Raw genomic sequence first — 108,288 nt, forward strand, 5'->3', positions numbered from 1 at the left:
AGTAGTGTTTTCTGAGTGACAGCTCCACAACAGACGCCAACCCCAGGCAGATATCCATGACATTACATTAAGGTTCCAAAATTGACAGGCAACTGGGAGGGCCTCTGCTGTGTCTGCTTTGTGGAGCAGAACACATCAATAGTGGTTGCTGGTCTTTTCAGAAGCTACAGCACAGACAGCTCGGCCCAGCCTGCAGTCAGGGAGGAGTGCCACTAAATATTATTGCTATGTCTAGAATGCTATGCATTTGCCCAACTACGAATAAACTGGTTTGTGCTCACAACACTTTTCTTTACAAAATTGTCCCCTATCATTTGATCTACACACTAAGTGATGTACACATGTCACCGATGAGGACGCTATCTGTAAAGAAACAGCCTTATCTTTAACCTGAGCAGATAAAACCAATGCCAGTGTCAATGGCGATTCCTCTGTGTGTGCCACATGGCTTTCACGTCTCTATGTCTATGCTGTCACTTTGCAGCATACTAGTCAGTGAAAGTGGAAAATGAATGAATACAGCAAGCTGTCAAGCAACAAACACCAATTTAAAAATAAGGAATGTAGCTCTTGTACTCCAGTAAGAAAATATAATTTGCGTTTTAAGCACTGAGATTTTTATTTTTATTTTTATTTTATTTTTTTAAATACAGTAAAAGAGATGCTTCAAACTGTGGCAAAGTTTTGATACTGTGGAAGGTCGATGGAAACCTTATTTCCTTAAGATAGGAGTGTGGCACTCGTGGCTGTAGCTTGCCTCAAACTGAACCCATTAATGGCATGCAGTGCATCCACCTTTATGTTGACATTCCTGAAATCAAGGCCATTCCCAATAGAGGAAGAAGGGGGAAAAAAACCCACTGAACTGAAAATCACTGCGGAGAAAAAAAAAAAAATCACCTATTACACAAGAAGACTTATCGATATTTATTAGCAAACATATCGTTATGCTAGTTTGGAACGGTTAGCCGGCTACGTGATTTAGCTTTTCAATGAAAGACCACCTATCATGCTTCAACAGGTAGAAACATCAGTAGCATACTTAAAACTCAACAGGGAATTTGATTTAAATTCACCGTTTTGCGGCTACAGGGTTACCAGAAAGGCTGTGTGAAACCCTCTGAGCACCAGGCTGCTGTGCTGTTAGCAAGCTTAGCATTGGAGCTCGCCAACAGCCTCGAAAGTAAACTCACCATGAGACCACATTAGCTAACTTAACGTATTTAAAAATGTAACTCATTAAAAGGAGCACTAGCTCCACCGTGTAGCCCGACACACTCGTTATCATTCATTCAAAGGGGAAGGGTGCCAGATTTTGAAGCCGCCATTGATAAGCTAGCTCACAGGTCTGCGTTGCAGGGCCAGACGGTAGGTTAACAATTGGGCGTAGTTAAGTTCAAAAAACCGAAAATGAATAATACCACCATAGCGGTGTTGGTTTGTGTTTAGATAGCGGGCACTGTGACCGACTAACTACATTAGTGAATACAATGTTTCGACAAGCACTAAAAAAAAAAAAAAAAAAAGAAAGGGGGGCCCAACATGTAATAATCTCCTCCATTTGTTTTACCTTTTACTGAGTGGAGTTCCGCGTCCGAAGTAGCGACCGAGTCAAGCTGATATTCCTCTCGTTTCACACGATCTCTGCATTTCCTATTTCTCACCAAAACTCCCGCATTTAAGTTGATCTGTCGTCGGTTCAGAAGCAAGAGACAACATGCGAAAAAGTGAACAAATTAATCGATTGAACTTTCCATTTGGTCCAGCGCCCCGGCCTAGCTTCTCCGTCTGGCCTGCTTTACGGGTATATGGGCGGATACCAGGCGTACTTTTACCCATAAACCATAGCAGGATTTCAACCGGTCTGGGGCATTTATCTCTCGATGTGTGTATGTGTCGCAATATAAGTTGTAATACACTGTACTTTGTCATTTGTGTGCGCACTGCTGCTCTTTTACACAGCTTTCATTTATGACTGTAGATTTATATGAGCACTGATTATTCTACTATTAGTGGAAATGTTACATTTTTTTTTTAATTCAAATATGTGTTTTTTTAAATTATTATTATTATTTTTTAATCAGACTGAGAGGTTCATATCAATACTTTAATGATTGAAATGATTAATGATTTCATTGATATACCCACAGAGGTCACAATCTGTAGGACTTGTGCTCTGACTGCTGCTGCCTGCAGTCAACAAAGCCTAGGGGGCACTCCACGAGCCTATTTATAGGCTCTAAATATAACTGGAATGTGCAGGAGGGACGTCATTCCCAGGCAGGAAAATGATTTGGCAATCCCTTGTCAGTTTTCCTACGTGTTCACAAGGGTTCCTCCTGCGCACTGCATTTGCAGGCGTTCGTAACAAAAGACAGACACAAAACCCAAACTTATGTTTAAGAATAAAAGGAAAGAACAGTATATAGCATGTTTTTGTTTGTTTCTTGTTTTGTTTTGTTTGTTTGTGTTTTCTCTTTTATTCATGAGGATTATTGCCCATTGTATCAGAAAGGTTGTTTTAGTGGATTCTGTCTGGGACCTTATACTAAAAACATTAAATAAATAACATGCAGCAAACATAGTACGTTCTTGTACCGTAAAATAATATGACGTTGTTTTTAAAACGTAATGCATTGCTTTCACATTGTACAACAGACACGTTAGAGGGCACTATTGAGCTCTCAATTACATGTGCTGCTGGGTTTAGAGATCATCAATTTACACATTTGTGAGAATATCTAAATCTCTTTTTCAATTTTGAATCACTTTTTCATTACTTTAAAATATGCCAGGTCAGAGAGGTACAGGTAAAAGGTAACTTTACAGCTGAAATAGACTATAATCAAATGCTCAGACGTATTAAGGTCACATCATTCATTATACTGTGAGCAAATAACAGTAATTATCATAATCTGTGCCTGGAATTTTACATTAGTGTCAGAGAAAATGCTGCATTTTATCTACATCTCAAAAAATATACTGTGTGTAAAACTAAGGAGGTAGTTAAAAGAGGGAACTCTTAGAGTTCCCTCTTTTCAAAGTCATACACGGTTCAAATGTTAATTGAACAAAAAAAACCCTCAAAACCCTCCTATCTACCAACGACACTCTAACTATAGTTAACCTTCGTATCTGGCACTGTTATTTGCAGACATGAAAGCAAATCTTGGACAAAAAGTAATTTCCACAGTGACAGGCATGTTCCAGCCACATGTTCATCAATAAGATCACGTCCATAACTTTTTGGACAAAGATACAAATGTTGTAATTTTGGTGGACAATTGTCATATTACCTCTAAGCCGCAGAAAATGAAATGCTTTAATTCTTCAATAGTTAATGTCTTTTTTTTTCTTTTTTTTTTTTGCTAAGCTAAAAATCTGTACTTCACTCACATCTCGGTTGTTTGATTTAGAATCTACAGTGGTGTTACACAGGGGCAAAACTACAAAAACTAATGTGTCACTCTCCAAGTATTTATGAACATAACTGCACATTAAAGAAGCTTCTGTGCTATGACACATTTTACTCATTGTTTGAACATTTTGAGGAAAACTCAATTTGAGCACTCAAAACACTTTTTTTTTACTACAAGACCCATTCACACCTCACTTTTATATATGGCTAAGGAGTTTTTGTCTAACAGTTTCACTCACACTCACACACACACACACACACACACACACACACACACACACACACACACACACACAAAAAGTGTTTCATACCTTTTTTGATCAGCATCCTATATGTTGGTCCTACAGTCAAAGTACCTTAGTACCCAAGTGCAAATCAAAATTTTAGCACTTAGCCATTGATCATAGCAGTCTTGTGCAGCTGGTGATATATCCAATGAAGAGACATCTAATGTAGAATGAAAAGCTTGTGTACTAAAATCCAAGAATATAAGGTGACTAAATATATATTTTAAAGATCATAATATATGTTGAAAATGATCTAACAGACCTTTTTTATATATCAGACATTATGGGATGTCTTAACAGGAAACCACAAGTGTAACCAGTAACACTAATGAAGTTGTATTTGATTTAGGTATAACTTACTGGCACACTCCACTCCGCTGTGCTTTAGTTTTGAAAGCGATTTGGCAAAGATCAAATTGGTTATTACAAAAGCGATTATGCACATCATTAAAATAAACATTTATAGATTTAAACAAAACCTCTGACGAAGTAATGTAAGCCTCACCAGACGTGTTGGGTAAGAGCACTTAAACCACTGATTGCACCACTTCTTTGTCCTTAGAGTTAAGGATTTAAGAGGAAAGTCTGTTTTGTCACAAGAGGGCACTAAGCCTCCGTTTATACGTGGTCTCACTGCTGCAGGCTCATCTTCATCATTTGCATCAGTTTGAATGCATCTGCATGCTGTGTATTTGCAAGAAACTGAGGGAATGTAAATGCAGCCTACAAATTCATTCACGTGATTTCTAATATGAATATTTGACAGTGTAAATCGGCTGTTTGAAAAAAATAAGTGTTCGGAGCACCAATTTGACCTTTTTTCAGTTAGATCATAGAATGGTGATTTATCAGGTCTTTATGTGAGCTTGGCTTTATGGTGTCTCAACAGAACTGGAAGTGAAACACGATGGTGTTTAAATGTCTATTTTTCACTCTTTTGGTGCAGTCTAACTGTAGTTCAAAGCTTTTTCGCTCTCTCAAGGGCAGATTTTCAGTCACAGCCTAGGCGACATCCCCCCTTATCCAAGTATTTCCTTATCTAAGAAAACCCTGCGTGGTATCTTTCTTCTTCTTTTAAAAAGTCTGCGGATCTGTAAAAGTTGGCTGGAAGTCATCCTCCCCCTCACAGTGTATTGCAGCTTTAAAACAGTCCACAATGCCTTGCGGTGCGTCCCAGTTCCAATGCGATGTATTTACCAGCAGGAGTAATGAAACGGGGGTGAGGGGCTTTTTCCGCAGCTTATTGGTGAGACCGCAAAAGACTGTGTGCCTAGAGAGGACTGACACAAACTTTCGGACCGCGGATTGAAGCGTCAGTTCATCTGTTTCGGTGGGTTTCCTTAGCCTCTGTTTTTTCTGTTTTCGAAACGTGACTTTGTCGCAGTTCGTTGATAGTGATTTACTGGGCAATGCTGAAAAGGAGGATGAATTTTGCGGAATTCACTCCTCTACCTGTGTTTTCCCTCTAAACTTCAACCTGGACAGGGAGGACTAACTTTAATCCAGCAAAGGTAAGACCGTTACGCAACGCTGATTATTCGCAGATTGCGCCGCAGCTGAGCCCGCTGTAGTTGCGTGTAAGGCGGAGATAACGGAAACATTTCTGTAGTAGAATTTAGTTGGGCTGCTCTGGACCCACTACAGCCCACTATCGCCATTTCTCCGGCTTCCTCCCACTCGACACCAACTACAGCTCGAGCTACACAAGCAGCTAGAAGGTGCTTGTTTTTGTCTCATGAGGTGTTTCAGCTCACAATTCTCATTGCGTTCTTTCATGTGAATTTTAGAAATATTGTCAGTTACAATCATGGGACGTGTTTTCAGTCTATGTTTGCCTGTGTTGTGTTGGGTTGCCCCTGGTTTTTCCACAGTATCGGGTAAACTGCAGCATCTTCTGCAAATATGTCAAGCGCGTATGTTCTCAAAAGTATGTATGCATGTTTAATAATGGAATAATCTGCATATAGAGCCACTTGGTTTATTCTGTCTAAAGCTCCAGTGCTTTAACCACTTTGACACACACAAACCAAGTGCAGAAGAATCAACCTGTGGAGTTGTTGCACTTGCACAATGTCTTATTCTCTGCAGCCTTGGAGAATTGCTTGGGTTTGGTAGCGGAATCGAGTCATTTGGTGGTCTTTTCTGCAAAGCACCATGAAGACCAGACTAAAAACAACCACCTACAGACTGGAAAAAAAAAAATATTTAATTGGCACTTTTTTTCGTGGCTGCCACTTCAGTTGCTCCTGTAAAAACCATTTGAGTTCCATAAACGCATACGCAAGAGTTTGACTCACAGCTGCAGCTTTGCAAACCACAGTAACATGTAAAAGAAATTGGCCAAAGGCCTCTGGTTGCCCCGCTGAGCCGCCGCTGTGCTGCCCTGCTGCAGGAGCCTGCTGCTTGGCCCTCTGGCTCTTTAAAGCTGGCTAGTGAGCAGAGAATATGGCAAGGGAACAAAGGCGGCATTATTGCTGGCTGAACGTGCTGTCCAGATGTTCCAGATTCTGCCAGCACTGACCTCCCAAATGGGGGAGGTTGCTTCAGTGCTTAATAGTTTAATATCAACCAGACGGAAAAAAAGAGAGAGGAGCAGCTCCAGGGCAAGGGGCCACTGGAGACATCCCAAGAGCTGTGGGTGCTGGGTGTAGCCTAACTGGATGGGGGTTTAATCCCAAACTCTAATATCTTCAGAAGGAAAACACAAATTCTAAGGAGGTGCTGGAAACATTTTTGTCCTTATTTTTGAGGTTACCTTGGTGGCTTGTGGCATTTACCTAAGGCACACACATTTAAAAAGCTTCACAAGCAAAAAGTATGTTGAATGTAATCCATTATCTTCTGCTACTTTTTCAGCGGACTTAGTATTGGTGCAATAAATGGACAACAACCGTCAATTGGGAATCCTCAGTTTGAGCTTTGCAAACGCAATTTTTCTGACCTTGTAATTATTAGTAGTATTGTAGGATTCATGTTATTTAGGTGCCATTACCTACTGTTGTATTTTCCATAGCCACCAGTATCACTATGCAAAGGACCCCATAGCTTTCTTATCTCTTAGTCACGGCCTATTGGATTCTCACAGCCCAGGAATGCATACCCTGTATGTTATCAGTTTCCACTCTCCAGGATCAAGGCCTTTCTCTGATCCTTACCATGCTCTGTGATGTTTACAATTGCACAGGACATTTTAAACACTCTAGGCTGCCATATCTGTGATGAGGAACTTCTTTATCTGGTCATCAGTGCAAGATGGATAACTTTTAGCCACAATTGTTCCATCATGTCATCATGTCTTACATCAATTAAAAACTTTTGCACTCACAAGTGATTGAAGGCCAGGGATTATACTTGTTTATGTAGTTGTAGCGCTTGACTAAAAGGGAAGCAATAGATTACTCCAGTTTGTTCCAACCCAGTCGCCTCCACAATAAAACCATCATTTGTCTCTGGCTGCTCACAGAGATCTATTTCACAACAGATCTGTTACCAATTACAGCAGAGTATAAATTGCTACTAATTGCATGCTGCTCTGCAGGGTGTGCAATTTGAATTAAAGTTTGGTAAGTAATAGGCTGGAAGGTTTAGAGAAGACTTTTGTTGCTCCAGTCTGTAAGAAGGATCCTATTGTATTTAGTTAACAGCAGTGTGGGGGAGTTTTAAATCTCAGGAGGCTTCTGCTATAAATCTTTATTAATAAAGACTCTTGAATATGAATTCCAATAATATTGCAATGCCTGAACCTCTGCTAGTAACATTGTTTACCACCTTGTTGAACAATGGTTAGCAAATATAGACAGGAACTGGAATTTTTATAAGAAAAATTTTATTTTATAGTCTTGTGTTTTGTTTTGTTTTTGCTGCTTTACAGGCCTTTTCCTCGGTGAAGCACACTGGCTTTGATGTCCCCTTGTTCAGCATACTGATAAAATGCACAATACACCTGCCAGATCGCGATGCCTGACAGACGCAGTTCCGTATTTAAGCTCTAACATTAAAACTCCTACAGTATTTCTGTATGCTGTATGTTACTGAAATGTGTTGGTTGTGCTGAAACGGTAGCATATGGTAGCTTGTTTTACAGCAGCAGCCAGTAGAAGCCTTTCCCTGCCAGCTTGGTGTGCTCCTGTAGGTCTGGAGAAGTGTCATCAGCAGCCGGCCAGGCAGGCTGCTCATTTCTGTTCGTACACCTCACTACTCAAAGAAGACTTCGTCATGAGTCAGTGATACTCAACCAATACCAGACCGAAACAAATGTGAGCAGTAACTAAAGTCATTTGGGGTTGACGTTTTTTCTGCAGCTGATCATGGCTCAAATGCGCTTAAGTAGAATTTGCAGAAATTCGAGTGTTTCTCTGTCTCGTGAAATGCCTCTCTGGCAAAACACAAGCTGCCCAAATCAGCAGGCGGGCATCTCCCCAGGCTGTGGCTTTGACTGGCCAGAGGAATGGAGCTTGCAGGGCTCAGGATGGCACTCTGCCCCGCACCGCTGTGCCTGTATCATCAGTTGGGTTTTCTGGGTTAATGGTAATGAATACAAATGTTGCAAGCCTGGACTAAAGCAAGTGACATTTGTAAATTCCCCTCTGAGTCTTATAGAGCTTTTGCAAAGAAGAGGCACTGAATCAGCCAGCAGATATTTCTAATGCCAGTGAAATGCAAAGTATTCCATGCAGTGGTCTTTTTAAAATCCCGCTCAGCCAGATGCCATTAGTCTGGAAGTGTTGCTATAGTTTTTTTTTTTGGGGGGGGGGGTTCTTCTTCCAATCAGAATGGCTGATCTCCTATTACTGCTCCACTATGACTGCTTTGCATCAAAACCTAATCAGTGCCTGTTACTGTTTCTACGTCCCCCTGGAAAAAGACTTTGGGTCTTTTGGGTGATGGCAGAAAAATCTAAGCGTCTGCATGTGTTGGCCGTTATTCATGTTCCTCTACGTCCTTCAAGCATTTAATGCCATTTAGGTTCCGTTTTATAAGAAGGATAATAGCAAGCATAATGTGCCAAGAATAGACTGAAACTAGATGACACAAGTGCACATACATACATAACACACACTGCAATGAAACTACCTGTTTTTGCTTTTCTGCTTTTTGTATTGCAGATAGGTAGAAAATTTTTCAGTCAGTATTATAGAAATTCTGAGGATTAAAAGATTGTTTTTGTTTTTTTTTTTTTAATTTAACACTTTGGCTGTTTTAAATTTCTAAAAACAAGCATTTTGAAAATGTCAACTTAAATCTCTGATAGGCTTTGTGGACCATCTTTTAAAACAGGAAATATTATTAAAAATCTACTTCTGTTTCTCTATTCTTGCATACCGTACCTTGTAGCACTGCACAACGTCTTGACCATATTTAGAAAAGCAATTGGCGATGGTGACTTTGTGGTTGTGGACAGGGGATATGTGGGGTGTACGGAGGTTTAACGGCGGGGGCGGGGAGGTGAACAAAAGAACCTTTTGACACAGGAGTGTAGGTGCATTGAAGGTTAGATTCATGGAGAGGGATACAGGTCTGCAGAGAAAGTATGCATTCATTCTGTTGCTGTCCTTGAAGTGCATGTTGACGGATGCCTCCATGTAGATTCTTGTTTCATGTGCGGTGCTTTGTCACCGGTTATTTACATCTTTGTGTAAGTAACCAGCTTTCATATGCATATCCACATAGCTGTTGGTATAAAAATGTTAATATTAAACAAACTTCATGAGGATGCATCTTTTCTTATATTTTGCTGTATTGTTCCACAGTGGAGAATACGGGATTCTGTCATTACGATATACATGCCGCGGCCATTTTACAGAACCGTGAGCACACATCCAAAACGAATCTCTACTCCCCTGTGTTATGATTCTTCCCGCTCTTTCTTTCCTGTGTTTTAAATTACATTTACATTCCTTCTCTGTTTCTGTCCACCCTGCGTAACTGAGTTAATCTTTCTTTCGTCGCTGCTTCCATGCAATTAGCTGTACAAAAGCAGGAACTGGCCTTGGGAATGTCTCCTGGCACTCTCTTCCTGCACCCCCAACAGACATGTACCTATTCATAGAGAAGAACAAAACAACAGCGTTATGGCCAGCTGGCCCTGGCATGCCAGCCTCTTTGAGTCACTCTCACTGGATTATTTCTTACCTTAACCTATTGCGAAAATAGCGCCACTCTACCTCCCACATTATTATTTTTCCCTTCTCAACTTGTTAACAAGTAGGAACTATACACTTTTGGCCTTGAGTACATGCAGACTAAAGACTTCCTGTTTCCCCTTGTTCTCTCCACAGTGAATTAATCAGAGGGGCTTCCGCTGCCCTGCCATTGCCACCTTCAGTAATGTTGGGGCCAGCACACAGCACCCGGCCCCCTTGCTTCTGACACAGCATGGAGCTCAAGGTATGGGTGGATGGAGTCCAGAGGGTTGTCTGTGGGGTCACTGAGGCAACCACCTGCCAGGAAGTGGTGATTGCTCTGGCACAGGCCATAGGTAAATAATCCCTATTTTATGAAAGCTACAATAAGCACACCTAAAGACGATCATTTAACATTCAGGAACTGTCTTGCGTCTCTTGATTCAAGTAGTGTGAATGTATTAGTATAGTCATGCATCAGTAAGTAACTGATTTCTGCACAAACATGTCATCATGAAAACATGAAAGGTTACACCTGCTGTAAAAAGACACTGATAATTGGCTAATAATAATAAATTATTTTTCTTATACATGTTGGCCCAATGGTTGAATAGTTTACAATTTTTTTTATACCACAAACACTGAACAGACAGTAACTTTCATCAAGTGTATTTTTATGCGTTAGCCAACCCACAAAGCTTTAATCTTGGTTTAAATCCCCTAAATGCCAAGTAAGTCCTAATAAAGTAAAAAAACAGACTTTCCTGCCTACATGCTAAGTCCCTGCAGAGATGCAGTGGGTCATAGGCTTTATTGGTACTTCCTTAGATCTGAACACCCTCCTCTCTCTTTCCATATGGCTCCTGCAAGAACAGGGGCACTTGAGCATACTGTATTGACATCACTTTCCACAAAGCCCAGGGTAGGAGGAGGAGGAGGAGGAGGAGGAGGAAGGAAAGTCTGACTCATCTCTCAGTCTCCTGCCAAACTGAGAAAGCAGCACTTCTGAGCCCCCTCCTTTGCTTTTTAACGCCATGTTAAGTGATCAGACATCAGTATTGATCTGGTACTTAAACCTTTTCTGTCTGCACTCTACTACTAAGTGTTGTGTCTATGTTTTCCTTAAACAGCAGAAAGCAGTTTCTTTGTTATAATCATTGAATGAAATGTACTGTGAAAGGGTTGCTCATTGAGCTGAAATCGCTTAATAACACCCCAACAATGCAGATCTGTGCAGCTCACATCCTGTTTAGTCTGAATGTTCTGTATTCCAGACAGTATTTTTACTGTATGTTCAGACTGTACTCTACAGTGTGAGACTCAATGCTCTTACTGCAGTTATAAAAAACACTATAAGGTGTTTCAGAAACCATGTAAATAAGCTGTGTGAAATTGTTAACTGTCATTGTTTATGCAGCCAGAAAAATCATTCCAATGAGATCATCATTCTAATCTGTGTGTGCTAATGGTTTAAAGGTTGAAAAGATTGTATACACCAATCAATTAAAACCACTTGCATAATATTTGTAGGTCTCCCTTGTCCTGCCAGAATATGGTGTGAAAGTGGGACTCTTGGCAATGGTATGCTGGTGGCAGGTCTTTAGGTTCATAAGATAGTTTTTCCAGCATTTCCCACAGATACCTGATCGGACTGGGATCTCTGGAGTTTGAATGCTAGATGCACATCTTTCAGACTTTGTCGTCTCAACATCCAGTTGAATATTAGGACCCAAGTTTTCTTAGTTGATGTTTGGTCTATGTTGATCACATCACGGCTGCATTTCTATGACTTTCTTTTAGAGATTTTCTAGCAGCAGGTGTCATGTAAATGTAAATGTGCTATACTGTGTTCTTTTCAGGTCGCACTGGAAGATACACTCTAGTAGAAAAATGGCGCGACACTGAGCGTCACTTAGCCCCTCACGAAAGCCCCGTGGCTTCCCTGAACACTTGGGGCCAGTATGCTGGTGATGTCCAGCTGATCCTGCACCGCACAGGCCCTTCACTGACTGAAAGACCCCCCTCAGAAGGTCCCCCTCTCAGGGGACCAGAACGCGGTCTGCATCGACAAAGCCTCCCTCCGCTTGCAAAGCTTCGTCATCCCACTGATCGCTCCCTTCGCCGCCGTGAACCCCGCCGCAAGTCTCTTACATTCACTGGTGCACCCAGAAGCCTTAGAGAGATACTGAGCGGAGGTCGGATTGGTGAAGCCGAAGCCAAACGGAGGCTTCTTCTAGGAAATGGAGGAAGTCTTCACCATGCAGGACCCACTATCGGGACCACGTCCCCCAGCCTTTGGGCCTGCCGCATGGAAGATCTGGTCAGGCTGGTCGGTCTGCAGAGAGAGACTCTCAACGTGTTGGAAAAGAAGCTTGAGGCCTATGAAGCTGAACTTCAAGTCTGGGCTGAAGGACGAGGGGGGCGTGGTGAAGGGTGCGCTGGTGGAGGGTTAATAGAGGAGATCCTGAGGTTGGAGAAGTACCTGAGGAAGAATGAGGTGGAGATGGAGGAAGAGGAGTTTTGGGCCACTGAGCTACAAATTGAGCTTGAAAGTGAGAGACAGCTGGAAGAAAGGCTGCAGGAGCTTCGTGGGCGTCTGCAGAGCTGTGAACTGGAGATTGAGGAGAAACTGGCAATGGTGCAGGTGTGTTGTATGTGGGAGCTTTTTTTGTTAGATCGGATTTGTGGGGTGGAAAAGTGTTTATCATTGTTTCTAAGGTTTTACACACTTTCTAGTCATGTTTTGTGTATTGTAGCATGTGGTTCCTTTCTTTTGCTTAGTTGTTTAGTTTTTTTTTTTCTTCCCCCTTCAGGGTGTAGAGGCAGGCCTGGAAGAAGAGAAACTGCAGAGAGAGCGGCAGGAGACCCAGTGGGTCAGTGAGGCTGAGGCTCGGGCTCAGGTCCTTAGGATCAAATCAGAATTGAAGGCACAAGAAAGACAAGCTGTCCAGCTGGAGAGCAGTTGCAAAGCTGTGGACAGGTCGCTTGGACAGAGTAGCAAGAAATTGCAGGTGAGAGACTTGCATGCAGTGTGCAAACTTTCTATCAAAACACTGCTGCAGGATGATGTAATTATAACACAACTCTGTCAGCAAGCTGTTATTTAGCACTGTTCCTCTAAGCTGTGACTTAGGGGAACAGTGCTAAACTGAGTGCTGAGTATTGCTTTCTCAGTTTAGAATCAATAGGAAACACTGATAACAAACAAGTGCTATTGTTCTATAAGACATATGATGTTTTTTTGTTTGTTTTTTGTTGTTTTGCTAATTAAAAAACATAATTTTGAGCATTTGTCTGAACTTTTCATGGAAAAAGAAGCTGTCTGAAGCTGCTGGTAATGCTTTGCTGGCTTCTGAAAAGTAATTTCTCCCGCTGCTTTTTATTGAAGGACATGCAGCACGAGCTGGAGCAGCTGACCAAGGAGCTGAGGCAGGTTAACCTGCAGCAGTTCATCAAGCAGACTGGCACCAAGGTCACTGTGCTGCCGGCTGAACCTGCTGAGGACGGAAGTACCCACAACAGCCCTGGTATAGGTAATGAAATTTTCTTCCAAACAAAGAAAACTCCTCAGAAGACACAAAATAGCTACTTATTCAATGGAGTAAAATGTGTAACTACAACTCCTTATTGCATTGTGGATGCTTTTGTAGCCAAGGTGTGGAGTCTGTAACATAGTGGTCTCATAAGCAGGCGATTTGAACTAATGGTATGTCAGAGTGCAGCGTGCCTTTGGTGGTTTTTCACATGCTTAACATGTGATCTTTTTTTTCTTTCTTTTTTAATGAAGTAAGAAAGTTCAGATTGAGTTTGCCTGCGCATTAATACAGTCAGTCTCTTCTATCAAGGCGCTCATTATTCTGCTGCCTCGTGTGTTAACAGCATGCTGAGTGAAAATGACTCTACTGTGTGTTTAAGTGTTTGTTTTCTTTGAGCTTAATCTCATTGTAAACTGTAGGGATTCTATTCACCTTGGGCCAGCAGGTAGAGACTAACTGCTGAGGACCAAGACTTGGTTTTAGGGATTCAAATTAGATTGGGTAGAAAAAGGTATCTCGATGGCTCTCCCTCACATTGTCCATCGACTGACCCGTTAAACTAGGAAGGCAAGGGTGCTAGGGAGCTCAGTATGCTCATGTATGTTCATAGGGAGCAAGAGTGAGTTTTCTTTATTATGTAGCATAAAAGCTTAAGTGTATGTTTGTTTGTGTGAGAGAAAGAGAGAGATTATCCTGCTGAAAACTGTGGTAGGTAAAGGGCTCAGACCTAGTTTATTACCCCCTTCAGTAGCAGTTTTAATCTCCACGTCAGTCTGGATAAAGGGAGATCTAGTATCAGTTGTTTGCTATGTTTATTTATTTATTCACTCCTTCACATCTTCAGAAGTTTCTGTGGTGGGTCATTGGACCAAAGCTCTCTCATCCTACAAGAAACCATCAGACAGCTGACACATAAATTCAGTAAAAAGGACTAGATGTTACAGTCCCTGATAATGCATTGTGTTATCAGGGACTGTAACATCTAGTCCAAAGCTCTCTCATCCTACAAGAAACCATCAGACAGCTGACACATAAATTAAGAGCACTCAGTGAGAAAGTAATACGACAAAGGAAATGAACCATCATCCAGCTAGTTGTTAAAAACCTTACGATACCAACCCACAGTTGGATATAACTCTTAAGTTTTGCAATTCAGCCTTTGTAAAAAAGGCATAAATATGATAATAATTAAGCCTTTATTCTCATGCATAGGAATCATTTGGTACCCCACATTCACACCTCCTTAAAAACTGAGCATTTATTTTTAAGTAAATAAAAACCTGGATTTTCTTTTATTAATACTGAATATTGAATCACTTTATTTAAATGAAGTCATTTGCTGAATGAATTGCATTTACTGTGCATATAGTGAAGCTGGTTATATGGTTTGGTTATACTGATGGTGTAATAATGTATGCCAAATTGGATTTGTGCTAATTGAATTGAACTGTTTATACCACTGGCTCTCTTAGATGCACTTCATGGTAATAGTTTTTCATTATGAAAAGTAATAACTGAGTGTTGATGATGATCTTCTTGTAACCTTCAGTGCAGAGTGTAAATCAACAAAGGCTTTAGTTCCTGGCCATTAAAATTAACTGCACTGGCTGATTCTTTGCATGGCCCACTCCTGCCCCCTGGTGCCCGTTTAGCGAAATTACACTGCATTACATCATCAGTATGTGTATGTTTTTAACTAATGGTTGTCATTTGGAAATCTCACCATTAAAATGTGCATTTATTCATAAGCTTTGGAGCATTAGTTGATTATAAATAAAGTTTTATATTTAAAAAAGTGCTACATGTTAGTCTTTGATGCCACTTGCCACAGTCCGATGCTTTTATCATTAAAATTTTGAAATGCCCTTGATAATTCGAGTATTATTTCTCATTTTGGTGATGTTTTTATATTTGTTGTCAGATTTAGTGCCCCTGTCTGGCTCGTTAAAGCGCCCTGTGTCGACCCACCCGATGCCCAATCATCTCCGGGCCCTTCACAGTCCTCTCAGCTCTGGTCTGAACCCAGAAGGGATCTATGTGTGAGATGGTTCTGCTGTGGAAGCAACACATCTTGCCCCGTGCCAAGATCCAGTTTCACCCCAGAACAGTTTTGTAAGTTGATATTTTAGCACAGAATGCCTCCGTAGCACACTACTATGCACTGTTTTCGTTTTCCTTCTCAATTAAGGCAACCTTTACCTTGAAGACGTAATCTTTGACTAAAAGGCATGAAGCACTTGGTTGGAATGAGAGATGGTTAGAAGCTATGGCATGAAAAACATGATAACAGAACCAATAAATTACCATGTAAACATCTGGCTTTTTGTTATAAACATATCCACCTGATGTACTCTCACTTCAGTACCTGCTGAATGATGTTTATTGTTTTCTGCATAGCATGGTGAATCAAAACTATTGCCTTTGGAATTTTGGGGTATGTGAACCTATGAACCTTATGTCTTTAAAATCAGCTGATTCTTAAATAAGTGAAGGATCTACTTTGAGTAAAATCGTGAACAATCCATCATTTTGCATATTAGAATCTATTCCTGCGATCTTTGTTCAAATTAAAACTATGCACAAATGCTTTCCTTACTGTAGAATGTTGCATTCTGTATGCACCAAAATGATGGCTTATTGTAAATATGTTTTCTTACTTTTCATCTTTATTTAGTGGATTAGTATATTTTATTACCAAGCGGTGCATTTACAGTCACACCAATGCTGTCCCTCATTCCTGCAGTAATATCTGCACACTGAAACAGTGTTATTAATCCTTTTACACTGATTTTGATTTTTGTTTTGTTTTTCTTCATTTTGTGTCCTCACACTATATTTTTGCCAAATGTGTTGTGCTTGTTTTGTTTCTTGATTATCATGTGGCCAAAGATAGGCAGGTCTTGATGCATGATTATGTTGTCCATATATGAATGTGCACAGCAACCACACTCCATTTAATCTGTTAGTTAGATCTAAAAATGGAGGCATGTAGTAATAGGGTGGATAGTTCCAGCTAAGCTAGTGTGTCTATTAGAGTTTGTTTGTAACTATGCGCATCAGAATAGCCAAGGTATGAAGCCCTTATTAAGTAGTAAATCGTGTGTGTGTGTGTGTGTGTGTGTGTGTGTGTGTGTGTGTGTGTGTGTGTGTGTGTGTGTGTGTGTGTGTGTGTGTGTGTGTGTGTGTGTGTGTGTGTGTGTGTGTGTGTGTGTGTGTGTGTGTGTGTGTGTGTGGACACAAACGTGCAAACTCCTTGGGTTGTAGTCCAGCTGCTAATTACATCAAAGTGCCTTATATCAATTCCACAGTGGGTGTATTCAAATAATGTACAGTAAATCTTTAGTGGGGCCATTTAAGGAATGAGCATAGCCAGTTTAGACCAAATGGGAGTAGATATTAGTGAGAGAAGCTCAAACGGCACAGCAACAAAGAGAAATCTATAGTATAATTTTTTTTTTTTTTTCTGTGGAAGAAAAGTACGTTAGTTTTAATGCTTTTTTTTTTCCTTTGGTGTATTATTGTCACCATAACAGTAGTGCTGTAAAATGAAGTAAACATTAGTTTAGATTTATTACTTGTCATGCAGCACATTTATACTGTAGTTTGGATCAGTACTGTCTCATAGTTATGGTCGTTGTTTACAGCTGCATATCTTCTAGAGAAGCGTAAGATGTCGACTGTACATAACCTGTTTTTTTTGTTGTTTTTTTCTTCCCTGCCTTAATATACTGCAAAGTGTTAGCAGATGTATGGCTGTAACAGGCTGCTGATATGACATGGATTGCATGGTTCAATAAACCATCTGACAAAATTAAATGTGTCACTGGTGCTTGATGTAAGTGTTAAAAACAGCCCATGGGTGTAAATGAAAAGGATTCTGTACAACGTTGTAAAGTGTTTCCGCTTTTCACCAGTAGGGGGAGACATTTACTTTGTAATTGAGGCAAACATGGTGGGAAATGCTCAGGAGTTGGGTTTGTTTACCTGCAAAAGAATGAAGTGAGGAAAAAGAACAATGTTAGAATATAACATGAAAATGAGCTGTTTAAAAAAAGATTGTGTTTTGGTGAAATGAAGTAAAAATACATTCATCTAAACTTTCAAGGGTGTTTTTGTTTGTTTTTTGTTTGTTTTGTTGTTTTTGGATTTTTAGTGTGGGTCTTATTCAATCAATAATGAAACATGCATAATGAACTTGTTTATACCAACTTGTTACCAAGATTGCTTTTAAAAAAAAGGTGAGAAACTGGAATACCATGTTAATATTAAAATAATATTGCGACAAGCCAATTAATGGCAACAACAAAGAATGGTTTTAACCTTGTTTAAAGTTTTTGACAGGTTGGAATGAGGCCCCCTTGTTTTTGATCAGCCTGTACAGACTGACTATAATCTCACTTCATCACCCCTTTTATCACATGACTTTTGTTTAAAGCCTTGGCTTACTGTACATTCCTCTGCTGTGACCTGTCAGCTGATGTGTAGCAATACATTCCACCCTTTGAACTTCTAATATTTTTATTATTCATTAATCCCATTATACTAATGCTGTCCAATATTTTGTATTGTTTCCCGTGACCTATATGTTACATGTGTAGGTACTTGTTATTAATAGACGATGACCGAAGCTGGATTTGATTGCACGTGAGACTGTGAAGACATGAAACACTGGTGTAGAATAAAAAGAAATCTGCAATGTTCAGGTTTTGATATTTATTTTACAACTCATCAGCAATAATTTAGAACAGCATATGTGTAAAGCATTAATGAAATGTGCAACAGATGCTCAGTTAAGTCTTAAAAAAAAAATCCATAGACTTCTACAACATTGACAAAGACATGTATACTTCTTGATATATTCACAAAAAACTATTTACAAACACACATGCCACTTTATAGAACAGCTGATAACAGATCTGAGGCAAAAACCCAGCTGAGGAAAACTACAAAAGCAATGTCATGTAGGCGAAATACAATGAGAAATCTGAAAAAGCAGAACAGCACTATACTTGCAGGAATTAATTATAAAAAAAGGCCAGGATAAAGTTCTTAAAATGACCAGACTTTCTTTCCCAGTTTAGTCCATTAAAAAAAACCTATGGATTTACATGATGATAGCACAGTATCCCAGATGATGACCTGATGTGTAGTTGGGTGCAGGTTTTCAAACTTGATTGTGATTTTAACCCCTGAAAGAGCTGGAAATCAGTGTGTTTTTTGTGAAATCTGGCAACTTGGTTAACTGCCACTTTACTGGATTCATCACAAAATATCCAATATCTCTTTTCATTGATGGAACAAAATCTTTTTTTTTTAATTTCAAGACAACACAATAGAAAGGTTCAAAGAGACCTATAGTTATTTACTTTAATGATGAGGTGACTTTTCAGGGTGGAGTGGGTAAAAGCAGAAAAAGTGCACTTAAAAGAGTAACTCAAAGAGCAACGTCATTCTACATAGAAACTTTAACAGCTGGGAAAATACAGGTACATTCAATATCAAAGATCTTTAAGGTGCTATCCTACAATGTTTCCTGGAGGTACAGAAGGTCACTGCATCTCTGTGCAGAAATGCTTCAGTCAGGGGATGTACAATATGCTGGTCAAGCAAATCCTTATGAATGAAGGCTTTGTCTCTCCATTAATGGTTTTATTACATCTGTTTCTTTCTCTTTTTTTTCTTTTTTTGCCACAAGGATACAGAAAGCAACGGAAACCAGAGTAACTTTAGTCGGAGTGAAATGAAGGAATTTATGCATAACACCTCTCCCGTGAGCGTATTACAAATGCTTTATTAAAACATGAGACTTTTATATGTGTTGTGTATGATGGAGATGGTGTCTGTGTATATTCTGAAAGGGGGATGCGTTTCAGTTCTCAGGAGGTACAGTAATGTGCCTCCCAGCTTACCCATGCAAAGTTGGGGATAGATGCACTTCCAGGACCACCCATTTTATAGGCCCCATTTAGTGCACATTTACATGGTAATGAATCTTTCAGGTAATAATATTTACAGTCAGAGTCAGCCAAGTTATTAATAATCTTGGCAGAGGTCAGTTGCAACTGCATACATCCAAAGAGACTCATTGACTGGAATATTGCGCACTGCTGCAGTACTCAAAGTTTTGGCACCAATGCTGCCATGTCAAAATAGTTTATCAAAGAGGATAAAAAAACTAACTCCAGCACAACACGGCCGTGTAGTGTCAATCATTGTCGATAATCATTCAGATTGTTTAATCTAGCATAAGTGCAAAAGGCACGCGCCGTCACAACTGTCCTCTCTTTCGCCAAGATATTTTACACGAGCAACTCTCCTGTGAAACCCCGTTTAAAACTAGCCTAATTATTTAAAAAATGAAGATACATAAACTCCTCGTCAGAATGCGCAGAGAGGTAACACGGACTAATTAGCTCCTCTGACACCCAGAAAACTGGTCGTGTGAGCTACTCTTGCTCTCCTGGGACGTGTCACCTACGTCACCCTCTCCGTCGTCACTAGCGGGACTCTCCTCGGGCTCCTCAGATGAGCCCGCGTCAGCCTCGAGTGACCCGTCGGTGTCTAGAGAGGGTGAGTCCTTAGACTGAGAAGCGGCTCCAAAGTGCGCAGACAGGCCGGGGAACGCGGCAGCAGCGGCCGCCGCCGCCGCCGCTGAGGCGTGAGCGGGATATAACCAAGGGAAAGGGGAAGCAAGGGCGGCCGCCGCAGGGTACATGTACTTTTCAATGTTGTTCTTGTCGAAAAAAGGCATGTAAGAAGCAGCGGCTGATGGGTTAATGAAGTAGAAAGGCATGCAAATCGGTGTCTGCTGTCCCACACTGCTTATTCCCATCAGAGAGTTCATAAACGCCACGTCGGGCCTGGTGAGGTCTGCGCCCCCTGCCCCGTTCCCTGGCCAGCTCATCTTTGGTTTTTTGGCAGCCCGCTCATCTCCGAACTCTTGCTTGATTTTCACTGCCTTTGGTCCCTGCGCCTTATTGCGCTCACATTCTTTATCTTTGCCGTCGCTCTTTTCTGCCTCGCCCCCGTATCCACTGTCCGTGTCTGTGTCATTCTCGTTGAGCTCTCCACCCTGGGTCCTCTGGATGACGGGGACACAGTTGGCTTGGCTGTCAGATTTCTGAGCATCCTGTGCGTCCCCGGCGGGCAACTGGTGTTGTAGTGGCTGCTCGCCGGGCTGGAACTGCGCCAGCACCTTGTGAAGGTGGTTGATCAGCTGCGCGCACCTCTGCTCCCGTGCCGTCCAGTTCTCAAACTGGCTCAGGTACTGCAGGACCTCTTTGGCACAGGCCTGGAATCCGGAGTGGAACGCATCCAGATCAGCGTGAATGGAAGATTTCATCGACCGGTCTCCTGCGAAGCAAGGAGTTTGAAGAGTAACAGATCATTATTCTCTAAGGTGTAGCGTATCATAACTAGTGACGAGACGAGGCTAGCGACTCAGACAAAGTGAACAGATGCGGTATTAATAGGAAGAATCTTGAAATACACAATAAACCATCCAAACTGAGTCTACTCTAGCTCCTCTTTCTTCCATTCCCGTGCTCGTTCTGCTATTTTAAACACGGAGATTAATGAAGTTTCCTCAAATCCGGTCAGTTAAATGATAAAAACCCAATTCCATTTAATTATTGTCAGGAAGTGCAGTTTCTGTACAAAACTTTATGTATGTGAGGACTGAGCTCGTTCATCTTACCATTCTGCAAAGCAATAATCTTCTGGTGCTGCTGCTCAGTGACTGCAGTCAGCGCGTTTAAGTGTTTCAGCGTTAACTCCAGGACGACTGCCTTCTCCAAGTGCCCGAGCGTCTGTGGAGAAAATCAGAGGTTGTGTTTGGCTGTTTACGAGGTCCCTGTCGTGTAAAGCCATGTCCTGAGCACGTATAAAACTTTTCATGATTTCGTGATCTCACCGACAGCTTGAGATGTTCGGGTAACAAATCCTTCAGCTGCCCTATACATTCGTTGATTCGGTCTCGCCGCTTCTTCTCTATCAACCGGTGTGGTAACTTGTATGCGTCCTGCTGACAAAATACGCGTGTTTAATTAATCAGAACAGGAACACGCTAGTAACACTATAACGCTAGTTATAGTGTGTTTCATATCATTTGTGATATTTTTAAGAAACAACTGTGAAAACAAACTACATATTAGAATAATAATATTTAAAAAAAAAAAAACAACGCGCGCACCTTCCCACCATCTTCTCGCTTTATTCCTCTTTTGGATTTACACATGTAGAGCGAGGGGTAATCCACCCTAAGGACACGGGGAAAGTGTCAGATTATTCACCAGGTCGTCATGACAGTTTATTAGGCATACTTTGACAGAGTTTGCCAAAAGCGATACTCACCCCAAGAAATCCGCGTGCTCCATGAACTGCCTGTCCTGTAAATGCGGTATTCGTTCATCCATCTCTCCTCTGGTGCTTCTTTTCTTCTTCTGAGCTTCTTTTGGGAATGTTTGTTATTCCAACGACCCACGCGCGGACGGCTGAGGCAGATAACGCACAGTGCGTGTCCTCCAGTGGAGCTGCGCGTCAGACTGATGTCTATAGTTCCCTGAGCTGCCACTTTGCAAAGCCGTCGGCTCTGTGGTTAGAGCGCACGCGCGCCTCCGGTTGGGAACAGCTTCCGACTCACGTGTAGGCTGCACCAGCACAAAGTCCGGTAATTAGACCTTGTCTGTAATATTGCAGCTATCGACGCTGCTTCTATGGCGACTTAGTCCAGGCCATTTTGACCAGGCTGCTGAAACGTGATTCGTGCGCAAAATGCAAAGGAGCAGACGCAGGCGCGTGGAGCGAGGCAGAATAATGATCCACAGAAGCAGCGGTTTTGCATCTAGCTTTATGGGCTACAAAACTTCACAGCTCGTGTCTGCTGTGCAAGCGCTGAGCTGCCGGAGCGAGACACAGACTTCTAAACTGATCACGAACAATCGCACTTCGAGAAAGAAGCCTCCGCGAGATAAAAACAAGAACCGCTCACGTAATGTGACCGAGCCTAAACAGCAGACAGGTTATTGTGGCGTAAACACGGAGCGTAAACATGGGGGTGTGAGCACAAAATGTGTGCGCTCGTGCGTTTTCATGCACTCTGCACGCTCTATGTACGTTTTCATGCACTCTGCACGCTCTATGTACGTTGTTGTGCGACAGTATAACCTTACTCGTACATCAATTCCCCAAAGCTGCGTTGTCAGTAACCATGGCACCGGCCCAGCTGTGTGCTGAAACACGTGCGTCGCAGTTCTTTTATTAGTCTCGGGATAAAGTTTTGTGACTTGTTAGCCCGACGTGCTGAAAATGATGAGTGATCACAGTCCCCCTCAAACACCTCGATTTCTCGTAGGCCCGTTAGTTTTCTGTATTGAAAACACGTGAAGCGTGAGGATAAAAAGAAAAAAAAACTTTAATATATAAATGTGTTACTGCATATTTATAGTTTAACCACATAAAGTTCATCTGTTACTGACACCTGCTCTTCTCTTGTGAACGTTAAAATGATCCAAAAACACTCAAATCTGCGCCACTGTAATGCCCTCACATGCCTTGTGATCACATTACTCGTTCCTGTAAGTCATGTGACACGTTCTGGCTGGCAGCATATGGTTGTCTTGTGTAACTGCTGACAAAGAATGAAACAGTCACTTGGCTCTTTAATGAAGTGTCACCTCCTCTGTGCTGGCTGTTCATTAACTCATACCTGCTGAGCCCTCTCTGTACTTTCCCTTTCTTGTTTTTAATGTGACTACACGAGAAATCATCTTATTGTCGCAAGTTGGGATCCCCCTTTGTGTCTTCCTGCCTCCCATCCCTCCTCTTCCTTCCCTCCTCAGTATGCTGCCTGCTCTATATGTGGCACTGGAGCCGCGTTAGGATTCCAGTCCAAATGTTTTCCATATTAGTTCAGAGCCTTCTCTGATTCCAAATAGCAGCCATAGCTGTGTTTATGGTGAGAGAGGGCAGGGAGGGGAAGGGAAGAGAGGGAGACTGCAGGCGGGCTCATACACCCCAAAGAGTAAAAGTCGTGTAGAGACACAGGAAAAGAAAGTGAAGGCAGAAAGAGAAATGAGACAGGCACAGAAAGATTCCTCAGACAAGAAGGAGGGCAAGAAGAAGAGAGAGGAGAGCCCAACACCAGACGATGGCCATAAGTGCAGAGTCTGTCGTTTCCCTCTGCTCATCGCTCTGCTCCAGCTGCTGTTGGGGGTGGCTGTCACAGCCGTGGCCTTCCTTATGTTGGCTATCAGTCCCTCACTTTTGGCCAGGGAGACTCCACACTGGGCTGGGATCATTGTAAGCTGCATACTTTACGCTCTATCATCAGCCATTACACTCGTTTGTTTGCATGGAACCTCCGGTTTCTGATACTTCTGCATGAGCCTCAGCAACACACCTGTGTTGTACATCTTTAGCACACTGTATGTCAACACCGGCCCCCAACAGCCTGTCTCTGCCAGACAGGCACCGTAGCCATGGGAAATCACTAATATTGTCATGTGGTAACAAATCTCCATCTGTCATATTCACCTGAATGCATACACCTGCATTTTCATTATTTCTCAGTCACATGCATCAGCCTGCACCTTCTGTTGTTCACACTGCATGTCCAAGAAATCTTAAACATCTGGACAGATGAGATGAGTCATCCAATAACAGCATGCCGCATTCCAAACTAACCCGCGAACACCCACACAGTGTCAGAAGACCTCATTATTATTTGCAAATATGATGTACATCTTTTTGAATACCTCCGCATCCTTGCCATCCGGTTTCTCCCACATATACACGCACACATCACATATAGTTTCACACAAAAGTAAACTTTTACGATGCAAACAAATGAAAGATAAGTTGCATGTTTCATTTAGGTTAAGACGAGAAGTGGAATTTCAAGAGAGATGAACAAAAAGGTCACGAAAGCACTGAAAGTAGGTTAATGTTGAAGTGTAACGGACTGGGAGCATCAGTTAAACTGTAAACCATGAACGCACTTTGAGGTTTCTGTTCACAAAGGTGAACTTTGTTAAGAGTAACACGTAAAAAGTGGATGAACTGTAAGTTGAACTGTAACAAATGCACACACTTTAACTTTTATAACCAATGAGGCACAAAGTGTTCGTCTTTCCCTGTGAAATGTGTAATAAAAAGGGAAAAAAGGCAAATTTACTTATTATTATAGTTTGGGCTAAGACTTCAGGTCACATTTCAGTGATATTTTTTTTTTTTTTTAAATGTGTTTTTTTGTGTCTGGGCTCTACCCCAGCCTATCACAGATGCCATCTGCCTTCGAAAACATCCCTGGACATCAACATCCCGAGTTAGATCCTCACGAGATTCAGTCAAGTGAAAAACACTGAGGTCATCAAGAACTTTCCAGAGAATCCTGAGTGCTTAAGAACCTGGGAAAAACATTTAAATAAGATGCCGCACGTTAGTCACAAGACTCCAATTGCACTGAAGACACAGAGATAGAGTGTGAGTGTGTTTGTGTGCAAGAAAGAGAGAGGAGGGGGGTGAAAGGGAAAGACAGAGTAATGTAATCAGATGGCAGCTTACTGCTGAATCATGTAATAACAGGAAACACCTCTGAAAACCTGGGGGAAAGTATTTCCTTTTCTTATTCAGGGTCTAAACTGTATATAAAAGTATGATATCTACAAGTCATTCATATATGCTATATATGTGGATGAAATGGATCTTTGTGGCGCTTAAAAATCATGTTGTCACAAATCATGTTGATATTTTTAATGCCTTGATGACTGATTCTATCCAAATAATGCTAAACCCTTTTTTCTGTTGTGTTTCAGCTGTGTTTAGTTTCCATCCTGGGCTTTGTCCTGTACTGTATCACCTATGTCCCTGATGAGAAAACATCGAAGCAATTCATTGTCAAGGTGAGCTTAGAGAAAGCCGGATGACTCAAAAAGTTTGCTTATTAATGCAAGAACAAGTGTCTGAAATTGTCCAACGATTTGTAGAATCAGTCAAAAGTATGCCCGGGCTTAGTGTTCAGACAGAAAACCTCTGCAGAAAACATTATTTTACTCCCTGTTAAAGTACAAAGCTGGTCTCGGGAAACTGCAACTGTCAGAAGCATAGAGAGAAAAGCATTTAACAGCATTCCTGTTTAAAAGTGCTCTGCAGGAATCCGTGTGAGCGGAGGAGTGCTTTCATTAATGCGACTTGATTGTACAGCTTAATTAGCCACACAATGTATGCAGCTGGAATTTCAAAGCAATTAAAATCAGCCGATCATTGTTTCCCGGGAAGGGGCATCCTTTTTTTTGTCTGGGTCTTCTGTGCATACCAGGTTCAAATATGTAAATGATGTAAAGACAGCGTTTCAGCATACTTCAGCAGTATTTTGTATTAGGAAATGCTTGTTTAAAAAAAACAATGCTAGCATGTCTATTTTGTGTAGCTTTAAATGTCATCGAGCTACCTCAGTCACCAGAAAGACACAGATTCTGATGATTTGCATTTTCAAATCCAAAGTTCACAAATTAGTGGTATTAGCCGATCCCTAAATGAGACAGTATTGAACTTGTTGAAATTTGACTGCATTGTTTATTTATCCATTTGTCTTGCGTAGCAGCAAAGTATAGTGCTGTGAAAAAGTGTTTGGCCTCTTGATACAATGAGTCTTCCACATCACTGTGGAGGAATTTTGGTCCACTCTTCTTTGCAGAATTGTTTTAATTCAGCCACCTTGAAGGGTTTTCGTTCATGAATAGTCTTTTTAAGGTCATGCCAAAATATCTCAATTGGATTTGAGTCCAGACTTTGACTAGGACACTTCAAAACCTTCCTTTTGTTTTGAGACATTCAGAGGTGGACTTGCTGGTGTGTTTTGGATCATCGTCCTGCTGCACAACCCAAGCATGCTTCAGCTTCAGAGCACAAATTGATGAACATTTAAAAATTTCTGCTGGAGAGAAGATTTTTTTGATTCTATCAATTACAGCAAGTTACAAATAGCCCCAGACCATTAACCCACCATTGGTTATGATGTTCTTTTTCTGAAATGTGTTAGTTTTATGCCTGATGTTATGTGACATAAACCTTCCAAAAGTTCAACTTTTGTCTCTCCAATCCACAGAATATTTTCCCAAAGGTCTTGGGGATCACTAACATGTTTTTTTTGGCAAATGTGAGGCGAGTCTTTGTGTTCATTTTGATCAGCAGTGGTTTTCACCTTGAACTCTCCCATGGATGCCATTTTTGCCCAGTTTCTTTCTTAGTGTTGAATCATGAGCACTGACTTTAACTGAGACACGTGAAACCTGCAGGTCTTAAAATGTTGTTCTGGGTTCTTTTTTGGCCTTCTGGAAAAGTTGTGTTGGGCTTGCATGATAATGGTTCTCATTGTGGTTCACTGGACTCCCAAAGCCTGGGAAATGGTTTTGTAACCCTTTCCAGATTGATAGATGTCAATGACTTTGTTTCTCAGCTGTTTCTTTAGATCATGTGTTTTTTGATATCTTTTAGCCTACTAAACTTTGTCAGTCAGGTTTTATTTATGCTTCTTGATTGATTCAAAGGTCTGTTGTAATCAGGCCTGGGTGGGGCTGGTGAACATACATTCATTAATCATAGTTAATTCAAGATTTTACAATGGGGGCAATTACTTTTTCAAACAGCATCAGGCAGGTTTGGATAGCTTTTTTTCGTTTAATAAGACAAGAAATCATTTAAAAACTTTGTTTTTGTTTACTCAGGTTATCTTTGTCTAATATTAAAATTTGCTTGATTATCTGAAACATGTAAGTGTGACAGTTATATAAAAAAAGAAATCAGGAAATGGGCAAATGTTTTTTCACAGCACGGTATGTCCTTATGTCATGTGTCATTTCTTTTATTTTATTTTTTTAGCCAAAAGTTCTGTTATAGCAGAAAAAACTACATTTAATCTGCAGAACCTCCTTATCTGGCCCTCAAACAGCCCTCAAACCAAAACAAATGTGTTTTAATTTGTTAATTTACTTTGTCAGTGAATCCGCGACTACACTCTCTCTCTTTCTGAAGAATCTGTGGCCTTGCAGTGAGCTTGTTTATTAATTCCAGTTGGCCTTGGTTCGCAGAGAGAGCAAAGGGAGAGGGAGCCGTTCTCACATTAAGTGTTACTGTGTTGTTAGATGGGAACTCATATGACCACTTTATTTCTCATTAACTGTGTAAAGACACTCGTGACTATGAGTTTTGAAGTGCTCGGCAAAAGTGGACAGCACATAGACTGTTAACAACGACGACGACAACAGCATCCTTACTTTCAACTTTGGGCTTTCAGATCACCTGTTTAGTGAAGCCCACACTGTTCAGCAGAGTGCTTGTTGATGCACTTGTTTTACATGCATCTCCCCTGTAATCATCCATATTCTCCATCTCACAGCTGTTCCAAAATTAACATAAATGCAGTTTCAAATCAAGCACCACTCATCACTTGCATAACTCTATAAGCAGCATGTAACTGAAAGCAAAATACACCGGCGAATGAGGGCTCCTTTTATATAAGCGGTGGATTAAGATGAAGGTTTAGTGTTATTGCGATCGTGCAATTGCATAAACAGCACAAAGCCTCTGTCACATTTTGAAACTGTATTTTTAGACGCTCTCTGCAAGTATACTCACACAGGACATGCACTAAAGGTTAGAGGTGGCTGTAGCTGCAGGGCACTGGAATATATGTGATATCTCCCCTTCGTGCTAAGAGCTGGACCAGTACTCTGAGGGTCGGAGTATTCTGGGTAATCTCTTTGAACTTAATTTGCCATAGGCACTGAGCCAGCACGTCTGTTTCTAAGCTACAGTTTTGGCGCTGTGGGGTAATCATGAGACAACAGGCCAAAGCAGGAGCCGGATTAGAATATAAAAACACATTGAATGAAAGACAGAAAATGTTTTCTAATGAAAGCTTTCAAAGTGTCTGGTCTCACGCTAGCTCTCTGCCCCTACAGCTCCTGTATTTTGTCCTGTGCATGATTGGCCTGGTCATCTCTGTGCTGGTCATGGCGTTTGCTGCGCACCATTACGAGCAGACCAGCAGCTTCATCTGTGAGCAGAAGGCAGAAGCCTGCATCTGCATACTGGATAATGAAGATCTACTAGCTCGCACCTTCACTTATGAGGGAGTCAGTGACTGCGAGGTGATCACCGGTTCACTCACACTTTACTTCCTGATCCAGATCTTCCTCAATCTGGCCCAAGCGCTCGTCTGTGCTGTTGGCGCCTTCATCATGTGGAAGCACCGCTATCAGGTCTTCTTTGCTGGGCTTCAGATTGGCTCTCCCTCAACCCAGCAGTGGCAGAAAGTTTAACTGATGATGGCAAAGCTCACGAGGTGCCTCTGGTCGGTCAGCTCAAGAGGGAGGTTGACTGTACACTGGCGGACTGGAATATTTGCCTTTTTGTGTGCCTTGGCTTGTTTTCTGTCAGCATTTCTGTCAGCCAATCACATGGTAGCAGCTCAATGTATTTATGCTGGAAGTTGTGCCAGCTTTGTAACAGCCTTTTGCACAAATTTTGTATTTTACATAAGTAAAGTTGTACTTCCAGTTGCCAATTTTTAGTCCTTGAAAAGAAGTTGTAAAGGCAAAAGCAGCTTATTGTGTTTCATATTTTTGTTCACAATGTTTTCATCTCATTCACAGAAATTTCATAACCACAACACCTAAAACACATCGAATCACGGTGTTCTTGTGTGATGATTTTCAATTACAGAATGAAACTGCCTCAAGAATTAAAAAAGCAGTGTTCACACATTAGCAAATATTAGTAAGATGTAAGATGAATCTTAAACCTTAAAAATGAATGCTTTGTTTATTGATTATTGTAACATAATAAAATCCCCATTTATTAAAGCCTTGTTTTATATGATGCACATTTTGAGGTTCATTTTGAGGTTTTAAAAATTAAAAAAAAAACTTTTTTGATGAAAATCATTTAGTTTATTAATTTTGCCACTAAACATATGCAGCTCGCTAAATACAGACTTCACTCCCCCGATAAAAAAACATTATCAAAGTCCTTTTCAGCTGGTACAAGTAAACGCCACACAGTTCTGAGTGCAGTAGCATAACCTGAGCAGGCTACACTTCATAAGACTGGTTTCAGACTGAACTGGGCTGTGGTGGAAGGTGGCCGGCAGCCAGCATGAGTCAAACAGCCTGTAGGAGTGGAACTGCTGCAGCCACAAAGAGAGGAGGGGTGAGACGGGGTGAGGAAAGGGGGGACTCAGACAGGCAGCTGGACTGAAGTGACCTATGGTGAATCATTTCACAGTGTTTGAGCTGTGTTAGGAAGCGGAAAAAAATAAATGGTGGTCTTTATTTTTAAATAAAATACGTTTCTGTGTTATTTATTACTACTCTAGCAATATTTACCTGCAATCTCAACATGCTAAGCAGGAAATGTAAGTATGAGTCAGTTTCCATATGAATGAAATGTATGCCCAGAGGAAGAGTATAACTAGTTCTGAATCAAATATGCCTTACATTGTTTTGTCAGTGATAAAAGGTTAACTAACTGAAGTCTTAAATTTTATGAATTAATTTCATGTGGATAAAAAATGCCAGTAGTTACTCTTTCAAGACTGTCTTAACATATTTGGACACAAACACAAACCTTTTGTCAGCTGTATGCAGTTGCAGTTTCCTTTTTTGTAATTACATATACAGGGACCAGGCACTTTAGGTAAAGTGTTAAGTAAAGGTAAAGTGTTAAGCTTTAACACACTTTAACACATGCTTTTTAACACAAAGATCTAATCAGCCAATCACATGGCAGCAATTCCACCGGTGTTGGTGTAATGGTATGGGGGACATTTTTTGGCACACTTTAACTCGCTTAGTACCAAGTGAGCATCATTAAAATGCTACAGCTTACCTGAGTATTGTTGCTGCCTATGTCCATCCCTTTATGACCACAATGTACCCATCTGCTAATGACTGCTTCTAGCAAGATAATGCACAATGTCACCATATCGTCATCTCAAACTGGTTTCTTGAACATGACAATGAATTCACTGTACTCAAATGGTCTCCACAGTCACTAGATCTCAATCCAATAGAGCACCTTTGGGATGTACAGATGTGTAATGCTATCATGTCAATATGGACCAGTAACTCTGAGTCATGTTCCTAGCACTTCGTTGAAGTTATGCCATGAAGAATTAAGGTAATTCTGAAGGCAAAAGGGGTCAAATCTGGTACTTGCACAGTGAACCTAATAGAGTCTAGTGAGTGTATATAGAGTTCAAATGGAGACTGAACATTGAACTCAGAATAATTAATAGGTCTTTACATTAAAACTTGTATTATTATTGCTGAAAACAGAGTAGAGTAAGCTTTACCTATGCTACCTGCAAGTTACACCAATCTATACATCCATTCACAAGCCACAGCATATCCAGGCAGAAGGCCAGCCTATCATGACAATGTAAAACGTAAAAGCAGGCATTGAAACTTGTTGTTCGTTAACAAAATATGTAGTTCTCGAAAGTAAAGATGGACTGCAAATGTACAAATAATATCAAACTGAATGTGACCATAGTGAAGACAAAAATGTCTCTGTTAAGGTTTGGTTACAATTTGCTTTGATCATAATTTACATGTGACTGCTAACAGTGACTAATTTAATTTGTGGCTTTCCTCAAAGATTATGGTACAACTTAAGAAATATTAACTCAGATGTGTCATTTATTGTAGGAATGATTTATTCGTTGTGTTTAATGATTTATTCCACATATTGCATGATACACAACTGTGTGTGTGTGAGATGGCAAACAATATTCCTCCATGTGCTTGTTTTCTGTGATATGATGTCAATGCATCATGTGACCACAAACAGCTCAACTTCACTGCCATACAAAGGAAGTCACATGCCAGTCGTCATGAGGGCATGTTTATTTATAAAAATGAGTGCGATGAGGGACCTTCCACCCACCTCTTTGGTAGGTAACAGCTTTCTGTGTGGTCAGTTTGTCTTTCCAGGCAAAACAACAAAAAAAAGCATCGTCTGATATCTGACTCTGGTGGCCACTGACGCTGCTGTGAGTCTTTAGAGAAAACTGCAGAAGACAGAAGATCAATATGTGTATTGACACGAAGCAAAACGATGCGCACTGCATCTCTAAAATAGACTGAATAACATGAAGTGTTTCTGATCATTTTATATGTAGATTCTCTTTATATCCAGCTAAATATGGCTTGATTAATTCTGTGCATTGGTGTCAAAATGCCTTCCAGGCACAGAGGTGTCTCAGATGTTGCCTTATATTTACTGATCTGGGTGTTTTCCTACTTGCTTTAGTGAATACACAAAAGCTAAGCATGTGACTTGAAGATGATCCAAATGTGTCTGAGGTTGTGTTCATAAAGTAAACAAAACACTTCTCATGTGCATTAAAAGGGCTTTGGTAATCGCCAAGGATGAAGTTAAGCAGACTGTAGAGTCTAGGCTATTAGCCATTAATAGTAAATGGACATCAAAGTTAAATGCTTTCTCTCCAGGGTCAAAGCATAAATATTAGCTGATCAAATTTAGGAAGTGATGCAAGGTGAGGCGGTGGTGTTACAATAAAGCATTAAGAGTTTTGCCAGACAGCAGTGATGGTCCTGATATTAGCCTCTCCCTCCTTTCCATTTCTGAGTGCAATACATTCCAGTGAAGCTGCACTTAACCCTTCTTGTCTGTGCAGTGACAGCTGCTCGCCATTATGGCACTGCGTGAACTAATTTTAATGGCTGTCACAGGCAGCAGGAGCAAATGCAGGCCTGCCAGCGTAAACACTGAACTGAAGCCAAGAAGGATGGGCTTCTCTGCAGAGGGTAAATGACAAGACAGGATAAGAGACCAGTTTACTTTCTGAGACTTGTTAATCATTTCAAATTTCATACACAAGCACAGACAGAGGCACAGACGGGTTTGAGTTCACCACCTCCTCAAGTGATGACTGTGGAATTACCAGTGGGGATTTCCACGTGTGGAAACAAAGCTCACTGTAGCTAATGCTTCAGTTCATTAATGCCGTTAATATTTTTCTTCTTAAAACTGTCACTGTTGAGCTTTTGGGGGGATTCGTTTTTACACCAACATTTTCCACATCACTTTTAACTATTTTTTCATATGGATCTGTATGAACCCACCTGCTGTCTTTTTTCCACATGGTTTCAGTTGCAATATTCAAATCCAATCTCAGGTGTTACAGCTTAATTTGTTGTGAAAACTAATGAATAATTACACCTATTTTGCTTTCCTACCATACTTTCACTGATCGTTAATTACTGTTCTAGAAATCCTGTACAATCTTTTATTTTTGTAGTTTAAAAACTCATTTTTAAGTACTGTATTAAACTTAAATAAATCTAATTAGATGGATGTGATTATTTGAAACTATTCATTAACCGATATGATGGATTGAAATGACAAGGCTATCTAATTAAACATTTGGTATCTCTGATTGCTAGACAGCTAAGCATACAGATTCAACACCGCCCACCCATTGAATTCAGCTATTGCACATTTTGAGACTATAGACACTTAAATCCAATTTTCAGGGAAATGGTGGCAAACTTTATAAGGTCAGGCAGCCATTCATCTCACACATGAAGAGCTGCAGACTTAATAAACTACTTGATAAAAATCTGATGATGATTCTGTATTGAATGAAAGGAGGCCTTATGATTTTCTTTTGCCATTTTCCATCATATTTATTCATGGATACTTCTATTATACATAGTCAAAGTTTCATTTAATGTAGACAACATCTTTACCAGGCGCAGACAGTCAGTGGAAAGTTAGCTTAAAGGCAAAGCAAGTAAAACAGCTTGTTGCAGACAGACGATGAACCGAGGGGCCGCACTATACTTATATATAAGCAAAGTTAATAAAGATTATTTTGTAATTTGAATCACGCATAGCTACTCTAGTCCATACGAGAATAAAATACTGGGCTTGAAATGTGCATAATTAGTCCCCTTTAAATGTGTAGCAAAGCTGGAAGAAGTAAATTTGTCATAACAGTCATGAAACTGAGCCGAAATATGAGCTCATCTAAAGGAAGACGTGACACCCTGTGTCCCCCTCATGGACGAGCACAAGTAAGTTAAGACTGGTGTAGAGGGGCTCACGGGGAGTACTCATCCATTCCCAACAAGAAGATTTGAACTGAACTTTACTAGAGAGCTGAAACATTTTTCTACACACTGCCTTTCAGCTAACAGTGTCTCAGGACATTGAGTGATGGAGTACGCCATAGTCTGGTGTTCATCTGTGCAACTTTAAAACAACTGCAGACTTCTCAACTGCACTTCACGAGGGACTAGTGAAAATTATTTACACTAAAAGACACTTTATAAAACAGTAGGAGATGGATGTTAGAGCAGATACAGTAAATTACAGTATTAGCTTACATCTCTATAAACACAAGGATGTTCATAACGTAACAAAAACCTGTGAGCTTACCATCTTCAGTCAAGATGTATCAATATATGATTTAAGACCATCAAGAAGGTTTTGCGCAGGAAATAAGTTTATTCACATTTATATATATATGACATAGAAATCTGTAAAAGGCAACTGAAGTGGTGCAGTGAATGCATATTTAAACAGAACACAAAGCATTCAAATAATAATAATAATACCTCAAACCAACCTGTTACTGTTTGCAGTTAAAGGTTTTTACCCTTTTCTTTTAAAAAAGTGCACTTTCAGCAATTGCAATGTTCCATTTATAAAAGTTAACGAGTAAGGCAGCATGAGTCTTTTTTTTCCCCAAAATGCAAAAATACTCCTCCAGTTATGAACCAACAATTTTCTCATAAATAGCAACAAAAATCTAAAAAGGTAAAATTCTTGATCTTAGTGTGCACACTCTTCCCCTGGAAGCCTGCAAGCCAATCATTGACATCTGTGGGGCTGGCTGATCAGCACTATGACAGTGGTGGAGCAGAGGCCAAGACAGCTGTCCACAGACTTGACAGCACTTAACCATTAACCTACCTTAACATTTCCCTCAGTCTCTGTCTGGCACGCTATCACTACATTGGAAGGTGTGTGCTGTGCCTGGTCAATCATTGACAGACCAGTTTTTCTGTACACAAGGGCCCGTAGAGCGTGCCCCTTATGGCTGAGTGGGTGCAAAAGGCGCACTGTCTCCAAATAAGGCCGTGTTTGTGTCACTTTGTGTCACAGAAAAGGCACTATGTCTAAAATTAAGCATCAACACTCGCTGGTCCCTTGCAAATTTTGACATTAGTAATTGTAGGTGTACATTTGAGTACGAATGTTGTTCTCAAGGCTGCAGTTTGTGTCTCTGTGTTTCTCTCTGGCTTTATAGTGAGCCTAGAGTCGAGTGACCTGCCACTGTGAACCTCGCAGCGCTCAGTGAGTTGGAATGTGATGATTAGGCTGAGGAGGACCCAGGAATCCGAGCCTCTGTTTGTTCTTCCTCTGTTCTGTCATCTGTTAAGGAGAAGGGGAGAAAAACAAAAGCTGTGAGATTGGTAAAATCTGTATGTAGCACACACAGAAACCTGGTTTCTTGCCATTAATGTACTAGTACAGTTATATATATATTATATATATATATATATAAATATAAACTTGCAGTACATGTAGATTTCCCCTCCAAGAGTGAACAAACTGTTTTAGTTTAGCCAAAAATCATTGAATTTGTCATTTCAGAAGTTACACAGTTGTTCTATAGCATTCTTCTGTCAATTTTAAATCGACTGAGATGTAATCTTCTGCACGGCTGCATGAAAATAACCTTGTTCAACACTGCCGTTATGACTGGAAACTAAAATGTCCCTTGGAAACTTCATTAGAGGACACAGTCATGTGTGGGAGTGTGCAGAGCTGTGACCTGCACAGTGGATGTATAAGAGTAAGTGCGTGTGTGTAAATGAATCAGAAATGCTGGTTCACATTTACAGTGGTTTCCAGTGTTGACGTCACAAATGGGGTCCATGGGTTCTGTGAGCCGTAAGCTGTATATGCAAAATAAAGGAGGCGAAAAAAAAGCAGGCTGTGCAGAACTCTGAAAGCCACACTGCTAAGTAGCGACACACATAAACCTACACAGAGTCTCAGCTGTGAGAGTGTGCAGAGGTCAGCAAAAGGTTGTAATGAGGGAGGAGCTGCAGGAGAACTTTCCTCCCAGTGAGAAACAGTCTTGAGTTCATATCTGGTGTGAGACCTGCAGACCTTCCCTGTGACTGCAGAGCTGTGGTTGGGCCTCACCTAACGCTCCATAAACACACTCACCTCCTGTGGCGTAAACTACACTTTCTGTTTACCATATAGGTGGAGTAGTATTCATGCTAACCCCATGACTCCTTATTAGTCAGAATAGAACCGGCAAACTTAGATTAGAATAGGTCCGCCTGCAGCTGACGCAAAACAGATTCAAAGATAATGCCTTTCCATCTTTGTTCAACCGCACTGTAATAAAAGACATATTGAGCTGTTACATGAGAGATCCCAGCTCACAGGGAGATGTTACCAACTTTGCTGCTTGCAGAGGTCGACAGTAGCCGTTCTCTTTTTTTGTTTTTTTTAGTGGAGTGTTATTCTGCCCCAGTAGGAGCTGTTTTCACACATTAGGCAGAAGAGGAACAAGGACAGGCCTGTGACTGGAATCACATGCAGAGGAGGCAGGTGATGAGAGTGATCAGTCACACTGCAGCAGCGGTGCTAGTCATCCAAACAGCCAGAGGCTCACTGGCGGCTCTCAGTTGTGTTGACTGCTGACGTGATAGTCACCTGTCGTGCTGCGTTCAGTAGCAGAATCCATCTGCATGAATAAACTGAGAGCATAGGGACTCTGCTAAAGCTATATCTTTTACGTGACCTCCTCCCCTGTTGGTGTTATTAGGAGTCATGTGACGTGGACTTCACAGCACATGCGTGGCAGTCAGCTACCGAACAAGACGCAGTTTTACTTTGTGCTATTAAGCAGTTACAAATAGCACAATGCTCTGAAGAGACCTTTTCCACAAGAGCATGAAAAATGGGCTGAAGTAGCATTCTACCTGTTCTTTGAGCTCAGCCAGCTGGCCTGAGAGCTGAGCCACCAGATTGGCAGTGTTCTCCAGTTTCTCCTGCAGAGACCGCATCTCATTCTGCTCGTTGTCTCCCTCGCTGCTCACCAGAGACATGGCTCTCATACGAGGGAACCAGTCCAGGTTCTTCTCCTGGAGGAAAGGGGGAGAGAGATGGGATGTATGAGAAACAAAGAGAAAGGTGAAAAGAATAAACGCCTGAAATAAAGCTGACTCAATAGGTCAGAGAGATGGAAGCAACAGTATGTTGGCACACACGCAAGATTTGCATAGACACGTCAGGAGCATTACAGTGCTGAAGCCAGACTGCGGGAGGAGAGTAAACACAGAGGTAGTGGTAAGTGAAGACAGGCGTGGAGGTTTAATATTAATCATTTCATCAGAATGGAAGCTGCTCTGCGTTTTGCACCTGACTGTAAATTTTTTTAAGCACCATTGCTGTCTCTTGGATACAGCAGATAGCAATAATACACTAAATGAACAGTAACTGGCATTTCAATTCTCACCCACTCCATAAGCACACTGTTGATGCACACAGGAGATGAGTCACTGTCGTCTATCAAGAACACAACTGGGAGTATAGTGTTACTTATGCGCTCGCGCGGGTGTGTGGTCACATGCAAAACGTGGATGTTTATTTTCTGTTTTTCTAACAGCGCAGCAGCAGCAGAGCAAACACTCTGCAGCAACGCTATAAGAAAACAGGGAGCATGCAAACCTATAGAATTATGTAAAGCGTGACTGTGTTTGTCTCTGTGTGGGTGTGTGTGCTGTTCATTTGCTACTGCATGGATATGTACACAGCAAGGTGTAAGCGAGCGTGTGTGTTTTACAACACGCGTGGCTCTTGTGCAACGCCGAAAGTGAGATAGGTTTCACAGCGACAGACTGCCATCGGCTTATCTTATGTAATATTCTTTAGCCAGTTCTTCTGATAAAAATTACTTAAAAGGTGCTGAGAGTGGGATTTGACTGGCACCACGTTAAGTCCGGTAGGAGGAGTGAGGTATTCTCCCACCTTCTCTTATATAAGAACAGACCGCAGGGATAGAAAGACTGATCAGAGTGCGAGACGCTGAGGACAAAGAAGAGGGCATGCCGTCTGAGGGTGGACAAGGATGTGGAGCGTGTGGGTTATTTGTTTGCATTTCCTCATGTGATGGGTTTAATCACTCTGCTAGGTGAAACATTCATATCGTGAGTTTACTGCTTTGTCCATCCGTCATCAAAAATACAAACGAAAACTCTCCAAAACGTTCGTATCAGTTTTATATATGCTTGCAGTGTCAGATTTTTAACATTCAAACTCTGGAAAACTGTTGTGAATTTGTGAAAACATTTGACACTGGGCTACAAAATACAAATTTCTACTATATAGACTGGAATCGTAATAATAGCACTGGGAATAGATGAGAAACTCCAGGAACCGAGAAAATTAGAGTTACTTTGTTACCCATATCATAAGTGAACCTTTAAAGTAATTTCAGTTTAACACGCACATACACTCACCAGACACTTTATTAGTTTTACCTTGCTAGTACCGTCTTGGGATGACAGCATCACACAGTTGGTGCAGATTTGTGAGCCATTCATCCATGATGAGAATCTCCTGTTTTACCACATCCCAAAGGTGCTCTATTGGATTCAGATCTGGCAACTGTGAAAGCCATGCAAGTACAGCGGACTCATTGTCATGATAAAGAAACCAGAGCTATGGTGAACTTTGCCCCAATTTTCTGTTCTTATTCTGACAGGAGTGGCACCCGGTGTGGTCTTCAGCTGTTGTAGCCTTTCTGCTTCAAGGTTCAGGCTCAGAGATGCTCTTCTGCATACCTTGGTTTTATTGATGGGTTATTTGAGTTACTGGTACCTTCCTATCAGCTCAAAGCAATCTACCATTCTCCTCTAATCTCTGGCAATAATAAGGCATTTTCAACTAAAGAACAACCAATCTTAGCATATTACTTTACAGATGGTTTTGTGGGAAAATCCCAATAGATTATTATTTTGTGAAATAATAGACCAGCCTGTTTGGCACCAAAAATAATTCCATGTTCAAAGTCACTAAAATCTCTTTTCTTCCCTATTCGGATGCTCATTTTGAACTTCAGCAGGTTCTCTTAGCCATGTCTGGATGTCTAATGTGATTGGCTCACTGGATATTTAGCAAGCAGCTGAACAGGTGTAGCTAACAAAGTGGCCACTGAGTGTGTACACTTGCACACACACGCACACACACGCACACACACGCACACACACACACACACACACACACACACACACACACACACACACACACACACACACACACACACACACACACACACACACACAGTGTAAGTAAAAGCATAATAAATCCACTTTAACAGATGCATCACACAAGTTATTTTCTAAAAGAAATAGCTTAACTTACATTATACATATCAGAACAATTGTACCTAATGAAGTGGCCAGTGATGTTATAAACTTTGCATTTTCAGCATTTTGCTAGGGTTTAGCCAACACCAACACGAAGATATTAAAATTGTCACATTTAACTGATGTTATTATATAAAATCAAAACGACAGCACCTCATCTGAGGGTTAGAAACAGAGAAAAGAGCCTGGTGAAGAATGAACTGGAGAAAACTGATCAAGTACACATATTACTAAAACTGGGTTTAAAATAAGGTTGAGTCCCTTTCACTGAAGTAGATTTATGATTAGGTGCCATTTAGTTGTGTTATCACATAAGCAGACCCTCTTCACAGAATGTCAGCTTTTATTTTAAATGAGAGGCGACAGCCACTTTGAGTAACATCACTTATCTGAATCATTGTTAGCAGGTCAGTTTAAGTTGTCAGGTTACAGTTTGCTCTATCGGCCATTTTGCAGCTGTACATCTGAGTCAGATCACTCTGTAAATAAAAGGGTCCTTTCACTCCTTTACTGTACTTTGTTTTCTATACCTATTTTTTCTTTTAACCAGAATAGTCTGTTCACTTCTGACTACTGTAAAGTATGAATTAAGTCATTCTATAAGAGCTTGACTGAAGATCTTTTCTAATTTAGGCTTCTGGCATCACAGGGGACATAAAATTAAAAAAGAAAAAAGAAAAACACAGCAAAAGCTGTGAGAGCTCAGAGACAAAGCTCCAACATCTGAGGACTATCTAAAGCTCACTCTTAACAGCCGGATTAAAAAAAAACCTCAAAAATGTGAACATAATATCATTTTGTATGTGAAGTCCCTCATGATGGCTGAAGCATTGTTTAATTAAAGAGATAAAGTTAAACAGTGACTGTATAGAATCTAAATCCCACCAATGTCTTGTTGCTCTTTATTAAACTGTACAGTAATCCACTGTGGGCTATGCTGCACTGTCTCAATGAGTCAGGCTTTAGTGTCGCTTCATTGATCAATTTAAACACATAACTAAGCGTGAATTTACAGACATTCATGTGCTTCTCACTCTGCTGTTGTCACCAGACCAGTGTGTGTTTATTTCACCCCGTACGGGTATATACTGTACTGCAATCTGTAATATACTCCAGAAAAGTCAGGCTACTGATATAAAAGTGTGGGAACAACCTCAGATGTCACCAATGACAAACACTGTATAATCAAATATCATCAACGCTAAAAGGTTCCAACCACTGACTCGTTGTTTTTTTTTCCTTTTTAAAACACAAGCTTAGATTTCATTTCAGTAAATCATAGGTTTTAATAATGAACAATAATGCTATCCATGTAATTCCACAGGATTCATTAAACTTCCTGACATATCTGAAGGTATTAGACATGCTGTAAAGCATGGAAACAGACATTTATATACATACAGTACAATAAAAGGACATATTCATTAAAACAGTGCAGCCTACTGGGTAAAATTAGTAGTTGAGAGTAGCTGGTTAGCTAAAACCATCTTTCTCAAAATTTATTTTTAATTTAAAATATCTGTGCAGTAATGATTTTACTTGCTTTACTTTAATTATCCATTAAGTATGCAGCACATAATTATTAAAGTGCTATGAAAATTGTCTTTTGTATTATGTGTCACAACTCCATGGATCCTCTACCCTACACGCTTGACTTTGATCAGTGAGGTTAAAATAATGGAGTTCAGCCTGAATGACGTAGCTGCACAACACGTCCTTGTGATCAGCAGCCACAGAAGAGTGTGAAAGTATACAATGACACAGCACACAACAGTGCACCAGACAAGCATACACATATCACAGGTATCTCACACTCACTCACACACACACACGCACACGCACACACGCACACACACGTTCTTGACTGGGACATTTAAAAAAAAAAAAAAAGCAGCAGTACTTTATCTCATTAAGCAAATTCTAACCTTTGTCCTCACTTTACATCACAAATGCCGGCCCTTCGTTTGCTTCTTTTATTAAAGCCAATGCGTTGCATGTGTGTTATATCAGAAATGAAGGGTTCATGACGTGACAGTGACTGTGTACGTGTGTGCCTATGTGTGTGTGTGTGTGAGAGAGAGGGAGACAGAGAGAGAGAGAAAAAAAAGAAAGGGACAGGGGAGCACGTGCCAGGCAGGGCTGAGCTATTAGCAGGCCACTTGAGATGGGTTATGTAACGCTGTGGCTGCTGCAGTACTTGCTGGGCCTGTAGTCGCTGTCATAATTTTACACACAAACACCCGCACACTGACTCACATCCACATGCACAACACCGTCAGAACAGTCACAGTGTAACAAGATCCTATTTTTTTTTTTTTTTTGCTTTGCACCACATCACTTTATCCTACCAGATGAAATCATTAGTCAGGAGCTGTTTGTGTGTGCCTGCATGCATGCGTGTTTGAGGTCATCAGGTTACAGCTCTGTTCCATCACTGGGAGGGCAGTTTAGTTCGTACAGCAGCTGCTGCCAGTGTTACCCTAAAACTGTAGTGAAGCAGTGGAGAATAGAGTTTAAAAAAAAGATCCAATCAGTGAACTGGCACCAGCACTATTTCTACCTGAACATCACATCAAGCACAACTCTGGGTTGTGATGTGGAGAACACAAATGGTGCAAGCTGCTGCAGACATCTGCATCATGGACTAGCACTTCTCTCCAATTCAGCTGCTCTTTTACAGCTTACGTCAAAACACCGACGCTTTCCCTTTTAAGACTAAGTTACTATGTGTGAGCAAGTGAGCAATTTAATACAACACTTTAAGATGACGGGGCAGAGAAGAGACAGACTTGTTTAAAAAATAAAAAAGCAACAACGAAACAAAAAAAAAAAAAACAGGAATCCTAATCACAGGCAGTACAGTAATCAATCCCATTACACCCTAGCATAGCAGTTTATTGTATTTTTTGATTAGACCCTTACTGTCTGGTAAATGCTCACACAACTTGTGCATCTTCTGTCCAAAATATAAATCCAACATAAGATGAGTTAAAAGGCTGAAGTTAAGGTACAGTAAGCAAACAACTAATACCCTAAACATATACCAAACTTAAGCTTAATGAATGGTAGAAGCTGAATGCATCAGACAGAAAAACTATTTCAGGAGATTTTAAAAAAAACATGTAAAACTCTGCTTTCAGTTCCCTGTGCAACCTGCAAGTAGATGAAACCTGCACCACCTGCACTCTGACTACAGCACAACCTCTTTATATTTATTCTGACATGGTGGTAGGATTTTATATGAAAGATTGCAGTAAAGCACACAAGCGCTGCACAAACAAACTGTACGCAACAGGCTGTTTGTTTAGTTATCCACGTGTGTGCGCATGTGAGGGTGTGGGTTCTGCAACACTTAAGAGGTGTTAATATGTAAAACCCAAAAGAAGTTAGAAGTTCATTTTAAAAAATGGTGATTCTTTGCAAATCAATTTATTCACAATAATATTAATATTAGCTCATTCTGAATTTTATGGCAGCAACACGTCTTAAAGTTCGGATGGGGGCAACAAGATGCTGGAATAGAAAGTGGTATTAAGTAGAAAGAGGTGGAGGAACATGCAGCTGAATTTCTCAGACTTAAAGATGGGTAGAGGTTCACCAATGTGCAAAAAACTGCATATAAAAACTGTGGAACAGTTTCAGAATAATGTTCCTGAATGTAAAATTGCAAAGATTTTGAGCATCTCATGACCTACAGTACAGATCAAAGGTTTTTTCAAAATCTCCGTGTAAACGTCTGGATTCCCGTGATCTTTAGGCCCTCTGGTGTCAGTGCACTGAAAACAGGCCTAAACTCTGTCAAGGAAATCACCGTACAGCCTCAGAAACACTTTAGTTCATGGTGTCATCCACAAATGCAGGTTAAAGAAAAAGAAGAAGCCAAATGTGAACATGATCCAGAAATTCTGTTGTCTTCTCTGGACCAAAGCTCATTTAAAATCATCTGACTTAAAGTGGAAAACTGTGTTCTGTGATCGGACAAATTGATATTTGAAATTCTTTTTAAAGAGAGCAGGAAAATCTGATGGTACGGGGGTGCATTAGTACCTATGGAATTGGCAGCTTGCACATTTGCAAAGGCACCATCAATACTGAAAGGCATACAGCATACAGTTTTAAGAGCAACAAATGCAGATGATGTTGTTGTCAGAAAAAGCCTTACATATTTTTGCATATTTCAGCAAGAAAACATACTGTAGCTATTGAAACAGCATGGCTTCATAGTAGGAGAGCCAGGTGCTGGACTGGCCTGGGTGCCTTGAAAGCATTTGGTGTGTCATGAAAAAAAAAAAATATGACAGACAGCCCAGGACTGTTGAGCCGTTAGAATCCAGTATCAGACAGGAATGGGACAGCGTTCCTCTCCCAAAATTCCAGCACCCAGTCTCCTCAGTTCCTAAATCTACACAGACTCTTGTTAAAAGAAAAAGGTTGCAGTGTTGCTGCGACCAAATTCAAAATTGGCTCATGTGTTTGTTCAAATGGTACATTTTCTTAGCCTAAACATTTGATATGTTTTCCATTTTCCGTTGAGAATAAATTAAGGGTTTCTGAGATTTTGTTTTTAAGTAAAATTTACACAATGTCCTCACTTTTTTTAAAATGGGTTTGTAAATTCCTGACTCATCATTGCATCATCACCCAGCAATACCTTGGCCTGGCATCAGAGAACCGACCTGTTGGAAGACCTGCTGATGCATATTAATTCAACGTCTATCACCTGTTTGTTATGCAAATTGCTCATTATAATGCCACCATTCTTATGCCCATCACGGCTGAATGTTAATCACAAAATGTGCCATTGTGCTCCAAGGCTTCATTTGAATCCATTAACCTAACAGCAACACCTTTAGTTGCCCTTACATCCTTCAACTTCTTGTCTGTGTGTCAGTGCGGCAAGTTGGTACATTGATGATAATAGGCCTGGACTGGGTTTAATTACTATTTAACCACACTGTGTCCCTGCAGGTTAGGAGCTCAGTATAGTGAGGACTACCTGAGTATAGAACCCCCATCTCTCTCCAACAGCGAGGGGAAAGGAGAATAAATTGGGATGCCTGGCACAGGCCTAGAGGCTCAGTCTCATTTTTTGATCACTCGTCTGCTGTAGAGGATCACGCTTCTATAGCACACTGTGCAAGTCTGCTAACTAAAGAGGCTGTGCATCTTTAAGGCTTTAACACGAAGACATCTGTATGCTCATCTGCTTGGTGCAGCTTGCCAACAAAATATGAATTAGGGGGTGAAATGAATGTGTTTGTTTGGCCATATGTTCCTGGAATAATAAGGAGGTTTGGGTGTGTTTATGTACCACCTTAAAAATAGTGCAGTCTCAAATTCCTAAATCTTTACACTGCTGTATGTCTCTTAAACGTGATCTGTATAAAGAGAGTTAAGCTATTTTGATCAGACAACAGCTTGTGAGATGTACCTGTTAAAGTGGATCTATTACGCTTTGACTTATTGTGTGTGTGCGTGTATACACTAAGTGGCCACTTTGTTAGGTACATCTGAAAATTGGCTGATCAGTAAGCAGCCAATCACATGGCAGTAATTCGGTGCATTTAAGCATGTAGATGTGTTCAAGACAACATGTTCAAACTGAATATCAGAAAGAGGAAGAAAGCTGATATAAGTGACAGAGCATGGCATGGTTATTGGTGCCATACAGATTGGTCTGAGTATTTCAGAGAAAGCTTCTCACACTCACACACACAGAGAAAAAAAACCATGGATCCATAACTCAACATGTTAAAGCTCAAATCATCTCAAACTGGTTTCTTGGACATGACACTGTACTCAGACAGCCTCCACAGTCACCAGATTTCAAACCAATAGAGCACATCTGGGATGTGGTGGAGTGGCAGATTCTCATCATGGATGTATGGCCAACAAATCCGCAGTAAATGTGTGATGCTATCATGTCAATATGGACCAAAATATCTAAGCAATGTCTCCAGCATCCTTTTCAACTCATGCAATGAAGAATCAAGGCAGTTCTGAAGGCAATAGGGGGTCCAACACAGTACTAGCAAAGTGTAATTAATTGTGCGTGTTCATATTAAAGCTGGCCGAAGTTTCAGATAAGGTTAGCATATGAGGACATGTAGAAATGATCCTTCTGAGCTGCTCTGTTTTCTCTACTCGTCACTGTAAAAGATCAGAAAGAGTGTGTACGCTTAGCATCGTCATCTCAGACACAGAGCTCCGGCTGTGAGCACAGCAGCCCCAACTGCTTGCTGCTCAAACCTTCTTTTTACGAGAAGCTTTCAGTCAAGCTTTTTAAGCACGCTTAAAAAGTTTGTTTTACAAAGTGGGTGAACTGACACGCTGCACCAAAGCCCAGCATAATATAAATAAGAATAATAACTGTTTTAGTAGATTCTGAGAATAAAAATATGGATGTGTAATTAAGCATAATGGGTCACATTTAAAGAACATTAATCTGCATTACAAAGATACACTGCATCCATTTCCTGTGTGTATAGTGTGTATATATTTGGCCTACTTACTGCAATCATTTTGTTTACGTAGCTCTCAGGGCCAGTGTACTCGGTTGGATCCTTCACCCTCACCAGAACCATGAAGTAAAGGTAGTGCCACATGTTGTGTTCAGACTTGATATGCTCCTCAAAAGACACCGTTTTGTTATCAAATTTGTCTCTTTCCAACCCTGCAAGACATTAGCTCTGTTATGAATTCTACCTTAGACCATTTTGTCCATCATATGCATGCTAGCTATACCACAAAGCTGTCTGTACACACCACAGATGAAACAACTGGTTTTGAGGATTTCCTCCTTTCTCTGTTTCTCACTCCTCAGGTCTGCAAAGGTGTCAATGATAACACCAAAGATGAGGTTGAGAACGATGATGATGACAACAAAGAAAAACAGAAGGTCGTAAACCACTCGAGCTGCAAATAGTGGCTCCTGGAAATATGGAAGAAACACAGAATTTTATTTCAGATTTTCCTTCAGACAAAACACAAAATGAGAAATGCCACTTTTTTGTGTTCCCTGTATTCGTTTTAGGCTTGTCCTACCTCTTTGGAGGGTCTCCTGAGAATATCTCCCACACCTCCTCCATTACGCAGGCCCTGGTTCAATACAGTGATTATACACATGAGCAGAGTGTCGCACACCCGCTCGGTCCCATCATCTTCATCTAACAAGATGAAAAAACAGAGAAAAACATGTGATGGGAAGAAATGGACAGAGAGAGACACAGAAAACTTAAAAATGGGAGATTTTATCAAGAGGAGCTTTGGAGTGTAATCGGATAAATGTGCACCTTTAAATTTGTGTTACATCTGGTATGAAATTACACAAGATTGGACCGACACGCAATACTGTTGTTCTTTAAAAGTTCTTCTTAAGAGGTGCTTCCCTTTTCCATCATTACATTCTGCTCAGTTGATTGATTTTTTATTAATCTCACAGTTAGAATATTTGATTTTTATATTAGTCTTAATTTTTTATTCAACTGAGCTAGAAGAGTTGAAGAAGCTTTTAGTTCATGAAATGAAAACAACATTCAAAAACAATTTGACCTAATTCAGATAAAAGTGTGACTCAGCTGACGCTGACAAGTGACTGATAATAAAACACCTCCACCTCCTACTGTAAATGAATAAAGCCACGCACAGCATGACTGCTGAGGAGAAAGAAGAGGTGAAGGATGTGGCTGAGATCACGTGTGTGCCCTTATGGCGCAGGTGATCCGTGGAGACGCAGGAGAACAAACAGGAGTAGGAGTCACCCCCTGCCTCATCAAGTTTCTTTGTGTGCACAAACTCAGTGTGTGTGCGTGCGTGCTCATGTCTCAGTATGTGTGTTAGTAACCTTTCAGGAAGTGATTACTGCTGGAAAGGTCACATACACGCCCGCCACCCCAGTCAAAACACAAAATCTTAAAACTTATCCACTCAGTGACTTCCACGATGGGTAGGACATATTCAGTTTAATTTAACCTCAAAACCTACCAGGTACAGATGTGGGTGTAGAAGCAGGGCATCTGTCTTTCAAACATGAGCCTGCCACCTCGCTGTTACTCAATAAATCCCTTTTTCCTACAAGAACAACAAAAACATGGGAAGTTTGCGTCAGTGACAACACCACTGAAAATTTTCATATGAAAGGCGACGATTAAATTATGCTCCTGCATTAAACCTTCTTCCCGCTAATTCTCATCAGCGCTGGTAGAAATCAGCAAGAAAGATATAGTCAGACATTATGTAAACTGAGGCAGCAGCTGCTGGGTGGGCGGTGAAGTGTTGCTGAAAAAACCTGAGCAAATCATTTGCACACCGGCAAAGCCCCGAGCAGCAGAGGAGCCGCACCGCCTGAGCGTGATCTGCTTGGGCAGACAGGCAGAAGAAAGAGAACTGTGCATCTGGACCAGAGTGTCACCAAAAGAGCTTTTTACCATGATAGTCTGGAGAACTGAGGGCAGGGCTCGGTGACAGGAGGTTTGGGAAGGAGAAGAAGACGACCACTTGGTGGGACAGGGGAGCACGGGGTTTGAGGAGGGGTGCAGGGTTCACAGCTCTAAGTTGGCAGGAGAGTGTAAAGGGTGCTCCCCAGCTCCGATCAAGCTCCCTCATGCCGTATCTCCACTCAGCCTTCAGCTAACATACAGAGAGGCGTGAGCCCAGCTGGTTACATAACCCACCACTGCTCGGCTGTGTCTGCTGTGCTCTATTCAGTAAAACACAGGATGGCGCGGCCACCAGGTTATGCAACAGGTGCACATGTGCTAGCAGGATGTCTTCCTGACCGTGGGTGCTGGAGCTCATTAACACTACCCACACTCTCCACAGTGTTTTCAAAACATGTGTCTGGGTATATATATATATATATATATATATATATATATATATATATATATATATATATATATATATATATATATATATATATATATATATATATATATATATATATATATATATATATATATATGGCTTACTCTAGATGTTCGACAATTTCTATGGGGAGATTATACACAAGAAAATGCTGATTTGATTATTGTAATTAAGAAATTATAAATCAGATCAAAAGTGAAGGGAAAAAATGAACTGGATCAACTAGCATCCAGCAACTGCAAAATGTGAACAACTTTGTATGGCCATTAACTGCCTACACATCATACCACAGGACCAGAAGAGGTGTGAAGTCTGAAACTCATCAATTTACATTACGTTCCACGATTTAAACAAATTCAGAAAACGGAAACACAGCTCACTAACAATTCACAGATGTTCATGGCTGGAAAAGATTAAGAAAGAAGAGCAAACTTGTTTCAGGTCAACTAAGGATAACTTTCACAAAAGATAACAGAAAAATATACTGACAGAGAGCGCAAAGCACAACTATAATCCAGTCTGGAGAATGAACAAAACTTTTATGATCCTTACACAGTACAGACTTGAAATGAAGTTAAGAGAGATAATACATATCCCCAGATAGGGGCGTTGCAATTACTGCACATACTACTAGAAGATTTGATCTTTTTTACATTGTAGAAAAGATTATTTATTTATTTGTTTAAACATTGCCAGTGCACTTTTAAAGGTTTTTAAGTATGACACATTCATTGGAAAGGCCAGGTATAAGTACTATGACTAAAATAGATGTGGCATTCTTGTGACTGATTTCTGTTGCATCAAATCTTTTGCAGTTACATCTGAAGATGTTGAACACCACCCATGTCTCACTCAGTGTTTTTTCTGTTTTCCTCATGGAAGTGGAAGTGAAACTGTCAATATTTGGTGTAGTTTGTTTTAAATATCACACTAGACTGGTGATAAACATAAGTAGCATTTTTGAAGCATTATTTTCAAATGGCAATATCAGAGGATAGCTTAAAGCCCAAGGGATTTATGACAGGGAGCAGACCACAGTAATGACTTGGTGTACTTTAAAAGTTAAAGTTTCTGACCTGGTGAAGGAAGGCGGTCCACCTCCATGCGGAAGTCATCTTTGAGGAAGAGGAAGCCGATGATGGAGAAAAAGTAAACGAGAAAAACGGCCAAAACCGCTGTCAAAAAAATGGAGCGGCCATTTCTTGTCACACTCTTTATCACATTGAGCAGCGTCTCCTCTCGGATCACCAGGTCAAACAGCTGCAAGGGGAGATCGTCATCGGTGAGCCATCAGAAAACATTCGGAGAACACTGTTACAATGCAAATGAGCTCTCTTACCAAAAAGCTGTAGAAGAACTCATGAACAAAGAGGCCCAGGACGCAGATGATGGCATACCACAAATGGTAGATAAAGAGCATGTCCATCACGACTGCTTTGTATCCTCGAGTGAACGTCCCCTGGTTCCCCACAAAACTTACAAGAAACACCAACTTGTTGAAAAGCTGAAAATGGAATAAAAACAAAACTCAGGGACAAAAAAAACTTGTATGTGTGAAGAGGCAAGAACAGACACATTCTTCAAAAACAAGCCTTTGTTCACTTACATTGACAGCACCGAGCAAAAGCAGAGCAGGGCCGAGGCCCATTGTGTAGATGGCACGGAGAATAAGGGAGACCAGGAAGAACCCGATGCCTATTGGTTTAGGTAAGACGGGAAGCAGTGCGGTGAAGACTCCCAATGCCACCCACAGTAAGATATTCCAGAATGGGGATAATGTGCCTGTGTGGAAGAATAAACAATCGAACAAGGCACAAAACATCAGTGCTTTAAAGCATGACATCCCTCTAATGAATTATTTATCTGAGCTAAGAGCTTAACTTAGCAAAGAGTCAAAGGAAACACTTTAAAATGTCAAACAGCCATCCATGGGGACAGCATCAGTCACAACAACCAACTCTTTTTCAGCTCACTGAGTAAATCAGCAGAGTGATGCTCATGGGTCTTTTGGAAACTGCAAAGTGCTGACAATTCATTGAGGAAGTATTTATCAGAAAGCCATCTTTAACACTTCTGTACGCCACAGGAACCACATGTACAGTAGGTTTACATTTCAGCGAATTACACCAAGGCGAACCAGCAAATACAGCAAGTTCTAGTAACATTTTGCTAAACCTAAAATCGGGTAATCTAACACTGCACGTAAAGAAATGAATTTTAAAGAGTAAATTTGGATGATTATTGGGTGATTTAACTTCATCTGATTAATTAGGTCTCAGACTGACGCCAGGCTGAGGGCAATGACATCAACATACCAATAAAAACGATTAAAGTCCAAGTTCTCCCGCCTCAAAACGATATCGTGATGACAGGTGAAGCACATTTTGTACACACCTACTGCTTCTTGTTTGATTAGATATTGTATGTTAGATAAATCACCAGTGTTTGTGGGACTCCGAGTGACCAAGGTGTTTAAATAAATGCAGCATCACGTGTCACAGAACACGCATTTTCAGTCATAAAAAGAAAGCGATAATCATTAATAATTAACAGTCCAAAAAAAAGAATTGTTATAGACTTTACTTGAAAATTAATATATTCAAAGTGTTCTTCCATAAGTTTTAAAAATGATTAAAACTGCTTGATAAAACAGTTGTAAATAGATGATTCAGTATACCTGCACTTAAAATCAAACAGATGCATAAAAAGTCAATTATTTCTGAATTATTTAACACTATGTCTGCTGCTAGGCTGGGCTAAAGGCCTCCTGAATCACTCTTTCCTTAAAATCTGTAAGAAATGACACCTAGTGAAAACAGTGACCTTGGAGAAGAATAGTCAGTGAAGTGGGCACTTGGCCTAGTTTTTTTTAAAAGATCCGTCTGTTGCCCCATTGCATTGTAGCTAATGGTTGGTGGTTGACACTCCAGGCAGTGGTTGCATAGGTTTTCCTCATGTCACGTCTTACGCTGTATTCACCTCATTTGCCCAACTCAAAACTGAAATTAGTTTAAAAAAAATGCCCCTTTGCCAACAGTTTAGTCTGACATTGCTTTAAAATTTTACCACATATCTTTCTTTCTTTTCATCACATAGCCACTAGTCTCTCTAACTCTGTGTGTGTACGCCTCTTTATTTTGCATGCTTGACTTCCTTAGAAAAATAATAAAATCCCCTCATTATTTTAGTTGAATAATACTAATGAGTATGTCTGCATTTGAATTAAAGAGATACAGCATAATTTAGCTGATATTAAGGGCTTTTATTCTTCACATTTTCTCTGGTACATTTATTAGATGTTATTTCAGCACCAGGAGCTGTCCATACTATGCCCTATAGAAATTTTACACAATGCACAAAATAATTCTGTCTGCCTTAGATGGTAAGTTCATCTCTACTTTTATATTGGCAGAGTTTTATATTTCAGATTAAATAAATAATCCATGTCCAGTAGGAGCCATTTGAGGACCACTGCCTTAAAACATTGGTTTGCTTAGCAAAAGGTTTAAAAAAATGGCTTGAAATTACAAATTACAATTTGAGACATATGCAGAAATTCTTACCCTCATCTTCATCGTCCCCAAAAGGGTAGAATACAGCCACAGCAATGTTGAGCAGAAGGGCCAGGTAGAAGGAGATGCTCCCCCAAAGAGAGATGTGACGTGAGAACCAGAACAGAGCCTTATTTTCTGTGTAAACACAACAGGGAGCATAAGTACAGGCACACGAATTCAGCACACACCACATCACTGCAGGCCCTTCAGTTTACTGTGAAAGTAACATAACCACACTTGCTGGATGGGAATCGTGATTTGTCGTCCTGAAGCCTGTTCCTGCTGCCACCACCACCATCATTATTATTTTCCAAGAACTGGACACCGAATGTAAGGAAGACTTACTGCGAATCTTCTTCTGCCACCTCATCTCATTGTAGAGGTTGTCAAACTGGTGGAAGAAGTCGTTAACCTTGCTGCCTTGGTCATCTCTCTCAGTGGTGGTGAACACACGCACCTTTGACTCCTCGGTTAGGTACTCACAGATGTTAGGAACTGGAAACACTATCTGCTCCATGCTGCGGTCATTACGCACAATCTGATAACAAAGATTGGTCATTAAAGGTTTGGCTTACAGTTTTAAAGTTTGACGAAAGATTTAAGAGATTTTAGGATAAATGACAAATTGATGATGCGGTTTACCTCTATCTGAGCTGTGTGCTTGGCATAGTAACGGAGGGCATCATCCTTCTCTCTATCGTGGTCCATGCCTGACCCCAGACCCAACCCTGACCCAGGGGTGAGGCTCTGCTGCAAGATTTTGTTGTGCCTGGCCAACTAGGAATGAAAAAATATGATTAATATGAAGATATGATTTTGCTGCACTACACTGGATGATACTGTAACCAGTAGTGAACCAAAACTAAATAAATATGGTTTACAAAATCTCCTCATGAGCTTGAATGTCATGGTCTTGGATTTTACAAGATATATGTTTAATGACTTTGGAAAACAAGAACTGGGTGCAGCTTTAACCTTGATTGAAATTTGAAATAGCCCATATGGACAAGAAATATTCCTTCTGGAGAAAAGTTTTATGGTCAGCCGAGACAAAGGTAGTGCCACGATGACAAGAGGTTTGTTTCGAGGAGTAAAGCTGAGGCTTTCAGACTAAGAACACTCAACTGCCAAGCATGGTGGTAGTGGCATCGTGCTCTGGGAAGTTTTGCTGTCAGTGGTACTGGTACACTGCACAAAGTGGATGGAATAATGAAGGAAGTTCTTTCACCTCACATTAAATTAACATCTAAATGGTTGAAAATTGGACAAAATTGGGTTTTCGATCAGCGCAATGATCCCAAACACACATCAAAACTGGTTTTGAGATGGATAGACCAGGCTAACATTAAGCTTCTGGAATGGCCTTCCCAAATCCATGAACTCATTTCTATTGGAGGATTTTGGAGCAGGACTAAAACCCAGGTGTGTGACAACCAATTTAAATAAATTCTACCAATTCTGCCAAGAAGAGTGACCAAATATCTTGCCAGAATTATGCCAGAAAATTGTTGATCACTATCAAAGGTGTGTGGTCAAGATGCAACTTATTAAGAGATATTTAATCAAATATTGGTGTGAGTATATACATATATTTGATCACTGTTTACATATTTTTGAAAGTCCAAAATAAATTCAATCTTGTGCACCCAATTCTTGTTTTATAAAGCCAATAAAGATGTAAAGTATGCAATTATTCCACCCTGGAAAAAGCCCTAAATTGTGAAATTCATACCCATGATGAGCCCACAACTGTAAGTAATGTCTATATACCATTCAAATTCAAGCTTTATGGCCTTGTTTTTTGTAGTAGAGCTAAAGCTGCCATCTCCCATTAAAGGAATTGACTTATATCACAGTTTTAAAGTGATCCAGATCCAAACCAGTAACCAGTAACAGTTTCTTTCTTTGCCCACACTCTGCAGAGGTAGTTTTTATGTATCCTTGCTGTTAAAAAGACATTGAGAAGGACACCTGTGGCACAAGGATTAATAGATAAGTAAGAAACAGGTTCTGGTCTTTTTCCTTTCCTGTGTTATTTTCCTGTGTAGAGGTCATCTAAAAATCCAAGTTCAGTCACCAAATGAGATTTCCTTATTTTTTTCTGCTTCTCTGTTTAGGGTGAGGAAAATTTAAAATTTATTTAATTTGTTAGAGTCAAATATTGTGGAAAACATTCTGAGTTCTGGATACTTGCTGTTTTTTTTATTTATTATATTTTAAAAATCTCTATTACCCCTTTAAAATAGACAGTTGTACAGGAATTAAGAACCATTTAGTTTGTGCATTCTATCTATTGCTTATTTTATTTTATCAATTTAATTTGTTTATTTAAATGAACAGAAAATATATTTAAAAGCTAATGCACACATTTGTGCATGTTTTAAGCTGAAAGGTAATTTTTTAAAAAGTCAAACATAAAAAAAATGTAAAAAAAAACAAAAAAAAAACATGCACACTTCCTTGTCATGATGAAACTCGTCTGCTCTGCAGACCAAAATATCCTGTCTGACACTTTGCTCTAAAGAGACAGAAGTGAAAACCCACAAGACTTGGCTTGCTCTCAACAACTTACAAACAGCGTAGACAAAGACTAAGACACGTCAGATGGACACACACATTTAGAAGAAAACCAAATTTCTCAGGGGTACAGTACTCCTGCCTCATTCCCTCATTCCTCATCCCTGGACAAAGCAAACCATGTGTATTTAGTTGTGCAGGGACTACCTGCCTCAGTGAAAATGCCTAAAGCCTATCTGTCCGTAGAGCCAATGTCACATCACAAAAACTCATTTCAGAAAACTGTCAGAGCAGTTCATTCAGAGAAGCACTCTTCCATCACTTGGCACTCCTGCACTGCTTTGGCCCGATGGTCATTAGACTAAAGCATCACTGCATTTCCTCTGTTTGTCTGACCACTTTAGACTGACACAAGTTTAATCTTTTCTGTTACCTGGTGGGCCAGGATGTAAATGTTGTGTCCGACATCTTTAGGTTTGATCTCGTCTCCCATGCCGTCATCGTCATCTTCACTCTGTAAACCCTGTTTGTAGGCGTCCTTCATGACATCCACCTGAAGCAAAAGTGTTTTAGAAGTCACAGTTTTTACACCACACATGTCAGATGTAGTTTGTGTACATGCATGACCACACTCACCAATTCAGTGGGTCTCATCTTGTAGAGAATCTTCTCTGCGTTCTCACTGTCATGGCAGCTCTCCATGATAGCTAACAGGAGCTTGGAGGCATTGTTCTATGATACACGTTTCAAAATAATCAGCTTTTATACTTTGATCAGTTACACAAAGCTGAATAATTGGAGAAAAAAAAAAACAAACAATACTTGACAGATGCGGTTTTTTCAGAATGCTGTGACTCGACTAAAGGGTTGTACTACTAAAGACATCTGCAGTCAGACAGCCAGTAAACATGGGCTGTATTTGCCCTGCTGCCCTTTTCATCATTGCACAATTGTTAACTATATTTAATTAATACTATGCAGCAAGGTAAGTATATTATAGGGTAATGGAAGTGTGTCACCTCCCAGACCTCTCATAAAACTAGTGCTCACCTTGAGTTGCAGCACCAGGTCCAGGCGATCCTTACCCAGGGGGTTGATGGCGTTGACAATCAGTGCTATAATAATATCAATGCCATTTGATTCGTGTTTAGCTATACAGCTCTGGAAAAGGAAAAAAATGGACATGCTGTAGTCAGTGTTGGCTACATTACAAATGAATTCATTAATACAATTCATCAGAAGAAAGTGTCTGTGCTTTACTGGTCACAGGTTAAATCCAAATAAAAGATAATCATTTAAGACGGCTTACTACACCACCGCTCATGATTAAAACAGCAGTGTGATCACAAAGTTGCCAGGTCCACTGTAGACAGACATTTATGCTCATATTCACACCAACAGTCGATTTAGAATCAATCCACCTCCTTCTAATTAGAAACCAACACAGACACAGGGGTAACATCCAAACTCCATACAGAAAGGCCCCAGCTGGTCAGCTGGTTCGAAACCAGAAACTTCCTGTTTCTCGTTACAGTAAGACTCCAAGTTTGAGACCAGGGTGTGTGTGTGTGTGTGTGTGTGTGTGTGTGTGTGTGTGTGTGTGTGTGTGTGTGTGTGTGTGTGTACTGTAACATGCCCTGTAGATATGACCCTAATGGTAATCCATTATGCACCAGTACAAACTTTTGTGCCACTCCAATGCAATATTCCCTCCTAGCTCACTTTCCTCACCAGATTTAAAGGGTTCCTATTTTGAAATAACATATAGATGCAAAGCACATGACAGATCCACAAGGAGACTACCTTGAAGGCATAACTGAAAAAATTTAGAGCTTTTTTTTTTTTTTTTTTTTTTTTTTTTAAAGTGGCAGCGTTGCAGAACATTGCATAATGTATTTGGTGTTTTGCTACCCAGCAAATGTGCAAAAAATGATGTTCATCGTAGTTATCTCAACTTGACTGGAACTGAACACATGAAAGAATAAAAACGTCTCACCACAGGTTTAATGATATGATGCTTCACATTTAGGGAAAGATGAACAATTTTTCAAATACATTCAGAATATTAGGAAGATCTTCTGTCAGCTCTGTTAAATAAATATGTTGACAACTTGACTATCCAATAAATTGAGCATTTTCTCTCAACTAACCAGTCACCCTCGTCCTACCTGGTTTTCATGGCAGGGCCCCTGGCAATACTCTGTAATGGTTTCCAACGTTTGGAGAATCAGATCCACATTAAACTCATTTATATAAAGTCCCAGCAGCCCTAGGCCTCCAGTGGTGCTCCCACAAATGCAGTCCAAGAACTGAAGAGTCTCACACACCAGATTGTAGTTAGTCTTGTTGTTCTGACTGCGCAGAAAGTTCTGGATTCAGAGCAGAAAACAAAGTCAATCAGTGGTCATTTTAATGACTGGACTTCTAAGGGCAGAGTTCACAGAGCACCAGTACCTGCAGCTTTGAATTGTGGTTCTCGCAGAGCAGCTGTAGGTAACGCAGGATTGGTTTCATGATAGAAACAGCCGGGCTCATCTGAGTGTCTTCCAATGCCTCCTCAGTACCGATTATCTCACTGTTTTGGCCGAGGCCTTCAAGGTCAGGGTCCAACTCTTTTCTGAAGGCCGAGAAGGCCTTTGAGGTCACTGAGGAGGCTTCTTTTAGCTGCCCTCGCATGTCATCCCTCATGTGAAGCCCAGAATCTTTCCCTACAAAGAAAGGATTTATTTTAAAAACACACACACACACACACACACACACACACACACACACACACACACATAAGTGTGGCAGTTGTAACACACACACACACACACACACACATATACATATATATATATATATACACACACACACATATATATGTGTATATATATATATATATATTTAACTATAGGGCAGGTATATATATATATATATATATATATCATAAGTGTGGCAGTTGTAATTCATATATATATATATAATATATATATATATGTGTATATATATATATATATTTACAGATGTTCACTGACAAGCAGGCAACAATTTAGTGGGTTTCTGTAGCATAAAAACACCCAAACTTGATACAATGGCCTTTTGATAGGATTGCAATGTGGGCAGTCACATGCTTCAGACATGTGACTGCTTGAACTGGGAACAACAGTTTCAACAGAAGTCAGCAGAGCAACAAAAATCATTGTGGATTTATCCACTACAACGGTTTTAAACTAAACTGACTTCTGGACCTCAAACACTGTAACAAGCATTACTTTTTTTCAGTCTGTGGCTTTTAACTCGCTCTTTCTATGGAAATGCCTGGATGTGCTGAGGACGTGAGCCTCATGACTCAGTATTGCACTTTTAAATCCTCGTCGCTAGGTACCTCTGACATTATAACAGAGGTGATTCACTTCAAATGAACTTTACTTACTTACTTTCAGCCTCCCTTTGACATTTTGACACAGTGGTTAGCTGCATTTAGAGCTAACAAACGTGGCGTTTTTGCTCTAAGTCAATAATGTAAAAAAAAATTAAAATGCACCATCACTGAACTGTACCTTTTTTAACCCTGATACTACTGACATCACTGTCATCGTCCCTTTTTCTGCAGCTGACTTCAAACATGTTGACCGACACGGTGGCTCGAATCTCTTGCTGGGCCAAACGCATGCGGTCGTAGAAAACCTTGAAGAACCTCTCGGACTTTTTCTGCTTGTTCAGCTGGCTGTAGAATGAGTTCTAGTTGGGAGCAAAAATGGCCGTGAGTATAATTCTAAAACATGTGGAGGAGAAGTACAGGATTCGTGTATCCGTGAAGCCGACCTGTATCTGTGTGTTTCCACCCCTGAGAAGGGCAATGCCCAGCTCGATGCTCTCCTTAAACAGTCGATCATTCTTGGTGTTGACAATGAGTTCAATTACCATCTCTGTTGCCCCAACATTGTCCAAAAGACACTGAATATCTGAAACACTGCTGGCTGGCTTGTCAGCGTCTACCATAGGAGAACCTCCTGCAATGATGTAGAAATTTAAATCCCAGCTTCTGCTTCTCATGCTCTTTCTGAGTTAGTCTCATCTATGGTGCCTGGTTAGTTTTGTGCTGCTGCTCTCCCTGCCTCTGGCTTTCCATGCATGCACATACCATAAATAAATAATTACAGATAGAAATAATCTCTTTTTGAGAAATTGAACAAGAAAAACTTTACAAATGTTTGATTATTTCTTATGCTCATCTACTATATTCCACACCTGCCTGGACCGAATATTTATGGGATGCATTATAAACCTCTTATGTCTGCCAACAATTGTCAAACAGCATACTGCCTAAGAAACAGAGCGCTGTCATTTTAGTTACTGTTGTTTCCTCCACTGTGAGTAGTTATTGCAGCATCTACTCGGTTTATTTGGGGTTCTCGGTACCTCCAGGTGACTGCTTGACAAAGCCACCAGATGAGCTGTTTCCACTCGCGAGCTCTGACTTGGAGAGAAGCTTTTGATTTCCAAAGTAGCGTGTGAGGAGAATCTTTCTCAAGTCGTTTCCCTGTGGAGACAGAAATCATAATGTTAAATCCATTTAAAAGTCTGACAGAGTATGAGCCCTAAACTAGGAAATTCACACACATTTAATAGATTTTGATAAAGCTTTTTTCCCCTTTACAGAAAGGGAAAGAGGAATAACTGTAAAAATGATCAAAATGAAAGACAAATCTTAAGAAGGGAACATTTGTGGTAAGGTGCATTCATTGGCATGAAATCCATCCAATCATCTCTCAGAGGGCTGAGCAGATTTCATCTCATTTCACCTAATAGGAATCATCGCCATCATCCCATGACACATTTCTGCCTTGATGGAAGCAGTGGTTTGCAGGATGACAATGCTCTTATCAACAAAGAAATTGGAGCTTGAGAGAGCATGACGGTTACAATGTTGTCCAATATCTTGATCCTATCTGAGCATTTATGAGAGATTCCGAGATAGCAGCCAGGGTGTGTTTGGAGAAAAGCAACCATAAATGATGAGAGATGCTACTTTAAGATTTTTAGTTAATATTAGTTCGCAATGAAAGTCTCCAAACAGTTCAATTTTTAAACTGACATGATGAACCACTGATCTTACCCTAAACTATTTAGAATGAGGCTAGTTTTCCCTCTCTTATTGTGCAAAATAGGACCACACTGTGCTTCTTACACACACACACACACACCGTGTGCACATAAGCATGCAAGTGAAAACAAGTGGAAAAAGCTTATACAGAATGTGGTCATTTGCGTGCAAGGATTACTGATGCATATGTATAAAGTAATGCATTGCACAACACCAGCTTGCCTCTAGCAGCTCATTTATTTAATAACTGCATTTATTTTCTTTCGAATAAACATCTGTCCGTGTCTGTGACATTTGACGCAGATGAGCAGAAATGAGATTAAAAGATTCAGGGCGACAGTCGCCCTTCAGTGGTTGTGTAATCAAAGTGTGTGATTGGCAGGTGGATGACTTGCATTGTACATTTCACCACCTACTTTTAAAGAACAACAGGGAGAGCGATGAATGGATGAAAAGCAGGAAATAAGAAGGGAAGATAAAGTAAGTATGAACAGCATCTGTTTCTATGGTAATCCAACAACGCATCAAGGCCTTGTTTGATGACACCTTACCACTGGTATTGATCAAAAGACTTCAAGAAGTGATGGGTAAGGGGCGGAGTTAAAATGAATGGGCTGTAAGCAGCCACATATGGTTTCCATGGAAACGTGTTAGCAGGCTAGCAGAAAGGCAGGTGCCTGTCAAAATAACAACTGAACACACTTGATGTGTTACACTTTGCTTGTGCCAGGTTAGACCCCCCTTTTGCCATCAGAACTCCTAATTTTTCATGCTATAGATTCAGCAGGGTGCTGGAAACAATGTCATCATGATGCAACTCTCCCGTTCCACCAAGTCCCAAAGGTGCTCCATGTGATTGAGATCCGGTGACTTTGGAGACTATTTGTGTACAGTGAACTAATTGTCATGTTCAAGAAACCAGTCTGAGATGATCTGAGCTCTGTGGCATGCCACATTATCCTGTCTTGAGAAGCCATCAGAAGATTGGTGCACTGTGGTCATTAAGGGATAGACATGACTAGAAACAGTACTCGGGTAGGCTGTGGTGTTAAACAAATTGTTCCTAGAGCCTAGAGTGTGCAAAGGAAATATCCTATACTACTAGACCACCACAAGCCTTAACTGCTGATACGAGGCAAGATGGACCCATGCTTTCATGTTGTTTAAAAAGCATACAACGTTTAGCCAGTCATCTATTGTAAGATTTTGGTTAACCTGCGCAAATTGTAGCCTCAGTTTCCTGTTTTTAGCTGACAGGAGTGGCACCCAGTGTGGTCTTCTGTGACTGTAGCCCAACTGCTTTGATGTGTTTGATGTGTTTTGCGTTGGGTATAGGTTGGTTGTAGGGACACAATTTCGGCTTCCCACATTTAAACACAGACAATCTAGGCACTCCCCCACCTGACTAAATCAGTGCTGAACCACATCCAATCACAAATGTTCACTGCACTACGAAGCCTGAAGCTTCCTGGACTAGTCTAGACTGATAACACAATGTAAAAAGACAGATATATTAAAAAAAATCAAATGACTGACACAGTAGAAGGTGAAGAGCTTATCACTCAAAGCGGATTTAGGGTTAGTGACATTGACCAAGAAGAGATTATATGCAAAGAGTGTTGTAGAGTTGTCTCTGTGCCACAAAGCAACACAACTAACATAACCAGTGGCCTGAAAACATACCACCAAATAATTAGTATAATTAATGCATGAAGGACAAGAGAAGCAATGCAATGGTCGCTAACATGAATTGCTCAACATCAACTCAAACGTTCATAAAAGCGAGGCTGTATGGCACACCACTTTGCTAACAAAGATGTACTGAAATCACTAATGCAAAGCGTTCACAAAACATTTTTACTATTGAAGGCTTCAGGAATGCATTTGTTTTGTTTTTTCAAGATGGAAAAACCTGCGCTATATGCAAAATGTTGCAGGAGAAAAAGAGAGATCTCACAACAGTATATTACTATGCTACATCACTCATGCAGGTCCAACAAATGTAGTTTTCTTCCAAGCGCTGCACTGAATTTACGCAAATGAGGATAAATTTTCTTTTGATGCAAAGACTTGTAAATGAACAGGAATGTAGCACAACTTGGATGCGAAAGCAGTGTTATGTTTAAGTGACAGAGCAAAAAATAAATTTGTCAGTTAATTTTGACCATAATTGCGCAGCCCTACTTGACTGTAATGAATCAGTATTTGAGTTACTGTTGCCTTCCTATCAACTTGAAGCAGTCTGACCATTCTCCTCTGACCTCTGGCATCAGCAGAACAGTCTCTGTAATCGCTCTGGGTGGTTGTGCAGAAAAAGTCACCTATATTGCCATTTCTCTCCATTCTGATGCTCAGTTTAAAATAATAATAATAACAAAAATAATACATTTTATTTATAGGCGCCTGTTAAAGACCCTCAAGGTCACCTTACATTAGTACAACAAAATAAAAACATAAGATAAAGTATGTAAGTATAAAAGCTAAGTAAGGTAAAAATACACTGAGACGGAGTCATGATGAAGGATATGCAATTCTGAATAGATGGATTTTAAGACACAATTTAAAAGTAGAGAGAGAGTTTGTAGTCCAGAGATCCGGTGGAAGTGCAAAGACTTCCAAAGACTCAGGGCAGAAGGACGAAAGGTTGAACATCGGCAGGTTGCCAACAGGTCGCTGCCACATGACTGGCTGATGAGATGTTTGCATTACCGAGCAGTTGAACAGGTGTACCTAATAGTTTTGAATATATGTGATCATTTTTAGGCTGTAATTATGCAACTTTTAGACTATAAAATAACTAAAAGCTGAAATGGTTAATTAGGTGTTAACATTAATTAATTCAAAGTTTAAGTAAAAGTACTGACTCCTGCTTCAATAATGTGAACATTTGGTGCGTGCTCTGTTTGAAAGATTAGTAAAAATCAATTTCTTTCTTTAACTGTCCTTTTAGTTTACTTATATTGTAAATCTTGGTTTATATTTGGTACTTTTAATTCTTTATATGTAGCTTTTATAACATGTTGAATCATCTATTAAGCGCTTTGAACTGTGTCAACCTTCATGAAAGGTCCTGTACAAAGAAGGATTGATTTATTCATTGACTGGTATTGTTGGTTAGACAAGTCACCTCACCTACAACCCTATAGACATTTAATGGAAATTTTTCCCAGTCCATTTGTCCTAATACTTGCATGGAAATAAACACATTTCCTTTATTATACATTTCAGAATTTTGCAGTTTGTGACTGACACACCAGCAGTTCAGCAATTATCTGGTCTCTTTGTTCCTTTGCAAGTTTCCCTGCTGTGATTGTCACACCTCCTTTAAAGCTGACACATACAGCTAATTAGTATTCAGATGTATATGACTCATTTGTGTAGCTGCCATTGTAAGTTGTAAGTAGTTGCTTCTTATAATAAACTGTGGGTGCATTTGGATGTGTCAAATGTAATGTGGTTCATCTAAAATGAAACTGAATTATCAAGCAGAAATAATGGATATTTTTAAAAACGCTCCAAACTGCAACCTTAAAAAAGAAAAAGTCTAATTTGATGATAGCAAGGCATCAGGCAAATGAGGTACCTCTATGTCTCATCACAAAGGCTGGCTAGATACAGTTCAGCTAAGCATCCTCAAACTAAGTGTACCGAAGAGCAAAGATGTGGATGAGCACGTGTAGCTGATGCTCCCTGTGTCAGTAAACACTCTATCTCATCTGCAGTCAGCAGAGACACTTGTCTGCCTGCACTGTCTGGCTGAGCTGTCTCACAGAAACACAGACACACACCCACATAGACACACACACGCACGTACGCACACACACACACATGCACGCACACACTTCTTGAACTGAAGGTGAGGATCCATTGAGCCAGTGTCTCTCATTTCCACACACCACTACACAGACACAATCCTAGTGCATCTCCAACCTCAGCACTACACTCTATAAGGCAATGCATCCCAGTGCATGCTCCCTTGCAAACTAAAACATGTTTGACTTAGCATTTCCCCTTTTCTGACACAGGAAGTACCACTAAAAGAAACCCTCTTGCAGGGAGAAGTTGAAAGGTGGGGGTGGTGACAGGTTTTTGGGGGGATTTTTTTGTCTCCCTTCTGGGTGATGCAGTGTGCTGGCTAGGTCTGCAGAGAGAAAGGAGAGGATAGAGTAGGCAGGATGGCAGTAGAGAAGAGTCAGCCCTGCCTGACTCATCTGCTTGTTGCTGCATTGACAAGAAAAACTCTAGTCAGGTGATGTAAGAGCCGAGAGAGAGAGAGAGAGAGAGAGAGAGAGAGAGAGAGAGAGAGAGAGAGCGAGAGAGAGAGAGAGAGAGAGAGAGAGAGAGAGAGAGAGAGAGAGAGAGAGAACTGACAAAAGTAAGAGGAGGGTGGCAGGAGGAGGAGAAGAGGAACAAACAAACCTAGCAATGAGCAGACAGTCGTGGTGTTTTAAAATGTGCACCGGCACGCCACACTGCGGCTCTGGTGTCCAAGCTGAGGATGAGCTGCCGATCCCCACCTCCAGCTTCACTCCCCCCCACCACCCTCCAGACCTCTCGCAGCTCTGCTGTCTACAGATTCCTGTAACTCCAGTGAGAAGCATGGATAAAAAGATACAGCCTGTTCTGTGCTTCTTTAGGTGGTCTGAAAACTCATGCAGGCATCGGAGGGCAGTAGCAACTGTAAACCGGGACATACACTGCCTGGATGAAGGAGTTTGAGCTGCTGAGCTCTGATAAGGTCAACTGCAGCAGCGTGTCAGGCTGTGCAGGAGGACAATGTTCCCCAAACAAGGTTGAGATGAGAGGGGTGGAAGACTAACAGTTTTACTTTTCTGCATTGCTTTTTCCTCCACAGAGGAATCCGAGTCTGTCTTTTATGAACAGAATGACTCAAGCACACAGTGGCATAGCACAGTTTCCCCACAGGCTATGAGAGGCCAACAACTTCACCATCACAAAGCTTATCTTACTTCAGTCAATACACTGATCAGGACAGTGTCAAACTGAAAATCTACCTTCTGTTATACAAAAACTCAAAGGGAAATTCGATCTTATCATGTACAGTTTAAAAGCATGCGCTGCATGTAATCCAATAAAAATTTCTGTTGTCTCTAAGGCGAGCTTGGAGCTGAAGGAGAAATGAAAAGCTTAAAGTGGGAACCTGTCATAATAAAATCCATATCAATGTGTTTTATAAAGTGTCTTCGCCAAGGTATTTATTCTTTTTTAAAAAGAAAAGAAATTAAAATGTATTTCATTCCTTCACATTTTCTGCAGTTCTAGCACAAACACAACATGAGCCCAGATTAAAAACAAAACACGAGGGAACATAGGCTGGTGTGCAACTGCCACCCATAACTGAGATCACTGGGTTCATCATTCTTTGGTGAAATTGTGGCTGGATGAGCTCAGGATTACCTAAACCTCTTGCCATTAGTCAAGTCCATTAGGGTGAACCATGTCTGCATATTTGCATTTCATCCCAACTCTTTTACCTGCTGCTGAATATGACATGTTCAGAAGTAGCTGTGGAGCGCTGTGTGCAAGGCCAAGGGGTTACAAATGGTATCTGAAATCTGGAATCCTGCAAGACACACGCGCATCAAGTGGTGCCATTTATGTTTTCAAGCTGCAGTTCCACAGCACATGAAATGCTTTTACCCAACAAACAAGCACATCAGCAAAACAAATTAAGCCCACATGTGAGAGCAATTGGTGAGAACGATTCAGGGAAATACAAGCGTAAACAAGTAAACAAGCATTCAGTAACAGGTCTGCTTTAGGGAAGGCCTGACTTTTAACCAGCGGGTTTACGGTGGAAGTGTTATGCGTTATTCACTAATATCGTTATGTACTGATTGAGTTTATTAAGAAGACTATGATGCTGAAGATAAGCTGACTGGCAAACAAGGCTCATCTGTTTTGCCTGCCTCACAGGAACTCGGGCAATTTAGTCGACATAAAAAGGCAAGCATGGGGAAAACATAATAATTTTTGAGAGCTTATGTTTCAGCCATGTGGCTTCTGAAAAATTACATCAGCAAAAAATTAAACAATAAAACATAAAAAAAATTAAAAATAAGATTACATTTGGTAGAATCACTCATGGTTCTCAGAGAGCATGGGGCCATCTGATTTTTGTGATCCACGGACTTTGAGTCTAGCAATTGCAGCGGATCAAACTTTTCCCTTATTCTAAGCTGCTGGTTACTGATGACACACCCTCGAGGTTGACGTTTATTTTTGAGAGACAGAGTAAGGAATATTGCATTTATTCCAATCAAATACGGTTCAGGTGCTCAGATCCTTCTAAGGCTAAACGGTTAATAAAAAGCTTTAACAGAGGTGTGAGCACATGTGAGATACCATGACATAAGAAATGAATCAAAAACTGAAGCAGATACTGAACGCTGACTGAAACACAACAGTGATCTTCACCAGACTCTTGTTTGTCTTGAGTATTATATCATCACTGGATGGTTTGTGTCATGTTGTCCACCAGCTATGAGCAATAAACGCAAACAAAATTTCAAATTCATGTCATTCCGGCTCTTTTCTTGTCATGTGCCTCTCAGACAACAAGTGACCTAACAACACACTATGAACTTGTGAAACTCTGTTTACACTGAAAACCATTAAGATTCATAGAAACACTTAGATACCATATGTAGGTAACTCAAAACCTCAAAATTGCTGGATGCTAAAAATTAAGACAATCTCTTTTTAGAAAATCTCAAAGGTAAATAATCTAATTGCACACATAATACATTTGTTATTTTGCTCGTGCAAAGGTAACTCAGTGATTTGACTCAGGAAAGTAATTTTTCATCCAGAGCTAAACAAGAAAGGAGTCTGACAGATGGACGTGATGGTCTAGTTTCAAGCATCTTCAACTTGGAGATTTTATAAAGCTACACAGGGTTAAAAATAATTATCCACCCCTGTTCAAGGTTTTATAAGAGCAACTGGAGCAACTGAAACAGGAAGATTATTTTAACTTTGAATACGTATAATTCAGTGTTTTATATTCTCCTAGTAGGATATCTTCTTGCAGTACAAGTGAAACTGTCTCTCTCGTCTACTGCTTGGAACTAAAAGAGTTCAGCAGGCATCGTGCTCCAGTTCTGGAGGCATCTCTACACAGTGTACACAGACCTCCAGCGCCCAGTCACGGCCAGACTAGACGAAACAACATGTTCTAATCCCTCATCGCCATGGAAACCAAAGCATAATGCTCCCCTAACAGACACCTGGCTGATGGATTGAGGGAAGCAAGGGCAAGAGGAACTGAGAAGAACCTCCTCAGCACAAGTTCACGCAGCAAAATAAACACTTTTTTTGTATTAGATAAGTTAAACTTCACAAATCAAAACTATTTTGGTTAGACCTCTGCAATCTCCAACTTTCTGACTCAACTCAGCATGCTGTCTCAGCCAGAGTCCAGCCAAAGGTCAACCTTTAGAATGTACGCATGAGCTCACGCAGCTCTCTGCCTGCCTGACCCTCTCCACCTAGAAAACCTAAAGGCATGGTCCATCATGATTCCCATCAGACAGACAAACAAGGAAAGGCCTGCAGGATGAGCTCACACAGGGCAAGCCAGCATGACACTGCATGCCTGGGAGTGTGTGTGAGTCTGAGTCCTTGCATCTACGTGTGTGTTTGTGTGTGATGCGCTTAGCATCGAGAGGGTGGTAATCTGTAAATCTGCTTTGCCTTAGGCAGGTGGTGTGAAACTTGGCAAGTAAGACAGAATGAGAGACAGACAGACAGCGTGTGAATGACAGATGAGTGTGATAGAGAGGGGAAAAAGAAACCATGTGAGAGTGGTTTAGATTACATAATTAGCTGTTTTTTTATTCCTCTGTCACTTGTTTACATACTTATGCATACGTCTATTTCAATTAAAAAAATATTTTAAATACAGGCTAGTAAAAGTTTAATCACAGGCTGCTGACATTTGTAACTGCAGGGATTTTAAAAAAAATATCTTATTGCTAACAAATCCCTGAAACCAGCAACCAGCTGATCCTATTATGAAGTATTCTCTGTGTAGCCAAAGGCGTTTACATCCCTCTCTTTCAACAGCCTCCCATTGTTGGCGAAAAAAAACTATTAAAAAACACATGAGCGTTTCCTTGCATTGTAAATACTGGCTGGCATCAAATGTGTGCCATTAAAATCTACAGTGCTCAGCTGTTTTGGAGAATTGCTTCACTTCATTAAAGAAAAGAAAAGCACAGATCATTAGGTTTTCTATTTATTTATTTATTTTTATAAGTAGTCCTGACTTATATCCACCTTACCTTTAAAGAAAAAGAAAGCTAAATAAATCTCTAAACTTTTTACCCCCAACAATACAACCCAGACTTCCTGAGGGCAAGTGAGAGCACAAACATTTAAAGTGGCCTTTTACTGACAGCCAAAACAAGTGACATGCAGCAGTCAGAGCCAACACATCTCTGTGCAGTTACAGCAGATCTTGCCCTCTCTGATCAAGGCAAACACCTGAGCAGGGCCTGGGTGGGAGCAGGCGTGAGCGAGACAAAAAAAATAAAATTATAATACTCAGGCGGGCAGACAGACTGCCACAGACTAAGATAAAGCGTAGAGGGAGCAAAGGAGGAAGACAGAGGCAGCAAGCGGACAGGAGAGTGAGAGTAAGCAGGGAGGGAGGGAGAACGTGATGGTCCACGTGACGCTGGCTCAGCCACTGCAGGCTGTTACGTAAGCGCACCCCCTGCCCTGTCTCCTCATGGACTGAGCAGACTCTGCTTCTCTCCAATCCCTATCCCTGCAGCCGCTGCCCACTTTTTTTCTCTTTCACTCACATGGCTCCTCACATGGCTGCTTCCCTCGCTCCCTCAATGACTCTCCCTCCATCTCTTTCGCTCACTCTCCTCCACCCACACATTGCACCCCAGGGGAGCCACCAACCTCTGCTGCCTTTGCTGTCACTCTGTCTCTCTCCTTCTGTTTTTGTCTGTCTGCTTGCCTCCCTCTCTCTCTCTCTCTCATTATTTCCATCAATCGTTTTTCTCTCTCTCTCTCGTGCAGTAAGGCTGCAGCTCCACACTCAGGGCTACGCGGATATGACAAAGAGAGGCCGCAAATACATGCTCGAGCACACTCATGCACACCTACACAAACTGACATTTCACATATCGTTACCGCACTGTCTGGCTTCTCGAAGCCGCTTTTAAAAAAAGTGACTGTTTTTCCACTTTGAATTCCTCTTATCTTGTTCCACACAACTGTTGAATCATTTGCCTTTCAAATAAAAAAAAAAAAGCACACAAAAAAAACCAAAACAAAAAAACCACAGCTTGGCTGACTGACACACGATACAAACACAAATAGGGAAAAGCAAAACTCTGACTCCTCAAGCAGCTGGAAGTCAAACAAGTTGCTGTGTACTATATTGAGCAATGTAGTCCTGACAGTATTAGTAATACCATTATACTGAAATAGAAGGTAAAAGAACATACATTTGTTATGCTTTCATAAGCTGTGCCTTAAGTGGACTAATGATAATCGCATGAATGCATGAAACATGCAAACGTGCTTTCCTACCACTTTTTTTTAAAACAAGACAAACGGAGCTGCAAACTAAGCAAAGCAGTGGACGATTATTAGAGTCGCCATGTCATGTTTTTGTGCAAACTGATAAAAGGTCTTTACGGGAACGGCGCATCCTGTGTGAACTTCACACTGGCACCCTCTCTCGCCACACAGCTGGACCAAGAAGTGATTACAGGCTTGATGTTTTTGTACTTTGGCCCTCACCTTCCACCCCTGTCAGTGTGAACAAACATGCGCGCTCTCGCACACGTAGCCACCTCTTTGAGTCTCCTCTACACAAATTTGCGTGTCATCCTACCAACTCTAGTCATTCACTTCCCGGGCCTCTGGCTGAGAGGGAGGTGCAGCAGGACAGGGGCTCCTGTACCCCCAACTCGCTGCAGTATTGATTTGTTTGTTCAGTGCGTGCCCCCACCACCACCTCCTCCTCCTCCTTCCTTTACTTCCTCCTTCCTTTTCTCCCTCTCAGTGTGAGTGTGTCCTCAAGTGCCTCCCTGCCTTATGTAACACAGAAAGGCCCACAGCATACTGATGAAGGGGAGTCTGGGCTCTGGGCTGACAGACCTGAGACAAAACAAGGACTACACTGCACTGCTGATAGGAGCACAGCATTACCGGCACATGAAGTCGGGGATGAATCCAAAGCAAACTTTTGGATGTTCTCACTCAGGTAATGTAATTTGTATGCAAAGGTGAATGTGACACCCTAAAACCATTCACTTTAGGTGACTTTAACAAGTTCACAAAGTGTCATGTACTCACTGATTGCTCAAAGCTTTCCTTCTTTTCCAGCATCTCTCTGAGCGTCTCCAGGATCTTTAGACACAGTTTATCCTCTTTGTCCATCAGCTTCTTGGTATGTTTGATTAGTCTGGAAGAGCGATAAGATTTGCTGCGTCATTTTGGTTTCTGGTTAATGCACTCGCTTGCTCACAAAACAAGGCCACGTTTTAATGATCACCGCAGGTGAAATCTCCCTCTCTGTTCCCCGAGGGCGTCATAAAGAAGAAATAGTGACAGCACCCTCAGAGGTTTGATGATGTGTCTGAGTATTTTTTACAAAATGTATTTGTCAATGCATGCAGGCCACTGCCACAAATACTGACTTTTTTGCTACCGTACTCTCATTTGTTTCATTTAAAGCTGAATGTGGCTCTATGCAATGTCGTTCATTCATAATTTAGAGTGTATTTTGCAAGTTTATTCTTTTTTTTACTTTTCCAGAGTCTACACACCTGATAAAAAGATGAAAAAAACATTGTCAAAAACTGCACATAACTCAAAATACTAACTTAGTCATGCTGCTAGTTTTCCCAATGGTCAGACAAACACTTTAAAATGTGGCCTGCGGGCTGTCTTTGTTCTAAAGACAGTTTATAGAGTTGCTTACTTGGACATAAAAGCTCCACCCTCACAGCGTAAACGAGCAGGCTCTGGAAACAGCAGTTCTGGGCTGTGCAGAACATCCACCAGCACAGAAAACTCTGCCTGAACCTTTGGACTGAACTGCTCCTCCAGATGGGACACAACCCCCTGTACAACACAACAGACGCATTAAAAGTGCTGCAGCAGAGACTGTAGTGCTGATGAGCATGCATGTTCATACATTACGTAATTGTAAGTGATTGCAATGTCAATTTTTCAGGCCACTACTGTGACTATTTAAACTTTCTGTATACCCGGAGGATAAATTTTAACAGCTCAGCACAGTCATCAGATCAAAATTTTCATTTGCCTAATATTCCTTCTTGAGCATGTTGCACATTATCATAGACTCAAAGCACTGCAGTGTCTGCAGGCAGTCTCAGAGCTGCTAGCATAGATGTAGACTCCCAGTGTTAGAATAAAAGTTCACCTGCAGCTTCTCTATGATGTTCTTATAGTCAGGCCCACCAAGTGGCTCCTTGCGAGGTCGTGTACGTGCAGAGATCCTCCAGTCTTTAGCTGCTCGCTGCACCATGTTACTATGGACCTTGAGAGACAAAGTGTTGACCTGGCTGTCCAGATCAACCGGGATGGCTATGGACCGTGCCTTAGCTGAAGGAAGAACACATAGAACATGTAGGAGATGTCATCGTGAGCTTAATTTTACAGTCATGCAAAAAGGGAGGCTTTCACAGGACTCTATGCAGCCCTATGGAAAACTAAGCACACACTAAGTACTTCTTGCAAAGGAATTAAGAGGGTAAATAGGAGGTGTTGATCTTTAGTTTACTTGATTAACTGATCATCAGCTACTGTTACCAAAGCAGATGTTTCTGTATTTTGCTGGTATGGAGCATTCAGATGTGTTTTAACACAATGCCACAGTCAGTGAGTCAACCACGACCTCACCTGCACACCAAAGTATTCTAGAGTCAAATGTGACACCATGTGCTAAAACTGGTAAATCTATGAGAGAATGGCTGAAACCTGCAAGGTGTTGCAATGGCCCAGTCAAACTCGAGACCTCAACTGAAACGCTGTGGTAGGACCTTGAGACAGCTGCACATAAACAAATGCCGCAAACCTCAATGGAGTAAAGCAATACTGTAAAAAAGAGCGGGCCAAAATTCTTCCACAATGATTTCACAGATGTTAAAGTCACACAGAAACTAGTTACTTCAAGGTATTGCTGCTAAAAGCGGTTCTACAAGCTACTAAGTCACAGGGCGTACTTAGTTTTTTATAAGACTGCGTGGAGGTGTTGTGAAAGATCTCCTTTTCAAATATGTTACAACAGCAAATGCAACCAATGCCTAACTTTGGCTGATCCATCAGAGGACAATGGAACTGTGCTGCACACAATTATGTCATATAATAAGTCAAATAAAGGACAATTAAAAAGCAACATTTCGGCAATAAATATTGGTAAAAATTCAGATCAGCATATGCACCGTAAGATATGAATTAAAATGTTTTAAATATACAGTGAATGTGAAGTAATGAAACTATCTCCTATCGAGGCTGAAGAGCAGAGTTGCATCACTCACCCACATCAGCCAGTGTTTTGATACAACTCTCAATATTAGCCTTCTGAGCTGAGCTGGGCCACGTGCAGTTGTAAATCCGGAAGGCTGACTGGAGGAGCTTGATGAAGATAGACTGGTTTGTCTATATATTAAATAAAAGAAGAAGAAGAAAAAGCGGAAACCTTAACCACAGAGAAATACAGAGGAACAATCAGATGGCATGACTTGAAAACTGAATGTCTCTGAGGTCATTACTACATTACTGCTAAAAACAACTCAATCTCCATTAAATATGTTCACCACAAAGTTAACCAAATCCATGACATTTGCATGCTTGTCAGGGGTGAAGACATACCTGTAGGTTAGAGTGATTAACAGAGAAGGGTGAGCTGAAGAAACCTTTGACAATGGCCATCACCGTCTCCGTCACATACTTCTCCAGGGCCAGATCTGCATGGCTACGCTCCGTTGTAGTGTTGCACACCTAAATTACAAAAATCATGTAGAGGAATATGTCTAGTATCATTTCTATCATTTCCTAGGCAACAGTCTTGACACATACACAGGCTCATAAGGAAAGAAAAAGAGGTGAATGAACCTGACTTACACTGGCCATGTCCACCAGGAAGTTATCAAAGAGCTTCCAGATATGGGAGGAGGTGTAGATCTCCTTCATTTCAACCTCTGTGTCCACATAGCAGTGATTCACAAAGTTCACATAAGCAGTTTTGACCTGAGGGTGAGAAATTAGAAAAAGCAATGCCTGATTAGTTTTTGAAGGCACACAGCACTGAAATGTGACCAAAAAATGTTCCGGAGTGATAGTGATATTATTTATCTTTACCCTACAGCTCAATGTTTATTCTTATTGTATAGTAAAAATATCTGGTCACTACCTCTGGTATGCAATTCACATCAGTGACAACTTTAACAATGTCATCCAGCGGCAGCAGGGAATTGCATTTCAGCTCAGTGTAGACGTTCTTTCCCTCGGTACAAGCAGCCAGCAGCTCCACGAGTGTGTTGTGATACGCCAGAGCTCCATACTCATCGCCCCGCTCCCGCTCAGAGCCCATCATTTGCAACAACACTTGGAAAGACGAGCGGTCGTTGTAGAACACCAGCACATCCTCGCCAGCGTTCACCAGCTGGACACGCAAACAAAGAACCCAAGAAAGAGAAAGGTTTAAGGAAGAGTCTCGCACACCGGCATTCATTTAAAAGTAAGCATCAAAGCATAAAAGAGCCTTTCAATTCATAATTGATTCTTTGTGTAGTGCACATGTATTCTCATCTTCTCAATTTCAGTGAAAACCAAACATGAAATGTTATGATTAGTTATAACAATCTGTCACATGTTAAATTCTTAAATAATCAGTTAGATGAGTGGCTGCAGTTATTAAGAAAAATACATGAAAACTGATCTGGAGAACTTCCACATGAGTGTTTCCTATTCATAAGATAATTTTTTCAATTTTTCACACAAAAAACAAACAATAAAAACAAACCTCTGTCATGACTTTGTCCTGACATTTCTTTACATATTTTGTATCAGCCTTCACAATGGTTTGCAAAAACTTGAGGTATTGAACATGTCTTCCGTGTGTTTCGATGCAGTGGACAAAATGATGGACCACCCGGTCACTGATCTCATTGCACAGCTGGTAGTTGTTCATAAAGATTTGCCGCATCGTCTCAGCTTCCAGCAGCTGGAGAAAAGCAGGAGTTGTGAAGATGATAACATTCACTTAAACGGCACACTGAATCATTCATCAAAAGAAAGCATACGGCTGTCGCACTACTAGAAAGAGGACACCCAAAGGCATGTCAGCATGAGAAAAAGCGGAGCATAGTCATATCTACACACCCCTGGAGTGAGGAAGAGGTTCAGCTGTTTATGTAGGAGAACTTGATTCTGATGGTTTCCTTTGCAAAAGTTTTGGAGAAACGTATGTGCCAGGGTCATGATGTCATTCATCTTGTCATCACTCTGTGAGAACACGGCGTCGGGGAAATAAAAGATGATTAGAGAATCAGGAAGACATCCAGTAACTACGCTGCACACAGATTGAAGCAGAAAGTCATTAAATTGGCTGTTGTGTACACAGCTCACCTTCTCATAAGGGATCTGCAGCAGGTCCAGCACCACTGTATGAGCTCCCATGTTCTTCAGCAGCCTCTGCTGCTGCACGCGACTCTTCTTGTTGCCATAACACAGCTTACTGAGCCGCAGCAGGATCTATAGATGAGATGCACAAATTTTTTTTGTAGACGCACAAGAGCACAACAGACATTTAACAGGAACACACTTGAAATAAGGATGTGCAGCGCACCTCTTTGATGATGTTATAGTTGTTTGCCTTGTTACTGTCAATCTGAGGTTTATTTTCCCCATCCTGCACCGGGCTCAGAACAGCCTCCTGAGAGAGACATGAGACATGTGAACAAAACAGTTGTGCTCAATGTCCACTTGAAAACAGGTCTGTTACAGGTCTGAAACATCCTTATCCCATCTCAGTGAGTTATTAAAGTGTGTGCAAAGACTTCCAGCATTTAAACGGAGACACTCTAAGAATAACAATAAAAATAAAAATTTGTGACACACAAGCGCCTAAATGCAGTTCCCTGTGAAGTCAGACGTTTTTTACTAATTGAGCTAACAAAACAGTTGGACTTTTTCATTAGCTGTGAAGAAAGAACAACAATCATCAAAGCCATTTACAGTGCAGCAGAATTACTGATGGCCCATTTAACACAAACAGTAATTTCTGAGAGAGCTGAAAATGTCATATCCAATTCTGAAATGTAAAACGTTGCTTTTAGATGCTTTACTTTTAAATACGAGCACAGCACCTCAGCGTTTGGCTCTTTGGCCATCTTGGCTGCAAGTTCTTCACCGGTGTAGACTACACTCTTCTCCACCCACAGCTCTGACTTCTCAACAGTCAGACGCAGCTGGTCCAGATCCGCCTTGATCTGCTTGTAGTTCTCTACATCCTGCTCTGACACTAGCAGCTGGACCTGAGACACACACGCGCACAATGAAGAGTAGTCAGACAGGGATATTCCTAAAATATGTATAAACAAAAGAAATTTCTATCTTCCAATAACTCTTTGTGCACCACTTTGGAGTCAAACTGGCTCTGAGGCAGTTTTTCCATCTGAGGAATCTCTTAGTGATGCATTTTAGAGCTGTTAGAGAACACTCCTCCTCCAAACTGTTTACATCAACCAGTACTGAAAAAAATAATCACTTAATTCAGAAAGTGCTTCACCAAGTGTCAAGTGCAACTGCTTTGTTGTTACCTGTTTGAAGGCCTCCAGCACCTCAGATCTCTGACTGAAGTGTTTAAAGAGGAGCTGCAGAGAGCCAGACACCAGTGGGGGATAATCTTGCATGATGAGATAGATCAGAACCCTCAAAAATGTCCGGCCATCCTCACCGTCCAGCTCCACTGCGCTCAACTCAGAGCTGAAGTCAGAACTGTGTATATTTAAATTTTAAGTTTCTTTGTCTGAATGTTTGAAAGCGTATTAAAAAACACTGGCATACATTTTCTGTTCGTCTCTACTGTCAATCTAATAAAGGCGTAAATGCATGTTCACCTACCTTTCTACAAACATGCTCTCTGCTTTTTGTACAATCTCATCTATGTCAGGTTCACAAGCTGAAGACAAAATAAAATGAAAGAAAAAGTGACACGGCAGTTTGCACTAATTAATACATGATAACATAATAGAATAACTTTTCTGCATTTGCACGGTAAGAGAGGAAAGTCTCACGTGTCATTGGAGGCATATCGGCCAAAGACATCGAGCTGTCAGTTAAAGCCCTGTCCCCAAACGCTTTCTTGTAGATCGACAGTAAGTATGTGATCCTGTAATCCAACCTCACACTCAGGATGAACTGTCAGGAAAACACAAAGTTCACAAAAAAGTGTCAAGCACTGAAAAAAAAATGCAGCAGTGATGGTAATCAGAACATCCAGAAGTTGCACTGACTTGCAGGATCTCGATGATCTTTAGTTTTGTGTCCATCACCATCAAATCCTCATTTTCAGGCAGGAAGAGCACCTTCCCATAGCGCAGAGAAGGAGGAGAGTCAGGGAGGATGTGTGGCACACCTCGACTCATCACCATCTGAGTCATCATTTCACCAACGCCGTGGATCGTTCGCAGGACATTGTTGCCTAAACAAAATAAGATTTATACATGTCTCATTATGTGATTTTGTATGTCAAGCCTATGGAAGTTAAAGAGTTCATTAAAAGCTCGGAAAGTCAAGGGAAACAAAATGCTACACTGCTATGAAAAAGTGTTTGCCCTCCTCTTGATTTCTTTGTGTTTTTTGCATATTTATCACATTTCACATCATAAAACTTTTTAAAAAAAAAAGCTATCCAAACCTACCTGCCCCTATGTGAAAAAGTAATGAATAATAAACAAATTACTTTTCACATATGGCAACATGATTAATAAATCATGAATCATGAATTAACTGTGATAAACCACATTTTTGGGAAAGATGATTTAAAGATTGAGATGCTTTGGCATGACCTCAAACAGGCTGTTCATTCGAATTCTGTAAAGTAGAGTGGGTTAAAATTCCTCCACGAGGATGTGAAAGTTTCATTGGCAGGTATCGCAAACACTTGATTGCAGTTCTTGTTGCAAAGAGTGGCACAACCAGTTATTAGGTTTAGGTGGCAATTACTTTTTCACACAGGCCAGGTAGGTTTGGATATCTTTTTTCCCTCAGTTAATTAAAATCATCATTTAAAAAACTGTATTTTGTATTTACTCTGGTTATCTTTGTCTGATTTTACAAGTCACAGCACTGTAGATGACCCAGATGTTTTTCCAGCTGAAGAAAAGTTAATATATAGTTTGTGTTTTCATGTCATTAAACCTCAAAAACATTTTTATCTACCAGTTTGTTCACCAATCTTAAAAATTGTAATTTTTGTTTAAATCCTGTCTGCAGTGCATGAGCAGATCTGTCCTTTTTAGGTCTCTGCAGAAAATCCTCAGTAACCATCTACACGTCTCATTAGCTGTAAGTTCACACCTTTTTTTCATTGATCTCATTTTTATTTCCCTAAAAACCTCTAAAAATTAACTATAACAAAATTTATGATAAATTTTGTTCCTCTGCTTTCTCCTGCTACTTTAACAGCTGACTTGAAACCTCATGTTTTCATTCACAGCCTTATTCCTGCATACTCTTAACAATGGCAAGAATATTTTACATTTAGAAACTTGACTGATGCTGAGCTCTTGTCTGGCATTTCAGAGGACAAATCATGTAATTTATCAATATTATAGTTGATTTTTTAAATTTAGATTTAAAAAAAAAAAATAATTTCAAAGACACACATACAGTAATTTAAACACATAACTGCACTAACCGCCAGCCTCTGGGCCTTTGCTGAGCTTGTTCAAGGGGCTGGCAGGGTACTGGACGAAATCCAAGATGGACAGCAGAGTGCGTGTGAGGCGCAGCAACTCACTAAAGCTATAAAAACCAAAGTAAACCAGATTTCGAGCCAGGTTCACCACCTGAAAGAGAAATCAAATGTGATCCATCGTTAAAAATACCCAGTAAAACCAGTAAGTGAAAAAAAAAAAACCATGCCAAAGTTATGTCTGAAGCTTTGTTTATCCTACCTCCAATGTGAGTTCATTCTTAGCTTTTTCCTCAAAAGGATGAGCCTGGTTTAGCACATCCTTAAGATATTCTTCCACAAACTCCATAGTGGGAGCAAACTTCTTCTTCATTTCCTCCGTTGAGCTGTCAGTTGACTCATACTCAAACCTGTTGAAGCCATTAAAATCTACATGTAGTCACTCACAAATTATACTTGTAAACACACATAACCCAACATTTAGATGCTCACTCATTAACGTTGATCTTGGAGGGGATCTCGGTCCAGAGGCGGGCATAGCGCACGGGAACCACAGACTCCTGTGGGTCACGATCCACATGCATATGCAACATGAGGCGGCAAAAGGAGGCTCTGAGGTTGTAGGGCAGGCAGTCGTCATACATGCACCGCAGGAGCAGATCCACAGATAGCTGACTGGAGATCTGGTTGATGGCTAGGTACTGTCGGTCCAGACACATTTTAGCAAACAGATTTAACTGGTACCTGTGGAGTAGAAGAAGAAGAAATTGTCAGAAAAGGGAGAAAATGGTTTCTGTGCACGCATTTGTGGAACTGAATGTTAGAGAGACCTGTAGTATGTAATGATCTCGGCATCACATTTGTGGCTGGCCTTAGCATCCTGGGCCATGTGGCGGATGGATTTGCCATGGGGCTCCTTGTTACTGTCGATCCAATAGAGCCAAACCTCCTCCTCCTCCCCCTCTTCTTGCATCAGAGAGGACTCCAGGTTGCTGGTCTCTATGTTTGAGATTAGTCTTGGAAGGATAAAGGAGCGAGTGAGACATTAAGTAGTAGCTAGAAAAACTGCTCACTTTACACACTGATGTAGAGCTGCTGCTGCTGAAAATATACATTTCACAAGAGATAGATGCTCTGGAGGAAACGGCAGTCTCGCACGCTGTGCAAAGGCATCACATATTGAAAAATATTTTTTTTAAATGGTTTAAATTGGGACATTTTAAAATATAACAATCACCAGGTGTGACTCACTTGGTCTGGATGAGGATATCTGCATTGGAAGGATTCAGCATGAATTTACAGATAAGTTCTTGTGTGATGGGGATGGCCGTCTTGTTGGACACACAAAGATCAGACAAATAGTCCAGAAATCTGTGCAAAGCAGAGCAGACATGAAATGCCAGTGTTTGTTTAAATATATATTTACATTTAAGATTAAGCAGTACATATAAAAATAGTAGAAATAAAAGATATCGAGTTAAAGTAAGCAGCAGCTGGAAGATCGATTTGAACTAATTTAACACTTTTCCAGCATTTTTTCCCTCCATGTAATTGTTCCCTGGGGTTGTCTAATATTTGGGAGGTCTGCTTGACTGACCTGGGTTCTCTGTTGCGCCTCAGCAGGTTGACAAAGGTCTCAATCTCTCTGGCTGTAATGTGTTTTTCCAGCAGCTTGCGGTTGTTGTGCACCAGTGCAGTGATCGTGTCTTCAGCCAGAATCTCATACCCGATCTGAGACTGCATGATTGTGAATTTTTTGGCTATATATTCCTGCATGAGAAAATAAACATGCGTTTATCAACACTCGTAATGCAGAAGGTGGTGGCATAAAAGTGTGTGTGTATGTATGTGTGTGGGTGAGACTCACCAAAGGATTGGGGGTTTTATTAAGTTATCTACAGACTATTGTTTTATTAAAATAAAAAATAAAAAATACAAAAAATGGATTTGCAATAAATTTTAGGGAATTAAGGAAGAGATACAAGTTTGCCGTTTTGGTCACCATAGCACAATTGTTGACTGAATGTTGCCATGCATTTGCGATTTTTCTTTTTGAGACCTACTATCTCGATTAGGACCATTAACACATCAGTTGGGGTCCCCAATAGATTTTTTTCAGACCATCTGGCAGAATCTATACTGGTTCCAGTCAAAAGCCACTTCTATCCTTAGCTACCTCACATCTTATTGACACTGTTAATGACCCTGATGACAACTCAGTGAAAACTCAATATCGGCTTGTATGGAGGCCAGGGAACAACTTTCCTGGCCTGAAAAAAAATAACCAAATAACCAACAAAGTGCCAGAGACTTTGTTGCCAAATGATTTTATGATTTTATTATTTTCCCCGCACTGGTTAGCTGATCAAACCCAAAAACAGCAACTTACATACAGCATGACAATATACCTGGTTCTTGCGATAGTCCTGTTGGGAGTGGCGTAGGATCCTGTAGCACAGACTGAACATGTACTTGTAGTGAGCATAGCGCTGGTCTCCCAGTTCCTCCAACCTTAGCATTGGCCCGTCACGACTATCTGTAAATGGAGCCTTCAGGATGCCAAATATCTGGACGAGCAAAAACCACAATGCACTGATAAAGAACTGAACATAAAATGTTTTTACTGTAATTTAGTTGTATCATTTGTTGCAGTAGACTTTTGCACCGGGGCCTTTGTTAATACTTAGTACCAATCAGCACCTGTGTTTACATATTCCTGACCTGGGCAAGGATGTTTTGTTCCCGCATGAGTTTCTGCCGCTCCCGGTTGGGCGTGGATGTGACCACAGACAGAACGTCCTCTCCGTTGTTGGGCACCACACACACAAAGTAAACCAGGTCCTCCAAAAGCTTAGTCACAAACCTGAAATATGCATGAATGAAATATTACATCAGAACATAAAGTACGCAGATCATCCGGTGTTACGTGTGTCACGGTGCTTGCTTTTCTGTACCTCCTCTCATTTTGACTAATACTGGAGTTGGAAAACTTCTTCACAGTGGACTCCAAGACTTTGTTTGCATCATTAGCAAAGTCCAAGTCTCTGACCTCTGATAGGGGAACAGACACAATGGCGAACGCTTCTTTGTCCTCTTTAGTAGAACAGGTGCCAATCTATTGCGACAGCCAAAAGAAATATTTTAAGTAATCTATTCAGGTTTAGTGCGAGTGTGTGCAAGTGTGGTCATATTCAGACCTTGAGCATAACTGGACGCTCCTCATCTGCATCAATGGGGACGTTGGTGCTGGTCACCCAGGTGTTGGTGCACAGGTGTCTAAGTCTGACATAGGAGTTTCTGAGGAAGGACAATTTATTTACAGCATAATTGTCAGTTAATTATCTATCTGTGGTAACTGAATTAAAAATGATCCATCCAGTTAGGTCAATTAACCTACATCCATTCTTAAATTCTTATTTTTAGCAGCAGCAAGACTTTAGGATACTGAAAGGCACAAATTCCCATTATGAAGCTAAAATTTCTGTTTTCTAACAGCTATTCCAACTTTTACTCCAATGGTTTGTGATTGATTTTTTTTTACAAGTTACAGTCATTAACCTAGAATGTGTTCCACTTACTGTGAACTAGAATAACCTTTAATAAGGCTGTTTCACTCCATCCCCCGTGAGTCACTATGATTATTATTAACAACAAAATTAAAGTAATCTCAAGAAAAATGGTCAGAAGTTAGAATTAGAAATGGAATATTTTCTGACATGAGCCACTGTGAGCCTCCTGTGGACACCGTGAAAGCTGTAACCTATTTTCTTTAGCGTTGCCTCACGTGGGAATAACTGACCTGGGCACGAGACAGTCGGCACGCTGCAGAGTGGTGGCATCCAGCTCAAACAGAGATGAAATGTCATTCCCATGAGGAACAGAAACCAAGGTGAAAGCAATCCTCTCTGCTGCTTGATTCTTCTTCTTCGAGTACACAATATCTGTCTCATTCTGAAGCGTACACACGCACATACACACACAAAAACAAAGGAAGTAAACATTTGTGCGTGCAGTTTAAAAGCTTATATGGCACAGCCAAGTTACTCGTCAGTCAGAGTCAGTGGAGTGCATTCTGTTCCAACTATTATACTCAACACAGCACAGCAAGCACAGAGTCGGTGCTGGTTTAACTTGGAAAAAAAAAAAATCTCTCTGCAGAGCTTGGCTGCTCAAATGGGTCAATTAAAGAAAGTTGTACAGAGTGCAACTCATTAATACACAGGTTAACGGGGTTATTGTGCAAATTATCCTCCTGAACCATTGTATCAAAATGCTTATTTTTGTTGCTCAAACGTCTAAAAGTCAAAAGAAAATTAATTGAAAACTTTTTAGTGACTCAAATTGTTAAAGTTTTTTTGGTTTGCTTGTTTTTTGGGTTAATGCTAGTTCCAGCTACTCAAGTGAACTCATGATTGCTTTTAAATACAGCATGTAATATTGCAAACATACAGTGGAGTTGCACAGGAAAGAGAAACAGGTTTTTTGACATTTAACACAAAGTAATTAACAGGCTAACAGGGTCTGGATGGGACTGGTAACTCTCAAGTGTATTGAATGACTTCATGTATGTAAATCACGATGTTATTTTTTTTATCTTCCTTTCCTTCACTTTCCTATTTTTTCTACAATTCACTACCATTCAAAGTCATTATCTTTTACTACTACTTCTTTCAGCTGCTCCTTTTTTAGGGGTCGCCACAGTGGATCATTTGCCTCCATATCACAGCATCTCTAACATCCTCCTCCTTTACACCAACCCTCTGCATCTCCTCCTTCACTACATCCATGAACCTCCTCTTTTCCTCCTGCCTGGCAGCTTCATATTCATCTCAGCGTCACCTCTGTAACCAGACCTGTCCCTCCAAAATACTCATTTCTAATCCTCTTACTCCTGTTCATCACCAGAGAAAAGAATCTTAGCATTTTTAAGTCTACTACCTCCAGCTCAGCCTCCTGTCTTTTTGTTAGTGTCACAACTAACAAACCTTCCCTTTCACTCTTGCTGCTATCCTTCTGTCAAATCTCCCCATACACTTATTCCCACCTTTTCACCCTCCTCCGCACTCTCTTCTTCCCCCCTCTTGTTCACTGTAATTCCATGAATTTAAACTAATCCACCTTCACTACTTCCACTCCTCACATCTTTATCATTCCCTTATCTTCCCCCATCTCATTCACGCCCATGTGTCCTGTGTTTTCTTCCTCCTCTCTCCAGTGCATACCTCCACCTGCTTCCTACTCCGACTGCAGCTCACGTCCTCTGCAAACATAGTTCAGTGGGAACTTAAACTAAATGAAAACCTAAAGTCGAGTGCAAAAAGGTAGTCTGGTTTTGTGAAAACTAAAAAAACAAATCAATGACAGTAATTCAGATTATTTCAATAAAAAACTCATTTTTTCTGTAGCTGCACTCAAAAAACTTCAGATTACAAGATTAAACAGAATGTTTGATTCAAGTGTCTCATTGACTCTACAATTTTTCCACCCATGTAAAAACTTTTGATTGATTTGATAAACAGTTTAGCACTGAAGGCAGTAAAAACATTTTGTTCTCCTCATGTGCAATCTAGCAAATCTACCAACATCCCAAGGCAATAATTCAAATTGTACTCGTATACCCAATGGAAAAAAGATCCAGTACATCCGGCTGCACAGTAAATATTCAGCCATGCTGAAATAAAATTGTAAGTATGGAAAGTATTGGCTCTGCACTGACATACCTAGTGTCAAGTTGTTGTGTTTTTCCATGCATACACCTAAATAAGACCTAATGTTGATTAATTGAGTACAAATTACACCGAAAACATAAAGAGCCAGGACTTCTCAGTGTGTTGTGTCAGACACTGCAGTACGTAGGCTCCTAAAGAGCGCAGATACTGCAGATAATGGCGAGGGTTAATTTCTCCCACTGTTCTCTGCATGTCAATGGGAAGCTCCCCGGAGCTGCCTCCATGCCTCAGCTTCTCCATCCTCCCACTCTCCTCCTCCACCTCCCCCTCCGCTCTGCTAGTGACTCACCCCACCAGCTTAGCACAGCCGAGTGGAGCAGAGCAGACAGCACGTCTGCCTCCCCTCCATCCCCTCTCACAGGGCACCCCCACACACCCAGACGTTATGTAAGGAGCCCCCTGTGTGTCTGAAATTCAGCATGTGCATGAGAAAGTGTGCGAGACTGAGAGAGTTGGTGTGCATGCTCCTTGCATTGCCAGAATACAAATGTGCAAGCTCGCTAAGAGCTGAAAGAAATGTCTAGATATAGATTTGGAGTTTGGCAGAGTTTGTGTGTGTGCGAGAGAGAAAGAGAGAAAGGAACTGGTGGCATTGCATAACCAAATAATGGGGAGACAGAGAAGTTTGAAGTTACTACGTATTTACCTTAAAAACACTTTTTAGTTCATAGTTTCTCTCGTGTTAATTAACTCATCTTATTTCAGTTGAATTTAGAAAAAAGAAAAAGAATTAAACATGCTCTAAAATTCATTAATACTGACAGTGCCTTAGTATTAAGAATATATAAGCAAAATTAAAGTGACCCACAGTCTGAGGTCAAGGGGGTGTGATATTACATGTAAATGAGCTTGTTTACCTGATTCACATCTCCTTTGGTCTCCACAGTTTTGGGTATGAATTCAGGGTTTACCTGCAGAGAGAAGATGACCCGTCAGTGGCCTCAGATCTAGAAAGCTCTGATGACAGAGTCATTATCATCATCAACACCTAATACAATCTATTCAACAGCAATGCATGGGTGATAGTGGGCATAACAATGGGAACACTGCCACCTACAGCACATCATCTAAAATCTTCTTCAGCTGTGCTCACTCAAAACTGAAAAGCAGGTACACTCAGTTTGAACAATAAACGCCATATGATTATAAATGTCAGCTGATTTTTAAAAGCAGGTAAAAAAAAAATTAAAAAAAAGAGAATCACTGAAACACACCTCAGCTGCCAGGTAATTTCCAGTCGCCAGGTGTTTAAAGCGGAAGAGACTGTTCCACTGTCCAGCTCCGCTCCGACAGGGGTCATAGTGCACAACCTGACATAAGGGCACAAAATAAGAAGCTTTATTTTTCTATCAGAGATTAGCATGTTTTCAACAGTATCACTCCAAAGAATGTATTTCAGTGTCCAGCAGTTGAGAGGAGCTTTAATTATCTTGCTCACAGCTTGTATGTGAACTAGAGCACTGCACATACATTCAGACATATATCTGCACATTTAAAAAAGAAAAAAAAAAGACAGCTGGTATAAAAGCATTGAGATTAATTCGCTGAATGTAACACTGTGCGGTTACATGACCTGGAAGATTAAGAACTAAAAGTCAAATGGACATAAATGCCTTGATTTTAAAGCTTTTGGTACGCCAACATCATTTTGCACCGCAGTATCAGAATGAGTCAGAGTCAGTGTCATCTCTTACACACTGGCAAGAACACAAGAATATTCTGTTTTCCGCAGACTGTTGCAACAACATGTCAGACACTGATACAGTAAGAGAAGTACATCCTGGCACAAACAGAGGGACAACAGGAACTTCAGCTTACTGCAAGCTGATAAAGAGGAACATGCAGCACAACAGACGGGTTTATACAGAACTAAAGACGAGCACATATCTTGCATAAAGGGGAAATAAAGTCATGATTAAATGATCTTTTTTCATAGCAATTTTAATATCTGCTTATCCAAATTGTGCTGAGCACAGTTTACAAGTCAGGTTTTTACTCTGTTAAAGCCGTGCCTGGCAGTTACTTAGAAGGAGATTCACTTTTCATCCAAAAACTGCCCCCTGACCACCAGTGTTGGTCAAGTTACTTGAAAAAAGTAATCAGTAACTAATTACTGATTACTTCCCCCAAAAAGTAATCCCGTTACTTTACTGATTACTTATTTTCAAAAGTAATTAATTACTTAGTTACTTAGTTACTTTTTAAAAACACAATTTACAACCTGAATAGGTGATAAAGCGATAGATCTTTCAGCCCAATTCTACTTTTTCTGCATAATCCATCATACAAAATGTAATCAAATGGAAATGTCTCTTCTTAAAACTTGTTTTATTAGTTTTAATCTTTTAACTTTATGCATCAAGCAAAAATTAAATTATATGCAACATTCTCTGACTGGAAGAAATTTGTTTAACATTTAAACCTATTTTCTGCACATTCCAGCACATAAAATAAAATATTTTTTTGTGTTTACACTCAGTCTTTCAAATAGATGCAAGTAAAACACAGCAGAAAATAAATAAAGTCAAAGGCTAGTTGCTCTATTTTCACCTGTAAAGCAGGAGTGGGGTAGGCACTGATGCAGGTGTGCCGCAGCGGTCAGTTGAAGACTCCGCGAGTTTCTCTGTGAATTTCCCATTACAGTCGTAGCGCACTCGGCGCTTGCTTGGAAGTTAAGGGGTTTTTTTTCGCTGTAAAAAGAAGTTTTCTTCCCACGCACAACGGACACTAATGTTTTTGTCACTTTTTATGGAATCAAACTCAAAATAAGGTCAGTACTTCCACGCTTTAAACGCTGCACGCTCATACTCTCTCCCGTACTTGATATATTATCCATTGTTGATCTGCAGACAGCTGTTGTCACGAACGTCGCACTCGCTTACGTCACTATCATGAGACATTCTCGCAAAAAACTCACGGTTTTAGTAACGCAGCGTTCCTACGGGAAAGTAACGGTAATCTAATTACCGTTTTTGCAATGGTAATCCCTTACATTACTCGTTACTTGAAAAAAGTAATCGGATTATAGTAACGGATTACAGTAACGCGTTACAAGTAACGCGTTACTGCCCATCTCTGCTGACCACCAAGTTACCCCGAGGCTGAATTCACCAAACATACTATGGTCACATCTTCAGTCTGTTCTATGCTTTACCTCAATCTCCCACAGAGCCTTGGAGCTGGTAGCAGAGGTGGCAGACTGCCGCAGTGTGGTCCTGAGAAAAACGTACTGATGTTCCTTGTACTCATCACAGGTTAGAAACTTCTCCTGCTCAGCATGAAACAACCTCACAACGTCTCCCTGACAGAGGACAGCAAACAAAAACATGAAAAAATGCATGTTACACACTTTAAGACACAAATAATGCATGTGGTTCCATTAAAAATCATGGATAACAAGAATATAAAGAAAGAGGGGAGGAGACGGGGGAGGAAAAAAAAAAAGCATACTCCTTTTAGGACATCGTCCCTGTAGTCACTAAACTTCATGAACAAGGTGACTTTCCAGCTGGTGTTGCAGTTAACAGCATTGACCTAGGGCATGCACACAAGTAGAAGACAATCGCATAATTAAGAGTCATGTGCAGTCTGCTGAAATCACTGTGATGATACAGTAATAATATGACATCCTCCTTTTAATACCCCGGTGCTGATGAAAAACAATCCAAGTGCACTAGTCTCACCTCTTTGCAGCCAGGGTTATCCAAAAGCTCAATGTTACTGGCGTGAAGCGGCTGTCCGGCGTTCACTGGCATCAGCACCACTTTGTCTCCAACTACCACCTTGAAACCAATAGAACAGTCAAATTACAAAAGGAGACCCTGTTTTGTCAATTTCTTGCAGTTTTCAAATAGCTTAAGAAGAAAGTAAGAGTGCATCCATGCAAAGGGTTTTTCAGACATCCCCATTTCTTTTTTTCTGGTCAAGGGTTACAGCAGCAAGACAGACTGGGCTTCACTTGAGAGAGTAGTTGAGCCGTTCACAGCAAACAGATTTATTCATACCATGGCCAGAGGATGTGAATGCAGCATTCAAAAGACACGAGGACTTAAAAGTGCACTTCCTTTTGCTTACTTAACACATGCTTTCTAGTTCATAAAATAGAAAGCTGTAACAGACTCTACACGGTCAACTGTTTCTCCTCTTAAGCATCCACACACAAGCACACTGTGGTATCAGAAACAGGTGGCCTGTGCTGTTCTGGAGTATTCAACAATATTTCAGCAGTGGCAAACAGTAGATAAAAAGCAAACCAGCTGACTAGATTTTTAACCTCAACCTGACAGTCTACATGCATTTGAAATGGTGTTGCATCCATGCTTTTCCACAATATTCTGTGTCAGACCTAACACACGTACACACATCATGCACAATCAGAAGCAATACCTTTAACCATAGGATGCTAAAGCCAAAGGAGAAGGACAAAATCAGAAATGTTACTTGAACAGGACAAACAATGAACTGACAGTCTAGACAGAGGGAATGTCAAGTTTTTGTACAGTACTTCATGTCTACAAAGAGCTGATGCCAAGGAGAGAGAAACCTACATTGTCTCCTTCGCTGCGGAGCTTCCAGAAGGGCTGAATATAGAACCAGGAGCCCTCATTTCCAGCAGGGTCCAAAGAAACCCGCATGGCATTCTTCTCAAGCAAAGCAGGGAGTCGCTTATTCACCGTCAGGTACTTATTACTCTTTATGTGCAGGAGCTGAGACAGAAAAATTAGGCAGTTTAGACACGGGCAGAGCAGTGGAGGAGGATGTATTCAGACCATTTACCTATCATTGTTAGGGGAAAAAAATTGAGTGTGAAGAAAAAAGTCCTGCTTTGAAAATGTTTCCAAGTAAATGTAGGCAGGCATATGCAGTGAAATGGTCTCAAAGTTGCACCATAGTTACACAGAGAAAACACTTCTTATGTTCAACCAGCAGGTGACTAAAACAACATAAACACAACATAAAAAATGTATGTAAACATTATTCATATGATTCAGGAGGGAAAAAAACCCAGAAAAATGCTAAAACCATGAAATATTTAACATTTTTGCTCAATAAATCTAAGTAAGCTCTGCTTGTGTATACTGCAGGTGCAATTTCTGATGATGCTTCAGAGAACAGTGCTGCTTTAGGTCTGCCATCACGTCTTTTTTTGTCCTCCACCCTGCACACTATGCACTATGCACTAAAGAAAAGTGGACAAATGATGCGTTTTTGAGAGCCTGCAAGTAACAAGGTGCCTTCATAGGTCTCTATTAAGTGTGTTAACAATAAACAAAAACATTCCTCTGAAAATGCTCAGGTACGAGGACTGGACTGAAAATGAATGAATCAGTTTATTCTACAAATGAGCCATCCGCTCATTTGTAGAATAAACGAGCTACTCCACTATGTTATTTAATTTGACTTCATTTGGAGACATTTCCTGAATTCACTGAACAAACGAGGTTCTAAATTAGCCTGTGCTTTGAGTCAATACAGGCAAATTGCTTATCCATAAGGCGAGTTAACTAAGGTAAGGGAACAATGGCTGGTACCTTTCACAACAGCAGTTAAATGTGTGGTTTCCCAATCCAAACACTCAGGCAAGAGTTCAGCAATGAGTGAAATCAAATACCAGCATTGTTTTTTTAGAAACCTGCCTGAGGTGTCAGGGGTTAGATGACAGTAACACAAGCTGGGTAAACAATAAAACAAAAGGTAGGCTCAGCACACAACAGAGTGTGACACCATAGTTTAAGAGATTATCTCTACCTGGATAACACTGCTGTACTTGACAACTTCTCCAAGAAGTTTCTTGTTCTCTGAATCGTTCTGCTTCTGCTCCAGTTCTGCTGCATGCTGCGTAACGAAGCAGACGATTGTTAAAAAGGTATTACATACACATCCTTCCTCATTCCACACTTCGTTTACAAACAGAAAGGTTGTCCACACAAGATCAACGACCAGCCCACGCTACCATTTTTTAAAAATATGCTGGATGGTCATAATGAACTGAAGTATGCTCTCTTAACCTCTCTGCTCTGCTTCGTGTGTCACTGGTCAAGCAGAGGAGACCCCCGCGGTGAATCAGAGAGCAACGGAAAGAAAATAGTCAACTGACAGCAAAACACAGTAGAGGCTCTCACGCTGAGGTCTAAAGAAAAATTTTATTTTACAGTTAAATTAGTAAAGTGATGTTAAACTCAATAATGATGTTGGCTTTCTCATAACATTATCCTCACGCTGACAAATAAAGCTTAATAATTTAACACTGGCGTTAAAATGGTACTTGGAGTCCAGATATCTGATTGAAAAACTGGATTAGTGCATCCCTGATTTAAACTGTAATTAGGCATAAATTCATGCATAATTGCTTCCTGATTGTCATTTGAGCTCATGTGCCCAACAACGGTTCAGAGTACCCGGTTGTCTCGGCGTCCCTGGTTGGAGTTCTTGAAGGTACCCCTGCTGAGGGACTTCATTGCTTACATGGCCAGCAACAGTGTGACCTAGAGGGCTGTGACTGGGAGGGGCGGCCTGTCTACTATAAACCCAAGCAGTGTTTTCTGCTACAAGCAGTCTGTCCATAGCAAACTCCATGTTCGAGAATAACGGGGTTTATAAAGGCACTTGGTACAAGGACATCCTAGGTCGCACTCTGGTCAGGTTTTGTAATCATATCATTACACCTGTGGCCATGTTTTGTCTGTCTGTTCTCTGCTAATGGCCCCATTACAAACACAAAGAAAACAACTGTATACAAGTTCTGTAGAACTTTTAAGGCTTTGAAATGCTCATAAAATTAAAAATCCTCATACCTGTAACTTTTTAAAGAGGTCTCCTTGTGTGTTGTTGTTTCCTTGTTTCCCTTGTTTTGCCTTCCAGAACTGTTTCTGGGCTGAGTATCTGTTCATGGGACACACCTTGAAGAGGCAATCTGCAGAAGAGAAAAAAAGCAGTCAAGCTCACAGGACTCACCTGAGCCAGATAAAATGACACTCAAGCGTCTACATGTAGAGCTTGAAGCCTTGAAGTCATTTCAACACATAAAAGCTTATTTGTAACCCATAATGCAGTCTCAGAAAAGTCTAAGTACACGTGTGTGTGTGTGTGCGCATGTGTGTGTATGACCAGAAACCAGTGTGACCAGTAAAATCCTACACACCTCTGAACTTTTTAGGTGGGTTATTCAGGTCTCCAGCTTCAGGCTGGACAACACACCTATCATCAACAAGCCTGCAGAGAAGGACAAACATGAAAACACATCAACATGATTACTATAGGTGTGTTATTACAGACTTATACTCCTTTGGGAGCATTTTATTAAGCAGTAAACCACTTACACATCCTTGCAAATAGAGATTTGCACTACATGAACTGTTGCCTGTCACATGCAAATACATAAGGCAGAATCTCAAACTACAAATAATAATACCATGATTTGAATAGACAGTTTTTAGCACTCCGTGGGAAAAAAAGCTTTACTGTCTATTCTCCATCACATCCATTTCCTCCAGGGCAATCCCAGTATCTGGATGTATTTCTGGGTGGGGTTCATCCACATTGGCAGTGCTTTGATCTCTGCTTTCCTGACCAACATAGGTCAAGTGGTGTTGTGTTGAGATAAAAGAACTAGAATAAACTGACGTCAAAGTTTCTCTGGCTTTTATATGGGTCCAAGTAAAACTGTAAAATAAATAGTGTCAGGATAATTTAAAATAAAGCTGTGAGACTGCACATTGAATTGGTCACAGAAGATCAGGCCTCCCTGTGAAGTCTTTTGTAGCTCATAAAGTGCACACTGGGCCACCTCCACCTGGGGAAACCATGTTCAGAGTGGATGAGCGGGCTTTCAATAGGTGTCATCCAGTTAACTGTCTTGTTCCCCCATATCCTCGCCTTTTATTTGCCACACACTAGACATGTTTCACTGAAAGGGTTAAGGGACACAGGAGGTCAGCAAAACTCGCCTTTCTGACACATCTGACGAGCACAGAGTCAAAGCTATGAAGTGATGATGGCTGATAACTAAGGAAACAGAACCCAGTTCAGGTTGGAAAAAAGTATTAAGGAAAGAACAATGATAAGAATGCACATTCATCCACAGCCATTTAAAGTTATCCGATGCCATGAAGTGTATTCATTATGTACTATGGTGTCCTAAACTGGTTTAAATTGGACCAGAAGCAGATCTTTGGCAGTCAAAAGCAGTGATCCCTTTTATTAAGTGTCCTTCTGCACACATCGTCTTTAAACTGCAAAATTTGGGCAACCTTTGTTAGCAGCCAGCACAGAGAGAGCTGAGGCTGAAGGTGCTTGTAAAAGCCTTAATGGCTAAGAGCCCATTGTGGAATTAGTGGGGAAAAAGCAAGCAGTGAGAGAAAAAGAGCAGCATTAAATAATGAAGGCTTATAACATTTCAATGATTGTAGAGTTACAGGATTTTCTTTTATGACTAAAATGCAACTTTGAGTTCCAGCTGTGAATTTCTTTGCCTCCTGTTGTGTACATAAGGAAGAAGACTCTGATATCTGATCTGACCAAACTATTGAACTAGTTACTTTATCTAAATCCGTATCCTGCCCATTGTTTGTTTTTATTTATAGTGCCTTAAAACTGTAAAGTGAAATTATATTTCTTGCTGGGCAAAGGCACCAGAACATTCTGCAGAAGCAAAACTAAGACGTGGAGAAAAAGGCCCTTTTAAGGCTAGAAGAATTCATGTAAAGTAAGCCTGTAAGGGAAATTATCACACTGCCAAAGATGGTTTTCTTGCAGTATTTGTAGCATGCACACAGCTTTCACTTTCCCGAAGAGAAATGCTACAATTTTTTCTGCAGGCAATGACACCAGCTAATGAATTTCTAAAGGACTCCATAATCATCCCATTCCATTTATCCCCTCTGCACCACATTTTGAGGTGCACAAGTGCATCCATTCATTCCGTCCGGTGGGGAGAAACATAATGCAATGCACAATTCCTCCAATTCATACAAAGCTGGCAGCTCCGCTTAAGAGAGCTGAGCCATTTCCCTTTTTAAGTCACGGCAGTCAATCAGTCAATCTACAGGCTGTGTATTGCTTCCTTCAACTCTGTATCAAAGTTACATCTAAATGAGAAACAATAGAGCCCAACAGGAAGCATTATCACAGGCTAACTGGCTAAAGAGAAGGGCTCTCTGGGAAAGCTCATAAATAAGGAGGGCCGCAGAGAGCTGGGCGTTAGTACAAACAGAAAGACTCTGACAGTGCCTGACACTCTGTAACCAAGTTAAACATGAACCAAAGATAAATCTAGCAGGCTGGACACAGAGGAGCTAATTATAGCTATTGCCTGTGTTTAGTCGACTGAGAAAATAACACAGATAAAAAAAAGAAATAGAGAGCATGTAATGCAAAGCAGCAAGTCTATGTAACCGCTGTTAAATGTTTTAAAGAACAGCGACGAGCAACAGAACAATGACTCATCTGCAAGAAAAGTGGATGCATGTGAACAATTTCAACACGAATGCATGTTTTAACTTGCTGATACCACGGTAATCTAAATGAGTCACACACATACTAATTAAACAGACTTTTCCAATGAATTCACTTTTGGTAAAAAGGTATGAATGTGAAAATGGTTTGGGTTTTTTGTATTGCATCTATGCATCAGTTTCTACTTGTCAGTTGCAACAAACTGGACTGATTGTTACGACACATTAAAATATGGGGAATCTGCCAGTTAAACCGCAAGACTTAAAAGGTCGGGTTAGTGATGTCACTTGGAGGTTAGCCAGCTTTTGCAAGTTTGCAATGAAAGGTGTGGAACTCACAGATTTAATGTTATTTTATGCAAACATGGGCATGGCTGGGTAGATGAGGTTTAATTGCATTGACAGGGTTTGCAGCTCTGGGAGGATCTTGCAGGCTCTTTGCTTTACTTGCTGCTTCTCTCTGGCCTTGAGTGAGCTCTGGCACAGCAGAGTCCTTGATAAAATTCTCAGGGCACCAATCAAACTACGTGAGTTATTGAAAGGCTGATAAGAATTTTATTATTTTTCCTTTGCAACAAAAGGAGGCGTGAACAATCGCTGCTGTGCACTTTTGCTTTTTTGAAATTTACAGCCTCTGTGTACCATGTAGGGTGCCGTCGCTTCGATTTGCATTACCACACGCCTTTACAGTTCTGGGAGCTTTTCATTTAAAAGTAAAATATCACAGCTTAGTTCACACCAGCAGATGATAAGTCAGGAAACAGCGTTGCATTCAAGGGTTACACACAGTTCGGCTTCTATTTGCTCCAAAACTCTACGGATTATCTGAGCATCTGATGTGAGGTAACTGTTTGCAGGAAGAATTTAAAGCAGGACAAACGAGAGAGAACAAGAGTGGGGGAAAAGGAGAGAACGTGGGTGGGGCAGAGCCATTCCTCAGAGTCAGTGTTTCCACACTCGTTCAGCAGGCTCAGAGGCCAGAGTGTAACCCGGAACCACCGAGGCATTTCACCTTGCGCTGAAGCTCTCAGCTCATCAGGGGCGACAACCAAACAAACTGTGTGTGCAGCTTCTTCTTTTTCTACACTGCTTTGCAAAGACAAGCTGTTTTATTGTCACCAAGTAAAACTGATAAGTAATCTACTGAGTGCAAGTGCTATAACATAGGAAGCAGTCAAAACCAGTGGTTTCCACCTTTTTTTAAAAAAAAAAAAATTCCTGAATATCATTAAAATGACACAGTAAACACCATCTATGAGCACCTCCACAAACTTCACAGAATTAACTGAATTAACAATAAATGACAAGAGCAAATGGGGGTAAGTGAAAAGGTTTTAAATATCTGATATGACTTTAGATTGTTTTTCTTCTTTTTAGCCCCCACATTCACCTTGCAGCCTCTCATTTTTGCAATCCACCAGATTCTTTTTCAATCTGTACATGGACTGCAAAGAGATGACTTAAAAGCATGTGCAACATATAGAGCATACTTATTCCTTCATCTAAACAGGAAGAGTCTAGTCCTTTATTTAAGTGAACACTATAAATATTTGAAAGATCATCCAGAGAAGAGGTAGCCTAGAGCTTCACTCGGTGTCAATTTGTCTTGTTAGACATTTCTTATCTTAACGTCAAATGAATGAACAACTACTCTTCCCTCAATCTGGTCACCCTGACACCTCCTCGTGCCTCTCTCTGGGCCCCTGAACCCTACTTTTGTAACCACAGTAACAGGAATCCGCTCGCAGTCACTCGTGAAGCATACCTGGGCAACACGCTGCTTTGCATTCCTGTTAGATTTGCGTAAACGTGAAGAATTTCCTAAGAAGAAGCAGTTTACGCGCCGATGGGCCTTGACCGCAGGTCGCACTTTAGGTTTTAACTTGTTGGATTTGCATAAAACATAAAGATGAAGAAGTTCATGCCAGATGTAAAGTGAAAGCAGTTTTTTAAACGTGCATACGGGAGGGTTAAGCCATGGACTCTTGAATGATTAGAAAGTGAGATAGAAAGGAGGAACGTACCCCAAAGTACTGATGAAGCCATTCACCGAGCCTTCCGCGTACAGAGACACAATGTCTCCAATGTGAAGAAAACTGGATCTGTGCTCTGGCATTTTCACCGAAGATATGTTTCACACTCGTTCTTGCTTTTCCATTTATGAACAAATCGCACTCTCCTCCTCGGGTAAAGTGATCCACACGTTACAGCGCCTCCAGTTTGGCATCAGCCATCAGATTCGCCGTCATTCTTCCAGATCTGCCGCTCGGCAAAGTCGATCGAGTAAAGGTGAAAGTGCAAGAGGAAAAACAAGCAGGCGAGTTTGAGAAAAGCGCTGTGTTTTTGCACTTTATCAACTTCTTCCTGTATCTCAGACAGACCCGCAGTCTTCACATCCAGTCTTCAGGGGGAGGAGACTGCCGCTGTCACGGCTGTGAGCAAATTCCGTTCAATGACAAGTTTTTTTTTTGTTTTTACTCAGAGCAGGCGCACTGAAAAACACGAGTCATTAAATGGCGTTTTACAAGGAAATGCACTTGTATAAGTGTGCGGAAAGACACCTGTAAACATGTATCATAGCAGACAGGGGGAAAAGTAATTCAAATATATTAAAATTATCAGCTGGGCACAAGTCATAACATAAGCACGTTTGTGCAGCTGGACAAAGATCCCACATTATAAATCACAAACTATCAGACTGTCGGATCGACCCGTCATCTCTGTTATCTTCATCAAAACTAAATGTACTAAACTAAATGTAAATATTCATATTGGTCTCAACACACTGCAAACTTCTGACTGCTCAGAACTGTAATGGACAAACATGGTACTGCACTCTTTTGTTTTTGTTTTGTTAGTCTGTTTTGTTCATTTTTTTAACCTATAAAATCTTTGTGTGATTTCACAAAACTTCACAGTTTGACTCATTTGTGTTGAAGTATCTACTCCTTCACTCATAAAGACTCGCATCTTCAGCAGCTTCTTGTTTTTACACATTTCTTTTTTCAAATAAGCTTATAAAAGCCAAACGACAATGTCCTTTATTGTCATTGTACATGTACAACAAAATTGTGGTTACGTAGAACTTTTGGTGCTAAAAGCAGCAAAAACTGCATTTATAAAAAGTGTGTGTGGGGGGGGGGGTAGAAATTACGACCCAGCTACTCCAAAAAATGCTACTGTGAGCTTTTTTTTTTTTCTATCGAGCTACACTGGTATCAGCAGCACAAAAAAAGCATCCAGAGTGACAGATGGTAAAAAAAATAGTTTCTCCTCTTATTTGAGCTTTTATGTTCACTAACAAACAAAAGAAGAGTTTCTTTTTGTTTGTTTGTAGACAGAAAAAAGAGGAAAAAAAGGTCTGCAGATATTTTGAGAACCTGGTATGAGACTTGCTCATTTGTTTCTACATTGTGACTGCGAGCTTCACAAAGTCAGAGCCATCTAAAAGATCACATTCAGAAGATGTCAGACTTTTCTGCAGCTGTTCTCTCTAAAACAAGCCAACTGTCACTAAAATGATCTAGATGGATCAACTGCACTGTAGATGAGAGAAGATATAGGCATGTGATTATGGGGTAAAGTACACTTTTAAAGCAGTTGTTTCCAAAATTTTAAAAACACTTTCTGGCTTGTGTCTTTTTACTTGTTTCTATTGATTAGATGTTTCTCCTCCTTGAGGATAACAATGTAAAATTACAAAATATTTAACCCAAAAAAAGACAAATATATATTTAAAAAATCATATAAGCTTGTGCTTGTTGTTCCTTTTTGTTCACCCTTTCTTATGCCATAACTATTTAAATTTGGTTAAGAACCACTGAACTAAACCACCATGGTGCTGTTAAAACATGCTTATGTATCAATACTAATAACGCAATAACATACACAATTATGTCATTCACAGCTCAGAAAGGATACATTACATTCGATCCATCCAGCTGTCCTAGAGTTAGTCAGAGATAATCTGTGATTTTATTTTATCGAGAGTAACTTATTACAATGACTAAAATTATTATGACCATAGTGTTAAATTTAATTTAAAATTAAATTTAATCAATACTGAATGTAAGATCATTATGGCACATGAATGTGAAATGGCTTGAAAATGAAAGCGTCATTTGCCCATTTTATTGGGAAAGTTAAATCAGCAGCAGGAAATCAGCTGCAGTGGAGGAGTGGCAGGAGCCACTGAACAGTTATGGCGGTTTCGTGCACTAACCATTCTTTTACACCAGGGGGCGCGCAAGACCCAATCTTAAAGAGTTCCTCCGGAAACGTCACTCATGCAGTTCAGATGATTCGCCCTGCATCTCCCCGTAGTGTTCACGTCATTGAACCAACAGGTGATTCAGCTGTTCCCCTCACTTTCTCTGTGTTAAATATAAACACCACCGACTGCTGTTTCAGACTGGTTTCAATAACTGGTTCCTCATGGTGTCTCAGTGCAATGCAAAGCTAACTAATAACTAAAATAATAATGGTATTAACACAAAAAAAATATGAAGATTATTTGTGAAACTAGAATAAATGAGTGGGTTGCATAATCATAGACTTTTTTTTTTTTAAAAAAGGCTCTTCTTAATTTGATGCTGACACACAGACAGTGACAGGCTAACTATGGAACTGAATAAACATAATTGGGGGCAGCACTTTATGCTGACAAATTTTTATTCCACCAAGTGGGGAAAAAATCCAGAACTTGTTTTTATCAAAAGCAGTGGTTTTAAAAAATGTAGCATCAGAAAAAACACACTAAATTATATTTTAAATGCTATACTATTTTAAATATGCATAGACCTAAAAATAGTGTCTCTAATGGAATATTTTATAAATTTCCGATACTTGCTCACAATAATAGGTCCACAGTTATGGTCTATATCCTTACACTTAACAAAAAGTTGAGGCATCTGAATGAACTGCGCATGTTACAGAGGTAGGTGGCAATAATTTAACATGAGTTGTACTAGTGAGGCAAACACTGACCGGGTGGCTTCGTGTGTGTGACATACTGGGCTGGAGACTGCGGTCAAGTGAGCCCTCACTTGCGAAGTCAGAGTCAAGCTAGCCGCCCCGCCAGCCGCACCTAAATTGTGGTTGCACTACTCTTACGCGTATTACGGTATGGATGCCGACTGGCTTAGAAACGCAATCTTTTGTGTCCTGACACTATTTAACTTCACAATCCACTCCGTTTTGGTTCATCTCCACTTTTCCCCTTGTGATCCACAGCCAAGATTACTGTACGAATCAGAGAAAATTAACAATAACATTTGCCCAATATACAGAACTGTACTTTTAATATCTTCATCTTTGACCTCAGATTACATATAAACTGTACGAGGTGACACAGATATTTCACTGGATTCTGACTCTAGGCAACCCCACTCTTCACCCTGTGATCCACAGACAAATTTACTGTACGGTTTTGAGAAAATTGATAGTAAACTTTGCTCAATTTACTCTACTGTACTCTATATATTCTCATCTTTGACCTCAGATTACAGGAAAACTGTAAGAGGTGACGCAGATATTTCACTGGATTCTGACTCTGGGTGACCCCACTCTTCACCCTGTGGTCCACAGACAAATTTACTGTACGGTTTTCCTGAAAATTGATAGTAAACTTTGCACATTTTACTCTACTGTACTCTATACATTCTCAACTTTGACCTCAGATTACAGGAAAACTGTAAGAGGTGACGCAGATATTTCACTGGATTCTGACTCTGGGTGACCCCCACTCTTCACCCTGTGGTCCACAGACAAATTTACTGTACGGTTTTCCTGAAAATTGATAGTAAACTTTGCACATTTACTCTACTGTACTCTATACATTCTCAACTTTGACCTCAGATTACAGGAAAACTGTACGAGGTGCCGCAGATATTTCACCGGATTCTGACTCTAGGCAACCCCCACTCTTCACCCTGTGATCCACAGACAAATTTACTGTACGGTTTTTGAGAAAATTGATAGTAAACTTTGCTCAATTTACTCTACTGTACTCTATATATTCCAATCTTTGACCTCAGATTACAGGAAAACTGTAAGAGGTGACGCAGATATTTCACTGGATTCTGACTCTGGGTGACCCCCACTCTTCACCCTGTGATCCACAGACAAATTTACTGTACGGTTTTTGAGAAAAGTGATAGCAAACTTTGCACTATTTACTGTACTGTACTCTATATATTCCCATCTTTGACCTCAGATTACAGGAAAACTGTAAGAGGTGACGCAGATATTTCACTGGATTCTGACTCTGGGTGACCCCCACTCTTCACCCTGTGATCCACAGACAAATTTACTGTACGGTTTTTGAGAAAATTGATAGTAAACTTTGCTCAATTTACTCTACTGTACTCTATACATTCTCATCTTTGACCTCAGATTACAGGAAAACTGTAAGAGGTGACACAGATATTTCACTGCATTCTGACTCTGGGTGACCCCCACTCTTCACTCTGTGATCCACAGACAAATTTACTGTACGGTTTTTGAGAAAAGTGATAGTAAACTTTGCTCAATTTACTCTACTGTACTCTATACATTCTCAACTTTGACCTCAGATTACAGGAAAACTGTAAGAGGTGACGCAGATATTTCACTGGATTCTGACTCTAGGCCATCTCCACTCTTCACTCTGTGATCCACACCCAAATTTACTGTACGGTTTTTGAGAAAAGTGATAGCAAACTTTGCACAATTTACTCTACTGTACTCTATATATTCCAATCTTTGACCTCAGATTACAGGAAAACTGTAAGAGGTGACGCAGATATTTCACAGGATTCTGACTCTGGGTGACCCCCACTCTTCACTCTGTGATCCACAGACAAATTTACTGTACGGTTTTTGAGAAAAGTGATAGTAAACTTTGCTCAATTTACTCTACTGTACTCTATACATTCTCAACTTTGACCTCAGATTACAGGAAAACTGTAAGAGGTGACGCAGATATTTCACTGGATTCTGACTCTAGGCCATCTCCACTCTTCACTCTGTGATCCACACCCAAATTTACTGTACGGTTTTTGAGAAAAGTGATAGCAAACTTTGCACAATTTACTCTACTGTACTCTATATATTCCAATCTTTGACCTCAGATTACAGGAAAACTGTAAGAGGTGCCGCAGATATTTCACAGGATTCTGACTCTAGGCAACCCCCACTCTTCACCCTGTGATCCACAGACAAATTTACTGTACGGTTTTTGAGAAAATTGATAGTAAACTTTGCACAATTTACTGTACTGTACTCTATATATTCCCATCTTTGACCTCAGATTACAGGAAAACTGTACGAGGTGCCGCAGCTATTTCACAGGATTCTGACTCTAGGCAACCCCCACTCTTCACCCTGTTATCCACAGACAAATTTACTGTACGGTTTTTGAGAAAATTGATAGTAAACTTTGCTCAATTTACTCTACTGTACTCTATATATTCTCATCTTTGACCTCAGATTACAGGAAAACTGTAAGAGGTGACGCAGATATTTCACTGGATTCTGACTCTGGGTGACCCCACTCTTCACCCTGTGGTCCACAGACAAATTTACTGTACGGTTTTCCTGAAAATTGATAGTAAACTTTGCACATTTTACTCTACTGTACTCTATACATTCTCAACTTTGACCTCAGATTACAGGAAAACTGTACGAGGTGCCGCAGATATTTCACGGATTCTGACTCTAGGCCATCTCCACTCTTCACTCTGTGATCCACACCCAAATTTACTGTACGGTTTTTGAGAAAATTGATAGTAAACTTTGCTCAATTTACTCTACTGTACTCTATATATTCCAATCTTTGAAACAGATTACAGGAAAACTGTAAGAGGTGACGCAGATATTTCACTGGATTCTGACTCTAGGCCATCTCCACTCTTCACTCTGTGATCCACACCCAAATTTACTGTACGGTTTTTGAGAAAAGTGATAGCAAACTTTGCACTATTTACTGTACTGTACTCTATATATTCAATCTTTGACCTCAGATTACAGGAAAACTGTAAGAGGTGACGCAGATATTTCACTGGATTCTGACTCTAGGCCATCTCCACTCTTCACTCTGTGATCCACACCCAAATTTACTGTACGGTTTTTGAGAAAAGTGATAGCAAACTTTGCTCAATTTACTCTACTGTACTCTATATATTCCAATCTTTGACCTCAGATTACAGGAAAACTGTAAGAGGTGACGCAGATATTTCACTGGATTCTGACTCTAGGCCATCTCCACTCTTCACTCTGTGATCCACACCCAAATTTACTGTACGGTTTTTGAGAAAAGTGATAGCAAACTTTGCACTATTTACTGTACTGTACTCTATATATTCCCATCTTTGACCTCAGATTACAGGAAAACTGTAAGAGGTGACGCAGATATTTCACTGGATTCTGACTCTGGGTGACCCCCACTCTTCACCCTGTGATCCACAGACAAATTTACTGTACGGTTTTGAGAAAATTGATAGTAAACTTTGCTCAATTTACTCTACTGTACTCTATATATTCTCATCTTTGACCTCAGATTACAGGAAAACTGTAAGAGGTGACACAGATATTTCACTGGATTCTGACTCTGGGTGACCCCACTCTTCACCCTGTGGTCCACAGACAAATTTACTGTACGGTTTTCCTGAAAATTGATAGTAAACTTTGCACATTTTACTCTACTGTACTCTATACATTCTCAACTTTGACCTCAGATTACAGGAAAACTGTACAAGGTGCCGCAGATATTTCACAGGATTCTGACTCTAGGCAACCCCCACTCTTCACCCTGTGATCCACAGACAAATTTACTGTACGGTTTTTGAGAAAATTGATAGTAAACTTTGCTCAATTTACTCTACTGTACTCTATATATTCTCATCTTTGACCTCAGATTACAGGAAAACTGTAAGAGGTGACATGAGATATTTCACGGATTCTGACTCTGGTGACCCCACTCTTCACCCTGTGATCCACAGACAAATTTACTGTACGGTTTTTGAGATTGCTGTGTTAACAGAGTATGACAGAGGCTAAGAAAATATACGGCCTACAATAATATGAAATTTAAGCAACAAATTAAAAAATTTCCACATTTGCTGTCATTGCCATGTGTTCAGTAGAGCATTAAGTAGTCATAAAAAAAAACCATATCTTTGAAATATCATCAGTAAAGAAATACTCTCACTATGTAAGACATGTTAGCAAATTCAGTTAATAAATACTGTATCAAATCTATACAGATGTTTAAAGGCATAATGCAAAGCATGTTTGTTTCTTATGGCTCACAAATGTGTTTTCCTTTAACATAATTTACATTTTCATTTTGTACAGTTTCACAGGCGAAACAATAAAATAAGTTTCCTGAACTGTTCTTCATGGCCAAGATTTTGAATCCTTTTGAGGGTGATGCATTATCCATGAAGGTGGGCAATTTGTTCATTGACCTCTGACCCTCGCTGACTCTGATGCCTCCTAATTCTGCTTCCAGCCTTGATGATTAATTTGTTCTTCCTTTTGGCATCCCTGTCACTGATGCTGTCACCAGTTGTCCACCAGTCTAATCTGCAATTCCGGTGAACCCAGAATTACCTGTATCTTTGTAATGTTTCCAAAATATACACTATATGTTGATGGGCATTGTCCCACTTTTTTTTCCTTTACAAGTAATAATCTCTATGGTTTTAATGACAATTCATATACAGATTGTGGAGGACTTTTTATTCAACACTAAAAATAGTTCCTCATCAGCAGACTGTAGTACAATTTCAGCCTACCGTTAAAAAACCCATCCAATGCAGCGTTATCAGAGAAATTATGCAAATGATATGTTTGCATGTACTAGTAATCTATTTATCATTTACCATGATTCCTGCTCTGATGATTACTTTCTTCTCCTTCTGTAATTTTAATAGATAAAGGATGTTGAACATTAAGCTCCAAACAGGATGAATGAGGAAGACCACAGAGGAGAATCATGGATGTAGTGAAAGAATACATGCAGATGGTTTTTTTCATGGTCGAGGAGCAACTTCTGATACTATCTTAACACTAGGTTTACTAAACCTGCGCAAATTTGCGTAACTTCCCTAAACCCAACACCCCCTAGAATTACTGGGTTTTTTATTTTCTGGTGCAAGTCCTGAGGTGTTAAGCACCCCTGCTGAGATTTTCACAGGTCGTCAGCTCGTTTCTCCTCCAGCTTTTGTTGTGCAAACCACCCATTATCCTCGAGGCCTGGCACATTTGCATTTGCTCACTCAGAGTTGCTCAGACCCAAGGCAGGCCAAACCTCTGTGTTACAACTTTCCGAAATGCCTGCCGTGCTGACCTGCAAATATAAAAGACACACATTCACAGCTTCCTTTACTCTTAGCCCAGATCTTCCATTGTTCCATTGTCACTGTGGATATGAGGGAGTGGCATTGCTTGACTACAGCACAGTGCTGTGCATAAAAGCAGACTGATCCAGGCGGGAGAATCATTTCTTGTTTGCATTTCTGAGAACACTTCAGGAAATGGACGAAGCAGATTCTGATGGAGGAGAGGTTTCATTTGTCCAGCAGGCCACTGATGCCTTCTCAGAAGAATCTGAAAAGGAGACGGAACAAGAACCCAACATGCCTCCACGGAAGAGGCCCCGTGGTACTGGGAAGCCCAGCCAGAGCCACACAGCAAAAGACGGCACTGTGTGGGTTGAGGAGGACATTGGAATGCCCACTGCAGTAGCAAATCGTTCGTGCTTCACTGCGCAAGCTGGGTCCACAGAGTCTGCTGAGGTTTGTCACTGCCATAGTAGATATGATATTTATATAAACCCATTTAGAGTTAGGTTGATAAACTAAATTTACCATTTTCTATTTGTTTATCTTCCGACAGCGTAAGATTACAAGTGTGCTCCAAAGCTTCCTTTGCCTGTTAGACGTGGGAATGCTGCAGACCATCAGAGAGTGCACGGTACATCAAGCCCGCAGAACAGAGCCGGACCGGAGTAATTTAGTGTTAAACAATGCCTTTTATTAGAACATAAGCATTTAAATGGAGTAATTGTATTTGAATTAGTTAAATATGAGTGGGCAACTCAGACCATGACAAGACTGCATTTGCTCTAAGAAATTAATAAAAATTTTAGACATATTGTTGTCATTATTTTTAATCTTCAATTTTATGTTTTTCTTTAAGATAGTATCAGAAGTTGCTCCTCGACCATGAAAAAACCATCTGCATGTATTCTTTCACTACATCCATGATTCTCCTCTGTGGTCTTCCTCATTCATCCTGTTTGGAGCTTAATGTTCAACATCCTTTATCTATTAAAATTACAGAAGGAGAAGAAAGTAATCATCAGAGCAGGAATCATGGTAAATGATAAATAGATTACTAGTACATGCAAACATATCATTTGCATAATTTCTCTGATAACGCTGCATTGGATGGGTTTTTAACGGTAGGCTGAAATTGTACTACAGTCTGCTGATGAGGAACTATTTTTAGTGTTGAATAAAAAGTCCTCCACAATCTGTATATGAATTGTCATTAAAACCATAGAGATTATTACTTGTAAAGGAAAAAAAGTGGGACAATGCCCATCAACATATAGTGTATATTTTGGAAACATTACAAAGATACAGGTAATTCTGGGTTCACGGAATTGCAGATTAGACTGGTGGACAACTGGTGACAGCATCAGTGACAGGGATGCCAAAAGGAAGAACAAATTAATCATCAAGGCTGGAAGCAGAATTAGGAGGCATCAGAGTCAGCGAGGGTCAGAGGTCAATGAACAAATTGCCCACCTTCATGGATAATGCATCACCCTCAAAAGGATTCAAAATCTTGGCCATGAAGAACAGTTCAGGAAACTTATTTTATTGTTTTCGTCTGTGAAACTGTACAAATGAAATGTAAATTATGTTAAAGGAAAACACATTTGTGAGCCATAAGAAACAAACATGCTTTGCATTATGCCTTTAAACATCTGTATAGATTTGATACAGTATTTATTAACTGAATTTGCTAACATGTCTTACATAGTGAGAGTATTTCTTTTACTGATGATATTTCAAAGATATGGTTTTTTTATGACTACTTAATGCTCTACTGAACACATGGCAATGACAGCAAATGTGGAAATTTTTAATTTGTTGCTTAAATTTCATATTATTGTAGGCAGATATTTTCTTAGCCTCTGTCATACTCTGTTAACACAGCAATCTCAAAAACCGTACAGTAAATTTGTCTGTGGATCACAGGGTGAAGAGTGGGGGTCACCCAGAGTCAGAATCCGGTGAAATATCTGCGGCACCTCGTACAGTTTTCCTGTAATCTGAGGTCAAAGATGGGAATATATAGAGTACAGTACAGTAAATAGTGCAAAGTTTGCTATCACTTTTCTCAAAAACCGTACAGTAAATTTGTCTGTGGATCACAGGGTGAAGAGTGTGGGGTCACCCAGAGTCAGAATCGTGAAATATCTGCGTGCACCTCATACAGTTTTCCTGTAATCTGAGGTCAAAGATGAGAATATATAGAGTACAGTAGAGTAAATTGAGCAAAGTTTACTATCAATTTTCTCAAAAACCGTACAGTAAATTTGTCTGTGGATAACAGGGTGAAGAGTGGGGTTGCCTAGAGTCAGAATCCTGTGAAATAGCTGCGGTTACAGTTTTCCTGTAATCTGAGGTCAAAGATGAGAATATATAGAGTACAGTAGAGTAAATTGAGCAAAGTTTACTATCAATTTTCTCAAAAACCGTACAGTAAATTTGTCTGTGGATCACAGGGTGAAGAGTGGGGTCACCCAGAGTCAGAATCCAGTGAAATATCTGTGTCACCTCTTACAGTTTTCCTGTAATCTGAGGTCAAAGTTGAGAATGTATAGAGTACAGTAGAGTAAAATGTGCAAAGTTTACTATCAATTTTCAGGAAAACCGTACAGTAAATTTGTCTGTGGACCACAGGGTGAAGAGTGGGGTCACCCAGAGTCAGAATCCAGTGAAATATCTGCGTCACCTCTTACAGTTTTCCTGTAATCTGAGGTCAAAGATGAGAATATATAGAGTACAGTAGAGTAAATTGAGCAAAGTTTACTATCAATTTTCTCAAAAACCGTACAGTAAATTTGTCTGTGGATAACAGGGTGAAGAGTGGGGGTCACCTAGAGTCAGAATCCTGTGAAATAGCTGCGGCACCTCGTACAGTTTTCCTGTAATCTGAGGTCAAAGATGGGAATATATAGAGTACAGTACAGTAAATTGTGCAAAGTTTACTATCAATTTTCTCAAAAACCGTACAGTAAATTTGTCTGTGGATCACAGGGTGAAGAGTGGGGTCACCCAGAGTCAGAATCCAGTGAAATATCTGTGTCACCTCTTACAGTTTTCCTGTAATCTGAGGTCAAAGATGAGAATATATAGAGTACAGTAGAGTAAATTGAGCAAAGTTTACTATCAATTTTCTCAAAAACCGTACAGTAAATTTGTCTGTGGATAACAGGGTGAAGAGTGGGGGTTGCCTAGAGTCAGAATCCTTTGAAATAGCTGCGGCACCTCTTACAGTTTTCCTGTAATCTGAGGTCAAAGATGGGAATATATAGAGTACAGTAGAGTAAAATGTGCAAAGTTTACTATCAATTTTCAGGAAAACCGTACAGTAAATTTGTCTGTGGACCACAGGGTGAAGAGTGGGGGTCACCCAGAGTCAGAATCCAGTGAAATATCTGCGTCACCTCTTACAGTTTTCCTGTAATCTGAGGTCAAAGATGAGAATATATAGAGTACAGTAGAGTAAATTGAGCAAAGTTTACTATCAATTTTCTCAAAAACCGTACAGTAAATTTGTCTGTGGATAACAGGGTGAAGAGTGGGGGTCACCTAGAGTCAGAATCCTGTGAAATAGCTGCGGCACCTCGTACAGTTTTCCTGTAATCTGAGGTCAAAGATGGGAATATATAGAGTACAGTACAGTAAATTGTGCAAAGTTTACTATCAATTTTCTCAAAAACCGTACAGTAAATTTGTCTGTGGATCACAGGGTGAAGAGTGGGGGTCACCCAGAGTCAGAATCCAGTGAAATATCTGTGTCACCTCTTACAGTTTTCCTGTAATCTGAGGTCAAAGATGGGAATATATAGAGTACAGTACAGTAAATTGTGCAAAGTTTACTATCAATTTTCTCAAAAACCGTACAGTAAATTTGTCTGTGGATCACAGGGTGAAGAGTGGGGGTTGCCTAGAGTCAGAATCCGGTGAAATATCTGCGTCACCTCTTACAGTTTTCCTGTAATCTGAGGTCAAAGTTGAGAATGTATAGAGTACAGTAGAGTAAAATGTGCAAAGTTTACTATCAATTTTCAGGAAAACCGTACAGTAAATTTGTCTGTGGACCACAGGGTGAAGAGTGGGGTCACCCAGAGTCAGAATCCAGTGAAATATCTGCGTCACCTCTTACAGTTTTCCTGTAATCTGAGGTCAAAGATGAGAATATATAGAGTACAGTAGAGTAAATTGAGCAAAGTTTACTATCAATTTTCTCAAAAACCGTACAGTAAATTTGTCTGTGGATCACAGGGTGAAGAGTGGGGGTCACCCAGAGTCAGAATCCAGTGAAATATCTGTGTCACCTCGTACAGTTTTCCTGTAATCTGAGGTCAAAGTTGAGAATGTATAGAGTACAGTAGAGTAAAATGTGCAAAGTTTACTATCAATTTTCAGGAAAACCGTACAGTAAATTTGTCTGTGGATCACAGGGTGAAGAGTGGGGGTTGCCTAGAGTCAGAATCCTGTGAAATATCTGCGGCACCTCGTACAGTTTTCCTGTAATCTGAGGTCAAAGATGGGAATGTATAGAGTACAGTAGAGTAAATTGTGCAACGTTTGCTATCACTTTTCTCAAAAACCGTACAGTAAATTTGTCTGTGGACCACAGGGTGAAGAGTGGGGGTCACCCAGAGTCAGAATCCAGTGAAATATCTGCATCACCTCTTACAGTTTTCCTGTAATCTGAGGTCAAAGTTGAGAATGTATAGAGTACAGTAGAGTAAATTGAGCAAAGTTTACTATCACTTTTCTCAAAAACCGTACAGTAAATTTGTCTGTGGATGACAGGGTGAAGAGTGGAGATGGCCTAGAGTCAGAATCCGGTGAAATATCTGCGTCACCTCTTACAGTTTTCCTGTAATCTGAGGTCAAAGATGGGAATATATAGAGTACAGTAGAGTAAAATGTGCAAAGTTTACTATCACTTTTCTCAAAAACCGTACAGTAAATTTGTCTGTGGATGACAGGGTGAAGAGTGGAGATGGCCTAGAGTCAGAATCCGGTGAAATATCTGCGTCACCTCTTACAGTTTTCCTGTAATCTGAGGTCAAAGATGGGAATATATAGAGTACAGTAGAGTAAAATGTGCAAAGTTTACTATCAATTTTCAGGAAAACCGTACAGTAAATTTGTCTGTGGACCACAGGGTGAAGAGTGGGGGTCACCCAGAGTCAGAATCCAGTGAGATATCTGTGTCACCTCTTACAGTTTTTATGTAATCTGAGGTCAAAGACGAAGATATTAAAAATACAGTTCTGTATATTGGGTAAATGTTATTGTTAATTTTCGCTGATTCGTACAGTAATCTTGGCTGTGGATCACAAGGGCAGTAGCGGTTTTAGATACGGGCGACACGGGCGGTTGCCCAGGGCGGCATCGTGGTGGGGGGCGGCATCACGGGCATCGGCAAAAAAAAAAAATTGCTCGTACTCATGCTGCCCCGACATCATGCCAGCGCATATTGGGAATGTCATAGGCACCGATCGGTTTTCTATCGCCCATTTGCTGGGAGTAAGGGCGCCCTCCGTTTGCGAGGTGCGCCTGCTGCTTGCGGCACAGGGAGGAGAGGGCGGGGCGGCGGGGATTCTCTGGCTGGCTGGAGCAGCAAAATTACCAACTCGCAAAATAAAACAAAATAAAAACAAACCAACAAATACGAAAACACCAGACATTATGATACAAACTTACAATTTGCACCGATGTTTTTTCAAAATTTATACGCGAAAAGTGAGCGCGAGAGCCCTCGGTGCACCTGCTCGCTGCTGAAGTCATAGTAAACTTTATTGTCTTCTCCGCTACATACAGTCCAGTATATAGAGAGATGAGACGACGAGGCTCCAGTTACAGCAGTGCAAGTAAACAAACAATAAATATTTAAGAGTAAAAAATAAATATACACTTTAGGACTTGGGGTAAAGGGATCAATAACAATTTAAAATGTATATTTTATATTTTGTTGATTTAAAGTCTCACACACAACC

The 108,288-nt window shown here is 40.5% G+C and overlaps 5 protein-coding genes across 12 annotated transcripts in view; 2 read left to right on the plus strand and 3 right to left on the minus strand.

The window, feature by feature from the left end:
- kras (v-Ki-ras2 Kirsten rat sarcoma viral oncogene homolog) overlaps positions 1 to 1,841 on the minus strand; it is a 14,212-nt gene extending 12,371 nt beyond the window's left edge. Inside the window, exon 1 of one of the 3 annotated variants that reach the window (XM_031759219.2) lies at positions 1,571 to 1,841. The gene's annotated coding sequence lies outside the window, so the exon portion shown is untranslated. The remainder of the gene's footprint in view (positions 1 to 1,570) is intronic. The other 2 variants (XM_039614666.1, XM_039614665.1) reach the window with 2 other exon arrangements.
- Positions 1,842 to 4,867: 3,026 nt separating this feature from the next.
- On the plus strand, positions 4,868 to 17,179 carry LOC116335515 (ras association domain-containing protein 8). Of its 2 annotated transcripts, none has more exons than XM_031759238.2 (6): positions 4,868 to 5,216; positions 9,984 to 10,183; positions 11,687 to 12,471; positions 12,641 to 12,838; positions 13,216 to 13,360; positions 15,285 to 17,179. In XM_031759238.2, exons 2-6 carry the CDS (start codon positions 10,081 to 10,083, stop codon positions 15,404 to 15,406), a joined length of 1,353 nt encoding a protein of 450 aa, XP_031615098.1. In that variant the 5' UTR covers positions 4,868 to 5,216; positions 9,984 to 10,080; the 3' UTR covers positions 15,407 to 17,179. The 2 variants fall into 2 exon arrangements, with proteins under 2 accessions (XP_031615098.1, XP_031615091.1); XM_031759231.2 differs by having other exon boundaries at positions 4,868 to 5,035.
- An 882-nt stretch (positions 17,180 to 18,061) lies between these two features.
- On the minus strand, positions 18,062 to 22,018 carry bhlhe41 (basic helix-loop-helix family, member e41). Of its 2 annotated transcripts, none has more exons than XM_031759251.2 (5): positions 21,716 to 22,018; positions 21,555 to 21,621; positions 21,276 to 21,386; positions 21,060 to 21,171; positions 18,062 to 20,716 (listed from the first exon to the last, which is right to left on the minus strand). In XM_031759251.2, the coding sequence occupies exons 1-5, from the start codon at positions 21,775 to 21,777 to the stop codon at positions 19,773 to 19,775; spliced, it is 1,296 nt and encodes a 431-aa protein (XP_031615111.1). In that variant the 5' UTR covers positions 21,778 to 22,018; the 3' UTR covers positions 18,062 to 19,772. The 2 variants fall into 2 exon arrangements, with proteins under 2 accessions (XP_031615111.1, XP_031615120.1); XM_031759260.2 differs by having other exon boundaries at positions 21,276 to 21,383; positions 21,716 to 22,015.
- Positions 22,019 to 23,220: 1,202 nt separating this feature from the next.
- Positions 23,221 to 29,226, plus strand: sspn (sarcospan (Kras oncogene-associated gene)). Its single transcript, XM_031758040.2, has 3 exons — positions 23,221 to 23,662; positions 25,177 to 25,263; positions 28,324 to 29,226. The coding sequence occupies exons 1-3, from the start codon at positions 23,435 to 23,437 to the stop codon at positions 28,681 to 28,683; spliced, it is 675 nt and encodes a 224-aa protein (XP_031613900.1). The 5' UTR covers positions 23,221 to 23,434; the 3' UTR covers positions 28,684 to 29,226.
- A 3,832-nt stretch (positions 29,227 to 33,058) lies between these two features.
- itpr2 (inositol 1,4,5-trisphosphate receptor, type 2) lies at positions 33,059 to 94,408 on the minus strand. Of its 4 annotated transcripts, none has more exons than XM_031759276.2 (57): positions 94,016 to 94,407; positions 89,681 to 89,751; positions 89,334 to 89,452; positions 88,288 to 88,374; positions 87,087 to 87,245; positions 86,223 to 86,321; positions 85,990 to 86,073; positions 85,694 to 85,840; positions 83,754 to 83,849; positions 83,397 to 83,450; positions 80,610 to 80,761; positions 80,008 to 80,107; positions 79,765 to 79,925; positions 79,532 to 79,673; positions 79,219 to 79,377; positions 78,408 to 78,580; positions 78,062 to 78,181; positions 77,641 to 77,826; positions 77,303 to 77,554; positions 77,073 to 77,220; positions 76,814 to 76,964; positions 75,408 to 75,595; positions 75,189 to 75,312; positions 75,016 to 75,073; positions 74,712 to 74,877; positions 74,259 to 74,426; positions 73,739 to 73,825; positions 73,519 to 73,644; positions 73,273 to 73,395; positions 72,914 to 73,114; positions 72,302 to 72,553; positions 72,013 to 72,138; positions 71,761 to 71,889; positions 71,427 to 71,547; positions 70,310 to 70,491; positions 69,845 to 69,987; positions 69,217 to 69,325; positions 58,188 to 58,308; positions 57,591 to 57,778; positions 57,326 to 57,506; positions 56,238 to 56,491; positions 55,952 to 56,152; positions 54,834 to 54,944; positions 54,420 to 54,515; positions 54,217 to 54,336; positions 51,909 to 52,043; positions 51,612 to 51,804; positions 51,276 to 51,401; positions 49,319 to 49,494; positions 49,052 to 49,216; positions 48,789 to 48,972; positions 46,831 to 46,917; positions 45,892 to 46,013; positions 45,613 to 45,778; positions 45,360 to 45,520; positions 36,400 to 36,561; positions 33,059 to 34,828 (listed from the first exon to the last, which is right to left on the minus strand). In XM_031759276.2, the coding sequence occupies exons 1-57, from the start codon at positions 94,105 to 94,107 to the stop codon at positions 34,748 to 34,750; spliced, it is 8,085 nt and encodes a 2,694-aa protein (XP_031615136.2). In that variant the 5' UTR covers positions 94,108 to 94,407; the 3' UTR covers positions 33,059 to 34,747. The 4 variants fall into 4 exon arrangements, with proteins under 4 accessions (XP_031615136.2, XP_031615130.2, XP_031615144.2 ...); XM_031759270.2 differs by having other exon boundaries at positions 74,712 to 74,889; XM_031759284.2 differs by lacking the exon at positions 46,831 to 46,917 and having other exon boundaries at positions 74,712 to 74,889; positions 94,016 to 94,408.
- Between the last annotated feature and the right edge of the window lie 13,880 nt (positions 94,409 to 108,288).

Source organism: Oreochromis aureus, linkage group 7 (genome assembly GCF_013358895.1).
Source record: "Oreochromis aureus strain Israel breed Guangdong linkage group 7, ZZ_aureus, whole genome shotgun sequence".
In the NCBI taxonomy this organism is placed as follows: domain Eukaryota; kingdom Metazoa; phylum Chordata; class Actinopteri; order Cichliformes; family Cichlidae; genus Oreochromis; species Oreochromis aureus.

Bases quoted from the DNA above. Each gene is read 5' to 3' on its own strand.
- LOC116335515 (XM_031759238.2), top strand. From the start codon at position 10,081: ATGGAGCTCAAGGTATGGGTGGATGGAGTCCAGAGGGTTGTCTGTGGG. The intron at 12,472-12,640 runs GTGTGTTGTATG...TTCCCCCTTCAG, and splicing joins AGAAACTGGCAATGGTGCAG to GGTGTAGAGGCAGGCCTGGA. The intron at 13,361-15,284 runs GTAATGAAATTT...ATTTGTTGTCAG, and splicing joins CCACAACAGCCCTGGTATAG to ATTTAGTGCCCCTGTCTGGC.
- bhlhe41 (XM_031759251.2), bottom strand. From the start codon at position 21,777: ATGGATGAACGAATACCGCATTTACAGGACAGGCAGTTCATGGAGCAC. The intron at 21,622-21,715 runs GTGAGTATCGCT...CCGTGTCCTTAG, and splicing joins GAGCACGCGGATTTCTTGGG to GGTGGATTACCCCTCGCTCT. The intron at 21,387-21,554 runs GTGCGCGCGTTG...GTATTTTGTCAG, and splicing joins AGCGAGAAGATGGTGGGAAG to CAGGACGCATACAAGTTACC.
- sspn (XM_031758040.2), top strand. From the start codon at position 23,435: ATGAGACAGGCACAGAAAGATTCCTCAGACAAGAAGGAGGGCAAGAAG. The intron at 23,663-25,176 runs GTAAGCTGCATA...GTTGTGTTTCAG, and splicing joins CACACTGGGCTGGGATCATT to CTGTGTTTAGTTTCCATCCT. The intron at 25,264-28,323 runs GTGAGCTTAGAG...CTGCCCCTACAG, and splicing joins CGAAGCAATTCATTGTCAAG to CTCCTGTATTTTGTCCTGTG.
- itpr2 (XM_031759270.2), bottom strand. From the start codon at position 94,107: ATGCCAGAGCACAGATCCAGTTTTCTTCACATTGGAGACATTGTGTCT. The intron at 83,451-83,753 runs GTGTGTTTCAGT...TTCTCTCTGCAG, and splicing joins GAAATTACCTGGCAGCTGAG to GTAAACCCTGAATTCATACC. The intron at 74,427-74,711 runs GTAACAACAAAG...TGTGTGTCTCAG, and splicing joins TGCTGGAGGCCTTCAAACAG to GTCCAGCTGCTAGTGTCAGA.